This window comes from Erythrolamprus reginae, chromosome 2 (assembly GCF_031021105.1).
Source record: "Erythrolamprus reginae isolate rEryReg1 chromosome 2, rEryReg1.hap1, whole genome shotgun sequence".
Taxonomy (NCBI): domain Eukaryota; kingdom Metazoa; phylum Chordata; class Lepidosauria; order Squamata; family Dipsadidae; genus Erythrolamprus; species Erythrolamprus reginae.
Genome location: NC_091951.1, coordinates 142,707,364 through 142,834,205, shown reverse-complemented (window position 1 = coordinate 142,834,205; position 126,842 = coordinate 142,707,364). Strand labels below are relative to the sequence as shown.

Sequence of the window (126,842 nt, the reverse complement as noted above, 5' to 3'; positions counted from 1 at the left end):
TTACTTATATAAGGGTACAGCTTGGTGGATTTCTAAAAACTAAAAGTGGAGGCAAGGAAGAATTAAAGGCCAAGAAAAATATGATATATCTCATAGTGGATATATCAGAACCCTGTCTAACGCAATCAGGATTTCCCTTGAGAAGGGCATAAAATAAGTCTTGAGGATTGTACAAAGGACTGCATGTGGACAGTGAGATATAAAACTGGAATTTGTGGTAAAAGCAGGAAATAGGCAAAGTTTATTTATTTTAGTTAGGTTTCAATTTCAAGGCCCTCCAACTACATAGCAACTCTGGCTGGCTTACAAATAAAAATTAAAGGTAAACAAAATAAGACAGCTAACTGGTATTAAAACTCAAAAAAGCCAAGCAGACAATAACCAATCAAAGAGGCTCCACCCGCATCCTAGCCCAAGGCTTGGGGAAAATCTGAATTAAATACAACCTACTTCTTTTTCATTAACTGATTTCTAACAATGTAACTGAAACATTCTTTAAACCACAAGATTTATATCTAACTAGATGATTGACCGTTTGGCAGAGAGCAGCTGAGGAAGAGGCTGGAAACCAGGATTCCTGTCTTGGCTTATTTATTTATTTTAGTTATTTTATTAATTGGATTAGTATGCTACCTCTCTCTGAGGACTTGGGGCAGCTCACAACATAATAAAAAAAATACAATATCAAAAATCCAATTAATGTAACTAACTACTCTAAAACCCTGGAGCATTAAAAATTCATTCAGTCACATTCAGACAACGAGCATACATCACATTCTTCAGCTGGAATCTCGGGTCTAATGATCCCAAGCCTGGCGACATAGATGGATTTTCAAGTTCTTATGGAAGACGAGGAGGGTGGGAGATGCTCCAGTGATGCCCGAATCTGAAGATGTTTTGCATATAAATTACATGTACTACTACTGAGCTATCACATTCCCATAGAAGGGAAGAGGAGTTTTGGAAAGTAAAGAAGCACTGAACAGAAAGCAGGGAATAAGTCTGTGGAGAACTAGTCAATAACATCATAGGATCAAATCACCCTCTGATGATCAGGATGATTAGAAGGTTAGCAAGCCATGGCCAGGTAATGAACACACTTGTAAGTGGATCACAAGCTTCCTAACAGAGAGGAAGCAGCAGGTGAAGCTAGGAAAAATCACATCATATACATGTACAATTAGCACAGGTGCCCCCCGAGGCTGTGTACTCTCACCACTTCTCTTCTCTCATTACACTAATGACTGCATCTCAAACGATCCATCCGTTAAACCAGTGTTTCCCAACCTTTTTTGAGCCGCGGCACATTATTCATATTTTCAAAATCCTGGGGAACACTGAACGGGGGGACAGGAGGGGCGCGGGGGGGCTAAAGAAAAGTTTGGACAAAAAAAATATCTCTTCCTCCATTTCACTCTATTTCTCCCTCCCTCTTTCTCTCTCTTCCTTCCTTCCCTTCTTTCTATCTCTCCATCCCTCTTTCTTTCTTCCTCTCTTTTTTGCTCTCTTTCTCTCTCCCTCCTTCCCTTCCTCTATGTCTTTCTCTCTCCCTTGCTCTTTCTCTGTCTCTCTTGCTATGTCTCTTTCTTTCTCTCTCTATCTCTTTCTCTCTGTCTCTTTCTCTGTCTCTCTCTCTGTCTCTCTTGCTATCTCTTTCTCTCTCTCTCTTTCTCTGTCTCTCTTGCTATCTCTTTCTCTCTCTCTCTCTCTGTCTCTCTTTCTCTCTCTTTCTCTCTCTCTTTCTGTGTCTCTTGCTATCTCTCTTTCTTTCTCGCTCTCTATATTTCTCTCTTTCTCTGTCTCTCTCTCTGTCTCTCTTGCTATCTCTTTCTCTCTCTCTCTCTTGCTATCTCTTTCTCTCTCTCTCTCTTGCTATCTCTTTCTTTCTTTTTCTCTCTCTCTCTTGCTATGTCTCTCTTTCTCTCTCTCTCGGGTGGGGGGTGGGGGCTAAAGAAAAGTTTGGACAAAAAAAATATCTCTTCCTCCATTTCACTCTATTTCTCCCTCCCTCTTTCCTCCCTCCCTCTTTCCATTGTATCTCATTCCCTCTTTCCTTTCTATCTCTCCCTCCCTCTTTCCTCCCTCCCTCTTTCCTTTCTATCTCTCCCTCCCTCTTTCCTTTCTATCTCTTCCTCCCTCTTTCCTCCCTCCCTCTTTCCTTTCTATCTATTTTCTTTCTATCTGTCCCTCCCTCTTTCCATTGTATCTCTCCCTCCCTCTTTCCTCCCTCCCTCTTTCCTTTCTATCTCTCCCTCCCTCTTTCCTTTCTATCTATTTTCTTTCTATCTCTCCCTCCCTCTTTCCTTTCTATCCTTCTCTCCGTCCCTCAGCGGCGGCAAAGAAGAAGGAAGGCAGGCTGCAGAGGGCACCGAGGACAAGAGCGCTCCCTCGCTCCCTCGCCCTCTGACTTCCCTCCCTTGCTGCTGAAGGGACGAGTGCGGGCACGAGCGCGCGTGCGGGCCCGTTGCAAGAAGTTTTTGTTTCTTTGTGTTTTCCTTCCCCCAGCTCACGGGAGAGAGAGAGAGAGAAATAAAGAGTGCAGCCAGGGAAAGTGGTCTCGAGCCGAGTGCGAACTGCAGGATGCGGCAAAGGACTCCTTGCCAACCAAAAAGGGGGTGGGGGTGGTGAAGGCAAAGCCTGGGAGGCAGGGAAGGGAAGAGCGGGAGACCCCCAGACAGAACAGCTGAGGGGAAGGAAAGACGGAAGGAGGGAGGGATTGAGAAGCGAAGCCAGGGAGGGCTGAGAGAAAAGGGGAGCGGCGTGCACGAGAGAGGGGGGGCGGGCATTCCCGAAACGGACGGAGAAAGCCCTCTCTCGCAGCGAAAGCGCTCCCAGCCAGGGGGCTGCGAGAGAGCGCATTCTCCATCCGTTTCGGGAAAGCCCGCCCCAGCACCCGCAGCGCCCCGCCCAGCTGGAGCTTCCCTAGGAGCTCCGCGGCACACCTGGCTGTGTCTCGCGGCACACTAGTGTGCCGCGGCACACCGGTTGGGAAATGCTGCGTTAAACTACTCAAGTTTGCAGATGATACAACAGTGATCGGACTAATTCGAGACAAAGATGAATCTGCATAGACGGGAGGTTGAACAATTATCCTTGTGGTGTGACCAGAACAATCTAGAACTGAACACATTCAAAACCGTAGAGATGGTGGTAGACTTTAGTAGAAACCCTTCCACTCTTTTACCTCTCACAATACTAGATAACACAGTATTAACGGTAGAGACCTTCAAATTTCTAGGTTCTATCATATCCCAAGACCTAAAATGGTCACTTAACATCAAAAACATCATCAAAAAAGCATAACAAAGAATGTTCTTTTTGCGCCAGCTCAGGAAGCTCAAACTGACCAAGGAGCTGCTGATACAGTTCTACAGAGGAATCACTGAGTCTGTCATCTGCACCTCTATAACTGTCTGGTTTGGTGCTGCAACCCAACAGGACCGACACAGACTTCAGAGGATAATCAGAACTGCAGAAAAAGCAATTGCTGCCAACCTGCCTTCCATTGAGGACCTATATAATGCATAAGTCAAAAAGAGGGTGGGGAAAATATTTACTAACCCCTCACATCCAGGACACAAACTATTTCAACTCCTATCCTCAAAACGTCGCTACAGAGCACTGCATATGAAGACAACTAGACACAAGAACAGTTTTCCCCCGAACGCCATCGCTCTACTAAACAAATAATTCCCTCAACACTGTCAGACTTTTTACTAATTCTGCACTTCTATTTCTACTAGTTTTTCTCATCATTCCTATCATCCTTTTCCTCCCACTTAGGACTGTATGACTGCAACTTGTTACTTGTATCCTAAGATTTTTATTAATATTGATTGTTTCTTCATTGCTTATTTGACCCCTGTGACAATCATTAAGTGTTGTACCACATGATTCTCGACAAATGTATCTTTTTCTTTTATGTACGCTGAGAGCATATGCAGCAAGACAAATTCCTTGTGTGTCCAATCACACTTGGCCAATAAAATTCTATTCTATTCCATTCTATTCTATTCTATTCTATAATCTGGATTGGAATGGCATCTGCCTATGTCCAGAAATATTTGCTAGCTAACGTTAGTGTCACTTCTTGAACTGATTAAGAAAATAAGTGACAGTGAAGGAATTGAGACTGGGAGTCAGACTGAAAGCTGTATACTTTTCAAATACATTCACTACAAAGACTGTTTACTGTAAAGATTGATCCTATAGTTAAGAAATAGTACAACAATCCAAAAAACACATTTTGTTGCTGTTAGATTTGACTTGCTGTTATCTAAGTGGGCATCTTGGCTAGACATGTCATTTCCAGTAAAAATAAAGACAGTATTTTCTAACTTCAGGTTTTAACTAAGATTTCTGTTACAAATTCTTTGCCTGAACTCCCAAAAGAGACTGATGAATTTAGAGTAGATTTTCAGTATATCCTGCTTTTATTTTGCACAGCACAAAATGGGGCATGTGATTAATTAATTAATTTAAAACATTTATATAACTGTCCATCTTATGACAAACTCTAGGCTGCTCCCAATCAGAAGAAAATGCACCTTCCTCCTTTTTTACCTACAACAATAACCATGTCACCACCCCAATCATCCAACTGGCTTCCGTACAAAAGGGAGGATCAGAACTCATAATCTCTCAGCTTCGGTTTCCAGCCCAGCACTTTAATGACTACACTAAACTGGTTTTCAGACTACCCAATATTATCTGATGCTGTACTTTTGTGGGATACAGTTTGGCAAATGATGCTACCAGCTTGGAAGAAATCTGAGAGAATACAAATTGCCCTAGCAGAAAGATTTGTGGGGAAGATTTCTCTGAAATTAAATCAAGCTGTCAAAGCAAGCAACTCTTTAGTTTTGGCACCATCCTAAAAAGACCTGAAGGTTTATTGCACCTGGCAGATTCAAATCAAACCCTCCTCTTGACAGAGTTCTTGCTTACTTAGGAGCTCTATACCTGATGTTGCAGAATGTTCTATTAGTGTCAAAAATATACTGCTCAAAAAAATAAAGGGAACACTCAAATAACACATCCTAGATATGAATGAATGAAATATTCTCATTGAATACTTTGTTCTGTACAAAGTTGAGTGTGCACAACAGCAGGTGAAATTGATTGTCAGACAGTGTTGCTTCCTAAGTGGACAGTTTGGTTTCACAGAAGTTTGATTTTTTTTGTAGTTATATTGTGTTGCTTAAGTGTTCCTTTTTTTTTTTTGAGCAGTGTAGTTGGATTAATCAGGAGCAGAAGAAATTTCAAATGCTGAGACTACAGAACCTCTCTTAGGCTTTTGGTTGCTATTTACATATAAACTACGGTTCTTAATCAACAACCATCCATGTGAAGAGCTCGCTGCTATTATATTCAACCAGTGGTGATATCTATTTAACTTCCCTACTGGTTCAGAAGTAAGCATGCCACCTCACACATGTTTTTCACCCTCTGTGCATGTTAAAAAAAGAAAACAGCAGCGTCTGGGTGGATGGGCGGAGCCTCACAATGCCGCCACTACCAGTTCTCTGAACCATCGGCAGCCGCCACTAAATTCTGCCTCCCAGCAAACAGTATAGATGATACTGTATACACACAGATGTATTTCTGTGCATGTGTTCCTGACTCTAAATTAAATTAAATTAAATTAAATTAAATTAAATTAAATTAAATAATTAAATTAAATTAAATTAAATTAAATTAAATTAAATTAAATTAAATTAAATTAAATTAAATTAAATTAAATTAAATTAAATTAAATTAAATTAAATTAAATTAAATTAAATTAAATTAAATTAAATTAAATTAAATTAAATTAAATTAAATTAAATTAAATTAAATTAAATTAAATTAAATTAAATTAAATTAAATTAAATTAAATTAAATTAAATTAAATTAAATTAAATTAAATTAAATTAAATTAAATTAAATTAAATTAAATTAAATTAAATTAAATTAAATTAAATTAAATTAAATTAAATTAAATTAAATTAAATTAAATTAAATTAAATTAAATTAAATTAAATTAAATTAAATTATTAAACACTAGATTCGATCACTGTAATTATGTCCACATGAACAAGACAGCCAAGTTCACCATATTATGTCTGTCCTGTCACTTTAATTTTAAACCTTTTAGAGACAGTTCTTTACATTCTCTAACACAGTGTTTCCCAAACTTGGCTGGGGAATTCTGGGAGTTGAAGTCTAGATATCTTTAAGTGGCCAAGGTTGGGAAACACTGCTCTAACACACTATATGACTAGCATCTTCATGGTTCTGTAGCATCAATCCCCAGATTTTAGGCTTTAGCAGATATCTTCTGTGGGATAAACATGTAGTTTAGCAGAGCTGGAGCTGCATGGATTTACAATGAGAAGATTTAGAGCGTTTCATGCCGGGTATTCATTTAGTCAAAGGATGCCAAATAATTCTCAGATCAAAATCATTTAATGAGAAATGAGGCATGTGCATGCTGTGAATAAACCGCCTATCCATTGCTCCAATTATGAGATGCAGAGTGTCATGAAACTGAAGTGCAGCCAAATGCTCCCTTGACTTTCAACATTCCTGGAAGTGAATCAGTTTTTCCTTGTTTTTATTGCCGTGCGCTCCGGATATTTGTTCTTTCCTTTGTTCTGGGTGGAGCAAAAGACAAAAAGCAAGAAAGGCAATAGAACCTGTGGCTATAAATGGCTACTTTGGGACAGGGTGGAGATACAAAGGCGGGCCAAGGTGGGGATTAGGGACAAGAGAGACTACTGTTACAGGAAGGCAAGGGTGTTCATAGAGCTTGGCAAAGCCTGTGTGATTGAGTGGTTCTGAGATCCTCAGTTCCAAGCCAGGAACTGACAGATCAGCTCCAGCCTTCCATCCCTCTTTCCTCCTCTTGGACAGTATTCCTACTCCCCAAATGCCTGCAGAGTGTAGGTCATTGGAAAGCCTCAGTGACTGCATGAATCAGACGCCTCCACATTTAGCCTTGGTGCTTCCAGAGGAAATTCCTGAATATGAAGCACAGCAGGGAAGTTTGACTCATGGCTTAACTCGGAGCAGTTATCCTATGGACTGGGATGCTTTGGATTCTGGGAAGGATTCCAGATGCACCTGCCTTGTTCCCAGCAAATCTGAAATCAGGGGTGGGGAAGGAAGTTTTGAAAGCCTCTTTGTACATGTTTTCTTCTGCAAGGTACATGTCGTTCTGTCATCAGATGGTCCAACAAAGTGACCACATTTATTGTTTTCTCTCCAAAGATGTGCGTCTCTTCAATTCAGTCTTGACTCTGGGCAACTGCCTGAACTAAGCCCTGCAATTTTCTTGGCAAGATTTTGGAAGTGGTTTGCCATTGCTTGCTTCCTAGGGCTGAGAGAGAGAGAGATCGGCCCAGAGTCACCCCATTGGCTCTGGGCCCAGGGTAGGACTGGAACTCATGACAAAATGGCTCCCCTTTCTAAATGTACCCTTTCCTTTGCTAGTGCTTGACTTTGGGGCCCCAAGTGTATGATGGAGTTTGTTTCCTGATTGCATTGATTGTATTCTTTTACTTTTTTTTTCTTGGCTGCTATACATTTTAGGATATACAGTGATACCTTGTCTTACAAACCTAATTGCTTCCGGGACAAGGTCCTTAAGGTGAAAAGTTTGTAAGACGAAACAATGTTTCCCATAGGAATCAATGAAAAAGCGATTAATGTGTGCAAGCCCAAAATTCACCCCTTTTGCCAGCCGAAGCGCCCATTTTTGCACTGCTGGGATTCCCCTGAGGCTCCCCTCCATGGGAAACCCCATCTCTGGACTTCTATGTTTTTGCGAATCACAGCATCACAAAAATGAGCACGTCGCTGGCAACGGAAGTCCGGAGGTGGGGTTTCACAGCAAAGGGAGCATCAGTGAAATTGCAGCATCACAAAAACACTGAAGTCCTTGAAACCCCACCTCCGGACCTCTGTGTTTTTGTGATGCTGCAATTTCACTGAGGCTCCCCTCGCTGGGAAACCCCACCTCCGGACTTCCATTGCCAGCGAAGCGCCCATTTTTGCACTGCTGAGATTTCCCTGCTGGGATTCCCCTACAGCATCACAAAAACACAGAAGTCTGGAGGTGGGGTTTCTTATGGAGGGGAGCCTCAGGGGAATCCCAGCAGTGCAAAAATGGGTGCTTTGCTGGCAATGGAAGTCCGGAGGTGGGGCATCCCAGCGGCGGCGGTGGGTTTGTAAGGTGAAAATAGTTTGTAAGAAGAGGCAAAAAAATCTTAAACTCCGGGTTTGTATCTCGAAAAGTTTGTATGATGACGCGTTTGTAAGACAAGGTATCACTGTATTTTGTATTTGCGGTTGTTATTTGTAATATGGTTAGCCATTCAGAATCTTCTATTTTTATGAACTTGTGAAGCCTTTGTATCTCCTTAGCTGGCCCCAAAATCTAAAATAATAGCTCTGAGATTCAGCCATCCTAGAAACAGACATGGACATTCAGCAGCATCTCTGATGAGAACAGAACCTCTTGTTTTCAATACTCCAATCTTAAAATAGCCTCAGTTCTAAAGATTCCAAAATATAACTAAATAAACTGATTCCTCATCTGCCTTCAGCTATCAACAATGTCTGCTTTTGGTTTTGACATCCATCCAAATGAAGGGCATGTAAGTATAATTTGGGAAGCACACTTTATTTTGGTTGCCATTGTTTGACACACACACACAAAATTTCAAGGTCAAATTTTATCCTCAACTTCCAAATTCTCAAGTTTCGAAAATCAATTAGATTTCAAAATGTTGCAGAGTTCATTTCAGCCTTAATTCAAGCTGATGGGGGAAAATGTGGAGCAAATGTGGAAAATGTGAAAACGTCAGTGATCCATAAATTATGTTCAGGCATAGTAACCCCCCAAAAAATGAGTTTGGAACAAACATGTCTCTTAATACATGCAGATTGCTGTATTTATTTTCATACAGCAAAAGGCAGTTTGTACATCTCACAAAATTATGGAAAAGGGCTAGTTAATAGCATACATGAAATTATTCCTTGTAGATGGTATAGAGCAGGGATGGCGAACCTTTTTTGGTTTGTGTGCCAAAAACAGGTGTATGCATGTACTAGCACACCCACACATGCCCACACTTATTCCCTTCGCCCTCCATGCTGCCCCTGTGCATTTGCACAATTCCCCCGCCCCCAGGCATGCACACAGGCCTCACTGATGCCTGTGATGGTAAAAAACAGCCAAACTGACAAACTGGAAGTTTAGAAAAACAGACTTCCCGTTTCCACATTGTGCTATTTTTTGCAGTTTAGAGCCTTCAGGGTAGCTTTCGGAAGCTCCGGAGTGTGAAAAATAGCACAATGAGCAAACCCGAAGTCCATTTTTCCAAATGTCTGGTTTGCCCATTGGGTAATATTTTGCAAGGCCGAAAATCAGCTGGCTACTGTACACATGTGTGCTGGAGCTGACATAGGGCAATGCTCCATGTGCCACCTGTGTATACTTGCCATAGGTTCACCCTCATGGATGTAAGTGTCTCCTGCTTGAGCAAGGGGTTGGACTAGAACACCTCCAAGGTCCCTTTGAGCTCTATTCTTATTGATTGATTGATTGATTGATTGATTGATTGATTGATTGGAATATGATCTTACTGCAGATCTGTTTGTGGCAGAGGGAAAGATCATTTCCATTTCTCTGAAAAGTCCAAGCAAAGCAAGAGGGAAAATAGCCTCCTGTTTGAAAAACATGATTTAAAGGAATAAGAAATACAGTCTTTCCCTCTTTTCAACAACTTACATTCCAGAATTGTCTTCATTTTACTTTACAGAGACCAAAGGGATGTTCTTAAAGCAGTACTGTAAGCCTCGTAAAATAAATGGTGGTTTTTACATTTCAGTATTGGGTTGTTTTTTTTTCAATTAAGACACTTTTTAAATTGTAATTAAAATTTAAAATGCTTTGTGCAGTCAAGGCTACAGATGAGAGCATCAAAGGGTTATAAAATGGGCTTTGAAATTATCTACTGCCTTCTTCCACTGTTCTTCAATTACTTGGTATAAATAGGAGATACTGAAAGAAATCTAGTGATGAGGGATTGAATTGGGTTTCAAGGGACTTTTTAAAATTGTTCTAGAACAAGGGATGCAAAATGGCTACATAATGAAACCAATTTTACCCATCAGGCATTAATTTAACAGAGCTGGTATGGTTGGCCATTTGACAGCCCAACAATAAAATCATCTGGATTCGGAGAAAGGGAAGAGGTTTTTCAGATGCCATTTATAATTAGAAAATTCATTCCTTGGAAGACATATAACTCAGCCTAATTTAGCAACCATGAATATTAATATTTTGCAACAAATTACTTTATCCTTTGGTCTTGGCTTGAAGTGATGTGGAACCCATTCATTCTGGTTGGTAAATATAGACATATGACAGAACTATGTGTGAATTACACAAGGAGGATTTTTGTGATAAACTATGATTAAATCAAACCACATTGTAGTATAAAATATTACATAGCCACAAATAAGCCACCCCATGCCCTGATCCCATGAACATTCTTTTTGATCACAGATATTTGTTTTATTCTGTCCTGTTGATGGAAAGTTTGGATGAAGACTATTTATTTATTTATTTTATTTGTTTGTTTGTTTGTTTTGTCAAGTACGTATTGGTGGTATACAGAGATATAAAAATATTTATATACATGATACTAGTAAAAGAGAAACATTAGGACAGGGGACGGAAGGCACTCTGGTGCACTTATCCATACCCCTAGGCATCATATACCCTCTAAATCAAGGGTGAGCAGTCTATGGTCCAGAATACCATCAAGATGCTTTGTGGTGCAAAGGTTTGCATTTGATATCTGAAATACTATACATATCAGATGTTGTTTCTCTCTGTCATGCTTAAGCCAACCATTTCACTCACCATAAATACCTTGCTGAAATCCTGTATGGAAGAAAATCCTGTTGGATTTAGCATACAAGGCATAAGATTTCATTGTAAACGAGTATCTTATAGGTCCCTTCAGTAGACTGATACAAGGAAAAATGCCATATTTGAGCAAAAGAAAACCACAAATACAGTGGTACCTCTACTTAAGAACTTAATTCGTTCCGTGACCAAGTTGCCGCCGAAGGAAGAAGGAGAAGTATGGGGAATCAAAAAAATCCAAAAGTTAAAAAAAAAGAGGGACTCTGAGGCGGCAAGGCAGAGCACACGCCTCCAATACAACCGGCGTGAGGCTGCCTCCCATACACTGCCTCCCATACAATGGCTGTTGCTGCTGCTACCTGCTGTCTCTTCCTTCCCATGCTGAAGGATTCCCCTCTCCTCTTGCTTGCTCACTTTGTAGCTGGTGCCTTTCCTTCACTCTGGTGACTTCTCGGCTGCCCAGAGCAAAGGGAGCATTTCTTTTTTCTGGGCGCTGGCAGAGGTTTATTCCCTGTCCAAGCGCACGGAGAAAGGAAAATACTTCATTTGCTCTGGACTGCCAAAGCCTCCTTAAGCACCACCAAAAGGCTCCTCTGGCAGCCCAGTTGGCTAGGATTAAAGGGGGAATGGCAGGAAACTGGCCAGGCCTTCGTGCCACTCTCAAATTTCCTGGGAAATTTTTCTGGGCTCGGGTTCTTAAGCACAAAATGGTTCTTAAGTAGAGGCAAAAAAATCTTGAACACCCAGTTATTATCTAGAAAAGTTCTTAAGTAGAGGCGTTCTTAAGTAGAGGTACCACTGTATATTCATGATATATTTATTTATTTATTTGGTTGGTTGTTCTCTATGCCACCCTACTCTGTAGATTAAGGGCAGTTTACAGAAGCTTACAGATATAGATTCCATACTGTTAAATTGAACATTCAGCTATGGAATTTTCATATTTATGCCACAGCATAAATGGTAAAAAAGCCAGAAGTAAGCGGTTCCGGAATACCTCCCGAACCACCTTCTGCCACACGAATCCCAGCGGCCGATAAGGTCCCACAGAGTTGGCCTTCTCCGGGTCCCGTCGACTAAACAATGTCATTTGGCGAGCCCCTGGGGAAGAGCCTGCTCTGTGGCGGCCCCGGCCCTCTGGAATCAACTCCCTGCAGAGATTAGAACTGCCCTCACCCTCCTTGTCTTTCACAAATTTGTTTAGACTCACCTGTATCACCAGGCATGGAGGAATTGCGACATCTCCCCCAGGCTTTTATATTTTTATGTATGGTATGCGTGTGTTGCATGGTTTTTAAATGATGGGTTTTTTGATGTTTTTTAATATTAGATTTGTTTACATTGTAACACTGTTATTATTATTGTTGTCAGCCACCCTGAGTCCTCAGAGAGGAGCGGCATACAAATCTAATAAATTATTATTATTATTATTATTATTATTATCATCATCATCATCATTATTATTATTATTATTATTATTATTTGTGAATTGGATCCTCCTGTTAATAGCTTTTTATGTCCAATCTATTGTAGGTTCTCTTGTATTTTCTCTCTAAATACTTTTATAGCACAAAATGTGTCATGGTTGAGAGCATATGAGTAATTCCCACAATATAGTATGTGCCACATGAGACTCATGTTACATTCAGGAAAAAATATACAATTTCTAGCACCATTCTTGCAGGACTAGAGGTTTTCATCACGATGTATGAACAACATCAGAGGTTAAGAGTTGAAAATAGAACTACACGACACTCTTGGGAACAAATGCTCACCGATTTTGATCTCCCATATGCATATTTATCTCCTTCCTACAGCAATGAAATGGTGCAAAGCTCTAGAACATGGGTGATAAACTCGATTGTGTCACATGACATATCATGTATTGTGACCTTTTTTGCCTTTGGGGAGCTGGGGTGGATGTGACCTGCACGTGACACATCTGGCCTGTGGGCCACCAGTTTGACTGGCCTTGAAATAATGGATGAAAGTAAGTATTCTGTGGGGAAAACACCTCTGGCTTTGCACTTTTTCAAGAGGTGATGGGTAATATTCTCTACACTCACCCCAGAGTTTTTATTTTAAAAGATCAGCCAAACTAGATCACTGGATCTTCCTTTGCTAGGTTCACACAACTCATTGAAATAAGCTGAAATGGACTTGGATAATTTGTTAATACAGAGTATTGTAAGAACTGAAACATCCATTAAGGATATTTTGTAAACAAGAGCATCACTAAAAGCCACAATGTTGGTTTGTTTGTGGTATGTTATAGTAGCTCTGTTAACAAAACACAACTTCTATAACATACCACAAAGCACATCCCATTGTGTGAATCCATTTCCAAGAAGTCAAACTTGCCTGCATTTCAGAAAACACCTCCCTGGCAAAGAATGAAGTTCTCCATTCAGTATGGAGCTATTTTTACGAAGATGGGCAAAGCAGACGGTAGAGTTTTCCATAGACGTAGCCTTGTCTGAGTTGCAAAGTTGCATTTATTTATTTAAACCATTTATATCGTTTCCCCAACTTACGAAGAGCAACTCTGGGTAGCTAATGTAGGATTCAAGACAGAAAGCAAAATAGTCAATAAATATTTTTAAAATTACACAGTATAACACAACTCAGTTTTGGGGCCAAACTGCAGTCATTATCAAAGTTCCCTGATCCATTCGGGGAATCTGGCCCCAAAACTGAGGGGAAAACAGGTTTTTAAGGCCTTGCGAAAAGAGCATTAATTTCAGTGCTATCTTAGTCTTGGCAGATGTGCTGTTCCAACTGTTACTGATTTCATTGCATTCCTCCTCTTGCCCCAGAGTAGCAATCTAAGCAGTTGAGGACTCACTTCCAGCAACGATGTATTTGTATGCTGGTCTGTGTCTAGTGGGACTCATAGATTCTTCTGGCATTCATTCTGCAATGTAGCTCCTTGCCAGCATTTCTCTTTCCATGAACTCATGCTAGAAACATTCCAACACACCCTTCCCTTGCAGCAGGTCCAGGCAGAAGAGGGCTCTTTTTTCACTGACTGCTGCTGCCTCTGAGGGGTAAAAAAGGAAAGCTTGGAGTGTATGAAGGGGGGATTTTCTCTCAACCTAACTTGCTGATCAACCGCAGAGATCAGCTGAGCCCAATCACATTTTTTTAAGCATTTCTCTCTCTCCCGCCCCCCAAACTGGCTGTGTTTATACTCTGAATGTGAATGAAAGCAAAGGGTTTTCTTTTTCAGCTTTCCCTGGGAGATTCTATTTCAGTGAGAACAGAATAATGCCCGCCCCCATAACTGATCCATAATTCCAGGAAATTGAGGCATTTTTCTAATCTAATTCTTGCCTCACAAAATAATCTAATCCCAGTCAGATTCATTCATATAACTGCAAGGGAACTAATAAGGCCAGATCTCTTTTCCCGTTGACATGCTTTCAACAAGGATCATCTTAGCCTCATAGCAACTATAATGCAAGAAGATTTCTTGCTATTTAACCCAGCCTTTAAAATCAAAACTTAGGTTTGATGCATTAACCATGTATTAAAACCAGTGGCAGGTGCACTTACTGCGTTGCTAATGAGGGTGCAGCCTCCTTCATCATGTCTGACAACAGCAAAGTAACAAGTTGAGAAGAGTTCAAAGCTCAGTTTCCAATGTGGAACATTTGGGATAGAGTGGTGTCCTTAATTTTAGACGTATTCTTTGATACTCAAATTCCAATGGTTATTCATTTAAAAACAGGAGCAAGAGACTTCTATATACATATAAGAAAGGACAATGGATAAATAGGTGTTGTTCTCCGTTTGTGAACGCTTGTGTATGTAATTTTTATTACAGTTTTTTTAAGTAATGGATTTAAAAAAAAGGAAAGAAAGAAGGAATTAAGTACAAAGAAAACGAAAAATTCTGGAGTTGAAGTTCACAAGTCTTAAAATTGCCAAATTTGGGAACCCCTCCTCTAGTGAGAAAAACATTCATATGTACATCCCATTCAGTTCAGCAAAGTTTTAAAATTATTTTAGTAGTTTATTTCTCTTATTCCTTTGTTAACAAAATCCAGAGGGATTTTTACAACAATAAAATGTTTACCAGAATAAAAACATATAAAGTATATTTCAGGGTTTTTTTTTATGGCATTTCTAAAAGCTTGTTGTTGAGGTATACTGTAAGTTATAAAATGAAACAATCCTCCTGCTTTGTTTACTCAATTCAGTTTTGTTTGAATGCCTTTCTAGTGGAACATTTTAAAAAAATGAGGAAAAACTTTTTTCACACAAGAGTTTTTGTCTCAAGAGACTGTCTATTCTTCATTCTTCTTAGAAGAGAAACATAATGTGCATTTGAGTTCAAAGGATCAGGGCTACACAATGTTTGCTATTTAGAAAAATGAACATATGGGAAATACAAAAATTTAGTATTCTAAAATAACCAGGACAGAATCTTTATTAATTTAAGAATATTCTAATTTACCAAAAAGGAGTAAATACTTTTTTTTTTTTTAAGGTAGAGAATCCCATAAAGGCACACGTTTTGAAGAACCCAATTCTTCATAAGAACTTATCTTTAATGATAATTCTTGTTTTAATATTGTCATGATATTTAATCTAATAAATCATTCAGCCTTGGTTCACATTAATCCTTGCCCACCCTTTCCTCATCCTCCTTACTTGATAATTTCTCTTATTATCTAACTCCAGGATGTCAAACAACCCAAAAGTTCCCATGTACTTTATAACATGTTCAGTTGTGGTTGTGATGTTACCACAATAGCAATATCATCTTTGATTCTCTGGGAATGTATAACAATCACATTTCTTTTTTAAAAAAGCAATAATCTCATTCCACTTTTTATTTTGTTTTAATCCCCAAAATGGCTACTACCTTTTTATATTAGCTGATAACCCAACTCAATCGAAAGCACAATTAGAGAAATAGCAATAGCATTTAGACTTATATTCTGCTTCCCAGTGCTTTACAGTCCTCTCTAAGCAGTTTACAAAGTCAACAAATTGCCCCCAACAATTTGGGTCCTCATTTTATCAACCTCGGAAGGATGGAAGGCTGAGCCAACTTTGAGCCTGGTGAGATTTGAACTGTCAAATTAATTGCAGTCAGCAGAAGTAGCCTGCAATAGTGCACTGCGCCAATAAAGCTCAAAAAAGAGGGGGGTGAGCCTGGTTCATGACCATATTTAGATCAGCCCAAAGCTTTTTTTTTCCTCTGCTGCAATTAATTGGAAATTAAGCCTTAATTTAAGAAATTAAAACTGAAGTCTGGACAATTAAGAATTTATTGTCCAGACTTCAGTTTTACAGATTTGGTAACAATACCAGCCAGATGAAATGATAATTAGATTAATCCTAATTGGTAGATTCCCCTGCTTATTTACCCCTCTTACTTGTGTTAGGAAAGAAAGGGCTAATTGTTTTCCTTCTTGTGGGCAGATCTTTGACCAGCTTGCAGTTTCAATTGATGTCAATTGAATCTTCATGCAGAAGTTTACTCTTTCTCCTTTGACTCCGTATCTGACACCAGGCAAATATCATGATGAGAGGACAAAAAGGTTTAACTTTCTCTTTGCTCTTTGAGAGGAAACTCATAGGATGTCTGTAATTTCACCTTGAAACAAAGACTACTCTTAAATAATATATATAAAAAACAAAAGTTTAACTAGTCAACTGCTGAAACTGGTAAATAAAAGGCACCCAATAGTTCACTGATCTTCTCTAACCAGCTCTCACTTGGTCTGATCATTATTATACTGGTTACATGTGAGAAATTGGTAAACTAGTGCTTCAGAGCACTGCTTATTGGATGTGAGTTATTTATGATATTTTAATCTACACTTTAGAAGTGTTGAAAAAACAATTGCTACCAGCCTGCCTTTCATTGAGGACCTGTGTACTGCAAGAGTGAGAAAGAGGGCTGTGAAAATATCTACAGACCCCTCACATTTGATTTGATTTGATTTGATTTGATTTGATTCGATTCGATTTGATTTGATTTGATTTGATTTGATTGCCGCCCCTCTCCGTGCCCAATCTTGGACATTAGCTGTTTCATCTTCTTCCCTCAAGACTATAGGACTTTGCATGCCAGAACAACTAGATACAAGAATAGTCCCCACCCCCAACCCATGCCATCATTCTGCTAAACAACTAATTCCCACAACATTGTCAAACTACCAAGTAGGGCTATATTACTATTATCCTTCTCATATTTCCTATTAGCCATTTCCTTATCTCCTTGCAACTATAATTTTGTTACTTGTATCTTATTATTTATATTGTTTTATTTAACATCCTAGTATGATTTATGTTGATTGCTTATTTAATATCCTATGACTATCACTATGCATCTTATGATTTATGATGAATGTATTTTATGATAATTATGATCATGAGTTATCACTTCTTACTTATATGTATACTGAGAGCTTATGCACCAGAGACAATTTCCTTGTGTGTCCAATCATACTTGGACAATAAAGAATTCTATTCTAATTGGTCAATTCTGAAGCTGGCCTGACTGAGGGCATCTTTGAGGCGTCAGTGTTGCCACAATGCAGATGGGGTGGATGGGTTGTAGTCAGAACAAAATAGTTTCCTCTGGGAACCAAGGATATTTCCATAGGTGGCTGGAGAGAGGAGAAATGAAGTTACCAAGCAACTAGACAGCACATCGATTGGACCATGTGACTCATTGTTTGGCATAAGTGGGAAAACATTTATATTTAATTAGGTGAAACCGTGGGAACCATTAGAGTAGGTTGTCACCAGTCTGTGCCAATATCATAAATCCAATAAAATTGTTCATTAAAGAATCTACCTGCCTTGAAGTTCTGTTTGTTATAGGTATATCATCTAGAACTGTGATGGCAAATCTATGACACGTGTGCCACAGGTGACACACAGAGCCATATCTGCCACCATGCAAGCCGTTGCCCTGACTCAGCTCCAGCTAATTTTTGGCTCAGGTGGAGGCTCTGGGAGGGTGGTTTTGGCTTCTGCAGGGGTAGGGGAGGACATTTCCCCCCTCACCAGGCTCCAGGAAAGACTTTGGAACCTGGGGAGGCGTGAAACTGGGCCTACTGGGCCCACCAGTAGTCGGAAAATGGGCGAGAGTGTCGTGCATGGGGAGCAGGGCAGCACAGGAGGGGTCACGTAAGCATGTATAAGGGGGGTGGGACACATTGAGGCATTACATTACAGGTGTAGGCACACACACACACTCATGTGATAGTGCACACATGTACGGTTTTGGCACCTGAGGGAAAAAAGTTTCACCATCACTGTTCTAGAACAGTGAACATATATAATATTTCTTCCTCCTTCTGTTTTCCTCACAACAACTTTGTGGAGTGGCTGAATGGGAAGTGCTGCGGATAAAGAGTCAATATAAAAAGTCAAATAGCAGGACTCAGAGAAAGGACGGTATAGTTTCTACATTTTGGGCTTGTGATCTTTAGGTCATCTGGGGATTTAGTTCCTGTAACTGTGATACCAGCATAATAAGATTTCCTTTCTAAAACTTTTCATATTTCCTTTTTTAAAAAAGATACACTGACACCATCTTTATGACCTATTTAAAGCTGGAAACCGAGTGCAATTTCCTTGATTTCCATCGTAGGCAAAGAAAAAGGAAGCAGGTCATCATGCATAAAGCATTTGTCAAAGTGCATATGTGAGTGCTGACTCTGAGAATTGGGAAACAGAAAAGAAATAAGAGGCATTTTGCTTCGAAGACCTGTGATTTACTTTCTGGACAGAATGCAATAATTTCATCTCCAGGAAACATGATTCATTTTTTGGGTGGAAATGAATTTCAAGAGTTTATCTTGATAAATGATTGTATAAAAATACTTTCTTTAGTCACCTCTAAGCACCGGCAGGGTCTGAAAAGGAGCAAACTCAATCAATTCTTTTCAGCTTAGAAGCTTAAAATGGCCAATTTTTGTTTTATGAACTTTATTTCCTGAATTATTTAAAATTTCATTGTGAGCTGCTTGTTCACATATTTCTGTAGGTGAAAGCAGAGTATACAAGATTCCGTTTAAATCCCCTTGGACTGATTCAGAGCTTTTTATATACACAGCATAAAGTTCCAGCTCAACTCAGAAATCTGAATTTCCCCATCTATTAATAGTAGAAATTATTGGAATTTTCCTCTCTCTCTCTTACAATGTTGATGATATGATCTGTAGCCCCTTGCTAAGAATAATGTGCAAAAATCTCCAGAGAAATAAATGAGGGGAAGAGTCTTTTAAATTTTGGTTTAAAAACAGGGAACATTGTAAGCATATTTTATCTTTCAGGATCAGAAAGAAAGAAATATCCAGAAAGAAACAAGATAAGGTCCTTTTAATCGTTCATTTTTGAGAGTATGGCTAGCTGATGAGGCCAGAACAAGGCCGAAATAGATCTATCCTAGTCTTCCTTAATTTTCAAATTCAGCAAAAACGTGTGACTCATACAGAATATAGTTTGTTGGCTATGAGTGTGTGTGTGTGTGTGTGTGTGTGTAGACAGAGAGGGGGGAGAGAGGGAAGGAGGGAGAAAGAGAGAAAGCGCTTTTGTACGGATTTTGATTTTATTGGATTCCTTAAAAGGGATTGAGTTTTTGATTGAAAACCTGAATGGCAAGTGTATTACTTTGACTAATCTGAATTCTATGTTATTTCAAAACATGTTAAAATATGGAATGAAGTTGAAAAAACATGTTGAGATGGAAAAAATTCCATTTGTCATTGCTGGGGAGAATTTTTATGAAAAGATAAATGTTTTACCTAGAATGTTATTTCTATATCAGACAATATTTAGCTTGATGACTGACTTGGAATTGGAAGATTATGCACATAATTGGTTTTCCTATGCTCAGCTGAGGGAAATATTTAAATTGGATAAGAACTATGATTTTGAAAATGGGTAAGAATGAATTTGATGTGGCATTGTGTGCAAATGATGATGACATTACTGCTTTGATGTGTAAACTTGTATTGAAAATAAAAGGGGGTGAGTAAATTAAAGACTGTACAGTGGTAGCTCTACCTACAAACACCTCTAGTTACGAACTTTTCTAGATAAGAGCTGTGTGTTCAAGATTTTTTTGCCTCTTCTCAAGAACCATTTTTCCACTTACAAACCCCAGCTTCCGAAACTGTAATCGGAAAAGGTGGGGAGAAGCCTCCATGGGGCCTCTCTAGGAATCTCCTGGGAGGAAACAGGGCCTCCACCCTCCCTGTGATTTCCCCAGTTAAACATATTATTTGCTTTTACATTGATTCCTATGGGAAAAATAGCTTCTTCTTACAAACATTTCTACTTAAGAACCTGGTCACAGAACGAATTAGATGGGCAAAAAATCTTGGAAATATACCTTGGTACCAATGAAAAAAATATGTGGAAATAGGGGTTGAAATTCACTTTGAATTATAGCCTTAGAGATAATTTTAATAAAAGATATATCACTGGTATTTGACACTGGATAAATTGTCAAAAATATTGAATGGAATTTCAAATATTTGTTGAGAATGTAATTAATCTGAGACTACATTTTAAAATGTAGTCCCTTGGTGAAATGTAGTCTCTTGGTGGAAATGGAAGAAAGACAGAAAATATTGGAACCAAATATGTATTCTGATTCAGAAAATTTAGAACCAGAACTGAAACCAGAAGTTTTTATTTTGGTTTGGATAAGCAGATTGAAAGATCTCATGGAACCTTGTTTTTATATATGATAACAATGACAAGATTCTATATAAATACACAATGGAGGAATGACTTACAAATACCTGCATTGGAAGAATGAATGGCTAAACAGAATTGGTGGAGATGGAAAATTGTCAGCTTTGAATATTTTAAATTTAATAAATCATTTTTTAAATAAAAAAACCAAGTTACATTTGTACATGGCAGGGCTAGGTTGCTTTGTTTAGTTATTTCAGCACTATTATAAATAGGTTCTTCCATGAAAATGTCAATATAGTCTTCCTTCCTTCCTACCAGTCTTGATCCCTATAGTAGTAACTACCAGTATAATTTGCTTAATTTTCCCTAGAACAACCTGCCAGGTCCCAACCTAAATTTTGGTTGGATTTCATAAATGGATGGATGGGTCATAAATAGATCCATCCAGCTGAGGATTGTAAATGAGTATACAAGCATGAAAACACTGATGTAACTTGCCTAAATCTCCATTTGCATGTAAACAAAAGTGTGAGGTAGCATCTATTTTCCTATCTGATCTTCTGAAACTACGGTATATTCATTTTGTTGTCACCCCCTGAGTAAAATCACAGCAAGGTGTCCTTAGTTGTACTATTATTATAGTCACATTTGCTTCTGTATTGTAGCATTCTCCAAAGAGCGTCTCTAGGGGTATAAAGTCAATTACGTTTCAGTGGCAAAGTCAGGTGACCTGTGGCAAGTAGAGTACCAGAATGTGTATTGGGGGTTGAGATTGATGCAAACATGCTACTTCCATTCAGTCTCTTCTGTTGTCATTCAGCAATTCTTTCCCATAACATGTGGTCACAATTTAGGATATGAAATATCACAAAATATAAGAAATAATAATAATAGGAAATTGTTTTATTGCCAAGAAAACAAAACAGATTTGGCTGTGTGACTACCAGGATTTAAACTTAATTTAATCAAGACTTTTAGGTTACTATTTACATGCAGATAACAGACTGGAGTTGAGGGTGATTTGCCTGAATAGTGCAGTTAGTGCTAGGCTCCTCCAGCTTGTTTTTACTCTATAGCTTTTTCTGGTTTTGCCCAAAGCTGAAAAATTGTAATACCGAATTGATGGAAAGAGGAGGAAATTCTAAATAGAAATCCTTTCTCCCAGAAAGAATTGCTAATGACTCAGTCCCCTTGATTCTTTTTCTTTTTTTTCTTTTTACTCTTAATTCAATTTATGTTACATTGTAGGAGGATGGACATACAAAGGAAGCTGGAGATGTACAAAGTGAACAGCACATATTTATTAAACTCCACTGTACCCTATCCCAGTTGTAATGTTATGATTGAGGATGAAGTCAACCAATCTCTTTGCTAGCAAAATGCCATTATGCAGTGGTTCTGAACAGATACAGCAGAGGCAAGATCACAAGCAGCAATAGGAATAGGACAATTCTTTTTTTTTGGTGGACTCAAGGCTAGAGTGGTATCATTTTAATTCAGCGGTGTAAAAAGGCGATTAAGCTTTGAGATGAGCTGCAGGCAGCTCCAAGCACTCAGATTGTATGTTCCAGATTTAGATAATGACAACGCTATATACAAATAATTATACAGCTATTGGACTGGGATTCTTCAGAGCTTGCCATACATATTTGACTTTAGCTATGCCTGAATTTGCACATAATATAAAACAAAGCAAACAAACCACATAGACAGACTGGTGAGTGAGAAGAAAGAATTTCAGGTTGGCCAAAACAGAATTTGCAGATCCAAGTTATGAAACTTGGGAATTCTGAGTGCCTATGTCTATAACTGCAGATCTGCATCTGTTTCTGCTGAGTTAGATGGATTTTAAAAGCAGCTCCCTGGAAGATAACCAAGCGACTCTGGGAAATGCAGGGGAAATTAGTGTCGTCCCCCCTCCCCTCCACATCTTGCTGCTTGGTCTGTAATGAAAAAAATCTGGTCAAATAGGACTGTAGCCGGATTTTTTTTTAATAAACCCTGTTAAGTAGCAAGCAGTGCTCCTCCCTGAAACTGGACTCTTGGCACCTAAATGGGACTGAAAGCAGCTTAAAAGTCAAGCCAAACTGTAGGTCTCACCCTCACTTACACCCTTCTGGTCCCAATTCGCTTCTTTCCATTCAACCAGTAGCTTCACGTTACAGTTTCACAACCGTTTCCTGCTTTAGCCTCCATCTCAGCAGGAATGAGCTAGACTTTGAGATGAGAGCGTATAAATAAAGACTGTTTCTCTGCTTGGTATGCATTTCTTGTAATGTTCAGCAGCAAATGAGTGGGAATGGGATAGACAACGTAAATAAAACCCCACATATATTAAGCATACACCGTTACTCTCAAAGTAGCTGTACATTTGTGTATGTCTCCTTTTTACTGCTGCTGCGACTTCTCCTCTGCTTCCCAGAGAAATAAAGTTAGGACTGGCATGATTGTCTTTTGACACTTCTCATGTTTCAACAGATCTCTGGAGCCATGAGTGAAAGAAGGAAAAAGTGCCTTCAAGAAATCTTTACAGTATAAAATGTCGCCATTTTCTAGCCTGCTGTGCCTGCGAGTTATAATAGAAAGAAGGAATGTGGTTCCCCCTGCTGGTAAAGATTTTAAATGGCCCTGGATGTAACATGATAGGGAATTTACAATTTCGAAAATAAGAAGCCAAACAATAGTTTGCTTGTTTCTTCTACAGGAAAAACCTTGGAAGAGCTCTTGGTGGAATTTAGGCTACTTTGTTTCTGATGGTACCCTTTTGAATGTCTGGAGACTCTCCTTCCCTTCCTCCAAAGATTGATCAAACAAATACTGCACAGACTTGACTTAAGCAACATTTGCTCGAAGATGGGCTGCAGTATGAATTGGAAAGGTCAGAATGAGCTAAAAAACACGTGAACATACGACAGGGAAAGGCTGGAGCTGGCCAGCCAGAGATGGTATTTGCCGGTTTTCCAAACTACTCAAAATTTCTGGTTCACCTGAATTGGTCCAAACCGGCTGAATAGTCTCTGGTGACTTTGCGACTTTGACACCCCTGCTTCAGATGCAACCTAGTATGCTTCATCAATAATATGTGATAAGATTGTCATGCCATTTGAGGCTGCAGTGGGCAGGCCACTCACTTCTGATTTCTTGGCATTACTCTCCTTTTTGGCTTGAGATTTAGAACTCAGTGGACACTTGACTTCCCCTGAGGCTCCTTACCAGTGCTTCCTGAAGCAGTTGCCATGTCAGGGCATTCACAGCATCTTTATAAACAGAGGTTTAGCATTTTTCTGATAAAAGTGTTGTACTTTTTTCTCTTAATGACACATTTATTATTCTCGAGATACTAGTTCTATGCTGCACAGGTAAATTGCAATTTGGAAAGAGAGCCAGGGTCTGCTAGGGATGTATTGCTTATAGTATTGCTGATTTTTCATTGCCTCTGTTGACATGTGGCTGTACTGTTTAACAATTTTATTACTGGATGGAAGGGTGGCCATTTAGTTCACTCTCATCCAATTGCCTTCTTCCTGAATTGTTTACAGGAAGATTTCCTGGCTGCTCACCTTGCTATTCCTCTGTAGCACCTGTTGAGAAGAGTGTTTACTCTCCATTGATAGTTTCACCTCACACACACCCATTCACTTTTGACTATTTTTGGATGCAAGGTTAGCAGTTTCAGAAGCACAGTAAACTGGTGTTTGGAAATAACCTGATAGACAGGCAACAAGTGTAGGACACTTCTATGCTTGTAACTTGTAAGACAAGCCACTTGACATGTGGTCCCACTAGTTCTAAACACCTGGATACATCCATCTATCCATCCATCCCTACCTCATCATGATTGATGGTCACTTTTTCCACTGCCAGGTGTAATTTTCAATAGGAAGAGAAACAAAGCCAGGGGACCCCACCAATCATTTTCCTTTACACATCCCACATTAAACCTGTATGGACAGTGCAAGTTGCTGGTTTCTTTCTGAGTTAGCAGACCTGCAAAGAAGACAGAGCCATTTGTGCCAACATGCTTTTCTGCCTAATTCATGCTTTTTCTCACTAATTCAAAGATAGTATTTGAGCGTGACCACCTGGCTGTGCTTTTAATAGGTTTGATGCCAAGAGAAAATAAACAGGAGTAAGGATATGACAGGAAGTTTTACTTTATGCTTTTTATATTGAACATCTAATATTGCTTATTTTGCTTGTTTTTTACTTCTTAAAACTGCCAGAAGTCATTCTGTTTGGGCATGATGATTCATGTACTCTAACAGATTGGACAGCATCCAGTTGGAGTATTTGATGTAGCATATATCTTGCTTCACTCTTCCTCTATGTTGCTGTTTCTAATGACCACATAATGTCTTTGAAAGCATTGCTTCTATTTCTACTATACCAAACGTTCATCCAAAATCCTTATTAATGTTTATATTCTATCAACTATCAAATTGGGTGGCAAATAAAGGCCACTGCATTCCCACATCATAATGGGATGTGTTGCTTCCCAATTGGCAAGAAAAGCAAGGTTAGCAACAGGCTATAATTAGCTGATGTTATTATTACGTGGGTGGGTTTTGTTTTTTGCTCTGAGGGGAACAAGTACTCCTAAGAAATTAAGTAAACACTACCACAACAAAAGAACCAGAACCAAAGCTCTTCCCAACATGCATTCATAACATTGTACTATCATACTATTTGCCGTATATATTTGCAACTGTATCCACCCATGGATAAACAATCCAATTTGGGGAGAATATTCTGGCATCTAAAATTCTCAGCTAATCTACAATTACCTCCAAGATATTAAGAACACCCAAAATCATAAGCATATGGGGGTCTACACATTAGGGCTTTGCAAAGCAGTTGCTGGTACTCTTTCCTTTCATATAATGGTATTTATGAAAACTGGGCTACCTTTTCATTGGCAGAGGGCTGCATGATGTTGAGCTAGCCACACCCACACCTGCCACGCCCATTCAGCCCCAGAGATCAAACACAACCCTGATGCAGCCCTCAATGAAATAGAGTTTGACAACCCTGGAATAGAGGGTGTAATGGCTCAGTAGTTACAAGCTTGCTAGCTGGCAGCCTGGGTTCAAGATCTGAGCACCGCACATTAGAATGTGCTCCTGTTACTTGCCTCAGCTCCTGCCCACCTAGCAATTCGAAAGCATGCAAATGCAAGTGGATAAATAGGTAGCAAAATAGGTACCACTTAATTGGCAACGTAACAACATTCTGTGTGCCTACGTCATGCTGGCCACATAACCTCAGAAGTGTCTTTAGACTACAATGGCTCCCTCGTTTAGGAAATAGAGATAAACATCATCCCCTAGAATTGGACAGGGGAAACCTTTACCTTTATTAGGTAGTATATCACAAACTGAAGAACTGAACTTTATGAGAAAACTATACCTTCTGTTAAGAGAGAATTCTCAGCACGCCTACCAAACTGCATTTCTTAAGAGAAATTAGGGAAAAGTTAAATCAATAGAGAAATTTGACCATTATGAATTCAACAAGTAGATATATTCTGAGAACAGACTATAATAGGAATACTCTGGCAAATGAATGCGCCCTAGAAATTTTGAACTACAGCTTCTACAATGCCTTGCCGTTTGCCATAGTGGCTGGGTAAAATTTAAGGAAAATTCCTTTATGATAGAAAAAAAAATAAGGCGGAGGTTTTTACGCATCAATTTCAGAAACTGAAGTTGTACAGACACAAAGAAAGTATTTTTAAGTTCCTTTGTAGATAACTATTTTACTTTTATGCACACAAACTAACGTTTTTCTCTGAAAGTGAACAAAACAGCTACAAACCTTATTTCCTAAATGATTTAAAATTTGAAACATTTGTATTCATACTGAAAAGAATCTGAATTCTCAGACAGATCAGGGCAAAAGATCAGTATCATTGCCGACATTAATTTCCTAACCTCATCTTAGAAAAAGTGATGTATGTATGGCACAACTATCATTTTGGACATACATGCTTCTCTTTCAGGGCTTTTCATCTGAGAAAATTATCCCAGAAGAGAAGGTGGTGGCGTGTGGGGATGTTGACAGAATAAGACTGTCTGGATACTTCATGAAATAACTGTACTGATGGAAGCAGAAATTGCATATTAAGATGTCCATCTCGAAACAGCCAGAATGAAAAATGCTACCTATAATTAATGGAAAATGTGGTGAACCATCATGGAAGGCATCTGTGAACAGGAAACACAAATGCATACTAATCTTGAAAATTTTCCAAAAGTAAGAATTATAGCAAGACAACAATTATAGCTGAAAAGCACAACTTTGCCTTCTAATTTACAAGTAAGAAAGGCACTTTAAACAAAACTGCTTATTTTGCAATGTTTGTATATACTTTCCAGGTGCAATTATCTTTGGAATACTATGTGCCAAAGCCCCAGACTCTCTGCTAAAATGATTATTGGTGAAGGTGCAGAAAATTATTGCGGGGCTGGAACATAAAGGTGACAATGTTTGGGGCTTTTTACATAGGGAAAAAATGTAAAGCAGGAGGTAATAAGAAAAAAAAATCAACTCAAACTTGACCTAGTGACTTCATGGATACAATACATCCATATACCGTAGTTGTCCTAGCAACAAATGGAAGCAGAAATTCAAAATATTGTTTGTTATTGTTGTTGTTGATACACTAATATAGCCCACATCTCTATTATTTCCTGGGTTTCTCCCTTGTAAGTAAAAATCAGATCTCATTTGGCTTAGATTTTGGAGATCAACCAAATTCATGAGGAAGACACAATTAGTGTCAATTTAAACATGCACTCTTTCAGGTTTTTTTCCTTTAATATAAAAATTGATTCATTCCATAAATCTAAAATGTAGAAGAATCGTGACAGAAAAAAAGCATTTTATAAACATCTATGTAATATACTAGCATATAATACAGCTGGAAAGTTAATTAACTTTAAAAAGCAACTGGATAGATTTATGCAGAATAAGGTTATCAATAGCTGATAGATATGCATTTATTATGTCAAACAGAGGCAGTCTGCTCTCTAAACCCAGGTTTGGCTGAAATCTGGCCATCATTTGATGGATATTTGCTTGGCATCTGATGCAAAGTTTGGAATATAGGATGATAGTTTATTTGTTTATTACATTCATATATACCCATCTCGCCAGTTCAGCATAGTCCTTCACGTCTTACAACAATTAGGAAAATAGGGAGGTTCTCAAAAATAGCAGCTTGTGTACATTGTTACTTTAAAGCTTGGATATTGTTGATACTGTAAAAACAAAACATCTCAAAGGTGATGTGATTCATATCCATGAATGCACAACACCAACTTACTCTCTCTGCTAAATGGGTGAAACGTTTTCCTATAAAATACTGTATTACATTTGCAGTGGTATGCATGTTGTTTTCATACTATTCAATTTGTTGAGACAGTTAATTGAAAATGAATTTGCAATCTTAAATCATCTGTACCAATGTTCAGTGTTTGGGAAACTGAGGCAACTGACTGAGGAATGCCAGCAAACAAAGTGCTGAACTAGATGATTGTATTATCCAGCTAAGGAGGTAAATCTCAAGTTAATTAACAAGATAATCAATAATTCACTTTAAAAAAAGACTTGTGCCATCGCCGAAACTACTGCAGCTGCTTTCCCAGAGAATACAGTTATGAAAAATGGAAACGGGCAGAGCTCAAAAAGGCAAACAAAGAGAGAGATGCAAGTAGATTCAAGACATAAGCTTGTTAATTGACATGAAACTCACTACAGTGAATCACCTGAGACACATGATATTGGCACACTAAATCAAACCCATTCAGAATTTTACAGCTTTAAAAAAATATATTTCTTTGAAAAACAGGTTAATTTGAAAGGTCCACAAACATGCACAATGCAAAACAAGAGATTTTAAATACATCATTTCTGTATTCCAAGAACCTTCACTTTTCATATCCAAACATGAACATTAACTTTCAGAATTCATATAGAAACTTGCCAACCGCTTTTCCTTTTAAAAATGAACTATAAACCATCATTAGATTTATATTAAGTTTGCTTATAATCAATACTTCTTTCCTAAGCTTAACTTATAAACTATCTTAACAGTAATACAGCTTTAACTCCTGTTTAAGCATCTTGAGAAATATACAAATTGATCATGTTTGAAATGAAGAACTGGATGTTCATCCAGTAAACAGCAATAACTCAATAAACTTTAATTCTGATTTTGAAAAGCAACCCAACTACCTGTAACACACCATGGCAAGCTAGGCCCTGTGCATAGTACTCACTCTATTCAAAGCAGGAGAGTTTTCAGAAATCTACTACATTCTTAGTAGAGCCTAAATTCACTGAAGCTTTGCTTAGATTTGCAAAAAACAAAACAAAACTTGCAAATGGGCTAAATTAGTGGTTTAGCAGCTTGGCGGCCTGGCTGGGGAAGGGAAAGAGGGGGAACTCGCCCACACAAGTGGTAAGCCAATGCATGTGCCTGCAGCTCAACTTGCGCAAGTTGAGGTGTACACACATGTGCACATGCACTAGTCCCCCACTTGCACAACTCAAGCTGCACCCATATTCAAGTGTGCCCACTCACTGCTCAACAGCTGGTTCCGAATAAGCCACGGTCCAGTAGTGGGCCACAACTCAGGGATTGGGTACTCCTGACCTAAATCATTCCAGTGGATTATCTGGGTTGATTTTTCTAGTAGCATGAGCTGCCTAAATGGCTCAATCTCTTATGTCATCAGTTCTGAAGTTGCTTGTTTGGGATAATTATGAATTGCTACTAGCAATTTCAGAACAGTTCTTCTATAATATCAATTACTTGTTGAGTGGCACAAAGGGGCACGCTCAAATCCTTCCTCTCCCTATAGGATGTTATGAATTGAGATCTACATCCTTGTAGGCTACCATAGTTGGAGCCTGAGAATTCTCTTTTATTCAGATAGTAAGCTGAAAGGAACTTGCCCTTGCTTCTGGGGAAATCTCACTATTTAAGAAAGCTCAGATCAAAACCAAACAAGAAAGTTAATTGTTGCCAGTCAACAGGCATCAATGTTTTTCTATTCTGAATGTGAAACTGGAACCCTTAGTTCTTCCTCTCAATTCCTGATCTTTAGCTGAAATTATCCAATTGTCCAAATTATCCAATTCAGATATAAAATACCAGCTTAAAAATACGTGATCCTGCAATCATATAGACATTAAGTCATGTAGGTTACATCCCATAGTTCTCACATGAGGAAAGGTTGCTCAAGCCCTTTTCATGAGACTTTGTGAACAAGTTGGTTTTGAAACAGGCAAAAATATTTGACTGCAAAGTTCTTGAGGACAGTTCTGGCTTATTTCAGGAATGCCTTGCTATAAATAGTCACAGATGTCATCACTATTTTTTTAATCTACTTCTAAGTGGAGAATTAATTATTTAATTAATTAAAGAGTTCAGCAGTCAGTGGAATCAAGAAGAACTCTGTAAAATCTAAGTTGTAAGAAATGGTAACAATTAACACTTATATAGATATTTAATTACAAAAATTCAGACACAGATTATAAATTTCCTGTACAGAGCCCAAGAAATAGGAGTGTGTCCCCACCCCACCCCCAAAAAAATCTCCATAAGGACTGAAAATGGCAGGTAGTGTTTCTTCATGAACCTCAAGATACTGCTTGGTCATCCTTGGGCGTGGACTGTAAAAGAAAAAAATAAATAGCATTAGATCAGGACTATAGTTAAACTCTTTGAAAAAGGGTCTTGTGGGCTGCACTTGCCCCAATTATGGAAAAAAATATTTTCTGTATCACTTTCTATGGGCAGATACAATGACTGGACTTTTGTGTAGAAAAGGCTATTATCAAAGCACCTGTAGAGTTTTTTCAAGGAAACAATACTGCCTAAACAGTATCTTTGAAGATGGTTAAATGGAGCAAGTAAGGTTATTACCAATACCAGGCCATGGCCCATTCAGTATTGGCCCACAGAAGTTATGGGGTTTGGGATTGCCACAAAGAAGGGGAAGTCAAACTATTCTCCAAAGCACATGAGGGCAGGACAAGAAGCAATGGGGAAAAACTAATCAAAGGAAAGAAGCAACTTAGAACTAAGGAGAAAGTTCTGACAGTTAGAACAATTAATCCATGGAACAGCTTGTCTCCAGAAATTGTGACTGCTCCAACACTGGAAGTTTTTAAGAAGATATTGGATAATTATTTGTCTGATATGATGTCAGGTTTCCTGCCTAAGCAGAAGTTGGACTAGAAGACATCCAAGGTCCATTTCAATTCTGTTGTTGTTGTTATATTATTATTAAGTGGCAGCCAATGCACATGCAACTCCACTTGCGTGTAAAGCAGGCATGACTGCTCCTTGCGCAAATGGAGCTGTGCACTCACATAGAACCATTGCCCCCTCCACCAAGCCAGAAAAATTGGGAGACCGCTGGTCTAAACTTCAGACTGATTTCTCAAAGTTAAGTAACATGCATTAAAACTAACAGGAGAGAGCACTCTCAAAGTTTATGCGACAACTTTCCTAACTGACTAAGGCAGAGCTATAGTACCTACAACCAAACAAGCACCCATCTCAGCTGTAACAGAACCTGGGCGGGCCAGTGTTGGATCTTGAATTCTTTAAATATTTAGGGCTACAAAAAGTAGGTCAGGAAATGCGAAGTTAGATAAGCACCAAGGCAAATGCCAGGAGAGGGGAGGATAGTTGCATAAATAAAATTCTGACGTACCTGTCGCAGGAACTGCCTTCCCAAGTAGAAAGTTGCTGCGCTGGTCAGATTCTTCCTGCTACCCACTTTGCACCGAATATAGCCGTAAAGATTAGCTCCTTGCAATGCTACACCCATAATTACCACTGCCTAGAAAAGAAGAGCAAGATATGTAAGAGAAGCACTGTGTCCCAAGAATGAGCTTAGCAGGAAACAACTGAACATTTTACTCACCAGCCACTTAACTTTGAAAGAAAATAGGGCAGTGAAGGCAAAAATCACCCATAATAAAGGACATGTGATTAATCCTAGCCAGAAGATTCTGGACTCTGCTTCTGAAATAGCTCTCCTCCCCTGACCAGATGCCTAAAAATGAATAGTAGTAGTATTTTACTTACACTATATGTATTTCTTTTTTTAATTAAGCATAAAGCAACATTATAAAAGTACTGAAAAATCTCAGTGATGATAATACAGCTTCTGAAGCAGCAGAATCTAACTATTCCTGAAAGAAGTCATGCAGTAGAAAGCTTTATACCTTTGGAGTTGTATATTTCTTCAGAGTGGAAAAAGAATGAAGTACCCTTTTATCAAGAAGGGGCATCAAGGGAGGGAGCCCTTCCTTGACAAACCCAGTACCATATTACAAAGCCTCAGCTATCCCTGTCACCCTGTGCTCTACAGCAGTGTTTCCCAACCTTGGCAACTTGAAGATATTTGGACTTCAACTCCCAGAATTCCCCAGCCAGCATTCGCTGGCTGGGGAATTCTGGGAGTTGAAGTCCAAATATCTTCATGTTGCCAAGGTTGGAAACACTGCTCTACAGGACGTGCAATGCCCAGCTGGCCTTCACTGTCTTACTCCCACTGCCAACAAGACATGCCTGGCTTAATTCTATGTGAGGCAGCCTCTGGCTTCAGCAAGCCTTTCTCCCAACACTGCTTATGATTTGGAGAATGCATGAACAGCATTGGGAAAAGTCCTCATAACCAGCAGCTGCCTCACATAGGGCAGATCTCATCAGCAGTGGAAAATGGTAAAAGTGAATGTCAAATGGTGAAAGCATCTGGTCAAAGGTTGGTGCTCGAGTTGGCATTGAGATGAAGTAGAGGCCCACATTCACCAGTGGCGCTGGGTGGCTGACACTTTCAAAGGCCCCAAGCCACTACTTCAACCTCAGCATTACTGCTTCTGCCAATAGGTTTTGTTGTGCAGGAGAGCCCAAAGGGCAGAGATATCTCTACTGTCATATATGCAGGTAGGGTACTGCCAAGTAACTGAATTCTGATCATGTAACCATAACTTCAGGACCGGGGCCTAAGTATCAGTCATTCAGCATTACTGTAACTTCAGTCGCTGAAACGAATGATTGTAAAGTTAGAACTACCTGTAAAAAACAGTAAATATCATTGCTTATACAAGTCTTCACGTGATGAAGACCAAAGGGGATCATATGTTTCAAAACTAATTGTAGTCTGTGTCAGCATGTCAGGAAACAGACAACACAAGAACTACAGTGACTCATCTTTATTCTTGTAGGATGACAGAGTTTCTCTCTCCCTGTCATAGTGAACTAATCTTGAATTTCTTCCTCATCCCCTTTTGTATTTCCTAGCTAACATGATATTTTTTGCAATGACTACTGCATATTCTTCTTCAAGACTATCTTTATATTCCTGCTCAAGTAAGATATATAAACCGAGAACCTACCCCCAAACTCACATTAAAGGAAAGAGAACATTTCATTTGCATTGGCCTGATGCAACTAAATATTTTCATGACTTAAGTTTGAAAAAAAGGTTCTCAGCATGCCTAAAAATTATTGTTTGTGTTTGGTTCTTTAAAATAACTAACATCATGTTGTTCCTGTACAGGAACTCTAAAATATATTGCTTGTATGATTTCACAATTTGATCTTAGCTCATAATTCTTTAAAATAAGTTCTATAGTTTCATATCATTTATCTCACTGCAAATGAATATATTCTGTACATCTTTGTAGCCTAGTCTCCAAATCACAGGGTAAAGTGGATTTCAAATGCACACAACTACTAACCCTAATAATTGTACTGTGATTTATGCGTATTAACCTTGTATCCAATTCTGGAATTAAAAGTGTTCTAAGCTGTAGAGTATGCCATTCACAGTCATTCCCTCAGCAACGGGGAGAGATATTTACCTTCCTGGCTTCAAACACCCAGTGACTTTTGCCATCATCATCAACCTGATTCCACCATCGGAGGCCAACCATCAATCTTCCTGTAACATTCTGGAGAGAGTTAAATACAGTATGAAAGCACCTTCTGCAACAGCAATCAAACATTTTTAAAAATAAGCTTCCCCAAATGCCTCCACTCTAATGAAACAAGAACTGTTATGCTGTTCAACAGTATAACTACAGGCAACTATTAGAGTCACAGTTCCAAGTGAGCTATCAATTGCCCAACTTGCATTAGTATGCCCCTGGGCCATATTCCCGGCAATCCTATAACGTTTACTGCAAACAGTTGCTTGGCAAGCAAAGTTATAATTTCACTAGTGACACAGAGACATGCTGTTACAAAGTCTCTTAGACCACTATCATGAATATAGGTCATATGCTTTCTGGTTATTTCAAATGCCTAAAGAATAGTTCACCATATGTCTTCCTGCCCAAATAACTGGAATGTTTATAACAAGTGCCTATTTTAAAGATATAAAACAATTACATGATGGAAATGATTTTTCAAACATTCAAAAGTATTTGTAGTATTATCAGACATAAAAGTGAGATAACACATATATAACAATGTGAATATTCCTATCCCACTCTGACACACTCTCTAAAATATGTTATAACAATGACAGCATGACCAAGCAGTAGAACTTCGGAGAGGGGCGGCATACAAATCTAAATAATAAAAACTGCCCTCTACTTTGTACAAGGGAAAAAGGCTGTTGTTCAGTATTTGCAATAATGATGAGTCCTAAGCAAGCCAAGGGGCAAATCTAACATTGTTTTTCAATATACACTACCCTCTTAAACCTTTGTTCATTTAACACATAATCATACTGTGTTAATTTGACTCTGAATTTAATATATAAATGTGCACAACTTCTTTCTACAATGAAAAGTTCTTGCTTTTCCGTTTTATGTTTTTGGCTCTATTCTGAGTTTCATGAATGCAAAAGAACCACGCACATTTTCCACAGCAGTCCCGTCCTCCCAGATCAAAAACTCTGTAATAGCGTCTTATGCTTCTATAAACGTTAGGAGAATAAATTTTTTAAAGGTGCTGTCTCCTTTGGTAGCAGAAACATCCCATATGCAGAACTCTGACAAAGTAATGTTCCAATAAAAACACTGATTAAAATCCACAAAAAGTAGTTATAAAGTTGTTGTGGTTAGCTCTGACCCAGCTCCTGCCCCAAGGACTGTGGATGTGGGGGAGACATCCACATGCTGCAGGCCTGTTTTGCTCCCGGTGGAATCTGCTGATGAAGGCTCCTCTGACCAAGAAGACATGAGTGACAGGGAAGAGGAGAGTGTGGCAGAAAGCTCAGAAGGAGATCAATTATCTAGCTCCTCCTTGGATTCAGAACAAGAGTTAATGATGCAGCCATGCATGCGGAGAGCGATGCATAGGCAATAACAACTGAGAGATTATTATCAAAGAAAATGAGGCCACCTGTGGTTGGGTGGGGCTGTGGTAATTAGTGAGGCTGCTATAAGGAGCAGCCTGTGGGTTTGGCCATTGTGGAGGATTATCTGATCGTTGTGCTTCATGACTGCTTTACTGACTGACTTTTTGTGTACTGATTTTTCCAGCTTTGAAACTAAACCAGGGCAAAGTGTGCTTCACTTTGTGAAAGAAGAAGGACTGTGAATTGCCTCACAGCTGCAAGCTAAGTATCACAGAACTGATAAGGGACTTGTACAAATTACCAGTTTGTTTGGAGACGAGTGCTCTTTGCTATACCAAAAGAGGGCTTGGTTTAAGTGAATTTTCATTATAAAGAACATTGTTTTGAATTTTGAAATGTGTGTGTGTCTGAAATTATATGTGTGCATTTTTGGGAGGATTCTACCAGAGAGCTCGACAGAACATAAAGTATTATAAGGAACAAGCCTTCTGCATGTACGGTATTTTTCACACTATAAGACGTTCTGGACCATAAGACCTAGCTTTTGGGGAGGAAAACAAGAAAAAAAAATCTGCCTCTCCCTCCCAGAAATTTGCCTCCTAGCAGCAAACAGCCTAGTCAGCTTCAGAACAGCCTGATTTCGCATTTAGCAGCTGATTGGTGGTTGGATTGGCTTCCCGGGGCACTGCTGATCAGCCCCTCCAGGCTGGGGAGATTATCACTACCCACTGCCTCTCATGACCGCCTATTGCTGCCTCTGCACCCCCCATTTTCCATCTTCACAAACCCCATTTTTGATCTCCATGTGTCCTGTTTTTGGCCCAATCAGCTGCTGGTGCTAAATCAGGCTATGCTGAAGCTGTCCAGGCTGTTTTCTACAAGGAGGCAAATATGCTAGGAGGCAGAGACTGAAGGATGGAGGTGGGCAGGTGGGTGAGGGCTTCGGCAACATTTGCTCTATAAGACGCACAGACATTTCCATTCACTGGGGGGAGAGTGTATCTTATAAACCAAAAAATATGTTATGCAAAAGAATGGTAAAATATTTATCAATAGAATAAAGCATAGAAATAGTCATCTTGTTATATTTAAATGCATATATATATAATCCTTATATGAAGATGGAAATCACATTCTACATACGTTCTGATATAACTTTAGTAAAACAACTCAAAGCACTGAAGAGCACCCTACCCCAGCTCATTACTGTACTTGGTCTCTGTATTTGAGGAGCAGAGAGGAAAAAAACCTAAATGAAATCAAAATTAGTATTTTAATTTTGATTAACAGCACTGTTCCCAACACTACCAATTTCTCTGACAACAAATATTTTCAAGTATCAACATCTTACAAAATAACTTACCTTCACTGCCCAAAAGTCACACGATAGAAGTAAGATGATTGTCACCATACAGGCAATATAGCTGTTGCTTAACAATTCACAAAGTAAGTAGACAATTATTGCACTGACCCGGAAGAACAAGTGGAAAAAGGAAGCTATAGGGTGTCTGTAAAGGACATAGGAAGAAAATAATTTGGTTAGCAATTTCAGTGTTTAATCTGGCCAAATCAAGATTTAAAATGTATGCTATAATTCCAATTTCATAAGGAAGCAATGTTCTTATTAGCATAAGTACATTATTATGTATATTATTATGATTGGTGACATAGTCAGCCAAATGTTTAGACTGGATTTGGCATTTTGTCCATCCATTGTGTCCTTCCCAAAGACATGAGTTAGACAGATGTTGTTTAATTGTTAAAAATATTAAATATGAACAAACACATTTTTAAACTTGAAACACCATACTCCACAACATCATTTTCTTATAAATGTCTGCTGAGAGTAAAGAGATAAGTAAATATTGAAGTTCATTCAATGTAAGTCTTCCCCTAGATATGACAACAAAAGCAGAATATTGAAAATATTTTCAACCTATACACTTACACAGAATTTCATCATCATCATGGTTTACTAAACTAAACTCTATTTGCAGTTTCTTAGGAAAGTTAGGCCATGCCAGAACTCCCCCCACCCCAACCATTGCTCCAAAGCCTGTTAAGACATAGCAACCTCTTTCTTCCAGACTTACTTTATTTTTGATTTCTTGGGCTTTCTGGACATTTCATCTTCTCCATCAAAAAGTGAAACGTCTTCCGTCTCATCATTACTATCCTAGAGAGATGCAGATTTTTTAAAATAGGGTTGTTGTTTTTTTAAAAAAGTCTATGCTATTGTGCAACAATTCAACAAAAAAATCCGCCAACATATGCTATTGTGATAAAACTATGGGTATCTGGAGATGAACATTAGGAGGAGCAGATGATAAAACAAGCATTGTGATACAAGCTCCATAGCGGAACACCACTATGAAAACACCAGATTATGTGTTACTTCGGATGAAACTTTAAAAATTACACAGACACGAGGAACCAATATTTTGGTATAATGATATATAATTTAGCTTGGAAAACTCTGATTAAATTAATAGAAACAGAATCTAAGTTTTTTATTTTAAAACTCTATAGAAAAACATGGATCTACTTGTTTAATTAATGTCATCATATAAAAAGGAAACACAATAGATTTTTTCTAGAGCAGTTATTCTACATTAAACTAGAAAATATTTCATAGGCCCTTCAATAACAATATTCAGCAAGTTTTCAGGAATGTGTACATTTTTGAAACTGACACCGTGTAATATTAAAAAGCAGATGGCTAACTAACTACATTGGAAACCATATTTAAGTATTTGCTGCTTGAAGCCAATAGCAATGATGAATAAATCTATACTAGACTGTCAACCTCAGTGACAATATTTGTTCATCTAATCTCGACTAGTTAGCAATAATTCTTCAGTGTGGGGGTTGTGTCTTATTTCTGCACACTATCTTTTCTTTTCTTTAACAAAAAATATAGTGAAATCATATGCCTTGTCTCACCATCACGGCGACCATTTATATACAGTACTTATTTACTTTATATAACTTGGAAGCTAAAAAGTGCATACTCAGTCTTCTTTATACATATGTGGAACAAGCATTAACTGAGCATGTTTATAAATTTACTGTAAGCACTACCTTGATCTCCAGACATAGAAACATAATTGATAAAATTAAGGGCAAAAAATAAAGTTTGAATATTGGATCAGTTATCCATTTCTTAGCCTTCGATCAATCAATCAATAGCATAAAACATAGATTTTGATGATTTTCTATTAATGTGTCAGTTTTAAAAAAATTAGTATCCTGTTATTAATCAAGACTTAAAACTTGAGCTAAGAATAACCTAAAATTAAGGGTAAAATCATTGCATTGTTTAAAGCCAAGACTATATCGCTAACGAAAACCACATAACAGGAATCTAAAAACTTTCTCTGATATCATTGTTCATAATTCTCTGATGGTTTACATTTAGAGCTGTCAGGTAACAATCGAGTACTTGTATCCTTTCACTGGACATCAATATTTCTTTATGAGACAGCCTCAGTCAACACCAGAATTAACTTTCTTTCATTCCAACCTACCCCACAGGGCAGTTGCTGCAGATAAATTAGTTGGGAGTTCCAAGTTCATTGCTTTGAGCTTTTGAGCGAAGGGAGGATATTAAATATCAAACATTAAATCCATTTCCTCACTAATGAATTATCAACCTTCAGGGCCATCCACCCAAATTTGGAGAAATATAAACCCACACCCATAACTGATATTTCAAAATGATTGTGGGATGACTCTAGACATGATAAATCACAAGTGGGAAATATATCTAATTGCATATCTAAATAAAATTAACACCATGCATTCCAATTCACAGGCAGGCAATACCGCAGCCAACCTGCTGTCCATGCATTATCTTAAGACAACCGTACTATATATTTGAGTTAAAAATAACCAGTAAGCACCAGCAATCGTTAAAAGGGTTTGCCGTATGCTGCCGCTCTGGATTTTCGCAGTCTGCAAGTCCTAGTCTTCATCATTTGCTAGAGGAGTTTATTTCGACAATACAGCGTTTCATTCCAATTATACCCACATTTGAATCGCGTGGGAAGCCTTAAAAATGCAACTCCCACCATCCGAAATTAAAAGCATTATACAAAAACGTTTAACAGTTGGCGACAGGAAGGAAAAAATGTTTTGCGGGCATAAGCCCTGATATCACAGAAGGAAGGAAGATGAGGGCAAGAGCCAAGCTGGCCATCCCTTCTTCTAAGCAAGCAGCTACAACTTGTGTAGCTTGGAATGGGCTTCATCGTGATGTACAGCCACAAACTTGGCTTGGAAGTACCCCAATAGGTCCTTTTCCAGCTGACCTCCCTCTCCGATATTAAAAAGTCCCTTCAGTCCCGATGTAAGAAACCCACTCAACGTCCCTGACCCGCGCTAGGAAATAATAGCCCCTTAGCTCCCACCTGCCGCAACATCGCTTCCGCCTTCTGCCACGTCACAACCAACTCCCCCAAGCAAAGCCGTTTACGTCATCAATGGACGACGGACGCCAGGCTATGCAGTGACACCTCCAAATCCAATGGAAATCCGCCTAGTGTTGAGCGGATAAATATAGGAAATTTAGAGTGCTCGTCTCCGTTTGCGATTCTATTATTTCTAACCCGAGTACGAGAGGGTTCTCTAAGAAATGTTTCTCAGCCTTATCAGTTTTGAGATGTTTGGACTGTTAATTGTAACACCACCATGTAGGCCGTCGTTAAGTTTGATAAACACTGCTTCAGATTGACTCTCTAGGGAAAGTTTTAAGATGGGGAAAATGTAATGTGGCACAAAAATGAAACACATTGCAATTAATCTTAAACTTTAAGAATGGGACTGCCGGCACAGTGATTAGCTTTAATGTAGATTATATACTAAAGTGACTAGATTTTCACATTGACGGGGTGGTGGTGGTGGTTCCTGATTAAAAATTTGGTCTACATGGAGAAAAGAAAATCTATTTCTTTTTTTCTCTCTCTTCCTTCTTTCCTTTCTTTCTATTTCTCTCTCTTATTCTCTCCCCCCCTCGTTCTTTCTTTTCCTTCCTTCCTCTCTTTCTCTCTCTCCATCCCTCTTTCTATTCCTTCCTTCCTCACTCTTTTTTCTCTCTCTTTCTCTTCCTCTTTTATTTTTTTATTTATTTTATTTATTTATTTTGTCCAATACACAATAATACACAATGAAGGTTAATATAGAGTATATAGTAGAGAAGAAATACAAGATATAGGAGACACTAGGACAGGGGACGGAAGGCACACTAGTGCGCTTATATATGCCCCTTACTGACCTCTTAGGAATCTGGAGAGGTCAACCATGGATAGTCAGGGTAAAATGTTGGGGGTTAGGGGATGATACTACAGAGTCCGGTAATGGGTTCCACGCTTCGACAACCCAATTACTAAAGTCATATTTTTTACAGTCAAGTTTGGAGCGGTTAATATTAAGCTTGAATCTGTTGTGTGCTCTTGTGTTGTTGTGGTTGAAGCTGAAGTAATCTTTGACAGGCAGGACATTGCAGCATATGATCTTGTGGGCAATACTTATATCATGTTTAAGGCGTCGTAGTTCTAAGCTTTCAAGACCCAGGATTTTAAGTCTAGTTTCGTAGGGTATTCTGTTTCGAGTGGAGGAATGAAGGGCTCTTCTTGTGAAGTATTTTTGAACATTTTCAAGGGTGTTAATGTCTGAGATGCGATATGGGTTCCAAACAGATGAGCTGTATTCGAGGATGGGTCTGGTGAAAGTTTTGTAAGCTCTGGAAAGTAGTGTGAGATTTTCAGAGCAGAAGCTACATAGGATTAGAGTAACAACTCTTGAGGCCTTCTTAGCAATGTTGTTGCAGTTGGCTTTAACACTTAGATCTTTAGTTATTAGTATTCCGAGGTCCTTGACCGAGTGGGATTATCTGTGATAATTTGTTTATTAAGTTTGTATTTGAAGTTCTGGTTCTTTTTGCCAATGTGTAGGACAGAGTATTTGCTGGTTGAGATTTGGAGGCACACTAGTACACTTATGTACGCCCCTTACTGATCTCTTAGGAACCTGGAGAGGTCAATCGTGGATAGTCTAAGGGAGAAATGTTGGGATTTAGGGGTTGACACTATTGAGTCCGGTAATGAGTTCCACACTTCGACAACTCGATTGTTAAAGTCATATTTTTTACAGTCAAGTTTGGAGCGGTTAATATTAAGTTTGAAATTGTTGCATGCTCTTGTGTTGTTGTGGTTGAAGCTGAAGTAGTCATTGACAGGTAGGATGTTGCAGCATATGATCTTGTGGGCAATACTTAAATCGTGTTTTAGGTGTCGTAGTTCTAAGCTTTCTAGACCCAGGATTGTTAGTCTATTTTCGTAGGGTATTCTGTTTTGAGTGGAGGAGTGAAGGGTTCTTCTGGTGAAATATCTTTGGACGTTTTCAAGGGTGTTGATGTCCGAGATGTGGCATGGGTTCCAGACAGATGAGCTGTATTCAAGGATGGGTCTGACAAAAGTTTTGTAGGCTCTTGTGAGTAGTGTGAGATTGCCGGAGCAGAAGCTACGTAGATTTGAAAGAGCTGGGGAATCCCTCCCACGAAGAGATTCCGGGGGCAGAGCCTTGATGTCAAAGCTCCGCCCCCGGAATCTCTTCGTGGGAGGGATTCCCCAGCTCCTTCAAAGGGAAGTCCTCACGTAAAAATAAATATTGATATTTTTACCAAAAAGGACGCCGCAGCAGCGCTGCAAGCAAAGGGCGGTCATTTCACGTAAAAATAAACATGTTTATTTTTACGTGAAAGGTCCTCCCTTTGCAGCGCCTCTGTGGCGTTCTTTTTTGTAAAAATAAAAATAAATAAAAATAAATAATCCATAAAATTTAAAAACGATGGGATTCTGGGGGCAGAGCATGGATGTCACGCAGCATTCAGAGTTCGGGTTTGGTTCGGGTTCGGCCGAATTTTGCGTAAAGTTCGTCCGAACTTGCCGAACCTGAACACCGTTGGGTTCGCCCATCACTAATGGCCAATAAAGAGCTGAACCCAATAAACTGTCTCCTGCCTCTTCAGTAGAGAAATGTAACAAATAGCAGTAACACTTGTACTTATATACACTTTACAGTGCTTTTACAGAACTCTGTCAATAGCATTGTCCTTCACAGGATTGTTCACTTTGGCCTTTTAGTCATCTGTGTTCAGGATGAGTGGTCAGGATAATCTTCCTTTATCACCTGGAAAGATAGTGATGATTGAATATTTTCCTACAGATGTCACTGTTCTTCTTTCTGTGAGGTTGGAAGGGGGTGTTTTTGTCTTGACAGATGTTCTCAGAAGCAGTTTTTCATTCAAATTTTCCAACTTTTCTTAAGGTGAGGCCAGGAACCTGGTTTATATGTATTGGAAGGAACTAGTGATTGTGCAGATGGAAGGACAGCATGAAATTTTATTTACTTATCAAGGCTTTACATCATTCCATACTTAGGCCTGCAACTGTATCAGTCTGGCAACTGAGTCCATTTATTTCTGGATCCTAATATAGTACTGCACTTTTTTAAGGTAAGTGTACTTTTGAATCCGTGGATAAGTCCTTGCAATTTTCCTGGAAATGGAAACTTTCCTTAAACATTGCAGTAAAGGTTGTTTCCAACAGTGGGATTCATATAATTTCCTACCAGTTCAGCCAGCGCTGAAAATGTGAGTATGCATGCCTGAACACTCACTTTGGTCACGCACATGCCTTCTGCACCTGTGCAAGGCGTGAGTGCAAGCAATAAGCCACATGCCTTCTGCACCTGTGCATGATCATTATTACCGGTCCAAACCTGCTGAATACCACCTTAGGTTACTTCCATTTCTCTCTGAAGCTCTGTATAGTCTCTGGGCTGGTCATTTCCTGACTGGCAGCAACTTTTTCTTCTTAAACTAATCTCCCTCCTTTCCCTGCAGATGTATAGGATTCGTAGTAGTATGTGAACATTCAATGTCATCAGAATTTTAAATACAACCAGGTATACAGATTTAGGAACATTGCAGCTCTCCTCTTTTTCTTTCTTTTTCTTTTTGCTGCAAAGCACCAATGAAGGCATTGCACATGATTTAACAATAATGGGATGAGAACTTGGCTATATTTAGAGCACAGGTCACCAACTGGTGGTCCGTGGAGAAATCTTGGTCCCTGGGCTGGATATAGCTGAGAGCAATTAATCCAGTCTGTGTGCGGGAACACAAGGCTGCATCGCCCAACATTACCCCGCCCACACACCAGCCGACACTTTTAAGGCTGAGCGGAAACTTCACCTTGAGTATACTGGTGCGAGCCACATGAGCTGGAACAGGAAGTTAACACCAAGAACTTACTGCACTCAGCTTAATGGCTACCTACGGGGGGTGGGTGGGAAGGTTCAGCTGCCTTTTGGACCTACATCTCTCTTTCTGCGAGACCTCCAGGTGGGAGGCCCAAGATAAAGTGCCTACTAGAAACTGCAAACTCTCATCTCTTGAGTCCGGCTGAAGTTTCCAACACTGCTTAACGAGCCCTCCTGGAGAGATGTGTTTGCAGGGGACCAAGCTAGCATCCACAATGGACAGTGCATCCAGGTGGAGGAGCTGCAGTGGGCCAGTGGGTGTGACTGTGAAGCTCCAAAGTGCATCCTACTCTGTCTCACCCTAGGCCGGATCCATCACTCTCAGGGTGCCCCCAGCAAGGCCTAATCAGGACAGGGTGGGTTGATGAAGAGACTGATCAGGACAGCCCTTGTCTCAGCCTGCCAGCATCAGATGGATCAGCTGGACAGCGGGAGGACAGGGCAGCCATGGAAGTCGGCCTTCTTCCTGGGACAAAGTGGGCTGGGACATGCAGTCTGGGGTGCACAGGCTTCTTCTCACTTCTCAGCTGCCAGGCAGGCATGGCGACAGAGGCCAGGCAGCTCTCATCTCTTGAAGAGCCTGGCCAAAGTTACCCATGCCACTTCAAATGCTGATGCCACTACAGGTGAGAGAAGTACTGATTTAGAGTGCTGGAAGGCCCCTACAATCTTCAAGGACACTAACAGTTATAACAACCAATTTTTGACCTTTTTTGTAATAATCATGTTCCATATTTTAGCGCCTAACCTTTTATCTTCTGTGCAAAAAAGCTGAGAAAAGGATGTCTTTCTGTGAAATATCTGAATAATGCAAAATAAAAACCATTGTTTTGTCATACCAATAAAATAATGAATGCTAAGTATTTGAACTTATTTTTCCCTAACAATCTTGTGCTCTAAGGAAATATTTAGAAGAGTACCAGAACTATCTACTAAAATCTTTTAGCAAAATAGGTTTTATAGGACATCCCACTAAAATGCTTATGAATGATATTTTTGTGCATACTGTCTACCTCACAGCATTATGACATTATGTATCAGGACTCCCCCCCCCCCCTTTATTAAAGCAGGCGTGGGTGTGACTAGTGTGTGACACATCTGGCCTGCGGATTGGGAGTTTGATAGCCCGATCCACGATACTTGTGAAACATGAGAAATAAATTTGCCTTTAATATTTACTATGGTTCAAAAAGTAATGTAATTCTTCCCCGCTATACATTATTTTAGTCTATGACTGCTCTCAAATAGTTTGCTTCATTCTTCCCAAACATGATTTTAACATTCTTAAGCATGATTTGCAGACAAAATCCCTGAATTTGAATTATTTGAAGTTCTTTCCAGTTTTCAGGAATGTAATCGAATTAAATGCAAGGAACAGAACCATAGGCTATAGATAGCTGACCTGATGCAGTTAAGCTGGGCTTCAATCCTGCCACGAACCTCAGCATTACTCTATCTGATAAATGATGATGGTAGAAAGAACCTTTGTTAAAACATGTTTTACTTCCATCTCATTTTTTTCAAAATGGTATCCATAGCATTGGCTCCTCCCATCCCCACTGTGCCCCAAAAACTAGTCTGTGAGGTTGGGTGACTTGAGAAAATGTAAATGAGATTCTGGATCTCTCCAGTGAAGACTAATGCTTTAGCTTCAATACCACCCATTCTTTTCCCACCCCTATTCCCAATTGCTATTTTTTGCAGTTATTCTTCTCCTTCTGATCAACATGTAACGGCTTGGAGTGATGTACAATAGATTGTAGTGTTGTCCTAAGTTCTACCAAATTTTTGACTGTCCCAAGTCCCGCCCAGTTTTTGAATGTGTACCCAATTTTTTATTGCATGCATGCCTCAAAGGGGCAAAGCTTTGTCAAATGCAGCAAAAGTCTGCAGATGCTCCTATTTTTTTCATAATAGCTTCCCTCTACCTTCAGGTATCAGGGTAACAAAAAGGTATTGCTGGAAATGTGATTTAATTACTCCCACAGAGCTTTTTATTGGAAGAGAAGGGTCACTTGCTACAATTTTCCATTTAGGAGCATGAACAGTACTTCTATCCAAAGGTGTCAGTTGTGCAAATTATAAAGAAAAGCATTTGATTTATATCTGTTCTACAGTATTTTGCAGCTAAAAACAAAGTCTGTAAAACAATTACTTACTCTATAAGAAAGTATGGTACAAAACAAACATTACTCATTTCAAATTTTGAAAAATATGTTGTAAACATATAATTTTGATAACTTTTATAGCTACACAATGAAACTTACGCTAAGACACCTCAGGAATGCACACATATAATTTATGAAGCAAAATTTATTAAAGGTATTATCAACCTTGTTAATAAATGTTCATGAACAGAACAGGAGCTTTAATAAAATACAAATGTTTCAAACTGGAATTATTTTGGGAAAGTGAAGGAAATTTCATTTTTGAAAATAAAGGTGGTCTAATTGTTTGATATAGTACATTTTGTCACAGTCTCCCAAAAGAGGGAAATAGGACAAAGTTTCAGAGCAGAGGAAATCAACTACCTGGGCTGGAATTTTGCATTTGTTTTTCAGGGTTTGCCAGCTGTATTAAAGAAGTTAGCCTCAGATGAAAACATTACCCCCAAGTTCAGGAGCAGCAGTTTTGCCTTCCTTAGTGAAGTCATTTATAGGAAGACCTTTAATTTTCCTCACCCAAGCACTTTTACACACCTTTTCTCTATTTGCAATAACTTTTGTCTTGGTTGCCTGGTACTCTGCAATCTTAGCTTCTTCATATACTTTCATTTGTTGTGTAGTCAGAAGTTGGAACCCAGTATTGTAACGATAAGGATTTGCAGTAAGGCCATGAAAATATTTTTTACGCCGTAAAATTATATTGGTATCAGGTTGGGCAATCTTCATTCGTGGTATTTTGATGGATTCAACTGAACTTGTAAAACCACCAATTATATTACTTTTAGCACCAGCTGGAGATGAGATGTTAAAATAAGCTTTTCTTCTTGACAAGCTGCTGCAAGACTTGGAACGTGTGATAGAGGGAGGAGGAATGAATGATTTCACGGTACTCCCAAGCAAAGAATTCTTTGTGTTGAGCTGTAGCATTTTGGTTTCAAAAGGTGAGGAAATCTTTTCCATACCTAAAGTGACACCAGCAGCCTTTAGTTGCTTCACTTGGTTTGCTAGATCTACTGCCTTGTGCTTTGAACATTGAGAAGATAGACTTGGTTTAGGCTGTAATTTCCTGGGCTGAACAGGTACCCAAGCATCTTTAATGTTCATGTTGTATGCCAAATTGGCACTGACATTATCGTGCTCATAAGCATGGTGTACTGTACTGACAGTGAGAAGTATCTGATCATTAGATATGGGACCAATAGTATGCCTCTTCTTTAGGTGATTTAACAAAGCCTTGTTCTGGCCAAATATGGAAGTGCGTGCAGCTCCTGGTACTAATTCCTCATCTGTTTTAAAAAAGGAAAGAGAGAAAGGAGTTTAAGGCCTAAAATACTATCTACTGACATAGGAACAGCACAGGACAGTATTGGAAGACAGACACTAGGGACAACTTAGCAGAAGGCCCCCAACTTGGCCTTCAAAAACTGATATAAAAATATTTATAGGATTAGGAAAATCAGAAATTTTATTGAAAAAACCAGGAAACTGGGTTAAATTTATTAATTTAATGAATTTATGAGTCATCTTAATCACATAAGATTATAAGATTTAAAAGCATCTGATAATAATAAAAATAAACACAGAAACAGTAATACCCAATGGCAGGAAGAACAAAATAAAACCCAATTACAATTGTAAGACAGGGATTCAACATCAGGGAACAAGTCATAACTCACCCTGCCCCAGAGTCTATTGAGTAACTATATTTGGGCTGATACTTGTCAAAGCAATACATGGCTACATAATTAAATACAATAAGCAAACTATTCTGATATTTAAAGACAAGGAAATGCAATGACTATGTTGCACTGAATTCACCCATTCCAATATTCCAATGCTTCTCTTACACTTAACAGTTTCCCAAAATATTTATTTTTGGAAAGGGTAAGGCTTTGCAAATCATAATTGGGCACTTACCTATAGTAAGCTTATTGAATATGATGAAGCTTATCTCCAATTGAACATAAATCAATGATGGCAAAACTTTGAGCTTGGGATGTCAAAAATGACTTGATTCTGTTGATGTATCATATCCCATACACAAACAAAAGAGAATAAATTCTCTATCTCCCCTCTATCTAGACTGACCTTGAACAATGACACTTGACAGAAGCACAAAGATGGGGCCTGAAGACAAGGCCTGGGCTTCGACTTCAACCCTAGACTCATCACTATTATTGAAAAAGAAAACCTTGCAAAGCCTATGAGTCTTGGAGAACAGTGAAATTGCATCATGGGCCAGCACTCCCACAGATTTACCATGTGGGAAGATAATTATTATAAACTGAGAAGATAAGTTGAAACAGCCTTAGAGAGATGGAAGAATTTACAACTATCATTAATGGATAGAACAGCTATAATTAAGATGAATATATTACCGAGATTGTTGTTTTTCTTTCAAACAATACCGATAGTTAGAGAAAAAATATTTTCAAAATTTTAATAAAATAATAATGAAATTTATATGGAAAGGCAAAAAAGGTAAGAATTAATATAAAATTGCTTCAAGATACAATACTCAGAGGGGGGTTTGAACTTTCAAACTAGGGATTCTTTATTTATTTATTTTATTTATTTAGTAGATTTGTATGCCGCCCCTCTCCGTAGACTCGGGGTGGCTAACAACAATAATGAAACAACATATAACAAATCTAATATTTAAAATAATTTTAAAAACTCTTCTTTAAAAAACCAAACATACACACAAGCATATCATGCATAAATTGTATAGGTCTAGGGGGAAGGGAATATCTCAGTTCCCCCATGCCTGACGACAAAGGTGGGTTTTAAGGAGCTTACGAAAGGCGAGGAGGGTGGGTGCAATTCTGATCTCTGGGGGGAGTTGGTTCCAGAGGGTTGGGGCCGCCACAGAGAAGGCTCTTCCCCTGGGTCCCACCAAACGACATTGTTTAGTCAACGGGACCCGGAGAAGGCCCATTCTGTGGGACCTAACTGGTCGCTGGGATTCGTGCGGCAGAAGGCGGTCCCGGAGATATTCTGGTCCAATGCCAGAATATACTATTAGGCAGCAGCATTATCATGAATGAAATAATGATCTCGCCCCTGTTTAATATCTACATGAAACCACTGGGTGAGATGATCCGAGGGCAAGGGGTGAGTTACCATCAGTATGCTGACAACATGCAGCTATACATTTCCACCCCGTATCCACTCAGTGAAGCAGTGGAGGTAATGTGCCATGTCTGGAGGCTGTTAGGGTCTGGGTGGGTGTTAATAGGCTCAGACTGAACCCCGACAAGATGGAATGGCTGTGGGTTTTGCCTCCCGGGGACAATGCCAATTGTCTGTCCATTACCCTGGAGGGGGGGAATCTTTGCCCCCCCTCAGAGAGGGTCCGCAAGTTGAGCGTCCTCCTCAATCCACAGCTGAGCTTAGACTATCTCTCAGTTGGGCCGAGGGGGGCATTCGCATGGGTACACCTTGTGTGCCAGTTGCGGCCCTATCTAGACAGGGAGTCACTTCTCACAGTCGTTTATGCCTTTATCACCTCGAGATTCGATTGCTGCAATGCTCTCTACATGGGGATGCCTTTGAAGACTGTGATTGACATGGTGATGATTATGATATGTTTTTTTGTTTAGGGCTGGTTTCCAAATTTCTTGTAGGCGGGACGTGTCATCATGTTTATTCATGCTGAGGGGGTGTTTTTCTATCTCTATGGCTTCCATGATTATAGGGTGATGCCATTATCCTGTTCTTGGTCTTGATTTTTGGGGGATGTCTCTTTTTTGATTAGGTTTGTAATTGTTTTTCTTTCAATCCTTCAACTAAATGTGATTCCACCAACCAATCAAATCATTAAAACATAGCCACCCAATCTACTTGCTACATTCAAACCAAATCTCCACCCCCACCACTATTTATAAGGAACAAATGGCAGTTGCAAACAAACTATATCTACAGCAGCACGAAGCTTACAACTTCAGCCTGATGATGGTGAATGTGATTTCACTGAAACGTCGCATGGACACTCAAAATATTACACGGGGCAAAACCCGAACTCAGAACAATCTACATATTTACCCATTTTTGTAACTTTCTCAAGTTTTACGTATAAATCAAAAATGCAATTTATTCTGTTAAGATATGAATCAGTAGCCTAGAGGTCGATATCAGTAGCCGTTAAAACCTTTAAAAATAATACCTAAAAATTATTTACCAGAAGCAACTTTAACCATTGTTGAAGAGTCCTGTTCCTCTATGGTTTGATGGGCAAGTGCAGAGAGTCTGTGCTTTTGGTCTTCATCCAGAACTATGGTTGTCCTGGCTTCCCTCTTCCGAGGTAAAGGAGTCTTCACAATTTCATAAACAAGGGCTAGAAAAGAATCACATGGTTAGCAGCCCAAAACGTGATATAACAAAACTCCATGGAACAATTCTAATAAAATATGGCTTCATAAGATTAGAGGGTTAATTCCACATTGGGATTCTGTAGAGCAATGAGACTACACGTCCAATGTATATTTGTGTACATAAAGATGCTAAATATGACAAGTTTCAAAAAATATAAAACACCACGGGAGAAAAGCATACCAGACCTGTTCAATCTTGAAAGAAGGCGGCAATGTAGTGCATAGTCCAGCTCTGGTGGCGCTGCTGGACATGCATATGCATGCACATGCAACCGGCATTTACCCAGACCTCCGCCTGGCCTGCCCCGCCGCAAGCCCATCCTTCCCCCACCACGAGCACTGTCTTCTCCCGCCACGAGCACTGCCTTCCCCCGCCGCAACCCCCTCCTTCCCCAGCCATAAGCCCCTCCTTCCCCCACCATGAGCCCTTCTCCCGCCACGAGCACTGCCTTCTCCCACCGCAAGCCCTTCCTTCCCCTGCCGTGAGCGTTACCTCCCCCCGCCGCAAACACTGCCCTCCCCTGCCGTGAGCCCTTCCTTCCCCCGCCACAAGCCATTCCTTCTCCCACCGCAAGCACTGCCTTTCCCAGGTGAGCTTTCTTCCCCCGCCGCAAGCACTGCCTTCTCCTGCCACAAGCCCTTCCTTCTCCCGCCACGAGCCCTTCCTTCCCCTGCCGCAAGCGCTCGCCCCTCACTCGCTTCTCGCGCCAGCTCCCACTTACCAACCATGCTGCTGCTATTCACCCTGAGAGTGAGATGCAAGCGGGGAGAATGGAGGTGAACGGTGGCAGCGCAGATGGCCACTTACCTTATTTTTGCCTGTTTCTGGGGGTTTACGCTTTTGCGCATACGCAGAAGCGAAAAACCCCAGAAATCTTGTACACATGCATCCTCGCGCAAGATTTGGCTTCTGTGCAGGCACAGAAGCTGAACACCGTGTGGGGTCTGGCGCACCGGGCGTGTTTGCAAGCTCCCAGCCCGGTCCGGTAGGGCCTGGAATGGTGGCCCACCCCTGGCTGTAAAACACTGTGAAGCGATATATAAGTCTAAGTGCTTTACTTACTTTTGTTGACTTAGCAATTGTCACAAATTTGATTTAGCAGTTGTCACAAAATATGCACAACTGCACCACCCTAATTATACTTATTCAGAACTGATTCATGGATGTATAGAATTTGTATTGCCAATGGTTGGCAAAAACAATATATTAGTTACCATGGGATTGTTTGGTTGCCATAGTTCAGTATTTACCAGTGGTTGGCTATGAGCCGGAACGCTAAATTGCGCTCGCCGCCGCGGCTCGTAAGTTCTTACAGTACCAGCATGATTTTGCTGCTGCAACTGTGGAGGAAGCAAAATCGTGCATGGAGCCACAGGTGCGCCTGTGTTTCAGCATGCACAGAAGCAAAAATCCCTCGCCGAAACAGGGACACACCTGCAGTTCCGTGTGCAGCAATATTGTGCTGGTTGCGCAAGAATGTACAAGCCGCGGCGGTGAGCACAATTTAGTGTTTTGGTTCGTAGCCCATCCCTGGTGTAATGAACCCGAGTGCTTTTTCATTTCAATCTAAGATGGAAGAAGAGTCAGAGCAATCATATCATCATTTCATTTCCTTCTAAGTGCAGTTCACATTTGTAGATGGTATTTATCTTATTGATCTGAAGAAAAGACTTCTGGTTGACTAAGCCATCCATTACCATCTGCTCACTCTGCCAAAATTCTTGCCGATTTGATATATAGTAGATACATACATATGCAAGTATACCTGCACAAACATATATACCTGGGACACCTTTGGATAATCTTGTGGGATGTTGAGAAATATAATAGGAAAGTACTGTTTCGTCAGCGTCTTTGTATAGCTTCCAATTTTTCTTTCTGGCTCTTTTCTCCCGTGCAGATTTTGAATATAGAGGTGGCTTTATTTGGGCTGGTATGTCATGAAATTTGCTTATGACTGCTTGGCGAGGCATTCTATCAAAAGGCTGATTATGATCCCATTCTACTTCTTCAAACTGGAACAAGACCACACTTCCTTCTGCGTTGATTAATAATCTAGGGAAGAAATTGGATGAGTGAGAAAACATTATGAAATCTGACCACTGATTCAAGAAAATGAGTTGCAATGAAGTGGCTTCAAGTTGACTGACACAGGTGTTCTTCCTTGCAATTAGGGCTCGTAAAACCTATTATTTAAAATAAGATCAACTATAATAACAATCAAAGGGGAGACTGGTCACCGCAAAATGAAGGGAAGGTCTTTTTTCATCCCCTTTTCTTCCTTGTCACAATCTGAATGAAAAATACTCCTCAAAAGCTGTTTCTGTATGGTCAAGGACATTTCAAGTACTTTCTTTCCAGTACTATGGTAATAGCTTTGGATGATGTTTTCAAAGAAAATTCTTCTAGAATTCCTATACATGTATTCTAAAGCAGCTATAAAAATAAGTATATAAAACAAGATTGCTATGCAAGTCACTCTAGCACAAAAGCAGTAACAGAAAACATATCACCTTGGTAGACTTAGACTTCTTTAAGTAAAAAGTCTTTGATATTAAAGGCTATCAAGTAATCAATTAATTCTTTCATCAGGGAAATCTTTTAAAATTAATTTTTACTGAGAACATTTTACAAATTAAAAACAATACAAATTTAAAGAAAAGAATAGGAAATAAGAGAAAAGAAAAAGAAAAAGGAGATCTAAAGAACTTATAATTTTCTTTGCAGCAATTGTAAATATATTGATATTTCAGTTCTGCATTAATATTTAATTAAATTTCTGGTATCATTGTGGATATTTAATCCGATTTTTCTAATTTTTTTCACTTCCATCAAGCATTATAAAATGACCATTCAGACTTACCATATTGCCAATATAATTTTAGCACCTTTTTACATTTCAGAAAGTTTTAACATAATGTGAAGTCCACTCCTTTCAAGCACATATTTTCCTTTCAACCATTGATCCATCTGTATACAGTGGAACCCCGACATAAGAGCTGCTCTACTTAAGAGCAACTCGAGATAAGAGCTGGGAGGGGAGAGATATTTTTGTTCTACTTACAAGCCCAAATTCGAGATACAAGCGCCAAGGAGCTGTCTCCTGAAGCCAAACGCTAACTTCCGCGTTTGGCTTCAGGAGACAGCTGCGAAGCGGCGCGCGTGTTTTAAAAGGTTGCAGCCGGCCTGGGGGGCTCGGGGGGGGGGGGGGCTTGCAGCTTTCTTTCTTGCTCTTTTTCTTTCTCTCTTTTACCTTCCCTTCCTCTATTTCTTCTTTTCTTTCTCCTTCCCACCTTCTTCCCTCTCTCCCTCCCTTCACTCATTCCTCTCTTACTCTCACCTTTCATAAGTTTCCTTGCTTCCTTCCTCTGTTCCTGTCCCTTCCCCCTTTCTTTCTTTCTTTCTTTCTTTCTTGCTCTTTTTCTTTCTCTCTTTTACCTTCCCTTCCTCTATTTCTTCTTTTCTTTCTCCTTCCCACCTTCTTCCCTCCCTCCCTCCCTTCACTCATTCCTCTCTTACTCTCCCCTTTCATAAGTTTCCTTGCTTCCTTCCTCTGTTCCTGTCCCTTCCCCCTTTCTTTCTTTCTTTCTTGCTCTTTTTCTTTCTCTCTTTTACCTTCCCTTCCTCTATTTCTTCTTTTCTTTCTCCTTCCCACCTTCTTCCCTCCCTCCCTCCCTTCACTCATTCCTCTCTTACTCTCCCCTTTCATAAGTTTCCTTGCTTCCTTCCTCTGTTCCTGTCCCTTCCCTCTTTCCTTCCTTCCTTCCCACCCTCCGTCCATTCATTCACCCATTCCTCTCTTGATCGCTTAAAGCCGGTCCCTGGTGCAAAAAGGGTTGGGGACCTCTGTCCTACAGGATTGGGTGGCAGAGAAGTTGAACATATGTAAATTTAAAAGTTTAAGAAAGTTTACAAGTTAAGTGAAAGAAACTTCATTATTCATTTATATGTACATGTACATTTCTTCATTAAAAACATGTCTTTCTGCATAATTTAGACTAACTTTGTGAGTTTTTTGCGGGCTGGAACCAATTAAAATTATTTACATTAATTCCTATGGGGAAAAGTCGTTCGAGATAAGAGCTGCTCGACTTAAGAGCCCAGGTCCGGAACGAATTAAACTCGTATCTCGAGGTACCACTGTATTATAATTGAAATACTTAGACCATTTTTTTAATCATTATGACAACTTTAATATGAATATAAGCTATCAAGTCAGTGTCAACTCTTAATGAACACATACATTTTCTTCAGGATGATCTATCCTCTGAAGCAAGCAAGCAGGAATAAGGGATGAACTGTTCGAAGACTCATAGAACTATCTTTAGGAATACATAGACCATTTTATCATACACTTCAGACAAATGTTTATCCAACATCTTTAAAACTTCCAGTGTTGGAACATTCACAACTTCTGGAGGCATATTGTTCCACTGATTAATTGTTCTGTCAGGAAATTTCTCCCTATTCTAAGTTGCTTCTCTCCTTGATTAGTTTCCACCCATTGCTTCTTGTTTTGCCTTCAGGTACATAGTTTCACTCCCTCGTTTGTGGCAGCCTCTGAGATATTGGAACACAGCCATCATGTCTCCCTAGTCCTTCTTTTCCTTAAAATAGACATACACAGTTCCTGCAACCATTCTTCGTTTTAACCTCCAGTCCCCTAATCATCTTCGTTGTTCTTCTCTGCACTTTCTAGAGTCCCAACATCTTTTTTATATTGTCTGGATCAAAACTGAATGTAGTATTCCAAGTGTGGCCTTACCAATGCATTATAAACTGGTATTAACACTTCACATGATCTTGATTCTATCGCTCTATTTATGCAGCCTAGAACTGTGTTTGCTTTTTTAGCAGCTGCTGCACATTGCTGGCTCATATTTAAATGGTTGTCCACTAGAATTCCAAGATCCCTCTCACAGTTACTACTATTGAGCAAGGTACCACCATACCTGTGCATTTTATTTTTCTTGCTTAAATATTAACCTTACATTTTTCACTATTGAATTTCATTTTGTTAGATAGTGCCCAATGCTCAGTCTGTCAAGATCCTTCTGTATCTTAAGCCTATCATCCACAATTTTGGTTATTCCTGCTAGCCTGGAGTCATTTGCAAATTTGATGAGTTCCTCATCTATCTCGATCCAAGTCATTGATGTAGACACTGAAGAGGCCTAAACCAGAGCCTTTGGGCACTCCACTGCATACTTCCCTCCATGTAGATGCAATTCCATTAAGGATTAAATATTGAGTGAGGTTGGTCAGCCAGTTACAAATCCATCTGCTGGATGCTGTCTAACCCACATTTTTCTACTTTGTCTATTAGTAGGTTATGGTCTACCTGATCAAATGACTTACTGAAGTTGAAGTAAATTTGTCAAAGAAAGCAATAAGATTAGTCTGGCTTGATCTGTTTTTGACAAACCCAGGTTGGCCTTTAGTTATTTCTTTGTTTATTCTTTAACTTGTTCTTCCCGTTTGAAGTTTCAGTAAAATACATATATTTTTAGAAATTAGGTGTATAATGTTCAATATTTTCACATAATTCTGTCTTATATTGTTCAATTCCTAATATCCTTTTGTTTACTTTAAATCTTTCTCTTAACTCTACAGATGAAAACTGTTGGAAACTAAATCTCTCTGTGTGTGGTCAATTCCTTCTTTGACCACATCTTATATATTCTGTGCTTTTGTTTTAATATATTCTGTGCTTTTGTTTTAATAACTCTCAAACAGTTAACCATTTCTGTCTGGTATTTCACAAAAGGCATTTTCAGACACAGCCTGAATTTTATCTATTCCATATCCTCAATAAACCTAATATAATGATTTTTAAAACATTAACCTCAACTTCATCATATTATAAAAAATCATTCTATCCATATCTCAGATAGTTCTAACTTTCTCTTATTTCTCAAGAATATCTATTCTTTCATTCAAACCAAACAGTAGGCTGCAAAGTGCAATTTCAGATCAGGCCATCCCAGTTCTCTTCACTACTTTGCATCCTGAATCCCTGCCTCTGAGATTGTCGGGTGTGAGTCTCTCATTTTGAGATTGGACTCAGTGGTTCAGTTGGGCCTATTGTTAACATATCTGCCTCCCAACCTTGTGGCAACAGCCCTGCCTGCACTGCTTGAGGCAGTCGCCGGGCTGGCAGTGGAGTTTCCCAGGCTCATGGTCCTTGGAGACTTTAATCTACCATCGCTCGGGGGGGTCCTCTGATGCGGTGCAGTTCATGGCTTCCATGGCAACCAGGGTCCGACTCATAAAAAGGGTCACACACTCAACCTAGTGTTTCTCATGCGGCAATGAAAGAATGATGTTAAGGGATATAGACATCACACCCTTGTCATGGTCAGATCACTTCCTGCTGAGGCTGGACTTTGAAAGGCAAATCTTCCACCGCAGGGAGGCAGAGTCAATTAAATGGTTCAGCCCCAGGCGCCTAATGGACTCAGAAGGTATTCCTGGGGAAATATCCGACTCGTTTGTCCACAACTCGGCAGCCTCCCTAGCATCTGCCTGGAATAAAGCTGCATCGGGGGCTCTAGACCGGATTGCGCCTTTGCAGCCTCCTCAAAGCAGTAGATCCCAGAGATCTCCTCAGTTTACTAAGAAACTCGACGTTGAAAGAGATGCCTAGAGTGAAAATGGAAGTCCATTAACTCTGAATCAGACTGAACACTGCTAAGAGCTTTTATTAAGACTTACCTTGTGGCAATAGAGGCAGCAACATATACACATTTTCCCGCTTATTGCATCTGCAAATTCCTGACCAGCCGCCCTGTTTAGTGTGACCCATTCCCTTCTAAACAAGGAGGAAACGGTGGAGGCCTTACAGGTTAGAGCTGAGGAATTTGTTCAGTTTCTTGCGGATAAAATCACTCAGATTCAGAATGACCTGGACTCCAATTGGGCAATTCAGACCGAGATGGCAGGAACAGGTCTTAGTCTTTTGTATGGGATGAATTTGACCTGGTAACACCTGATGAAGTGGACAAGACCATGGGAGCTGTGAATTCCTCCATCTGTTTACTGGACACACGGATGGATCCAGGCATTCATTAACACTTCCTTAAATGTGGGTTCTTTTCTGCAGCCGCTGAAAAAGCGGTTGTACGTCTCCTCTTCAAGATGCCCCTGGATCCAGCCAAGTTGAAGAACTTTAAGCCATTCTCCAACCTACTCTCCTTGAGTAAGGTTGTAGAGAAGGTGGTAGCGCTACAACTAGGACAGTCCTTGGATGAAGCCCTTGACCCTTTTTAGTCTGGTTTCAGGATTGGTCATGGCATGGAAACTGCTTTGGTCATGCTGATGGATGATCTCTGGTGGGCCTGGGATAGGGGTCATTCCTCTATCCTGGTGCTTTTTGACCTCTCATCAGCCTTTAATACCATCGACCATGCTATCCTTCTTCAACGTCTAGAGGGGTAGGGAGTGAGAACACCTGTTCTACGGTGTTTCTCCTACCTCTCTGGTCGTTCACAGTCGGTGTTAGTGGTGGGACAGAGGCCCATCCCTAGGCCCCTACTTTTTGGGATGCCTCAGTGGTCCGTCCTCTCCTCTATACTATTTAACATTTACATGAAACCACTAGGTGAGATGATACCCAGTACGCTGATGATACCCAGTTATACATCTCCATCCCCCATGCTAATTCACTGAAGTGGTTGATGTGATGTGGCGGTGCCTGGAAGCTGTAAGGGTCTAGATGGGAGCAAACAGGCTCAAGCTCAACCCTGACAAAACCAAATGGCTCTGAGCATTTCCTTCAAAGGACCATTCCATCTGTCCATCAATTGTTCAGGGGGAGGATTAACCTCTTCAGAAAGAGTCTGTAATTTGGCTATCTTCCGGGATCCACAGCTAAGTCTTGACCACCATCTCTTGGCTGTGGCCAGGGGGATCTTTGCCCAGGTTCACCTGGTATACCAGTTGAGGCCCTATTTGCACCAGGAGGCTCTGTGCAGGGTCACAAAGGCTCTCATCATCTCTCATCTTGATTATTGCAACACGCTCTACATGGGGCTACTCTTGAAGAATATTTGGAGACTACTGTTAGTCCAGAATGCATCTGCACGAGTTGGTATAGGTGTACCTAGATACACCCATATAACACCAAAGCTCCACATGCTGCATTGGCTGCCAATTGGTCTCCAGTCACAATTCAAGGTGTTGGTTATTATCTATAAAGCCTTACCTGGCTTAGGAATAGACTATTTATGAGACCGTCTCCTGCCACATACCTCCCAGAGACCTATTAGATCACAAGGAGTTGGCTTTCTCCAGGTCACGTTGACTAAATAATGCAGGTTGAGGGGCCCGCTGGGCAGGCCCTTCACTGTGGCTGTCCCAACCTTATGGAACCAACTGCCACCTGATGTCCATACTGCTCCCACCCTACTGTTTTTCCAAAAGGCCATGAAGACTTGGCTTTGCTGACAGGGCTGGGGGCCGTGAATGTAACATCTTATCACAGCCAAATTATAACTGATTCTGTGTGCATGTATATTTAATTGGATGATTCATTGGGTTTACAGTAATCCCTTGTTTTTCACAGGGGATGCGTTCCAAGACCACCCGTGAAAAATGAATTTCCGTGAAGTAGAGGAAAGATATTTTTTTAATGTATTTAACAAGTATTTGGACTTTTAAACCCCACCCTTTGCATTAAACAGTCATTCTATAATGTTTCTCAGCTGGAACTACATGTGATATCCTACCAGTTTCTTTAATAGAATACAGTAGTACTGTAGAAGAATTTTATGAATTTTTAATGGATTTAAAATTTTCAATGGATTTAAGCCCCCTTTGAAAACCCGTGAAGTAGCGAATCCGCAAAAGATGAACTGCAAAGGAGCGAGGGATTACTGTATTATAGTTTTACTGTTCTTTATTAGCTAGTATTTGAATTTTGTGATATTGTATGTATTATTTACTGTTGTAAGCCGTACTGAGTCCCACTGAGATTAAATTAAATTTTTATCCCAATGACAATTTCCCCCATCTTAATATATCCTTCTTGAAACTTTAGTATAATTAGTTTGAGATAACATATACTTGTAATTCTTTTTATTTTTTTCTCAATCTGAAAATCTCAATCTCAGGTTCTATCATTATTTTTATTCTCCTTTTTGTTAGCATCTTCATTTTATCATTATTAACTCTAAAATCGTGCTATCACAACAAAATCATTTAATTTTTCAACAAAGAACAATGGTGGCAAAGAATATCCTTGTCTTGTTCTATCCAAGGAATTCCAAAGCCTATAACTATCTGCCTACCAAATATACAGTATTTCAGCTTCTTGTGGAATGGAAAATCCCCTCCCAATGATCAGGAAAATCTGAAGACCTGTAGTTAAATTGGTTCTAAATAGCTTTCCTCATAGCTACATTTTCCACAATGTACACGTGAAATGTAAATATGTAAGCTTAGCATGGGTATTTGTGATCTGTAAAGATGAGAGAGAAACTTCAAATTAAATTGGATGGTCTATTTATATTAATAATTAGTGTAATACTGCGGCACCATCATGGCGGCTGTCTAAGGCAGTGTTTCCCAACCTCGGCAACTTGAAGATATTTGGATGCTGGCTGGGGAATTCTGGGAATTGAAGTCCAAATATCTTCAAGTTGCTAAGGTTGGGAAACACTGGTCTAAGGTATGTACATTGTCAATTCTGTTAGAGGAAGAGTTATATTTTTAATTTAGTTTGGGATACAGTATGATTTTTTCTTAACGAAAAAATATTCAATAGAAAACAACTGAAAAAACAATACAATGAAGGCAGGATTTTAGAAATCTACCATTTTTTCTTTGGAAATAATAGCTACTGAACGGAACACTTAACTATTTTTGAAATTCGGTAATAAGTATTTTTTAAGGAGAAAAATCCAAATTGACTTTCAAGTTTACACGAGAAGACTAAATTCTGGAACTTTTAATAGAAGGAAACAATAAATAAAAAATTCCTCAAAGGCCTCAGTTTAAGTTACATTGATTTGTTATCTTGAGTTATTTTGCTTGAAAGTGTACATGGAAGGTCAATGCATCATTAATAGCCAGACTTTAAAAATATGTACCTCAGAGGTAACACCCATCAATTTTAACTAAACTTACTTTTAAGTATCTATAATTCAAGACTATGGTGCTTGGGGAAGGTTGGATTCATAGCATTTCCATATATCACTTCTTTCATTGCCATTACTATTATTGAATTAGAAATAAGAACTTTTCACATACCTGTTTTCTAAAATACAGAGGGACAGCACTGGGTCACCTCTGCTGTTTGCTCTCATAACCCTCAGACAGTTTCCAGAGAAGAAGTTAAATATACGTATCTTCCCATCAGCACAGCCACTGATGACTCTGAGATAAACAAAGGCCAGAGACAGAACATCCCTATAGGAAAGATCAGCAATTAAAAACAAATGGTTATCTTTTTAATAAAGTTGATACGTTATATTATTTCAGAGCAAATTTTAATGCAGTAATGTTTACTTAATATACTTAAAATTATCAACAAATATTTTAAAAGCCTACAGTATTGAAAGAAAAAAAAATTCTGCATCATCATACAGTATATCTATCACCATTCTAGAGCATAAGTATTAGGATAGGATTAACTTTTCATCCAAAATTAAGTATATATATTTAACTTAGATGTAGTACAGAGACAGAACAAGCTCTATGATGCAGAATTTCAAAGTATGTTCTGAAATGGATTCCTTATTTGATGAAGGAGAAAGCCACACAGCACAGATTTATAAGACTGATGTCAGTCCTATTATAGACTAGATCATAAAGTTAATTCCACAAAATGGCTAAAGCTACTTTTATTGTGATTGGCCATAATAACAGAATATTTCAAGCCTGACTATTCTATTCCCTAATTCATTGAGATAAGCGTCTATGTGAACCATTTCCTTTTTTTTTTAATAGAAAATTTTATTAGAAACATAGAAACATAGAAATCTGACAGCAGAAAAAGACCTCATGGTCCATCTAGTCTGCCCTTATACTATTTTCTGTATTTTATCTTAGGATGGATATATGTTTATCCCAGGCATGTTTAAATTCAGTTACTGTGGATTTATCTACCACGTCTGCTGGAAGTTTGTTCCCAGGATCTACTACTCTTTCAGTAAAATAATATTTTCTCATGTTGCTCTTGATCTTTCCCCCAACTAACTTCAGATTGTGTCCCCTTGTTCTTGTGTTCACTTTCCTATTAAAAACACTTCCCTCCTGGACCTTATTTAACCCTTTAATATATTTAAATGTTTCGATCTTGTCCCCCCTTTTCCTTCTGTCCTCCAGACTATACAGATTGAGTTCATTAAGTCTTTCCTGATACGTTTTATGCTTAAGACCTTCCACCATTCTTGTAGCCCGTCTTTGGACCCGTTCAATTTTGTCAATATCTTTTTGTAGGTGAGGTCTCCAGAACTGAACACAGTATTCCAAATGTGGTCTCACCAGCATTCTATATAGCGGGATCATAATCTCCCTCTTCCTGCTTGTTATACCTCTAGCTATGCAGCCAAGCATCCTACTTGCTTTCCCTACCGCCTGACTGCGGTAGGGTTGATATATATATTGATTATAAAGAAGAAAACAAGCAAACAAACATAACACATAAGACATAACAAAACATTTTAAACGAGCATTTCCAAGATGTAAACTAGGTGGTACACATCACAAAAGTAAAAACTTAATGCTATGACTATAAAGTGATTTTCATGGATATATCGAGTTGATATATATTAATTTATCATTAAGTAGGGATAACATATATAAATTGAGATTAACATAATTTACATTTTCATTCTTATTTTGCGTATATTTGGAACTTATATAATCAAATTTAAACTCTATAGAATTGTAATGATACCATCCAAAGATCTTTACTATTGATTTGTCAACTATATTGTTGACCGCTAAGTTGCAACTTTAAAGATTATTTCTAGCTGTTTTAGTTTATAATGTTCCTAAAGGTTTTTGGATAGCCATCTATCGATAGGTTTGCAGTTTCTCTTGTATATATTTCAGATTTGTCTCTTTTGGAATATTTCTAAGAAAGGTGAAAGAGAACTTGTCAATTTTAATTAATTTTTATTTGGAATATTTGTAATGTTTCAGCCAATCATACCAATGATCCCAGGCTGGGTAGAAGTCTGATGTGTCTCTGTCATGCAGTTCATAGGTCATTTTTGTTAGTTCTGCACATTCATGTATTTTATTTATGAGGTGTAAAGTAGATGGGGTATTATTTCCCTTCCAGTATTGGGCATATAGTATTCTGGCTGCGGTCAGGATATGCAAAATTAAACATTTCAGGTTTTAAGTGAATGGTTTGTTTAATTTTCCTCCAGCATTTTTTTGCTATTGGACATGTCCACCAGCAATGATAGTACGTTCCAATTGTTTTTTTACATTTCCAACAAAGAGGTGAGATATTGGGGAACATCTTTGCTATATGTGCTGGTGGAAGGTGCTAACGGTAAACCATCTTATAAAGATTTTCTTTGTACGGAGTTGCCAATGTAAGTTTAGAGTTTAAGTTCCAGAATTTCTCCCATTCGTTTAAGTATATGGGGTAACTGAAATTTTGGGCCCATGCTATCATTGATGGTTTAATTTGCTCCTCTACCATTAGTTGTTTAAGAAGTAAACTATAAATTTTAGATATAATTTTAACCTCTGATCCCAGGAGGATCTTGTCAAGCTCATTATAATTTTGGAAACCGAAGTATTTTTTATCTTCCTTAAATTTTGATTTGAATTGGATAATTTATCCAATCCAACTTAATTCCCCTGGTCATCAGGATCTGTTTGGGTAATAAGTCATTATTTTCATCTAAAATCTGTTGGTATCTAATTAGCCTGTCCTTTGTCCACAAGGTTGAGTAGGTTATGGCCCCCAAAGGGAATATCCACTTAGGAGTTGCTGGGTAATATTCAGGAGCTGCCTGAATTAATAATTCATATTGGTTTCAATCCTGTGTGCCAGTGGCATCTTATTCTAAATGCTAACAAAAAAGGAGCAATAACTCGGAGTAGAGAGAAAATGTGATGCAGAGAAAAGATTATTGCACCATTTTACTGAAACAAAGTGATGATAGATTAAAAGAAATATCTTTTTCCTGTTTAGAGACGAATTAGAGAATACAATAGATTAGTAGACTTGGAAGGGACCTTGGGGGTCTTCTAATCCAACTCCTTGCTTAGGCAGGAAACCCTACACCACTTCAGACAAATGGTTATCCAACCTCTTCTTAAAAACTTCCAGAGTTAGAGCATTCACAACTTCTGGAGGCAAGTTGATCCAATGATTAATTATTCTGTCAGGAAACTTCTCTTTAGTTCTAAGTTACTTCTCTCTTTGTTTAGTTTCCACCCATTGCTTCTTGTTCTCCCTCAGGTGCTTTGGAGAATAGCATCATTCCCTCTTGTTTGTGGCAGCCACTGAGATACTGGAACACTGCTATCATGTCTCCCCTCATCCTTCTTTTCCTTAAACCAGACATACCCAGTTCCTGCAACCATTCTTCATGTTTTAGCCTCCAGTCCCCTAATCATCTTTGTGGCTCTTCTCTGCATTCTTTCTAGAATCTCCATATTTTTTACATTGTGATCAAAATTGAATGCACTATTCCAAGTGTGGCCTTACCAAGACATTATAAAATGGTATTCATATTTTAAGTGATTTGATTCTATCCCTGTTTATGTAGCTTAGAACTGTGTTGGCTTTTTTGGCAGCTGCTGTACACTGCTGGCTCCTATTTAAATGGCTGTCCACCAGGACTCCAAGATCCCTCAGTTACTACTAAACAGTTATCAATTAACTGTTTCAATGCGAAGTAGTAGGCAGGGAGATTCTAGTCAATGGTCTATCAGCTTCCTTTGCAAAGATAATTTATATTTATATTATATATATATATTTAGTGGCCATGACCTCCATCTGATTTTAATACTCCTATATTGCAGGCCTCTTCTTCCAGAAGCATCAGAACCATAGTCAGAGTCAAGATTGGTATAATTCCTGAATCAGATGGCCTCTGAATTAAAAGCTTACCCTCTTCCTGTTTTTCTCATCTGGTTCCAGTCTCCAGTCTCTGGATCATGACCTTGACTGCATCTTTCATTCAGCCAGAATGAAGATGACTTCCTTCATACCAAAGTGGTTTCAAGGTTAATCTCCCTCTTTCATGGTTTCAAAATAGCTCCTCCTGTAGTTTTCCAAATGTTCTTTTTTATTTATTTATTTATTTATTTATTTATTTATTTATTTTTATTAAAACATTTTTATTTATAATGCAATTAAAAAGACAAAACATACAAACACAAAACAAAGACCATAAAACAGGAGTATATGACAGATCCAGTTTAGCTTTTTACATTTGATTCACTTCCCAATGGTTCTTTAATGGAGTGATTGGTCGAGTTTAAAATGCAAAATGTATTTTATATTAAAAAGATTTACTTGGGATGTCTGAAAGCCATTAGGCACCGCTTGTGTTTTCCCACCATGCTCCATGCCAAAATATATCCATCAGTGCTTCCTGTCAAAAGATGCCACTCATCAAATGACAAACATGTTATACCACCTCGGTGACCTTCTAAAACCTGTAAAAGGTGGAGGAGGAAGAGAGGGGGGAAGGTTTATCTTTGAGTACTTTTAATATAGTTTCAGGTATTCTTTCATTGTAACTGATTATTTACTCTGCCAGTAAATTTTGAAGCAAAAAGTGTGAAAGGCTTTCCACAGATTTCTTTTGCTACCTCTCTCCCAAATATCACTAAGGCTAGCCTCTTTATTGGATTACAAAATAACAAATATACTGTTGTTTCTTCCTACTCAGAATATGGTATAAGAAGCATTTCTAAAGCTTTGAATAATTATTATTTATTGTGTGTAAAATGTTTATCAGATATTCCCTGTACTAAATTAAAAAGTTAGATGTAAGATCCAGTAACAAATCCTTAAACTGAAATAAAAGAATATGAATCACTTTTATCAACTTTAAAATATATTGACTTCAACCCTCAGAATTTCCAAGCTAGTAAGTTGCCAAGTTTGGTGTATAAATAGTAATGTTGTATAATATTGGCCATTAGTATCTCTATCCCATCATGATGTATTTCAGTAACAGAGTTAATAAAAAATATCCCCAGAGGATGTCTCACGAAGTATATGCTTATTCTCACAAGAGATGTTACATGTAAAATGAATTACATTTGAGAAGAACAAGCATTGCTAAAGAACAATGAACCCTTTGGCAGGCATATTAACCATTGACTTTGCTAGAGGAAAAATAGAGAAGATGGTATTTCGGTTGCTCTGATACAAGAATTAAATTCTGCTTTTCTTTTTTCTTTTTTTAGTAAATTCAAGACTTAACATTTTGGTTTTACAATAGGTTGTAAGATTCCAAGATGAAACTTTAAAAACTTTTCACTTGTTTTTGACAATCAAGTCACTGTTTTAAATTATTTTGGGGAAATTTGTTTGTTTGCTTGAAAACTTTTCTAGTACAGTACATGAAATTATAGAGTATCATGGGAATCTCAAACTCTACAAACAATATTCCAATATTATTTTTTATTTATTTATTTATTTGTTTGTTTGTTTATTTATTTATTTTGTCCGATACACAATGAAGGTTATAGAGGATATAGTTGTAGTAAAATATATCAAAGAAAGAATAGAAGAAAAGACATAGCAGATATAGGAGAGACAATAGGACAGGGGACGGAAGGCACGCTAGTGCACATACACGCCTCTTACTGACCTCTTAGGAATCTGGAGAGGTCAACCGTGGATAGTCTAAAGGTAAAATGTTGGGGGTTAGGGGGGTTAGTTATTTCCAAAGTAATAATTTACACAATGTTATAGGACTATCCAGCCAGCTTTGTGATAAATAACAGTAATGAAGACAGACTTTATACCACTTTAAAGGGGACTGAACATGATTTAAATTACTAGTGGAATTGATTCAGGGCTAAGAGCAATCTCTCCTGGGCATATCTACATATTTTTCAGAGTATAAGACACACTGTTTCCCCCCTAAAAGAGGGTGGAAATGGTGCATCTTATACACCGAATACAGCCATTTTTGGCCTCCTGGAGCGTCCTATTTTTGCAAAAAATGGGCCAGTTTTTTCACAAAAAATGGGTGTGCAGGTGGTTAGGGAGGCCTGTAGAGTGCTGCTGGGGGCTTGAAGAAAGCAAAAGTAATCCAGTTGCTGAAAAATGGGTAAGAAACAGGCCATTTTGTGCACAAACTGGGTCATTTTTGCCTTCCCCCAGCCCCGAGGAGCACACTTGTAGGCCTCCCAAACGCTATGCATGTGCTATTTTTTGAAAAAACAGGTGAAAATGAATGAACAAATTGGTCCATTTTTGCCAAAAGGGAGGGGCACACAGAAAATTGGGGAGGCTTGCAGTGTGCTCCTGGGGGCCAGGAAGAACAAAAACTTTTTTTTCCTTACCTCGTGGAAATCTTGGTGAGCCTTATACACCATTGCATCTTATAGTCTGAAAATACGGTAATTTATAGCATAATGCCTAAGAGAATTTTGCATTGAAATATATTTTAAGAATTTTCTGTTTCTTCTGGTACTCCTGTCAGCTTGTAGGTACAATTACAACTGTTGGTTACTTACCTGAGTTTAAATGTGAAAGAAATTGTGCCAGACTCTTTTGGAAGATTCATACCTTGATTAGTGCATATGACTCAGCATGCCAAACTTTTACAAGGCCCTTGTCACAGGAACTCACAACATAAACCTCATTCATTTTAGCAGCCCAAACATAATCTTTGTGTGTAAAAGTTTTAATACATCGCCCAGTTTTCATGTCCCACACTGTAAGAAACAGAAGATGTAGTAATTTCTTAGCACATTGCTCATCCTGTTTACTCAGAAGTTGCGTTTCAATGCTGCTCAGTTCAAGATAGAAAAACATGAGTGAGACTTATCTGGGAAGTTATAGATAAAAAACGGGTGAACAATACATTTAACAGAAGGATGTGATTTATCCATATTCACTGAATTTTGTTTTATCTTTTTGAAAAATGCAGTGACATTCCTTGCTACGTTCAACCTTTGTAAGTGAGTGGTTCAGAATATGATATCCAAGTTGGCAAGGAGTACAAGTAGCCTTCACCAATGCATTCTATTATTTTACTGAAAGAGCAGTAGATCCTTGGAACAAACTTCCAGCAGATGTGGTAGATAAATCCACAGTAACTGAATTTAAACATGCCTGGGATAAACATATATCCATCCTAAGATAAAATACAGAAAATAGTATAAGGGCAGACTAGATGGACCATGAGGTCTTTTTCTGCCGTCAGACTTCTATGTTTCTATGTTTCTAACCATTGAGCCACCATGGCTAAAAAGTTAACCAGGTACGATTTTTAAGCACAAAAAAAAAATGGTCCCACTGATTTTTGGTGTAGCCCTTCGGCTGAGAACATGCTTCTGTTATATAGTGGGAAAAATCATGGTTGGCTCATTATCAGGTGAATCTTCTTTTATCATACAATTTACTAATGTTCGTACATTACCAACTTTAGCATTTTCGCTGAAGTCATGGATTCCCCACCCCCACTTTTTCTAAGAGGGATTAAAGCTGATATTCACATTTTACTGTGCAGTCTTTGGACCCAGACACAAATCTGGTCTTGCACACATCCAAGCATGTGATATTCCCTTTATGACCCAGAAAAATCTTCACGCAGGTCCCTTTTCTGATGTTCCACATTCTAAAAAAGAGTTCAACAGAAAAGTAAACAAACACCATACAAATGGGTACAGAAAAGGCTAGAATAAAACTAGAATAAAACAAGTTGGTCTTCGTTGTTGCTGCATCAGCATTCAAGACCCCCCAACCCACAAATAGAAACTGACTCCTGAAAAAGGCAATTAAACTGTTCTGTTTAAAAAAGGGCATTAAAGGCTCTCACCTGATACTGAGATCATAGCTGCCACTCAGGAGGAATCCTCTGTCTTCATGGAGATACAAGGATCTGACACTACCAGTATGCCCAAAGAAGACAGGAGGTACGTTTTTAAGCTTCTCCATATCTATAAGGCGGACTTTTCTATCTAAAGAACCAAAGGCCAATAACCTTCCAGTAGTGCTATGAATCACTCGATTGGCATCCTGACTGAAGTAGAAAACAAACATTAAATTAGGAACCTGATTTACTTTAATAGACATACTGTAATTTCTACATTCCCCTTTCCTTGTTTCCACTGGTGGGGTGCAAACAATAATTCTTCCATGTGCTGTGGAATTATATGTTTGAACCATTTTTATGGGTGAGTTGATGAGTTGTACTGTATCCTGATTCATGTTTCAGCCACACACACACATGTGGTTTCTTGGGCATTTATCCGTTTTACTTTCAGGTAGATGGCTCAATGGTTCAACACTGAGCTTGTCAGCTGGAAAGCTGACAGCCCAGGTTTGAGACCCAAGCACCAGGCAACAGGGTGAGCTCTCATTACTTGCACCAACACCTGCAAACCTAGCAGTTCAAAAGCATGCAAATGTGAGTAGATAAATAGGTACCACTGGGAAGGTATTAGATTCTCTGCACCTTGGTGTATATCCATGCTGGTCACATGACTTTGGAAATGTCTTCAAATAATGCTGGCTCTCTTGGTTAAAAAACAGAGATAAGCACCACTCCTTAGAGTCTGGACAGAAAAAACCTTTACCTTTACCTTTTCAAGATCCAGGTCAAAGTTGTCAGCTAGTCTAAGATTTAAGGTTCCATAGTATATTTCCTACATGGGAGTCTTACAGAAGACAGATGTTATTTCCAGCAAGGAAAATAGTGGCAAAGCAAGTCTCTTATAGGGAGCAGCCAGATATCACTAATTAGAATGTTTAGTCCCTTGGCAAGTCACCTAAAAGACTTTCTCTGTTCTGTTTTCCCTTCTGCTCATTCAGAACCTGGGTCCATGGCAAGATGAATAGAATTGGATGAAAGTAAATATATTCTATCTTAGACGCATACCTATTTATTACAATACGAACATTGTAACTACTGCAGAAGATATTCCTTTCTTCTAACTTGACAGTTTCTGTCTCCTGGCCATGATATGCTTTCTGCATGAGTTCAGCTTCTTCAGTTTGACTTGGAGTTTGCTGCTGGTCAAATTCCTTCAAGCAAAGCAAACAGTGACATATTTCCAGGTATGTTATTTGCCTTCCCTTTCTCACTTCCCAGTTCAGCTGGCTGAGTTACTTTCTCTTCCCAAATCTTCTCCTCCTTAGCAGCATAACCAGAACAAAAAGATATACTTATTCCCATAATTATACAATGACATCTCTCCCTTTGGAAAGAGAAACAGTACAGTTGAGGGCAGCAAAACTCCACCTTTCTATGTTTGATAGTTTCCATCTGCCACATAACAGTGAAAACGTATCATCAAAATGCCTTGAGACTAAGGTGCTGGACTCATTCATGAAGGTTTCAGGACAATAGCACAGAAGTAATTTGCCACTAAAATCTACCAGGATTTGGTTTTCTGATTTAATCTGCAGCCTTAGAATTCCTTGGTTGTCTCTCATGCAAGTAAAAATTAAATTTATCCATGCTTAGCTCACAAGCCCATGCACAATCAACTAGGCTCTGCCACCCATACACAATAACTATGTAATATCCTGCAATTCCCATCAATCAGTTCATGGAATTCCAAGAAGGAAAAGCATTCACAATCTACCTTAAACTGCTTCTTAGTTTTCGTTAGGATTATATCACCATTTGATGTTATGCGAGGAATAGCAATCTTTACTATTCTGGCAAAGGTGGAAATTGCTCCTTTAGGACATAAACCCTGCAACAGATAGCAAAATTAAAAATTCATAATACAGTGTACTGCAGTTCCTTAAATATGTTCCTGAAAAGGTAAATCCAAATTGCTACAAAAATACAAGAAACATTTGTTTGCGAAAGGTCAAATTTAGAGATGCCTTTGCTCAATCTATTGTATTTAATGGTGTAGGGAGATTTTGACACTGACATCATTTTGAAACAAGCCATCTAATTCAGAGCGAGAAAACAAGCCTTTGGGGAGTAAGGTATAATTGTGGCCTCATCAAGTTTTCCACATCACCCAGATTGTTGGGGGCAATATACTGATGCTGTAAACCACTTAGAGAAGGCTATAAAGCACTATAAAGCAGTATATAAGTTTAATAAGTATTGCTGTTGCTATGTTTTCATTATTAGTTTAATATGTGGTAGTTTTAATGTTTGTAATCCACCCAGAGTCATCTTGGACAAGATGGAGATCACAAACAAACAAACAAACATACAAACATGGAAGGAAGGATACCTGATTATTGCCTGGGCCAGTTGTTTTACTCTGTCTAATGGTAAAACCAATCCTGCATTCAAAATTCCCATTGTTAATTGGAGATAAGAAACACCCACACTAGAGAATAAAATCATTGTAAATCCTTTTTTATGACCCTGTAATCCCTTAATTCGAGGCAGAGTTGGGGCAACTGGATGGAACTGAGCGTTTATAAGGTCCTACGATGCAAGACAAATACTTCTTTGGGAAGAAGTATAATGTTCACATGAATAGCAAGGCATTGAACATTTGCTAGATATAATCCTATTAAGTTAGGCAGATGTGTTCCATGGGAATGCTCTTCCAGATGTTAAACTGATCAGATGTCAAGATTAAAAACTGCTTTATCAGATGCTAAGCAATAGCACTAAGTGGAAAGGAAGCTCTCTGGTCCCTGAAAGATAAAAAGTCCTGCTCTTTTATGAGGCAATCACAAGGAATTTTCTCCATGCATGTCAATGCTTGGATAAGAGGAAATGAATCTATTACACATACCTGAAAAAATGAAATCTGACTTCGGAGGGCATAATTTGCTATTACGTCACATTTAAGTTGTCTGACCAAAAAGTTCCAGTGTGGACTTACAGAAGCACATCTTGCTAAGGTTTTCATGTCTAACATTTCTGGAAAATCCAAAAGAAAAACATATTGATTTTGACCAAAATTACTATTTCTTTTTTCCCCCATCAGTTATGGGGCCCACCAGTCAAAGAGCAGAGTAGCAACGGAGATTGCCAGTTTGTTCCCTGGTTACAATAAATTAAAAATAGTTTGATTATAGTAAAAGCAGAATCATCCCAGATTTAATAATCAGAGGGTTTTTTAAATAAAGGAATTAGATTAAGCAAGCAACAAAATCTCTGAGACTTTAGAGCAGGAGTGTCAAACTCAAGGCCCGTGGGCCAGATTCGGGCCATGGGGTGCTTAGATCTGGCTTGTGGGGCTGCCCTGGGAACAGCGAAGGACTGGCTTGTGATGCCTCTGCCAGTGAAAATTGAGTTTGGAAGGGCCTTGCGAACTCCATTTTCGCTGGCAACAGCAATAGCATTTAGACTTAGACACCGCATCATAGTGCTTTTAAAGCTCTCTCTAAGCAGTTTACAGAATCAGCATATTGCCCCCAACAATCTGGGTCCTCATTTTGCCCACCTCGGAAGAATGGAAGGCTGGGTCAACTTTGAGCAGGTGGTGAGATTTGAACTGCTAAACTACAGCTAGCAATTAGTTGAAGTAGCTTTCAGTGCTGCACTCTAACCACTGCATCACCCCAGCCCTTAGGGGCAGAGGGTTATAGGAGGCAATTGAAGCTAAAAAACAGGAGATTGTTGTCACTGGCAGAGACTCAGGCCATCACAGGCACCCTCGACATGAGTGACATTGAGCTGGCCCCGCCCACCCTGCCCCATGGAGGTCAAACACAACTCTGATACAACCTTCAATCAAATTGAGTTTGACACCTCTGCTTTAGAGCTCTAATAATACTAAGGTAACATATTTTTCAGTGTATAAGACCCATCCTTTTACCACAAAAAAGTGCGCCAAAAACTGGGTGTATCTTATATACCAAATGCAATTAGGTAGCAGTCAGCAGTGGCAGTAGCAGCCCTCCCGGTGGCAGTGGCTTTCCATGCGGTTTGCTGGCTGGCGCTGGCCTCCGTTACCAATCTACGTGAGAAGCCGCTATTGATGGACTACAGGTAGACTGCTGCCGCTGCTGCTGACTGCCACTGCAGTCACCCTGCCGCAGGTACCCTGTTCTCCTTCCCACCGCCGCACACCCACTTTCCTTCGCTGCCATCCTCTTCTGTCTCTTAGGTCAATGCTGCGGAGCTAAGCCGAGCTTCTGCTGGCAGCGACATTTGAGGTTGCTACAGCAAAGGACATTGATTCAAGACCGGGGGGGAAGGGAGTTGCAAGTGCTGAACTGCCACGCTGATCTCCTCGGTGGCTGGGAGGGGGAAGGAAAGGTGGCCGTGACTAACCTACCAAGGGAGAGAGGCGTGAAGGAGAGCAGCACGGCAGCTCGGCACTTGTAACTCTTTTCCCGGTCTTGAATCAGCCTCCTTTGCTATAGCAACTTCAAATGCCTCAAAAAAGAGGATTAAGAGGTAGTGGAAGCCAGAAGGAGAAAGGACAGAGGAGAGAGAGAAAAATAGCAATAAGCTCTGAGGTAAGCAATAGGTACGACGGTGAGAAAGAGCAGGAGAAAAAGTTCCACCCCAACGGGGAAATCTGCAGCCACCCACAGACTACAGCAGAAGCTAAGTAGCCACCAGCTCTGCTTAGAAAGCTGGCAAGGGGGCCACGAGCGCTTCGCTTGAAGCTTCTTTTTCAAAGCTCCCTGAATCGGACGGCCCTGATTGGGCAACGGGATAAGTTGCCCCCGCTCCCTTTCCTAGGCTCTGGCGTTTCTCCTCCACCTCAAAATGAAGGCTCGTTTGCTTCCCTCCCACCTCCTCCTCCTCTTTCCCCTCCATTCTGCGTCACTATCCCCATGCCCTAGTTCAAGGTAAGACTGCCTTGTGTTTGTGGAAAGGAATAAAAAGAGCCGAGCAGGGAGTTGAGGGGGGGGAGACCTCGGAAAATGGCAAGACATCATTGGTAGTGTTGGGCGAACCAAACTTGGAAAGTTTGGGCCCGTGCCGAATTTTACAGTGTTCGACATGACAAACCCGAACTTTTAAAAACTTTTTAAAAAGTTCGGGTAAAGTTTGGGTTCAGCATTCGCTCGAACACCACGAAACGCCGCCGCCTGGGAGGAGAGTGGGGAATCCAATCGTGGGATTCCACACCGCCTTTTGCTTGCAGCGCCGCTGCGGCATCCTTTTCTGTAAAATTAAAAGGACGCAAAAGGAGGTGGGGAATTCCCCACCTCGCTTATTTTTACAGAAAAGGTCGCCGCAGCGGCTTGCTGCTCTTCTGGTTCGGCGAACTCACCCGAACTTCACAGCAAAGTTCGGGTGAGTTCGCCGAACCCAAACTTTATTGGGTTCGCCCAACACTAGTCGTTGCATTTTACATATTAAAGGTGCTGAAATAAAAAGAGTAAGGGAAGAGGGTATTTGTCCCTGAAACCTTTTATAACAGCGGTTTGAGCTTTCATGGAAAAACAGGATCCACATCCTTGAGAGATTCCCACCCTTTTGTCTTATTTTTGAGTCTTTGGTTATTCCCTTGCTGCCCATACAGGCTTTCACACAGAAGTCAAAGTTTGAAAAGTAGTTTGTACAGCTCATTCCACAAAGAAATCGCCGGCAGATAAAAACAAAACAAACCCCTCTGCTTTATCATCTGCCCTCCCACTCTTGCCAAGGCTTGTAAAAAACCCAAGAACGTTTTTTTTCTTAAGTTTTCAAACTTCAAAACCTTAAGTTCTAGAAAGCAGTGCCCCCCCCCCTTTCCCTCACATTTTGTAACTAGTCACCTTCATGTAAGGAAATAATATAAATATACTTAGGCACAGATTAATCTTAACAAAAAAAACCCACATTGGCTTCATTGAAATGCAATGCAGAGAAATTACTGGAAAGTTTTAATGCAGTACATATATGTTAAGATATGGATATAATACAGTCATACATCTCAGGGAATGAGAAATAACCATACATTCATCTTGAGATGTCTAATATTGCCATAGAAGAAAGGTCTGGTCTCCAAATGATGAGGGTAGATTTATGAGTGCACTTAAGAATTGGGAGAGGATTGGATATGTCCATCTAGCACATCTGTTCCCAAAACCTCTAGATTCAGACCACATCAGTCTTCTGACCACAGTGCAATCCATTAAAGCAGCAGCATGGTTGACCCAGAAAATGTCATTTATATGATTTCTTAAGTGATGCTGCTGCAAGATTACTTTGTGTAGCTCACTTGATGTTTAGCGGTTTTCCAGTATTTCCTGTATTTTATTAAACAATATAATACTACACCATTTGATTCAGAATACTTTTTTCCTTGTTTTTCTCCTCTAAAATCTAAGTGTGTCTTATACACCGAAAAATACGGTAAACATAATAGACTTCACATTTTAAATTGAAGATTGATTCCATGTGCTATCAACAATTTTAAAATAACAAATACAAACAGTAAAACTATCACACTTATAAGCTGAATTTTCACACTTTCTTAGACTCAGCAACGATGGTTCTTGATGCTAGAATATTTTATGGTTTCCATCAAGGAAGGACTTTAAAGCCGTTGCTGAATAGCTGGGCACATCCTGTACATAGTTCCTAAACTTCCATGAGACTTGGATTATTTTCATCTTGGCAAACCTTGTTCCTATATCTCTTAAGTTTGGCCTGTTAACTTCTCTTACCCCTCTCTTGTGTTGCCAATATAGCTTTTAAATCTCTAGATTTGGGGAAAATACTGGCTGGTTCACTCCTTGCTTTTCCTTCTAAGTCACCTTTGATTGCTTTGTTTATCTATTGCATACTTGTTAACTTCTGAGGAACATTTATAATTCACCACTGTTGCAGTCAGCTAGGAAGCTGGACTGATTGAATGGGTTCCTTCAAGGAAATCATTGCAAACCAGGGTTGGGGGGGTGGGAATGGCTATTGCAGAGAAATCCTAGAAAGGTTGAGGAGATATAAGGTCCTTACTCAAAATGGATTTTGATAGGTGGATAGGCAGATACCGGATGAAATCTCTGCATCTGCTGCAGGACTGTTGAGAAGGAGGGGGAGTGGCTGGGTGCAAAGTCAGTACTGCAAAATAGTTAGTCTCATTTTCCAGCTCATACAGTGCTTTTTTGAATATATTATCTGATTGTTTGGACCAAATCTTTTGTACACGTATATTACCTGTGGTAAGGAAGAAAATAAAAGGAAAAAAAACATGGTATAAGTTATAATATGCAGTGGAAATAAGACATCAATGAACACAAATGATACTTCACCAGAAGAGCCCTTCACTCCTCCACTCGAAATAGAATACCCTACGAGACTAGACTTTCAATCCTGAAAGTTTAGAACTAAGACGCCTTAAACAAGATCTAAGTACAGTGATACCTCAAGATACGAACCCCTCGTCTTACGAACAACTCGTGATACGAACCCGGGGTTCAGAAAATTTTTGCCTCTTCTTACGAACTTTTTTCGAGTTACGAACCGGTGTTCGGAGACTGCTGGGAAGCCGCGCGGCTGTTTTAAAAGGTGACAGCCGGGCGGCGAGGCTTCCCAGCACCCCCCCGAACCCCGAACCCGGAAGTTCGGGGTTCGGGAGGTTGCTGGGAAGCCCCCCAGCCCGGCGGTCACCTTTTAAAACAGCCGGGCGGCTTTCCAGCAGCCTCCCGAAGCCGAACAAACCCGAACTTCTGCGTTCGGCGTCTGCTGGAAAGTCCTACTTCTCCCCCCCAGCCAAAACCCCAAAGCCTGTTTGCTGCCACACGATTTAGCCAGGACAGGAGCGAAGTGACGTGGAGGAATGGGGAGCTGAAACCGGGCGGTTTCAGCTTTCCATCCCTTCACGTCACGTCGCCGCTAAATCGTGTGGCAGCAAACATGCTTTGGGGTTTTGGCTGGGGGGGGAGAAGTAGGACCTTCCTAACTCCCTCCCCCCCAGCCAAAACCCCAAAGCCTGTTTGCTGCCACACGATTTAGCGGCGAAGTGACGTGGATGGATGGAAAGCTGAAACCGGGCGGTTTCAGCTTTCCATCACTTCACATCCCTTCGCCGCTAAATCGTGTGGCAGCAAACATGCCTTGGGGATTTGGCTGGGGGGGAGAAGAAGTAGGACCTTCCTAACTCCCTCCCCCCCAGCCAAACCCCCAAAGCATGTTTGCTGCCACACGATTTAGCGGCGAAGTAACGTGAAGGGATGGAAAGCTGAAACCGCCCGGTTTCAGCTCCCCATTCCTCCACGTCACTTCGCTCCTGTCCTGGCTAAATCGTGTGGCAGCAAACAGGCTTTGGGGTTTTGGCTGGGGGGGAGGGAGTTAGGAAGGTCCTACTGCTTCCTCCCCCAGCCAAAAACACAAAGCCAGGCAGCCTCCAGCCGCCAAAGGAGCCTCCTGATTCTCCCCGCTTCTCTGTCCCGCTCATTACCCGTGTCCGGCAGAAGCTGCTGCCCGATTGCTCTTAGCTGGCGGGATGCAAAATGCTGGGGTGGGGGGGGTGTCCTGACAGCCCCCCCACCCCAATGCGAGCGGCGGGGAGTCACCCATGGCCGGCAGAAGATCGCTCTTGCTGACCTGATGCCTCGTGGCGAAGCCGGGCAAGAGCGATCTTCTGCCGGCCATGGGCGACTCCCCGCCGCTCGCCCATGGCCGGCAGAAGATCGCTCTTGCCCGGCTTCCCCGCGAGGCAGCAGGTCAGCATCCTCGGCGGGCGAGCGGCGGGGAAGCCGGCGGCTGTGGCAGCTGCTGCAAGAGGCTTCCCTGCCTCCTCAAAGCAGCCTCCCAAACCCGAACTTTCTCTGAGAAGCCCCGCCGCCCGGCTGTCACCTTTTAAAACAGCCGGGGAGCTTCTCAGCAGCCTCCCAACGCCGAAGCCCCCAGGCTGTTTTAAAAGGTGACAGCCGGGTGGCAGCGTTTTTTTGCGGGGTTTTTTTGTTGTTGCACGGATTAATTGACTTTACATTGTTTCCTATGGGAAACAATGTTTCGTCTTACGAACCTTTCGTCTTACGAACCTCCTCCTTGCACCAATTAAGTTCGTATGAGGTATTACTGTATTGCCCACAAGATCATATGCTGCAACGTCCTGCCTGTCAGCGACTACTTCAGCTTCAACCACAACAACACAAGAGCACACAACAGATTTAAACTTAATATTAAGCGCTCCAAACCTGACTGTAAAAAATATGACTTCAGTAACCGAGTTGTCGAAGCGTGGAACTCATTACCGGACTCCATAGTGTCATCCCCAAACCCCCAACAATTTACCCTTAGATTATCCACGGTTGACCTATCCAGATCCCTAAGAGGTCAGTAAGGGGCGAGTACAAGTGCACTAGAGTGCCTTCCTCCCCCTGTCCTATTGCTCTCCTATATCTCCTATACCTTTCTTCTATTCCTATATCTCTTCTTCTATTCTTTCATTGATATGTTCTATTACTATATCTTCTTTTCTATTATTTCTTAGATATATTTTACTATGAGTATCTCCTCTATAACCTTCATCATGCATTTTACTATGTGTATACAGTATAGATATATACCCACTAAAACCCTCATTGTGTATTGGACAAAATAAATAAATAAAATAAATAAAATAAAATAAAAACCTGGGAGATTCATAGATAAACTATTGGATTCCACATTGTTTACCAAGTTCAATAGAAAAAAGTGACATAGGCCTACCCCTCTTCTAAGAGGCTGAGGAGGCAAGCAAAGCTAAAACCCTGTCAACCTTCTTCTAAATAAACCATTTTTTCAATCTTGACAACTTTAAGATGCATGGATTTCTACTCCCAGAATACCCCAGCCAATCTTCCAGCCCTTAACCAGTCCACACATCTGAAATTACCAAGTTTGAAAAACATTGCAATAAGTATCACATTGCACTTGTGTCAGATGCACCAAGACACATCTGGGTTGAAAAGGTTAGTTGGTAACATCAGCATTGCTGATGCATACCAATTGGGAGCTCCTTTCATGTCCCCAAAGGAACTGGAGCAAAAGTCACCCTACTACACAGCAGCACTCCAGTCTCAAACAAAAGCCTCTTGCTTGTCAAGACAGTATCCTAACCATGCAAGCCACTGTGCTCCATTTGTCATTTTACTTGCTAATGCTTATTATCATTATATGTCAAATCTATGTTAAAGGAACGTAAGAGGTATGTTTCTGGGGAGGAATATGCTGCATAATTCATTTCCTCTGCACAGGCTTCACCTGTACATGTGCAGTAATCAGCCATTGTAGGAACAAGTTATATATTATATAGGTTTTCAGTCTAATCCAAAATAAAATTTCTATTTCCTTATAGGAAACTCATGCTGACAAATAGAACTCATCCAGAAGTGGGCATAGATTGACCATACTGTACTGGGCATTTTCACTTTCATTTAGTCAATTAAAATAGTGTTGCATCCATATAAATGTGTTGACATGAAGAAAACTACATGCTAAAATGACTTACATTACACTGGGGAACAATTTGTAACACAATTTCTGTTGAGTTTGATTTTTGAGCTTTTTTATAGTTAGTTAGGCATGCTGGTTTCAAAACTGCAATTAGTTTTCTTCCACCACGTCAAGATTTTTCTCTACACCTTATATATATAGAAACATAGAAGATTGATGGCAGAAAAAGACCTCCTGGTTCATCTAATATGCCCTTATACTATTTCCTGTATTTTATCTTAGGATGGATATATGTTTATCGCAGGCATGTTTAAATGCAGTTATTGTGGATTTACCAACCATGTCTGCTAGAAGTTTGTTCCAAGCATCTACTACTCTTTCAGTAAAATATTTTCTCACGTTGCTTCTGACCTTTCCCCCAACTAACCTGATTGTGCCCCCTTGTTCTTGTGTTCACTTTCCTATAAAAAATACTGCCCTCCTGAATCTTATTTAACCCTTTAATATATTTAAATGCCTCCCCCTTTCCCTTCTGTCCTCCAGACTATACAGATTAAGTTCATTATGTCTTTCCTGATAAGTTTTATGCTTAAGACCTTCCCCCTTTTTTGTAGCCCGTCTTTGGACCTGTTCAATTTTATCAATATCTTTTTGTAGGTGAGGTCTTCAGAACTGAACACAGTATTCAAAATGTCATCTCACCAGCGCTCTATACAGAGGGATCACGATTTCCCTCTTCCTGCTTGTTATACCTCTAGCTATGCAGCCAAGCATTCTACTTGCTTTCTCTACCACCTGACCGCACTGTTCACCCATTTTGAGACTGTCAGAAATCACTATCCATAAATCCTTCTCTTTTGAACTTTTTGTTAACACAGAATTGCCAATACAATACTCAGATTGAGGATTCCTTTTCCCCAGATGCATTATTTTACATTTGGAAACATTAAACTGCAGTTTCCATTGCTTCGACACTTATCTAGTAAAACTAAATCATTTGCCATATAATATAGTTAATTAGGCAACATCAGCATCAAATTGCATTTTTTACATAGCCATCTTGCTAACTTCCTGGAAAATCTTGGTGCAGTCAGGGATGAGCAGGGTGAGCGATTCCACCAAGATTTGAAGGTCATGGAAGCACGGTATCAAGGTAGATGGGATGTACATATGATGGCTGACTATTGTTGGAGCATCAAACGAGAATGTCCACATATTAAACACTCCAGAAAAAGGTATTAGTGAAAAATTTTACCTTAATATGTATAATTACTGTTTGATAAAAAAACCAACTATTTGTATGAACACAATTTAATTTGCCGTAACTATTATAGCCTTTGTATGAATAACATTATTCTTTGTAAACAATAAGTTGGTAAGTTTTTTGGTAAGTTTTTCCTTTCCTTTCCTTTTATATGCACAATGTGTATGACTTTTGAGGGTATTCTGTAGCTTAAAAAGTTGACATGATAGACAAAAACTGTGGTTATGTTTGGATCCAGAGGCCAAAAGTTAGTTGAAAACAAATCACAGATTTAAGACAAGAAATTGCTGTTACCAATGTTACATATTGTATATACTATATAGTACATAAAATTCAAACCATACCAAATATGCTGCTTGCTTTTGAAAGAAGGTGGCCTTCAGCCATTTGAGCAAATGTAGCAGATTTCACAGGGTAAACAGAACGCATGTCAGATTTGGTTCGCCTTACACGTTGTTGTTGTTCTTCTTCTGTCATAATTGAAAGATGAAAATAATTGAGCAAGAATAAAAGGAAATTGAAAGCAAAACAATTTCACAAAAAACATTGCTCCAGATGGGAATACAAGAGGAACCAACTTTTTGCTCTTCAGCTTTTCCACTGACATTTGGACACTTAGCAAAAACAATAGCACTTATATACTATTTCATAATATTTTACAGCATTTTAATAAGAAAAACATAACCTGATACCATTCCAGATCCATCTTTCAGTCCCAGACATCATGTCAGGTTCAAGGAATAAGAATGACACTGTAAAGAATTTCTCCTTTATTTTTGCTTACTTATTTACAAGAATCTCCTTAGACTAGTTGACAGATAAAGGCTTGTAGTTGTGATTGGACGCTATGTAACAGAAAATGGAAATAATGTTGAGCTTACCAGAGAACAGTCTGGCAAAAGTTCGTCTTATAGGAGTTTGAACAAATACCGGTTAGTAATTAATTTTGTTTACTCCCCTTGATCTCACAATATTTCTGGGCTCAAAAATTATAGTATACACATGTTTGGAACAGTGCCGTGATGTGATGCATATTTTAAGGGGGAAAATTATATTTGATGTATATCTTAAGGAATGCTGAGCTTAAGACATAGACAAAATATGGAAATAAAATTGTGAAAATGTTTTTTACTTATTCATTTTTTTTCCAAATTTATACAACTGCCCAACTCACAAAAAAAATGACTCTGGGCAGCATACAACAAATGTATTTTATTGTGGGTTCCTTGACACTCTCTGAATATGGCTGCTTTCTTATAGACATTTCATTACCCAAAAGCAACCTCAGAGAGCAGCAAGGGTCCTATAGTTCAATCTGAGCTGCAAATGTTCCCTTCAAAATGTATTGCACATTATTTATGAAACTCAGCATAGACAACATATGAACAGCCTCTCTCCAGAAAATCTAGGTGGCACCCTCCCTCCCAGAAATTAGGAAGTAATAAAAATGAAGTTCTAGAGAGCTTGTAAGGAAATTATCAATAGGAGATCCCTGTTAGTGTAATTTTGATAATTCAACACAGAATAAAAGGCTGTAATGTTAAGAAAGATGGAAGGAAAAAGAAGAGAATTAACAACAATGTGCTAGTTGGACTCGGTTCCAGTGGCATTAGGTGCATTGTTGGAAGATATCAAAAAACAGGTTAGGGATATATCCTGATGAATAAAATATATCTATGTGGTCACTAGGAGTAAAAAAATAACTTGATGACATACACAATTTTATTTTTTGTATTGTGTTTTATGCTTTGCAGTGTATCAATTCAATTCAATTTATTAGATTTGTATGCCGCCCCTCTCCGAAGACTCGGGGCGGCTCACAACAATAATAAAAACAATATAACAGTAAGCAAATCTAATATTAAAAGAAAAGATATATAAAACCCCAACAATTAAAACCACTACCATCAGGAGTCTGGTGGGAGTGCAGTGTTGCAAAAATTAAGAACATAAATTATTACAGATAATTACAACCAGACTAATTTATTTTCTGAATATCAATTTATGTTGCAGTCACATTATATATACAATATATACCTACTTACCATGGAATCATTCCGTTTGCACTCAGTATATTTTTCTTTGAAGAGCAGATATCAGATGGCAGCAAAAGTATGATACACAGCAAGCTAGCTGATGATCATTAGATATTTTGAGTATTAAAAATGGGATAATACCTTGGGTGAATTTCATTGCTTATTTCTTTATTAGATTTTAATCCCATCTTTATTATTTATATAAACAGTTGAAGGCAGCAAATATACCTAACAGTCTTTCCTTCTCCTATTTCCTCACAACAGGGGAAAGGCGAGGTGAGCCTAGAGAGTAACTGATCCAAAGTCATCTTTTAGGCTTGCAGCTTCAGTCTAAATCAGAACTCAGTCTCCCAATTTTTAGCCTGATTAAGTGTTAGACCTGGTGGTGGAACATCAACAACTAAAGCACTGGCCATCACCACCCCTACACACACACACACACACACACACACACACACACACCTGGCCATCACCACCCCTACACACACACACGCACACACACACACCCCTGGCTGAATGCCAAAAAAATAGTTCCTGCGGTTCTTGCAAATAGTGAAATTTACCTTTTTCTGCTTTTTCAACAATGGCGTTCTCGTGTTCAGATAAGAGGATACGGATCTGAGTAGCAGCCATCAGCAACAACGGTGAGTCGCACATTTGGAGCAAGAGAAGTACGTAGCTTGCTTTGCTCCAGAAACTGGCGCCTACGAACCATCTCCAAAGGTCCGCCATGGATTGCGCCAATTTCTGTGGATCCATTGCCCGATCCAGAGCAGAAGAGGGTCTGAAAGTGGAGCTGATGCAGGAGCGGGAATAGGTAAAATCCTTGGTATCGATAGCCTGCAGGAGGTTCCATGCGTATTTCAGGAGGTCGTGGCTTTCGAATCGGTTGATGATCCCCAGCACGAACGTCCTCTGGGTACCTTGGCTGGCACGAACAAACCACTCTCGGGTGGAAAAAATCTTCCAGGACAAGATGCAGGATTTGCAGCGATAGCAAACCGGCACCAAGTCTGTTTCCTTCTCGCATCTTAGATCAGGGGTATACTTTAGTTTATATTCTAGGATATCTGCCTCATCCTCCGCAACCGAAGGTGTCTTCATGATAGCAATCTCTGATCCACGAAGGAAATCAATAGGTGGAGCAACTGGTAAAATGCAACCAGCTTCCTAATCTCCCTTTACCAAACTGCCAAAACTGCCAATAAGAGTCCCGACTAGTTTCTGTTGGTGGAACGCTTTTTAAAAAAACTCCTAGGAAACCCAGTTGCTACCGTAATTCTCCTAAAATGTGCCTGAGTGGATACTTTAGCACTAAGCATACCATGTACATTCCATTAGACAAAGCGCTTCGACCAATTTAATAGAAAGCAGGAAATGGAATTAAACCAACGATCAGTTTCAGAATTTAACACCGTCAGTTTATCTGTTAACTATTTATTATCTGTTAAACGTCAGATAAATGTTGAAGATCGAAAAGATGGCTGTTAGATAACTGGGATTAATGTTATCTTGGAAATTTTAAAATCCTAAATGGAGAAGTCTTGGAAAGCCAGTACTATGCATTGATTCATTTTCTGTAAACGAACAAAAAGGAGAATTTTTTTTCTCTCCCTCTGTCATATTCATTTCATGTCTTCTCTAAGGCAAATCAGGAAAAAAAATGAATTGTCTCAGATTTATGGTTTGATGGTGTCACTAATCTTGAATACAGCCTTTAAAATTATGAGCTTCAAAAAAGTTGTTCTCCCCCACCCCTTTTAAATGGGAGAAAGACCATTTAAAAGAGTAAATAAGGACGTTTCCCTTTGGAGAATCTGGCTGGCAGAAATGGCTGAATAAGGGGAAGGTGTGCTCCTTGGAACTCACATAGTTTTGATCAGGTACTATGAAGCAGGTTATACTTCATCCCAATAGTTTGTAATACTGAGCTTGCCATAGTCCTAGTGTCTTTCTTTCCAAATTCTTAATCCCACATTTTTCTTACTCCCTACTCTCTTTCGCACAATGAGCCTCTCAATATTTTAACTCAATTTCTCTTTTGCTTCCCTTTCTTCCCCTTAAAGACCCCAGCAATTTATTTTTATTTTTATTTATTTATTTTGTCCAATACACAATAATATACAATGAAGCTTATAGAGAGATATAGTAGAGAAGATATATGAGATTTAGGAGAGACAATAGGACAGGGGACAGAAGGCACTATTAATTGGGATTAATTAATTAATTGGGGATCTGCTCTCTCACATAGATTGACCATCACTTTTGATCAAACATTTCCTCACAGATTTATACAATTTGGAATAGATTAATTTGGAACAGATATTAAAATATGCTCTCACACAGGTGTATTCTAACTTAAAAACTCAACTCTAGCCCAACCTATCTGGTATCAATATAGAACTATTGAAATGTTTTGACTGGAGGGGGAGAGCAGAAGTAAACTTCAACCAGAAATCCATCCATCACAAGAATGTCATATTTTCATCTCTGACATTCAGAAAACAATAGATCCCATTTAAGACTCTCGCCAATAACAAAGATTAACATGTTATGATTTCACCTTGTCTATGATGCATTTTCTGCTTCAATTTTCCCCGGCACATCTATTACATCTCTGAATGCTTTTAAGAATAAGCACCACTTTATTTTTATAAGGCACCTAATAAAATTATGATTATGGTTTCTTCAAACTGTTTATTAGTTTTTCATATAAATAATTCACAATTACGGTAGTCTCTCAGAGATGAGTCCTTTTTATTAATCATTTCCTGTGGGGGTAGAACGATCTTCACATTTCTGTTTAATAATAACAACAACAACAGAGTTGGAAGGGACCTTTAAAATGTTAATCTTAGTATGAATTCAGCTTCATCCCTTTTTGAGATTTTTTTTCTTTAGTCACCAAGGTATAAAATCCTGCAAAGTCGTTTGAAAAATTGTAGGTGTAGTTTTAGAAATTTCTGCTTTGCCAAAGGTTGAGGACATACCTGTAAGTTTCATTTTGTTCATACGTTTTGGCTAAATAAACAAGCACAATGAGCATTCAGGTCAAAAACTTTTATTTGTTTTAGATAATAGTAAGAAGCTACTCTCAGACTACATTGAAATCATTTTACTAAAATCAATAAAAGTTATATTACATATGATTCATGGTATGAAACTGATTCTGTACTATGGTGTCTGTGTATTTCAACAGATAAAAGAAAGCATTGATTAGATTTGGGTTACCAACATCATTAAAACACTTTCATAAAAGCCTGTCAAATGGCATTTTTAATGACATATTTTAAAAAATAATTCTTCAATTGAAACTATTTTTCATGCATTTTAATTACATTCAATTTGAATAAATCTTCATTTTTAGCATGGTTTCACTCTAAAATAGCAGTTATGATCCTGTAGTACCACTAAAAGGTTAAAGGCAATCTTTAGCCTGAAAAGTTTGTGCTTTTGTGAATCAGATTCTCTGGATGTGATCAAAATTCAAACATCAATAGAAGTAATAGTAATGGTGGTGATGGTGATATTTGTAGTAGAACACTCACTGAAATATATTTTGAATGCTTTTACTTTTCAGCACTTATTTATTTCGAACATAATATTAGAAATTTAGGGATGGGATGGAGGAAAAATATTTTGAGACAATTGTTAATTTATATTTTACGTTTGATGGCCCGAATTTTCCGATGTTGCCCTTCCTCTCTACAGCCCATAAACAAATTCTCTAAATCTATATCTTTAGGGTCCATAGTCAATTCAAAAGTGAAGTTCTGGAGCAGATTGGTAAATGATATGAAGATTTCCATATTAGCCAATGACTCTCCTGGACATACTCTCTTCCCTGTAAAAAGAAAAAAAAAGAAGATAAATAGATGGACAGAGTGTTGGCTATGTTTGCCATTTTGAGTTATTTCTAAAAATTACAAAGGGGGAGGGATGCAAACAAATAAATTAATTATCCATTGTCTTTATGCTACCTGAAAAGTAAGGTTTCATCTCAGATTAACAGATCTACAAAACCAAATAAAAAAATATAAAAGTGACATGGCAAGGCAAAGTATTACATGGCCAGTTCATTAAAAAAAAAACCCTGGCAAAGCAAGTAACAAGACCTCACAATGACTAACAGCAGAAAAATGGAAGATACTAATTCTGATTGCACACTATATATGCGTATATAATTCATACTAAGAAGATAGCACAAACAATAAATGCCAGTTCTATAAAGAAGCTGAATGAACAGTCGACCGCCTAGTTATCTGCTGCAAGAAGGTCACATTCTGGTCCTAGAGTAACAGAATAGAGTAGACTGACTACAAATAGCGGCATGACAAAGTAGCAACAATGGTGTATTAGAAGATCAGCAAAAAAATACCATTTATCTGCAAGCAAGAACTGGTAGGACCACGAAACAGACAAAGTAATAGAAAACGAAGACACTAAATTGCTATGAGACTGTAGAATTCAAACAGATAAGCACCTGCCACATAACACTCAAGAGGTGACAGTTATAGATAAGAAAGACCAAAAATAAGTCTTGATAATAGATGTAGCAGTACCTTGATGCAACAGAATAGGACAGAAAGACCTGGAGAAAATCACAAAGTATAAAGACTGCAAACAGAATTAGAAGGTCTTGTAGCAAAAGAATGTACCAATGATAATAGGCACCTTAGATGCAATCCCAAAATAACTAGAGCACCATTTGAATACCACTGGAATTGACAAAATCATGATCAATCAATTGCAAAAGGCAGCTTTGCTTGGAACAACTTACATCCTGCAATGATGTCTTATCATCAGACAAGAACATCTGCCTATTCAAGGTCCTGGGGAAGGAATCGATAAGTGGACAAGAATGTCAAATTCAGTCTCAATATCTGGCTGACTGTGCAACCAACCATGATAATTAAAAAGAAAAACAGACTAACTTTCTTAATAATATTACCCTGTAGACTTATAATGACTTACATTCATGTTGGCAAAGAAAATTGTGTCATGGAGATGACACAACCAGTTTTCATGAATCTTCCTGGGATCATAAAATTAGACTGGAAAGGGTTGCTACATATCAAGACTACAGCACTAGGAAGAGACACTAACTCTCTGCCTCAATTTCTCCACCTTACAGAAGGTAGAGCTTCTCCTCCCTGATCTTCTCTTCATGGAGTAACAAAAACTAAGAGTAAGAAATAAGGAACTAGAAATAAATCACATTTTTATATAGGCAATATTCTGAAAACATTACACAATAGAGGAATGGTTGATGAAGAATGCTTGGTGAAGATGATGGAACTTGCAAAGATGGCTAGATTAATTTCTTTGATTAGAAAAAAGGCAATAGCTACATTTATGAACCACGGTGACACCGTTAGAGTGCAATACTACAGGCTACTTCTGCTGACTGCCAGCTGCCTGCAAGCCGCCCCGAGTTTTCGGAGAGGGGCGGCATATAAATCCAATAAATTGAATTGAATTGAATTGAATTTGGCAGATCGAATCTCACCAAGTTCAAGGTTGACTCAGCCTTCCAACCTTCCAAGGTTGGTAAAATGAGAACTCAAATTGTTGGGGGCAATATGCTGATTCTGTAAACTGCTTAGAGAAGGTTGTAAAGCACTGTGAAGTAGTATATAAGTCTAAATGCTATTGCTATTTATGGCTGTATGAAAACCTCTTATAGTTTTTTTTGCATGAAAAAAAGAAAGAATAACTTATGGTTTTAATTATAGGGAAAATGGATAACAGAAAAAAGTAGGGGGTTTTTCAGTTTTTAAGGAAATAACTTTGTAATCATTCTTGTATATGCTGCAAAAAAAATTGGAAGCTTTAAAAAATATTTTCATTCTTTTTTCTGCACTTTTCTTTTTTCTTTTTTTCCCTTTTAGGCTGTATTAGTTTTTCAATGTTATCTTTAAAACTTTTAATAAATGCTTCTATTTACAAAAAAAAGAAACAGGCAAAAGAAACTGCATCAGGAAAACTGAAAATAAGAAAATATTAACACCCCCCCCCCCCAGTGCTTCAGTCCAATCATGATCTGTATTTATCTCCTTGCTCTATACTACTTGTGGCTTTTCAAGAAAAAAGTCCTCTTTCAGTGGAGGAGTTGATTAGCCATCACTATGTATCTTCTGGTTCTAAAAAGTTGGGGAAAAAATCCTTCATGATTGAATCAGATTCTCTCAGTGATTTTGCCATTTACCTACCTATGCATGTTCTGGGCAGGCTCGTCTTGAAATTAATACAGATAATGGCAAGGCCGCCGGAGAGGGGCAGCATACAAATCGAATAAGTAATAATAATAATAATAATAATAATAATAATAATAATAATAATAATAATAATAATAATAATAAATAGTAATAAAAAAGGCAGGCAGGCAGGAAGAACAGCACCGATCAGCATAGGCGAGGTAACAGTTCTTCAGCCTTATAGGTGACCAACCCTGAAGACCCCAGATCAGTAAATTAGCCATAACTCCCCTATTACCTGCAGAGAAAGGCAAGTAGGCATCTTTCTTTTCGAATTCACCATTCTTATTCAAGAAATGACCTGGGTCAAACGTCATAGGATTTTCCCAGCAGTTAGTATCAAAATGCACTGAAGCCCACAATGGAAGAACAGTTGTGCCCTTTAAGGAGACAAGAAGATATAAAGAGCAAAGGTGGTTTTCCCCCCCAAAAAAACAGAAATAGGCTGCTCTTAATTCTTTCAAAAATGTGAATTCTTGAAAGTTTAAAACAAATAAATAAAACATTGATGCAATTTGCAAGGTTTCTCCATAACTGGTGTTGACCACTGCATATTCACACGTTTAAGACCTTACAGAAAATTATATTAGTTGTATTAAGAACTTAACAAGACTGAATTGTCTTCTATGTTTCACAAAACATAATCTACATTTATCTCAATTTTTATTATTACATTTTACAACTTTCATATTATAGGTGAACCACTTTCAATCCGACTTCAGGTTACAGCACAGAAACTGCTTTGGTCACGCAGATGGATGATCTCTGTCGATCCCAAGATGGGTGTCATTCCTCAATCTTGGTGCTACCTAACCTCTCAGCTGATTTCAATACCATTGACCATGGTATCCTTCTGGGACAACTAAGAAAGTTGGGGTTAGGAAGCACCATGTTTTGATGGTTCTCCTCCTATTTCTCTGATAGATCTCAGTCAGTGTTAGTAGGAGGACAGAGATCGACCTCTAGACCCCTCATCTATGGGGTGCCTCAGGGTTCGGTCCTCTCCCCCCTCTTATTTAATATCTACATGAAACACTGGGTGAGGTCATCTGACAATTCAGGGAGAGATAGCAGCAATATGCAGATGATACCTAGTTAATTTAATTTATTTAACTTAATTTAATATATTTAACTTTTAAGCCGCCCAACTCCTTGCAGACTCTGGATGGCATACAGCCATAATAAAACAATACAATATAAAATGCAAAACAGTAAAAAGTATAACAGACAATAATAAAATGAGCTGTTAAGAACTACAAAGTGTCACATTCATACAACAAACATTCATATCTGTAGGGATAAACTCGTTGTTTAGCAGCCCCCAGGACTGTTGGCAGAGCCATTTTTTAATTTATTATTTATTTATTTATTTATTTATTTATTTATTTAGTCCAATACACAATAAGAGTTTTAGTGGGTGTATATATATATATACACACACACACACACAAACACACACACACATAGTAAAATGCATGATGAAGGTTATAGAGGAGATACTCATAGTAATACAGTATACAGTATATCTAAGAAAGCCTAGAAAATAAGATATAGTAATAGAACATATCAATGAAAGAATAGAAAAAGAGATATAGGAATAGAAGAAGAAAGGTATAGGAGATATAGGAGAGCAATAGGACAGGGGACGGAAGGCACTCTAGTGCACTTGTACTCGACCCTTACTGACCTCTTAGGAATCTGGATAGGTCAACCGTAGATAATCTAAGGGTAAAGTGTTGGAGGTTTGGGGATAACACTATGGAGTCCGGTAATGAGTTTGGAAGGCCAGAAGTGTGGGAGCAGTACAAGGCTCTGGGGGCTGTTGGTTCCATAGAGTTGGGGCCTCCACTGAGAAGGCCCTCCCCATAGTCTCTCCAATCGGCATGATTTTACTGACAGGACCTGGAGAAGGCCGACCCAGTGGGCTCTAGGTGGTCACTGGGATTCACATGGCAGAAGACAGTCCTGTAAATAGTTTGGTCAGATGCCATGTAGGGCTTTGCATAGAAAAATATTTTATTGTATATAAAATTTTAACTATATTTTAAAGATGATATTTTAAATGTGGTTTTTGCAAAACTGCAGAGGGATAAAAAGTTACAATGGTAAGAATATATTTTCCATACTTATTTCCATTGTGTGTATGTATGTATGTATGTATGTATGTATGTATGTATGTATGTATGCATGTACAGTATCTTCCCTCAAAATTAATTACCTGTTTTAAAAACTGGTAAAATTATCATTTTTGGGGAAACAAATTATTAAAAATTCTTGCAGATATGAAATTAAAAACAGATTCGGTCTTCCAGCAAAACATTACTTTTCTTCTAATCAAGAAGGCAGAATTTTAGAATCCAGTAGATGCAAGCTAATTTCATTAATCCATCATTTTTACTGATAATTTTGCATCCTTTTTGCATCTGGGAGAAGATTTCCATAATTGTCTTATGAATAAAAGTTTAACAAGAAAAGGTATTAATCACCTTTCTAAACATCCTTAGTTCCTTGGTGCAAGAAGAAAAAAATTAATTTTTATAAGTAAGAACCTGAAGAGAAATCAATGAAACTCTGCAGGATGGAAATTGTCTAGAACCATGAATAATCTTTCCCTTTGCAAATAAGTAGAGAGTTCTGTAAAACCCAGTGGCCTAAAATTCAAATGATATTCAGAAAATATTTGCAGCAATTATAGCATAAGTTTAATCATTCTGCCATTATGGATACATATCTATGTGCAAACAAGATCCCAGACTTCGGGGGTTTTCATACCTTAGGGATGTATTGTCCCTTGAAAATCACATTCTGGGTTGTTGTACGTGGGAAGTTCTCACTACTTCCAGGCTGAAAACGTAGCATCTCATGAGCAAATGCATTGATGTAAGGCAAATTCACCTTATCCTCCATGGTGACCTGGCGGTTTGGTCCCACAACATCATCAATTTCCTGCTGCATTTTCGCTGCAATGAATCAGACATTGTTAAAGCAAACAATATTATTTTTAAACTAATCCAGACCTAAACCATACTCATCCTTATATAGCAGATAAAGATGCACAATGTGCTCTTAAAGAATAGTTGAACATGTTATCCTGTGCCACTATCCTTTTATTTCTCCACTTTATACTTAAGGCCAATGACTAGCAATTTTCTCCAGCTGGGCATAGAACTTGGAAAAATTTGCCACCAATTCCTAGGCAGAATGTGGGCTAAGCTAGTAGGGTAATTTAAAAGTTCATTTTCCCACCCAACCCTCTTCCCCACCTCCCATAGAAGACATTCAGCTTATTGACCACTAGGTAAAGGTTTCCCTGTCCAGTTGTGTCTGACTCTGGAGTGTGTTGCTCATCTCTGTTTCTTGGCCAAGAGAGCCAATATTGTCCAAAGACTTTTAAATGTGGCCAGCAGCATGGCCATATGCCTAAGGAGCTAATTCTTCATCTCCATCTTCATCAAATTCTTCAACTGTAAGATGGCGGTCATCCAAATTTATGTAATCTGGATGCAACTGTTGCATAAATGTTCTTGGAGTCAGAGTTCAAGAATGATACTTTGGTGCATAAAAGAGACTTGTTTTCTGCTAGTTCCACACAGGTTCCCCAAATTACAGCATATGTACTGCTGTAATCATAGAAAAGGGTAGGAGAATACAGGCATGGCTATATTTTGTAGTTTTATTTGTACCGGGTAGTCACTTTCAGAGACGTATCATACTTTTTGAACCAAGTTGCATAAGGAGAAAAACTGAGGAATCACTTCTTCCCCAAGACCAGTGATGGAATAGTGGATTTCAGGATTTCCATATTTCTCCACAATGATTATTGACCTCTCAACCTCTAGTGCATAGCAGAGAATTAGAGTTTTTCCCTCTTTTGGCTGCCATGTAATGAACTGTTGTATGTGTACAGTTGGATGAAGACATTGACTGAGTTGTTGGAACTTGCAACTTAAGGGTATATTTGCATCAGTTTACATTCCAGGATAGAATGAGTTGGGGTTTTTTTTATTAATAGTACCATTCTATGAGAAGAAATAAAGAATTAGGGCTTCCTTTTCCCTATGACTACTAAGAAATTTCCTCATTGTATATGCTAAATAACAAGATATTTTCCAATTACCGGTATGTTGATTAAAATAGGGATAGGCTATTCAATTCTAGAGCTTTGCAATTAAATGATTGGTCTAAAAAGGTAACTTGGGGGGTGGAGGGCTGGCACATGATATCCTAGACAAAATAATATTGGATAAAATAGGTGCTGGCCCCAGAACAGGGCATATAAGGTGATTCCACAAGTGAAATGCCAGGATAATGCTATTTGAGGAGATTAGATCTTTGTCTTCAGTTGTCTCACTTTAATTTTCCTCAAAGCACCATGAATGGTCTCAAAGGGAAGACATCTGATTTTCATCATTTTCTTGTTAGAACCTCTTGAACCAGATTGAGACTTCCTTAGCAACAGGAAGCAGTGATGGCAAACCTATGGCAAGGAGGCACACTGAGCCGTATCTGCTGGCACATGAACTGTTGCCCTAGCTCAGCTCCAACATGCATGTGTGTGCTGGCCAGCTGATTTTTTGCTCTCACAGAGGCTCTGGGAGGGTTTTTTTCGTTTCCAGAGAGCCTCTGGGGGGGATGGGGGAGGGAGTTTTAACCCTTCCCCAGCTCCAGGGAAGCTTTGGAGCCTGGGGAGACCAAAACATGAGCCTATGGGGCCCACCAGAACTTGGGAAACAGGTCATTTTAGGCCTCCAGAGGGCCCTTGGGGTTGGGGAAAACTTTTTCCATTCTCCAAAGGCATTGAAGTATGGGTATGGGCACTCACATATGCGCCATAGTGCACACACTCTCTCTTTCGGCACCCAAGGAAAAAATTATTTGCTATCATTGGGATAGAGGTTCCATTGTGAAGACATGTCCTTAGTAAGTGATAATTGGATAACTTTTACCCTCAATAGGGATGCTGAGTGCCTAGAGGCCGGGGGTGCAATGCAGCACAAATATGGCAGGAATGATAGCAATGTTGGCTGCTGCAGAATGGGGGAGGGTGTGCAACTGACCCAAAAGACATGACATGGCTAGCATTGGTGGCTGGCATGACACAAATGTAGTAGGGCCCAGAAGTACAGTAGGGCAGAGCACAGGTAAGTGATCAAAATGATTTACAACCTTCCCTGCCAGTTTGCCTTCTGATATTTCTTGTGGGAAGACAGCAAGAAAAATTGTAAGTGACTATAGGACAGTGATGGTGAATCTTTTTTTCCTTGGGTACTGAAATAGCATGCATGCATGCTATTGCGCACGCACGAATGCCCACACCCATAATTCAATGCCTGGGGAGGGCTAAAACAGCTTCCCCCACCCCCGGAAGCCCTCTAGAGGCTGGAAATGGCCAGTTTCCCAACTTCTGGTGGACCCGGTAGACTCATGTTTCACCCTTCCTAGGCTTCAAAGGCTTTCCTGGAGCTGGGGAGGGTAAAAACACCCTCCCCCATCCTCCCCCAGAGGCTCTCTGGAAGCCAAAACCACCCTCCCAGAGCCTCTGTGCGAGCTAAAAATCAGCTGGCTGGCATACACATGCATGTTGGAGCTAAACTAGGGCAATGGCTTGCGTACCAACAGATATGGCTCCACGTGCCACCTGTGGCACCCATGCCAGAGGTTCGCTATCATTGCTATAGGACCTTACAACCATAATAAGGGTGAGTCAGATGCCAAGTGTTCAAATCATGGTCATATGACCAAGAGGTTGTTTGGATGGCTAGTCCTTGGTTTGAGGACTAGATCTAAGTACCATTTGTTTATTTCTGTCATAACTTTAATGGATTCTGAATGCGTCATTTCAAAATCAGAATATAAGCATAAAAGTTATCAGGAAAGACTTAATGAACTCAATCTGTATAGTCTGGGAGACAGAAGGAAAAGGGGGGACATGATCGAAACATTTAAATATGTTAAAGGGTTAAATAAGGAGAGAAGTGTTTTTAATTGTAAAGTGAACACAAGAACAAGAGGGCACAATCTGAGTTTCATTGGGGGAAAGATTAGAAGTAACGTGAGAAAATATTATTTTACTGAAAGAGTAGTAGAGGCTTGGAACAAACTTTTAGGAGACATGGTTGGTAAATCCACAGTAACTGAATTTAAACATGCCTGGGATAAACATATATCCATCCTAAGATGAAATACAGGAAATAGTATAAGGGCAGACTAGATGGACCATGAGGTCTTTTTCTGACGTCAATCTTCTATGTTCTATGTAATATCAGTATTTGAATTATGGCATACATTTTCAAACCTTGTTAAAATCATGTCAATTATCTATATCTATATCTATATCTATATCTATATCTATATCTATATCTATATCTATATCTATATCTATATATATATATATATATATATATATAATTGACATGATATATATATATACACACACACATCTACATAGATATATATGTGTGTGTGGGTGTGGGTGTGTCACATGTTGCTGAATTTGAAAATTAAGGGAGACTAGGATAGATCTATTTCAACCTTATTTTGGCCTCATCAGCTAGCCATACCCACTGGGACCTGAACCTGCAACCTTTGCCCTGTAAGGCAGAGAACCATCCTCTAGGCCACAGTATCCAATCCCCTCAGCTCTGCACCAGGGAAGGGCTATATATTTTTGTGCCGAATCACCCTGGTGCATTGAAGGAACATCACAGCTCCCCACTTGCCCCTCGGCCCAACCCAGGGCCATCTCCAAGGCAGTTAACCTTATTGATAGCCAACAACTCTATCTGCATGTGCCACATGTTTCCCCGCTGAATTTGAAAATTAAGGGAGACTAGGATAGATCTATTTCGGCCTTACCTTGGCCTCATCAGCTAGCCATACCCACTGGGACCTGAACCCGCAACCTTTGCCCTGTAAGGCAGAGAACTATCCTCTAGGCCACAGTATCCAATCCCCTCAGCTCTGCACCAGGGAAGGGCTATATATTTTTGTGTCGAATGTGATGTGCCGGTGCCTGGAGGCTGTTGGGGTCTGGATGGGTGTCAACAGACTCAAACTCAACCCTGATAAGATGGAGTGGCTGTGGGTTTTGCCTCCCAAGGACAATTCTATCTATCCGTCCATCACCCTAGGGGGGGAATCATTGACCCCCGTCAGAGAGGGTCTGCAACTTGGGCGTCCTTCTCGATCCACAGCTCACATTAGAGAAACATCTTTCAGCTGTGGTGAGGGGGGCATTTGCCCAGGTTCGCCTGGTGCACCAGTTGCGGCCCTATTTGGACTGGGAGTCACTGCTCACAGTCACTCATGCCCTCATCACCTCAAGGCTCAACTACTGTAACGCTCTCTACATGAAAAGTGTTCGGAAACTTCAGATTGTGCAGACTGCAGCTGCGAGAGCAATCATGGGCTTCCCTAAGTATGCCCATGTTACACCAACACTCCACAGTCTGCATTGGTTGTCGATCAGTTTCCGGTCCCAATTCAAAGTGTTGGTTATGACCTATAAAGCCCTTCATGGCATCGGACCAGAATATCTCCAGGACCGCCTTCTGCCGCACAAATCCCAGCGACCAGTTAGGTCCCACAGAGTTGGCCTTCTCCGGGTCCCATCGACTAAACAATGTCGTTTGGCGGGATCCAGGTGAAGAGCCTTCTCTGTGGCAGCCCCAACCCTCTGGAACCAGCTCCCCCCAGAGATCAGAATTGCCCCCACCCTCCTCGCCTTTCGTAAGCTCCTTAAAACCCACCTCTGTCATCAGGTATGGGGGAATTGAGATATTCCTTTTCCCTAGGCCTATACAATTTATGCAGGCTATGTTTGTGTGTATGTTTGGTTTTTAATAAGGGTTTTTTAATTATTTTAAATATTAGGTTTGTCATATGCTGTTTTATTATTGTTGTTAGCCGCCCCGAGTCTACAGAGAGGGGTGGCATACAAATCTAATATATATATATATATATGTATGTATGTATGTATGTATGTATGTATGTATGTAGATTGTTCTGAGTTCAGGTTTTGCCCCGTGTAATATTTTGAGTGTCTATGTGACGTTTCGGTGAAATCACATTCACCATCATCAGGCTGAAGTTGTAAGCTTCGTGCGGCTATAAATATAGTTAAATATAACTATAACTATATTAAATATAACTATATTTACAGCAGCACGAAGCTTACAACTTCAGCGTGATGATGGTAAATGTGATTTCACCGAAACGTCGCATAGACACTCAAAATATTACACGGGGCAAAACCCAAACTCAGAAAAATCTACATACATATACCTGTGAAAATCTACGAATGCCTTGTGGGTTGTACATACCTTGGACTTCTGGGAACCTGGCCAGAAGGATAATACCATATGAAATAGCATTGGCTGTGCTATCTGTTCCAGCAATTAACAGCTCAAACACAGTCATGACCAAGTCTTCCATACAGATAATCTTATCATTTTGTTCCTGTAGGGTAAGATCAAAATAAAATAAAAGGCAGAAGTTTACAATGTATAGGTTCATCAAATTCCATCTACATATTCTCATTTTACTTTTTTTTCTAGACCAATTTAGAGGGGAGGCAGGGAATAATCCAATACAGAATCCCCCCTATTCTCTACATTAATATGAATATCCAATGCAACCTTAATAGATATTTGGATCAGATAGATCAATGTTTTTTTATATACAGTGAACCCTCGATCATCGCGAGGGTTCCGTTCCAGGACCCCATGCGATGATCGATTTTTAGCGAAGTAGCGGTGCGGAAGTAAAAACACCATCTGCGCGTGCGCAGATGGTGTTTTTGCTTCCACTGCCGCCCGCCCTTCGCCCGCCCACCCCGTTGCTCGCGCCTGGGGTGCGCGCGCGCTTGGGGACTCCCTAGCTCCGCTTCCCAGCTGGGGAGCGGAGCTGGGATGTCCCCAAGCGCGCGCGCTTTCCCCAGCAACGCGCGCGCGGTGGGGACTCCCTAGATCCGCTTCCCAGCTGGGGAGCGGAGCTGGGATGTCCCCAAGCGCGCGCGCTTCCCCCAGCAATGCGCGCGCGGTGGGGATTCCCTAGCTCCGCTTCCCAGCTGGGGAGCGGAGCTGGGATGTCCCCAAGCGCGCGCGCTTTCCCCAGCAATGCGCGCGCGGTGGGGATTCCCTAGTTCCGCTTCCCAGCTGGGGAGCGGAGCTGGGATGTCCCCAAGTGCGCGCGCTTTCCCCAGCAACGCGCGCGCGGTGGGGACTCCCTAGCTCCGCTTCCCAGCTGGGGAGCGGAGCTGGGATGTCCCCAAGCGCGCGCGCTTTCCCCAGCAACGCGCGCGCGGTGGGGACTCCCTAGCTCTGCTTCCCAGCTGGGGAGCGGAGCTGGGATGTCCCCAAGCGCGCGGGCACCGCCCGCCCGCCCACGCTGTTGCTGGGGCCGCTTCCCAGCTGGGGAGCGGAGCTGGGGTGTCCCAGGGAAGCCTCTGGGGGAAGGGGGAAGACCCAGGGAAGCCTCTGCCCGGCGGGGAAACTCCACCATCTACGCATGCGTGGAAGGGCACGCATGCGCAGATGGTGGAGTTTACTTCCGGGTTGAAAACTCGCGAAATAGCCCTTTCGCGATACTTGAGGACGCGAAACTCGAGGGTTCACTGTATATATTTATTGATTTTTAACAATTTTTAGATACACACAACATAAAACAGTGTATAGTGAAAAGTGCCTACCACCAGACAAACATACATACCCCATCACCAAATCGGGGGTGTTTCTTGTATAAACCGTTTTATCCCAAGAGCAATGTATCTATTTACATATTATAGAGTGGTTCCAATTTATTCCTTATAGCTTGGTCTCGGATTCTACTCACCATATATCTTCTTACCTTGTCCCACCATCCCATCAGTTGTCTCAAATCAGTTTCATTTTCCAAATTTATCCTTTTATCCATAATTTCAAATTGAATATGGTCCACCATGTACCTATACCAATTTTGCATTGTCCATTTTGTCGCATCCTTCCAACCCAAGACTATTACCGCCTGAGCGCTTTCTATTGCTGCTTGTTTTATTTCTCTAAATTCTCCCATCGCATTACTTTTAGCTAATACTGCCATTTCCTTAGTAATTATCCATTGTGTATTTAACAATCTATTAATGTCCTCTTGCAATTTTTGCCAAAAATCTTGCACTATCGGGCATTCCCAAAACATATGCATAAACACTCCTTTATCTTGACACCCGTGCCAACAAATACCCCTGACATTTTGCTGAAAGTCTGCGAGTTGAATGGGAGTATAATACCACTTGTGTAATATTTCTCTTCTCATTTCCCTAATTCTTGTATTCTATTTCCTTATATTTTCTACTATATTTTCCATCTCTTGTACCTCTACTTGTATCTCATTTTGCCACCATTTAGTCAATCCTTGGATCATATCCCCGTCTGACTGCACTAACATCTTATATATATTGGTTGCTTGTGCCTTTATACCCTCACTTTTTTCTCTTATTATTTTCTCTAACACTGTCTCCTCCCTCAATAGTGCTTCTTTATTCTCTCTTTAATTCAGATATTTACATATTGCATTTATTTTTAGCCATCTTTCCTTACGTAACCACCATTCTATACAGTTTTTACCTGGCCTCCCATCCTTCTCATATAACTGTTCTATCTTAGTTATCCTTCTTCCCTTCAACTCTCCTATAGCCCTATTTAAATTTGTTTCATTATCTCTATTTATTACATAAAGTGATGACAGTTTAGATTTAAATAATCCTGTTTTCCCCTGCCATTTTTTTCCAAATTTCCATAGTCCCTTTCATGGGACCTATTAATTTACCTAAGTCGCTCCTATTCCACTTTATAAAAATTAATTCTCTATTCTTCATCTCGTTTATCTGTTTTTCCAGTTTCACCCATTTATTTTCTCATAATTGCAGCTCCATTAACCTTTCCATTTGAAATGCTTCCCTATACAGCTGCAAACAAGGAACTCTGCATCCCCCCTCTTTTTTGTTCGCTATTAACCACTTTTTCCTTATTCTTGGTCTCTTATCTTCTTCAATCCAATGATTAAGTCTTTGTCCCACTCTTTAAACTTAAATGCTGATAGCCCCCCTGACAGTACCTGAAATAGGTACATCATTTTCAAGGCTCCTATTTTAGCAGATATACCAATGTTTAAATGAAAGAGAAATAGCTGAGATGTACATGAAATGAATAACATTTTTCTCTCTCCTGTATCATCAACACCACTTATGCAGCCATTGTGATGCAGATGTTTCCTCATCTCCTTTTTATGGAATCTCCTCTCCATCACACTCTCACAAATGGAGCTTTTGAAATTTGGCCCTGAAGAATTTACATCCTTTGCATTCTGGCCATGCAGCAACCACAAGGCTTTGCTTCCCTTAATGTTCAAATGGCATTTGCTATCTCATGTCTCAAAGCATCCAGATTAATCTTGCAATGAATGTTTTGCTGACCATAATCCAGCAACCTGGCACACTGTTGTGCTGTCTCAGATAGTACCCAAAAGCCTAAAAATAAGTAATAGAAGAGTAATTTCCCTGTGTTGGGACCATAGTTCCCTCTAAGCTGAGCAGTGAGCAATCGCTCACTTAAAAATCATCATCAACTCAGAGTTTTCCAAACCTGCCCAGAAGCCGAGAGGGAAAGAGTGAGAGGGAAGGAGAGAGAGAGGAAGAGAGGAAGAGAGAGAAACAGATAGAAAAAAGAGAGGAAGGAAAAGAAAAAGAAAAAGAATGGGAGTAAGGAAGAGAGAAAGAAAATCAAAATCTAGTTTGAAACTAGCTCAACTATTTAAGTGGCATTTTGATATTGATAGAGTTGCCCTATTATGAGCTCACTGTTAAAGACACACAGTACAGTATTTTATTTTGAAATTCTCTGACGCAAAACAGGGTGGGTTTTTTATTTGTTTGTTTGTTTGTTTGTTTGTTTGTTTGTTTGTTTGTTTGTTTGTTTGTTTGTTTGTTTATTTATTTATTTATTTATTTATTTATTTATTTATTATTTCTGTGCTGCCCAGTCCCAAAGGGACTGCCGCTCAGACACTATACTTTTCCGCCCACCCCCCCAAAAAATTAGAGGGAACACTGGTTGGGACTACAACCTCTTTGCCAGCAGGAGGGACAGGGAGGTTTTCCAGGGACTGACAAGGACAGGGACATTTTTTAACCCTTTCCTCCTTTATAAAGAGTAAAAAAAATGAATAGGAACACTTTTCCTACTTCCACATTTTTAAAAAAGAACTAAGTGCAAAAGTTCCAGAAATAGAATGCTATTTCTTTTTCTTTTGGCTGTTATTTTGTTTTTAGGTGGCTTGCAGGATAGCAGGATTAAAATAGGAGACTGCAAGGCTCACACTGGCTCCCTGCCCTACCCTAAATTTGACAGAAACTAACAAAAAGCCAGCATCCAAACCAGCCATGCTGTCACTATTCAAGTCTCTGAAATGTTTTTCCAAAGTTTGCCACTGAATTATAGTTTAAGTGCAATGATTGATTGACTAAATGACTGGATGACTAGATAATTATTTAATTTTTAAGGCAATTAATTCATATTCAACTCTCATATTCAACAATCATTTTAGGGAGCCCATTCTCTACAAGTCTCTTAACCCCCACAAAAAACAACATTTCTCTATTCTACCGCTTTACCTACTACCAAATTGGATTTGCTATCTCATGACATAATATAGACATGGGCTATGGCACCTCCTTTAGTGATCAAAAGGACATTAAAGGCAGAGACACACAACGGTTTCTTTAAGGAGTGAGTTTGTTTGTTTACACAGATTATTATTTCTAGGAGACCAATATTCATAGTGGCTACGTATTTTATTGCAGTATTTGTGGCATAGGAGGGAGACACCACATTTTTGCTTTCTGATGTCTCAACAGTTCAAATTGCTCCCATCATTAGAGAATGGGAAACAAGTGCATAGCTGAAACTCTGTCCCTTTTGTACCTGTGTGCAAAATATTCTTACAATATACCTTTTCTAATTTAATAAGGAAACAATCAATAAAATCTCTGGGATTGTCTGGATCCAGGGTCTTCTTGTGAGAGTCCACTCTAGTCCTAACGTAGTCACAAATCCTCACACAGTCAGAGACAGCTCTAGGTCCAGGAAGAAATTTCATGACATTTGGCAGAGCGCTGTACACCTGTAACATGGTGATAGTAAAAGTTAGCCTTTCTCAGTTCATCTCTTTTGCTTTGCTTTCTGTGCAACTGAAAAAAATGGATTTTTAATAAAGTGTCTCCTTAGTTCTATTTTTTAAAAAAGAAATAAAATGCAAGACCAGTATAACCATTTTCACTGTAATGCACAGTGCCTGCTAATCAAATGAATATAAAATATAAGCTCATAGAACCAAGCTTACTTAGTTATACGTTTTTTCTCTTTAGTTATAGCTTCTCAATTTCTATTTGTGAAATAATGGAATGAAAGCTGAGGAAGACTTAAAGACAATGGAAGACTTAAAAACAAGTACTTATGAGGCCGCTGAAGTGACCATAGTTAGAGTTTTGAGTAGTTAGCTGAGAAGAAACAGGGCTGTATAACTTGAATAATCTTGAATAACTCTGGAAAAAATCACTGCTAAGTCACAATGTTGTGTCCAGAGGACAGTTAGGCCTTGTACCCGCCCCATATTCCTTGGGCGGGAAAATACTATAATGTGATTGGTTGGCAGCCCGGCTTATATATAGCTGCCAGGCACGGCCATGTTGTCTTTTGTTTAGTTCTGTAACCGTTGCTCCTCGTTAATAAAGAACAGTTATTTACCATAAGAATGCAGTCTTTCATTCAAGCAAAGATTCAACATCTGGCGACGAGGAAACAAAAGGTAATATAAACTAATCAGCACAAGAGATGCAGGCTGATTCTCACAAACACACTCTAAAAAGCCTCCAATTTTATAAGTTTGAGGAAACTAAATGAATCACCCCTTGTTAGTCTTAAACAAAGAGAAAATTCTGCTTGTAGAACAACATAAAGTTGGCATACCATTCCAGGACCACTCAAAAAGAAACCTATGAATTCCTTCAAAGTTTCCAATATGTCAATGAAGTTTTTATCATCGTAAGAAAACCGTTTCCCAAAGATAACAGCACACATCACATTAGAAACAGCAGCTGCTATGGTTGTGACTACATCAAAAGGCTGATCTGCAACAGCAAAAAGAAAGAAAAGGAGATGTGACCGTGTCTTGAATCCCCCAAATCTTTTCTCCAGTGACTTTGTGAATTTCCTTTACACTACATTCTGTTTAGATGTTACACACATATGGAATCTTTACGGTTCCAATGACAACTGCCTGGAAATTTCCAGTATACGGTCTGATTCTATTACATTACGTCATGCTTGTAATTTGTGCTTCTTTGAAAGACAATGAAAGTGCAGGTGGCCCATTTTCAGGAAATTCTCAATCCAGTGAACAGACACTGGAAGTCAGGATTCAAGACACACCAAGTGCCATCCAGGCAGTGAAGGTCTACCAAAAGTTTTACTACCACACTGTAGGCCCGGCTTATTCAGGACGCCCTGCATTTTCTTTCAACATCTTTCAGTGCAAATTGGGTGCTCTGGGGTGGAGCTCCATTTTCGCTATCCCACTGCATTCTTCCCTGTCCAGGCAGTAGCCCATCCCTGCATCCAGGTAGCTTTCAACCCATTTTTCATTTGTAATCAGCTACCTTCAGAAGTATAATCTGGAAGGCGGTGTATTAATTAAAGAAAAAAATAAGCACTTGTTTCTGAATTTAAAGATGAATTAAAAAATACACCCTCTCATAGTTTTGTTGTTGTGAAACAAGTGGAGGCAAGAGCATTATGTGTTATATACATAAAGGTGGGATATAATTCCATAAATCTATAAACATCTTTGGTATTTGTAGGATCACCTTCAAAGCTTGAAATCTTCTCCACCAAACAGAGAGCTTCTTCTGACATCCGTTCAGCCATAGACTTCTTTCCCATTCCAAAGTTTCTCAAAGTGGTGAGAGTAAAGCGACGCAGAATCTTCCATCTTTCATCATCTCCAATAATCCCTGAAAGGATAGAAATTGCAGTAGCAAACAACTGACAAAGCAGCATCAGTAATCTCCCTCAACCACAAAACATCTACCCTTCTCAAATGTAAAAATAAACATGCATTTCTTTTTATTTGAGTCATTGATAGTTTGACAAAAGGAAAAGAGTTTCAATTTACTCATGAGTTTGCACTCTACTTATTTATATTATATCTTGGGCAATGTCACATAGTATTTTGATAGCTACAGTATACTGAATATTTAAAAGGAATAGCTTTCTTTTTTCGGAATATTCCTCTTTACCTGCTTCTTATCAGCAGACATAAACAAAAAACCATATTTGAAAAAAAAAAACCTGCTATTTTCCGCTTCTTTGATATTTCCTGAAATTTGATACTTTCAATTCTGGAACTTGACAATAACCGGATTAGAACTGAATTACTGAATAAAGTTTGAAAAGGCTTCCTGATTGCAACACCTACCTGCAAACTATTAACCTTTGTCAGTACTACCGTGTTTCCCCGAAAGTAAGACAAAAGCCCCACTATGTCTTACTTTCGGGGTATGTCTTATATTGGAAAAAAAATTGTCGAATTTTTTGTTTTAACCATAAAATTAACATTTAGACGCGGTGACGTATGGAGGGGCGGCGGCGCGGAAGTGGGCAGGAGGCGGCGCTCATTAAGATCAGAGGGAGGTGGCAGACGCGGTGACGTATGGAAGGGGGACGGTGCGGACGTGGGCAGGAGGCGGCGCGCAGCTAGATGAGAGGGAGGCGGCAATACCCCCGTGTTTCCCCGAAAGTAAGACATATGTCTTACTTTCGGGGTACGGCTTATATTAGCCGACCCCCCTGAAACTCCCGATACGTCTTACAATCGGGGGTGTCTTACTATCTGGGAAACAGGGTATGTAACTAACTGGTTGGGTTTGTCAATATATGAACTAACCAGCAATGTATGTTTGGAGAGTTTAGCACAATGTTGTGTTAAGGGTTAGTACTGCAACGAGCTTTAAAAGGGAGTCAGAAGCGTTTGTCTCTTATTCTGCTGCTATTGCTCTATATTGCTCTGTTGCTCTTACTAACATGATCTCACTCTCTGCTAGTTTTGTCTGTGTAACTATGCTATAGACTTGCTGTGTGCTAATATGTTGGTCTGTGTATTTTATATGAAAGTAATACTTATGGTATTATATAGAACTGTGTGTTCTGCAGGAGGGAAGTATTGTAGAATTACATAGATGTATAGAACTGTGTGTTCTTAGGGGGGATATTTTTGTTTAGCTTCTGTGTGTATAGAATTGTGTGTTCTGATATCTGGTTTGCATATGATTGCTTGATATATGTATGAATTGGATAGTTTACTGACTACTCTATTGAATATATGTAAATAATATTTATACTCTACTTATATAAGTCTGGTTTATTGGCTGGATATCTACCACTACCACATCCACTCTGCATAAGTTTGTTCTAGGAATATTATACATAATTCCTAAGCATTGTAACCTTAAAAGATCTGAGACTAATTTGTAAAGTTAAGCCCAACTTTGAAAGAGAGCTTCAATTCAACAATTTTCAATCTCACAGTAGATTTACAGTTTAGGCAGATAAATATTTAAAGCAACAAATAATGTCTAATGGCTTCAAAGTATTTTGTAGCCTTTTGAAAAGCCTTAGAAGTTTGATAGCTTCAGTATTGCTAAATATTGCAGCTTTGTATCAACAAGGGGGGGGGGGGGCGTTTGCCCAGGTTCGCCTGGTGCACCAGTTGCGGCCCTATCTGGATCGGGACTCATTGCTCACAGTCACTCATGCCCTCATCACCTCGAGGTTCGACTACTGTAATGCTCTCTACATGGGGCTACCTTTGAAAAGTGTTCGGAAACTTCAGATCGTGCAGAATGCAGCTGCGAGAGCAGTCATGGGCTTACCTAGGTATGCCCATGTTTCACCATCACTCCGCAGTCTGCATTGGCTGCCGATCAATTTCCGGTCACAATTCAAAGTGTTGGTTATGACCTTTAAAGCCCTTCATGGCACTGGACCAGAATATCTCCGAGACCGCCTCCTGCCGCACGAATCCCAGTGACCGATTAGGTCCCACAGACTGGGCCTTCTCCGGGTCCCGTCAACTAAACAATGTCGGTTGGCGGGCCCCACGGGAAGAGGTTTAGGTTTAGGTTTAGGTTTATTGGATTTATATGCCGCCCCTCTCCGCAAACTCGGGGCGGCTCACAACAATAATAAAAAACAGTACAGTACACAATACCAAATCCAATGCCCACCCACAGAGCCTTCTCTGTGGCGGCCCCGACTCTCTGGAACCAACTCCCCCAGAGATTAGAACTGCCCCTACTCTCCCTGCCTTCCGTAAACTCCTTAAAACCCACCTTTGCCGTCAGGCATGGGGAAACTAAAACACCTCCCCCGGGCATGTACAATTTATGCATGGTATGTTTGTGTGTGTGTGTGTGTGTGTGTGTTAGTATATTGGGATTCTTTTTAAACTTTTTAAATATTTAAATTTATTTGGATTTGTTACGATTTGTTGTGTCTTGTTGTGAGCCGCCCCGAGTCTGCGGAGAGGGGCGGCATACAAATCTAAATAATAAATAATAAATAAATAAATAAATACATTTATCTGAAAAATGGTAAAATTCCCATCTCCTCCCTCCCTCCCTCCCTCATTCAACATCTTGCAGAAGGCAAGAAGAGTAGGGGCAATTCGAATCACCGGGGGGGAGTTGATTCCAGAGGGCAGGGGCCACCACAGAGAAGGCTCTTCTGGGTCCCACCAAATGGCATTGTTTAGTCGATGGAGAAGGCCAACTCTGTGGGACCTGATTGGCCGCTGGGCAGTGTTCCCTCTAATTTTTTGGGGGGGTGGGCGGAAAAGTATAGTGTCTGAGCGGCAGTCCCTTCGGGACTGGGCGGCACAGAAATATTAAATAAATAAATAAACAAACAAACAAATAAAAAACCCACCCTGTTTTGCCTCAGAGAATTTCAAAATAAAATTCTGTACTGTGTGTCTATAACAGTGAGCTCATAATAGGGCAACTCGATCAATATCAAAATGCCACTTAAATAGTTGAGCTAGTTTCAAACTAGATTTAGATTTTCTTTCTCTCTTCCTTACTCCCATTCTTTTTCTTTCTCTTTTCCTTCCTCTCTTTTTTCTATCTGTTTCTCTCTCTTCCTCTCTCTCTCCTTCCCTCTCACTCTTTCCCTCTTGGCTTCTGGGCAGGTTTGGAAAACTCTGAGTTGATGATGATTTTTAAGTGAGCAATTGCTCACTGCTCAGCTTAGAGGGAACTATGCCGCTGGGATTCGTGTGGCAGAAGGGGGTCCCACAGGTATTCTGGTCCGATGCCATGTAGGGCTTTATAGGTCATTACCAACATTTTGAATTGTGCCCAGAAACTGATCGGCAACCAGTGCAGGCCACAGAGTGTTGGCGAAACGTGGGCAGATCTGGAAAGCCCCACGATAGCTCTCGCGGCCACATTCTGCATGGTCTGAAGTTTCTGAACACTTTTCAAAGGTAGCCCCATGTAGAGAGCGTTGCAGTAGTCAAACCTTGAGGTGATGAGGGCGTGAATGACTGTGAGCAATGACTCCCTGTCCAAATAGGGCCGCAACTGGTGCACCAGGCAAACCTGGGCAAACGCCCCCCTCGCCACAGCTGAAAGATGGTGCTCTAATGTCAGCTGTGGATCAAGGAGGATGCCCAAGTTGCGGACCCTCTCCGAGGGGGTCAATAACTCCCCCCAGGGTAATGGACGGACAGATGGAATTGTCCTTGGGAGGCAAGATCCACAGCCACTCCATCTTGTCAGGAGTGACAGCCATCCAGACCCCAACAGCCTCCAGGCACCGGCACATCTCTTCCACTACTTCGCTGATTGGACATGGGGTGGAGATGTATAACTAGGTATCATCAGCATACTGATGATGCTTCACTCCATGCCCTTGGATGATCTCACCTAGTGGTTTCATATAGATATTAAATAGCAGGGGGGAGAGGACTGATCCCTGAGGCTCCCCGCAAGGGAGCAACCTAGAGATCAACCTCTGACCTCCCACTAACACTGACTGCGACTGACAGAATGCGGCCACGAGAGCAATCATGGGCTTCCCTAGATATGCCCATGTCTCAACAACACTCCGTGGCCTGCACTGGCTGCCGATCAGTTTCCAGTCACAATTCAAAGTGTTGGTTATGATCTATAAAGCCCTAAATGCCATCGGAGCAGAATACCTCCGGGACTGCCTTCTGCCGCACGAATCTCAGTGGCCGATTAGGTCCCACAGAGTTGGCCTTCTCCGGGGCCCAGGGGAAGAGCCTTCTCTGTGTTGGCCCCGGCCCTCTGGAATGAACTCCCTCCAGAGATTCGAATAGCCCCCACCCTCCTTGCCTTCCATAAAATGCTGAAGACTCACTTCTGTCGCCAGGCATGGGGATAATTACCACTCCCCCTTTGTTATGTTTTAGACCTCTATTGTATGGTGGACTGGGTTGAATATGTATGATTGTGTAGTTGGGGATTTTATTATAATCGGTTATGTTAAAAATGTTTTTTATTGGTTTTAAATTTTTATTATTGGATTTGTAATGTATTGTGTTATTATTATGTTGTGAGCCGCCCCGAGTGGCGGCATACAAATCTAATAAATTAAATTAAAATTAAATTAAAGTAATTGGAAGGCATCCAACTGAAACTTGATACAGTTAATGTCTTTAAAAGATCCATAATTCCTATTATTTTTGATTATTTTTCAGATTCATGGATTTACAATTTCCTCGGGATAATTGATGAACACTCCTTCCTAATCTAATTTTGAAACATTTTGAATCAGATTAGATTACCCATGAATATTTCATAAAATCATGCCTATGTAATTTCTAAGACAAATGTGACTAGCATTTTCTGAGGCATTTTAAAATGTTTCTGTTGGTTTCTGACTGAAAATTGTTCACTATTAAATTTTTGAACTTGTTTCTGTTTTAACTAGTTCACTTTTAAAGTTTGCTAAAACAGGATTTAGAATACTCCATCTTAGAATATAGGTATAATTTCCCCCAGACCATCCAACTGGCTACCATATTATTTGAATTCTATTGCCAATCAGCTGAATGGGGGGTAAGTAACTTCAGTCGTGCTATTCTTTTTTAGTTTGATACTTTATCCTCTAACCAGAGTTTTAATTGAACAACTTTTCAAGTACCCCCAAGAGGTTTAGTATTTTATTTTTTATTACTTTAAAAAATGACCACCATCACCTTCTTAGAAAAGTTAACATTTTTATATTTCCTCTAGCAATTGGAAACTACATTTCAAATTGAAGTGAAAATAATCTGCACTCACCATAGCCCTTGGTTACTTCATCAAGGATAGGTATGGGAGATCGTCCTCCAAATTCTTCACTATGAGTTATCAGGGCTTCTTTCACTGCCTCGTATCCACAAACTACAACCAATGGATTTGGTCCTAGCCAGATAGTAAAAACTGGACCATACTTCTTAGAAAGCTTAGGACAAAAGGCATCAAAGGTGTGAATCAGTAGGGCTTGAGATCTCATTATTGGATATCTGATTCAATTAATAGGTCTGAATACATATTAATATTTATCACTTAACTTTAAACAGTTATTATCAATGTAAGAGCAAAACAGCTAGACCTTTTCCTAATCTAACAAAAATGATTTCAAACTGCTATGTTAATCTTCATAGCCGTTAGTATTAGAAATAGACTTTGAATCAAATTTTCCCAACTTGAAATTTTTCCACATAAATTTTAATTTACTGTAGTTAAAAACCTTAGTGGCCAAGAATTATCGTAGTTGGTTCAAAATGCATGGTTCAAAAATAGTGCAGAATAAATTCATTGTGATTAAAGGAAACACATTCATATTGAGCGTGACTTTGCTTTCACATTAGAGGTTCACACTGTCACAAGTCACAAGTGTGACATTCAAACATCATGCTACAACATGTATTGCTCAATCCTGGTTTGTTTGTTTATTAACAAAAACATGACACGCATGAGGAGGGTTGTTTCAGTTTAAAAGGCTGGTTAAAAACTTGCGGGCCCCCCCCCCCCCACGTTCCTGGGAGTCCCACGGGGCTGGAGCCCAGCCAGAGAGAGATTTCGCAGAAGCAAAAGTCTTCTCTCTGACTGGGCTCTGCCCCTGTGGGACTCCCAAGATGTGCTGAGGGGACGCCTTGCCCCCAGGATCCCTGGCCACAACCCCAAGTGTATGCTAGAAATTATTCAGGTTATCCCTTATGGTTAGCAGGACAAATAATAGAAATAACAGGCTCCATATCCTATAGATTAATTCTTGAGGATGGGAAAATATAGTGTCACCAGATAGATCAATTATGGGGTCTTTGGGGTCCTAAAGTGTTCTGACCCAGCTTCTGGAACACAGCACAAACAGTGTCCGAACAAACCTTATTTTAATATTATCAGGAACCGAACAAGAGTTTTGAAGTTAAAGACAAGACAGGGAATGAACAAAGTTGTTTCCTGCAAATTGGTCAGTCCTTTTCCTCACTTAAATAGGCTATGGGAATGGTCAATTAACCATGGCCAATTAATCTTACTCCCAAGTAATCCTTATCCTCAGGAGCCATTCCTGCCTTTTGGCAGCTCTGTGCATACTCATTGAGAACAGACTCCTCTTTCTCTTCTTCTTTGTCTTTCCTCATGACAGCCTGTGAAGGTTCTGAAGGACTCTGGCACCAAGTCTTCTCCAGTCTCCTCACTGTTCGACTCTGGTGCCAGCTGTACAGGCCGCTGGCAAATCTCCACACCAGCCACCTTGCTGTCTGAATCAGCTACAAGCTTCACAAGCCCCTAGTGGGTCATAACATCAGGCACATCTAAAAGCATTGGAAGACAACCCCAGTCTTCCAGAAAAAGATTTATTTGCAGGTAACCACTTTGGAGCAGAATCAGGAGACAATGAACAGCAGAGAGAAAAGCGTCGCCCCAGGAAAGCGACCATATTCCAGCACTGATAGCAATCTCTGAAGACAGAGAACAATTTCCAATGATTCCAGAGGCCTCTTCGGCACAAACACCTAATTCAACTTTGAGTGGAGGGCTCCACAGATCTGACAGGACCAGACGATGCCTGACCTACCTCAAGGACTATGAGGGAAGAGTGCTTCCAACTAGATCCTGCCTGATGTGGGAGCCAAGAGCATCCTGATTGGTCGAGACACAGCTGGTGCTGACTATAAAAGACATGTCAAAGTGCCAGGCATGCTGCTGCTGTGTTAGCCAAGAAGCCACCTCATTAGCTGTCACTGTTAACTGAATAAAGCTGTTAGCCTTACAAATATCTCATCACAGTTTGTAAACCCTATGCCAGGCTGCTCCAGAAAGATTAAAGCAGATGCAAATTGAGATAAATTTGGTTGAGGGCAGAAAATATTTTTCAGTCACAGTACTGAAGATACAGAAGTTTCACCATAAAAATGAAACTGGGCTCTTCAGTGATAGTCTCCTAGAAACTGGTGAACTCCAAACTTTGGTCAAAAAATTAGAAATTAGAATTTAGTCAATTTATAAATTAACAGCATTTTGTTCCTCTTGATTATACATGTACCACTTACTCTCTGAGAAAATATGTTTATGATTAAACCTGCAACTAAAAAACATGCCAGACAGAAATGGAGTTGGAAGCATCTTTACTAGTGCTGGAAATAACCCAACTTTTAAAATACCTGTTTTACACTATGTTCTCAAAATATGGGAAATTGCTAATCTCCCGAATGATTCTTAATATCTCTCCCACTAAAAAGGAGTCACATAAAAGAATGACTGTCTTACCTTTGGGTAGGTTTTATACAAAGGCAGAACATCTTTCTGCAGTAGATTCCCCAGAAGGAACCAAGGTGCAGGGCCAGGAGGATACCTGGCTCTTTCTTGCTTGAACTGTAAGACCCAGAATGTGAGCAGAAAGAGAATGAACAGTAATATTGTTCCAAGGATCAGCTCCACCTGCATGTTTATTCTTCTTGCCTTGATGGAGTGAAAGAGATGAGACTTATGGTTTGGAAATGAGTTTCAGACGCACAGAGAATGACAGAGGTAAAGTCAATGTGATTGGTTCTCTAGCTTTCTCCCTTCCACTCGTCAATGTGTCTTTTCACTTTTGCAGGCTATCACTTATTCCAAAACTTGAAATTCTGTTGTTAAGTATTTATTTTAATACCATGAGCAACTGAAGGATTACTCTAACAACATGTGTTTCTAACTAAATAAATGCTATTTAATTAATCCAATTTTGTGGGTAGATGTCAAATGCAGCTAAATGGTACTAGAGCAAGTATTAGGGGGATAGCATTGGACAATCACATTCTCGGCAAGCACCTGAACTTGATAGACTTCTATAGTAAGAAAATTGTGGTGACTAAGCCAACTGTTAACAATTCAGCCAACAAAAGAAAGAAGTAGATGTATAGCAGGAGCAAGTTCCTCTTATCTGCCTGCTGATAAAGTCGCTCGGATCCAGGCGGACCTCGACTCCGATTGGATAACAGAGTCGACTGACAACAAGTCAGTCCAGGTGACTGGGGCCCATACTTGTCCATCTGTCTGGGAAGAGTTTGATCTGGTGACACCAACGCCATTGGAGCTGTGAGTTCTGCCACCTGCTTACTGGATCCGTGTCCCTCCTGGCTGCTTTCGGCCAGTAGGGAGGTGACATGGAGATGGGTCCAGGAGATTGTCAATGCTTTCAGGAGGGGGTCCTTCCCGGCTCCCTACAAGGAGGCACTTGTGCACCCCCTCCTCAAGAAGCATTCCCTGGACCCAGCAATTCTCAACAACTATCGTCCAGTCTCCAACCTTCCCTTTATGGGGAAGGTTGTTGAGAAGGTGGTGGCACTCCAGCTCAAGTGGTCCTTGGAAGAAGCCAATTATCTAGGCCCTCAGCAGTCAGGGTTCAGGCCCGGCTACAGCACAGTAACTGCTTTGGTCACGTTGATGGATGATCTCTGGCGGGCCCAGGACAGGGGTTTATCCTCTGTCCTGGTGCTTCTTGACCTCTCAGCACCTTTCAGTACCATCGACCATGGTATCCTGCTGCACCAGCTGGAGGGGTTGGAAGTGGGAGGCACTGTCCTTCATTGGTTCTCCTACCTCTTTGGTCGGTTACAGTCGATGTTAGTGGGGGTCAGAGGTCAACCTCTAAGCTTCTCCCTTGTGGGGTGCCTCAGGGGTAGGTCCTCTCCCCCCTGCTATTTAATATCCATGAAACCGCTGGGCGAGATCATACAGGGGCATGGGGTGAGGTATCATCAGTACGCTGATGATACCCAGTTGTACATCTCCACCCCATGTCCAGTCAATGAAGCAGTGGAAGTGACGTGCCAGTGCCTGGAGGCTGTTAGTGTCTGGATGGGTGTCAACAGACTCAAACTCAACCCTGATAAGACAGAGTGGCTGTGGCTTTTGCCTCCCAAGGACAATTCCATCTGTCCATCCATCACCCGGGGGGGAATTACTGACGCCCTCAGAGTGGGTCCACAACTTGGGCATACTCCTCAATCCACAGCTTACATTAGTGAACCATCTTTCAGCTGTGGCGAGGGGGGCATTTGCCCAGGTTCGCCTGGTGCCCCATTTGTGGCCCTACCTGGACCGAGAGTCACTGCTCACAGTCACTCATGCCCTAAGGTTCGACTACTGTAATGCTCTCTACATGGGGCTACCTTTGAAGAGTGTTCGGAAACTTCAGATCGTGCTGAATGCATCTGCGAGAGCAATCACGGGCTTCCCCATGTATGCCCATGTTACACCAACACTCCGCAGTCTGCATTGGTTGCCGATCAGTTTCCAGTCACAATTCAAAGTGTTGGTTATGACCTATAATGCCCTACATGGCATCGGACTAGAATATCTCTGGGACCACCTTCTGCTGCACGAATCACAGCGACCGGTTAGGTCCCACAGAGTTGGCTTTCTCCAGGTCCCGGTCAACTAAACAAGTCATCTGGTGGGACCCAGGGGAAGATCCTTCTCTGTGGCAGCCCAACCCTCTGGAATAAACTCCCCCTCAGAGATTAGGATTGCCCCCACCCTCCTTGCCTTTCACAAACTCCTTAAAACCCACCTCTGTTGCCAGGCATGGGGGAATTGATTCCCCTGGGCCGTTTCCGCTTTACGTATGGTTTGTATGAGATGTATGATTTTTTTTATTCATGGTTTTAAAATGTTTTAACCATTGGATTTGTACTGTTTTGTTGTTGTGAGCCGCTCCGAGTCTCCGGAGACAGGCGGCATACAAATCTAATAAATAATAATAATAAATAATAATAATGCACATCATGATGATTTGTATGCACGGGCGCTCGCTACATTTGTGTTCCCACCACACAATTTTGCTTCCACACATGCACAGGAAGCAAAACAAATGCCGAAATCTTGCGAGGGGATGTGTGCACATGTGCAATTTCAATGAATGTTTACTTCTTCCACATGTGTGGAAGCAAAAATTCACTGAAATCATATGTACATGAGCGTTCGCCTCATGAGATTTTTCTTCTGCACAAGCACAGGAAGCAAAATAAAGCCATTTTTTTTAAAAAAGGGCAGTGGACCAATGAAGTCAGCACTGGAGCCGTCGCGTGCAAATTGTGCAATCTGCAGGATGCTACCAGAACAGAGCTCTGGGGTCCACTGGTAGGAACCCACCACTGATGTACAGATGGGCCTACCTGAATAAGCACTGTGGGAAGAATTTATACATTTATATAACTATTAGAAATATTGTATAGGAAATAATGTTAGTTAACCCATGTCTCCAACACAGTGACTGATTAACAGCCTCTGAAATCCTTTAAAACTTACACAAACATAAGAATTATACAATTAACTCAATTTGTAAACACACAAAAGTTAACACAAAAAACACAATTAACACAATGTAAACATAAACATAACATATGTAAACATAACATAATTCAAATGAAAAGATCCAATCATATTACTTGATTTAATCAACTTCTTTTGAAGGGTCACATGTCGGGGTGGCTGCCTCCTGGTTCAGACTAGATCACCTGAACCATTAGCGACCCGCTGGTGATGTGAAGATAGTGTCACGAATCTGGTTTAGTCAGTGCTGGTCCGTGGGCACCGGCTTCTTTTTTGGGAAATTTTTGGTGAAATTTTCCTTGTTTGGATAGCTTATCCACTTCTGCTGCTTGAAAAAGAGCCCTCCTGCCCACCCTTGGGTTAATACTGAACTTTATTTCTTTTCCCAAAGCACAGCTGATTAGCTCCTAAGCTGTGTTTTGAGCTGAATGCTGCTATTGAGCATGCACAGAAGCAAAATTGCATGAGATAACGTAAAATGTCATGATGTGAACCAGTGGTGAAGGTAAGTGGAACCCACCCCTGTCACAGGCCCCTCAAGTTTCACACACCTATACCCCTTAAGATTCATACCAAGGACAAGCTGCCCTCTAAATAATCTTCCTGTACCACATTTTCTCTGTAGCTACCCCTATAGGCAAATCTCTTTGCTTTTGTCTAGTAGTCATTCAAGTCATAGTTGTCCCAAAGGTGCTTTTTCAAGAAGCACCTGGACTTCCTTTGTTTTTCCTTAGAAACATTTTGCTTCTCATTCAAGAAGCTGAAGAGGTCTCTTGCCTCTTGCAAATAATTGTCCTTTTCTCACAACTCTCTGAATTTTATTTTGATTTATTCTTGCACAACACCAGTTAAAGTTGGAACCCAAATTATTCTTCTGACAGCCTACAAATAAGGCTATCTTCTGCTCTCATCATTTTTATCAGCAGGCAAACAGTGGAGACTTAGGAGAAAGAACAACTCTTTGCACTTTCCAAATGTTTGGACTTCAATTCTAAGGCTGCATAGCTAGCATATTTAGTTAGGTCTAATGGTTAAGGCACAAGGCCAAAGAGCAGAAGATCATGAGTTCTTTCCTGCCATAAACATGAAAGCCAGCTGGGTGACTTTGGGCCTATCACTCTCTCTCAGCCCAACTCACCTCACAAGATTGTTGTGGGGAAAATGTTGTGAGTTAGTTGGATATGTCTGCTGCTTTGAGTTAATTATAAAAATAAATAAAAATAGTCAGTCAGAGATTGTGAAAGTTGAAGTTCAAAGAAGGCTTGCACATTAGATTTGTTATCAAACCCTAGTTGACAATATTGAATTCAAGATGGAAAGACCATCGTCAACATTCCTGTTTGATATATAGCTCATTAAAGTTTGCTGTTCTTCAATCTGAGCTACATTTTAATACTGTTACAAAGATAATGCAAGGTAGGGGAAGATTGATAAGTTTTGCTATTTTTTAAAATCTCCAGAGCAGTCACAGAATTAATAGTTAACATGAATATGTAAAATTCTGAAGGGACTTTCATTTTGAAGCTGCTTTTCAAAACAATGACACCTCTCATTGCTTTCTCGAGTAAAGCAAGTTTATGACATTGGGTTGTGTCTGGGGAGGTTCTGATTCATGAAGACAGTGATGGGAATTACTTCTGTGCAAGCCTCTTCTGGCTACTGAAACTGCAGGATGAAGCTCCAGAAGCTCACTGAGGGAAATCCCATCCCATCTGTTCCATGACAAGGAAATTGTGTTGTCTTTCATTTGTTGAAACAAAATTCAGTCATGTCACATAGGTCTTGAGCATTTGTTTTTTCAAGCTGTCTCTATGAATAGTCACAGTATCTAGTCAAGGGCAATACACCATAGATTTTCTTTAAAATGACCTATGAACAATACAGCAAGAAAAAACTATCTCTGTGGCTATTAACGTTTTCTCTTTTACTCATTCATAATCTCATTCATAATCAGTGGACATATTTCTGCATTTAGCAAGCTGTCAAAATTATAGCAAAACAAGCAAGCAACCAAAGCAATACAATCTTTGAATTTATCTTGAAATTCAACCTAAAGTTGTACATGCATGCCATGCATTTACTATTTTTCGATAAGCAAAAGAGAAACATAATATTGAATACACAATATGCAATCTAAAGTCTCAATAACATTAATGGCACCACTTATGGGATAATCATAGTGCGCATACCTTTCAGCAATCTCTTGAGACTTGTCCTCCACAATAATAACCCAAAATAGTTTTTCTTTGCAAGAACATCTGGTTTTATACTCTGGACTCTCCCTAATCTCCTCCTCTTCCTCTTTGTCTCAGCCAATAGTAGCAGAGGTAGAAATGCACGTTACTATTTCAAACATCATAAACAATATCCCTGAAATTTTCTGCCATGTCATATTGTACTATGATTTCAAAACTTTTGAAACAGTTGTTTTGTTCTAAGATCATTACTATGGTTTTTGAATTCCAACTTTTGTGAACTTCTACCGTAACTTATGTAATTCTTTTCCTAGCAAAAAGTTGATTTTTAACAAGGAAGTTCTTATTGTTTTTCTGGCAGAAAAATGAAAGAAATATCAATTAAGATCTTGTGCTAGTTGCTTAACCATTGCTAAGCAAGTTTAGCAGACAATTTTACTACCTTGAGCATAGTTGTTTATCTTAAAGACCATCTATTTTGCAATATCATGAAATATATTATCAACTAGGTGATAAGGCAGTATTGCCCGAGTATTTATTTATCCCAATCCAGTATTAGATAAAACACTGTGGGGGTAAGACACCCCTATCACTCCTAGGGGTCTGTGTATGTGTCTGCATGTTTGATTGCTTGTTCCAGAGTTATACTATGGCTGGCAGAGCAGCAATGTGTTGAGCAACAGGCTCCATCTGGCCATCCGTGAACAATGCTCAGCACCCTCCATGCCAGCTAGCCATCCCAACAGGGTTGCCCGCAGCACAGCCCTGGGTGAGAGCCCCTGCCGCCACCACTGCCTGCTTGCCTTTCTCTGGCTGCTATGGGAGCCTTGGCACCACAGCGGCTTCTGAGCAGCACTGTCCTTAAGTCCCAATAGAGTGCCCCCTGATGGTGGCTGAGGGTTCTGCCATTCTCTAATGGTGCTGGTGCTTGCTGGCCCTGCTGCCATAGTATTGATTTCCAGATAGTAATTCGACTGTGTAGCAAGGTTAGTTGAAATTGCTTGAGGCATTCCAGAGTTACATACAGTCTTTTTATAAATATAGAAGACAATGAACTTGGACAAAGTGAGTCCAAGAGTTGCAATTATCTCACTTTTAGGAAATAAGGCTACTGTTTATAGGACACCATGACTCAGATAAAATGGATAAGCAATTAGACAGGCACTTTCACATGAATAAAAAACAATTGCACATATATCTGATAGATAAAAAGAAAGCACAAGCCTATACAGAATAATTAGATTTATAGGAAAAAATGAAAGCTTGTCAATATTTCTGTGTTAGCTTGATTGAATTGATTTTCAATAAAGGTAGCACAAACTATAATTTTGCATGGATTTTATATTGTATTAATGAAACTGTAATTAAAAACTTGAAGCAGTGTAACTGAATCAACTTATTGTAAATAGAAAAGCATTTTAAATACTTATTTTGAAAAAAAATAGGAATAAAAGAATAAGGTTGCTACTATAAAACTGTGTTCTTTGTTTATTAACAATACTGCATCAAATATTGCAAAACGTAGTTTATTATTTTATTTATTTATTTATTGGATTTGTATGCCGCCCCTCTCCGTGGACTCATTATCATAACCGTGATGTTACTGTTTCATTTATGTGAAGCTATTTTAGTATCAAATGAAGGTAATATAATTTTTACATGAATATAAAATGGATAATTTTATAAAGAAAAGGGGCTATCTTCTAGTGACTAGACAGACAAATCACAATCTTGAACTGTCCCCATTGTACGTGTATTACATGTACAGTATATGTGCGGGAGAGAGTGAAATATAAAAATACTCAGTAGATAACATTTCCCTCCTTAAGTAACTATGGGTTTATCAAAACAAATTCATTGGGTCCATGATAACTAATTGATAGTGAATATAACAGGATTCTTTCAAATTTTAGTCCAAATTTCAAATCATGAAATGATTTCTTTTTTAAAAGTATTTTCATCAACCTTGCATAAACATCCATACATATACCATAATATCAAAACATCCATAATTATACATTTTTCTCCATAATGCCATAAGCATATATTCTAAATTTGCTCCTTTTAGATTTTTATCTTCCGTCTGCTTTCCTTCTATATTCATACTACTCTCTTCTTCCCTCTACCTTCTTTCTCCCTCTCTCCCTCTTTCCTATTTCCCTCCTCTCCCCCACTTCCTTTCTACTTCTTTTTCCGCCCTCTTATCCTTCCCTGAATACATCTAATCATAATCCATTTTATGGTTAACAGATGGACAATTAAAAAACCTAAGCTTATATCTTTCCCATTATCCATCCATCCATCCATCCATCCATCCATCCATCCATCCATCCATCTCTCTCTCTTTCTCTCTCTCTCTCTTTCTCTCTCTCTCTCTCTCACACACACACACACAGACACACCCACCCACCACACACACACACTCAAAGAATACATCTTAGATCTGAATGAATGAAATAATCTCATTGAATACTTTGTTCTATGCAAAGTTGAATGTGCTGACAACATGTGAAATTGATTGTCAATCAGTGTTGCTTCCGAAGTGGACAGTTTGATTTCACAGACGTTTGATTGACTTGGAGTTATATTGTTGTTTAAGTGTTTCCTTTATTTTTTTAAGCAGTATATATTATAGTCTTCTAGGTATATCTATTATTATTTTAATACTACCTCCTTCCTCTTATTTTTGTTGCCTGGGTCTACCATCTTTAATTTTCAACTTTCATCCAAATTAATCATTATGGCTTTATTTTCTAGACATATTCATGATCTCTTATACCTCTTAATTTTAGGCCTTACTCCTCCCTCACCTCAATTTATATCTTTACTCCTTTTTTATTCTGTCATTTCTAAAGGTCCTAAATTTTTAATTTCTTTTCCCATTTCATATCTTACAACTTTATTACTCTTTTTAAAATTTTAACTCATTCTCCATATTTAAACAAGTTCTATTCTTATCACTACATTTCCATCCATTGGTTAATCATGTTCTCAAATCTCCATAACAAAAAATCCAATTTATAGATTATATAAAGGTTCTGTAACTTGGGCGTCCTAGATTCGCAGCTGAGCTAGAAGATCATCTCTTGGCTGTGGTGAGGGGGGTGTTCACACGGGTACACTTGGTGCACCAGTTGCAGCCCTATTTGGACAAGGAGTCACTTCTCACACTCATGCTCTTATCACCTCGAGGTTTGACTACTGCAATTCTCTCTACATGGAGCTACATCTGAAGAGCATTTGAAGACTGCAAATAGTGCAAAATTCAGCCATGCAAGCTGTTCACATTTCAACATCACTCCACGAGGTGCACTGGTTACCAATTGGTCTCCAGATGCAATTCAACTTGTTGATTATGACCTATAAAGCCCTACATGGCTCAGGACCAGATTACCTATCAGACCGCCTTCTGCTTCCTGTATCTCAATGACTGGTCAGCAAACAATAGCAAATAAAAGGAAAACCTTCTGCGCATGAAATCTAATTGCACCTTCTACAATTTTGTAAACAACAAACTTAAGGACTCGAGATCCTTCCCTCCCCTAAAAGGATCTAATGGTAAAGAATGCAATGCTGAAGCAGTTAAAGCCAACCTCTTCAACACATTCTTTGGCTCAATGTTTGTAAACAGCAACGGCTCATGCCCAACATTCCCTAGTCAGACCACAAATAATTACAACTATTTAACACAAATAGATTTCACAGAAGATAACATTGAAAAGGCACTAAACAGCCTAAAACCATATCTATCAATTGGACCTGATGGGCTATGTGCATACTAACTACAAAAGCTCTCTTACCACTATGGCTGAACCACTAAGCATAATCTTTTAAAAAATCCTTCAGGACCAGCTCTCTACCAACCCTGTGGTCACAAGCCACAGTGATCCCATTTTCAATAAGGGAGATCCCAGCCTATTTGGAAATTATAGACCAATCCCTTTATGTTGCATCATGTGCAAAGTCATAGAATCAATCATAAACCAATCCGTTGCCCTCCACTTACATACAAACAGCCTACTCTCTAACAAGCAATTTGGTTTCAGGAAAAAAATATCTACTACACTGCAAAATCAAATGGACTTAAAAACTAGACCAGGGCAAAACAATAGTGTTTACATAAATTTGTGTAAAGCTTTTAACCTAATGGTACACAACAAACTACTTATGAGACTAAAATTTTATGACATCTCTAGACCCCTACATAATAGGATAGCTGCGTCCTGTCAAACACACAATAAGTGGTCAAAATAGGGAGCGCCTTATCAAATCCCATACGTGTTCTTAGCAGTGTTCCCCAAGGCAACATTCTAGGACCAACACTCTTTATACTTTATATAAATGACCTTTGCAATCACATTATAAGCAATTGTGTTCTCTTCACCAATAAGATGCAACATTTTAGCACCACTGACAACACTGATACACTAAAAAAAGACTTTGACTTTGTTCCAGAACTGGCAACTCCATATCTTAACCAACAAATGCTCTGGCTTACACATTGACAAAAAGAACCAGAACACTAAATACAAACTGAATGAACACGACCTTGCAGACAACCCTTACTTTGTCAAAGACCTTGGAGTATTCATATCTAATGATCTAAGTGCCAAAGCCCACTATAAAAACATCACCCAAAAGGCATTAAGAGTTGTATACCTAATCTTACATAGCTTCTTCTCCGGTAATATTATACTATTAACCAGAGCATACAAAACATTTGCCAGACCAATCCTTGAATACAGCTCATCTGTCTGGAACCCACACTGCATATCAGACATTAATACAATAGAGCATGTCCAGAGATATTTTACAAGAAGAGTCCACCACTCCTCTGCTTGCAACAGAATACCTTATGCCACCAGATTTGAAATTTTGGACTTAGGAAACTTAGAACTATGTCGCCTTTGGCATGACTTAAGCATAGTTCATAAAATTATCTACTATAATGTCCTACCTGTCAATGACTACTTCCACCACAACAATACACAAGCACACAACATATACAAACTCAAGGTGAACCGCTCCAAACTCGATTGTAGAAAATACAACTTCAGCAACAGAGTGGTTAATGCCTGGAACTCACTATCTGACTCTGTGATTTCATCCCCCAATCCCCAAACTTTCCCCTTAGATGGTCTACTGTTGACCTCATCCCATTCCTGAGAAGTAAGTAAGGTATGTGCATAAGCACACCAAAAGTTCCCTTTTATTTGTATCCATCTCATGTATTCAAATAATGTTATGGGATGGTATGTTATGGAGATACAGTCACAAAGATGTCTTCTTGAGAGGGAGTATAAGGGGAAAGTGAGGCAATATGTATTGTGATGCAGAGGTACAAATTCTGCCATTTATGTACTTGTGCTGGAAATTTTGTCATTTTTGCATAATTGTGGTTTGGGATAAATGGCATATGTACCATTTGTCTATCAAGCTTGTTCATGAAGGACAATGCCGTTACATTATCATTGTTTTGCTATTACCCATTACGATTCTGGAGCGGGATGGAGAAGTTAGTCCTTTATTTGTCAGCCAGGGATCCTGCAGTGCAGAAATACTAAGTCAATGTCATGTGGCAAAGAAGAGAGGTAGAAAAGCATGTACATGTACAGTGATCCCTCTCCAATTTGCGGTTTACCTTTCACAGCTTCACTGCATTGCGAGTTGCTGAAAGACCCAGAAGTGAGTGCGGCTGGTGCCGGTTTTGCCTGAGTTGGACTTTCTTCCCTAACCCGAGCAGTAACGAATGGCTGCTTTAAAGGCTTGCAGCTGAGTTAGCCGGTCCTGGTGGTGGGGATCACGGTATTGTTGGGAGCCCATTTTTACTCCTGTATATAAATGTAGAGGAGCAACACATTAAAACTGCATATATATTTTATGTGCACCAAATATATCAGTGCACCCAAAATGGGTACTTACCTATGTTCTATTCCCTTCAGCAAACTCTAGAGGTGACTGGTTTGTAATGTTTACGAATGAGGAAGTAGAGTATGTGCCCAAAGGGGATATTTCCTTGTTTCCCAATGTAAGCACTAATTAACAGTCCCATTAAATACATTCTTATCATAAAAAAAATTGATGTTTGTTTCAGTGGTCTGTAATCTTAAACTGCATATTTTCTGGAGCTATGTCAAGACTCTCCAATCTGCTCTAAGACTGGACCTAAAACCTTGTAAATAAATAATTCAATTTATTTCTGATTATTTGAGTGCAATCTGATCCAATTCCTACTTGGTCCACTCATTATTTACATTAAAAAGCCCATAAATTGCCTTAATGTTTGTTGATGTTGTTCTTGTTGTTACCATTGGAATTGGGTGAATTTTGTTTTAAAGTTAGAGGATCATAAGAAGAGAATACAAGCCAAATTGCATAGAATTCTTTGCTGGGGTTTCAGTTTGGACAGAGTGAAACTGAATCTTTTCTCCACCAAGCAGCCTGATTTAACTTCATAGTAGCTCTCATTACCCACAACAAACTTGAGTCACTTTGAACAGGGTTGAATAACATATATCAGTGGACACAATAAGAGTGAAGAAACATTGATATTTCAAAGTCCTTATAACCCCACTCCCCATCCCCCAGTTCTGCTGTGCTGCCTCTTTGAGCAAAGAATTTTGGAAGTGTATGATAAACTACATATTCCAGCAAGCTCACACAAGCTGTGAAGATCATATCAGCTGTCCAACTAAAGAAACAGGAACCAATACTAAGTTCCAGAAATATAGGAAGATGCTGGGGGTAGATGGCAAGGATAAAGGCATCCATCCATATTGCGTGGAGAAAGGCAGTGATAAATCACACCATTTCCCCCAATGATTAACAATATTGTGCCAGATGATTGTCCCTTCAAGCCACTGAAAAATGTTAAGGAACTTTCAGAGTAAGAATATTTATGCATAAGGGCTAGATTAAAGTAATAGCTAGTTTGGTTGTTGATGTTTCCATAGAGGAAAAGAAAATCTGAAGCTGCAAAGACAGAATAACAATAAGAAGACGTGATGTGAAAACTAAAAATGTTGGATATAACTAGATAATCCATGACTATTGGGTCATCATTTCAGAAATACTTCCTCGCCTAAACAGAAAAACACGATGACCAAGTCTGGAAATGAGCAATTTCTGTCTTCCTGATAATTTCCCATTGAGTTTCCTTGTAGGAATCTGACATGGAGCATTATTGACATGGAACATTGTAAAAGTTCCTTCCCTTCCCCAAATATGTGACTGTTGCTGAAGGAGGGAGGGAGAGATGGAATAAGGGGTTGTGAGACTGGCTGAGAAATTATCATGGAACATTGAAAATGATGATTATGTGACCATAGTAGCTGCTCAAAAGTCCAGCAGCAGCCAGTACCATATAAGCAGCCACAACTTTAGCAAATGTCATACTCCCTGGATTCATGGGTTCTGGATTATGGACACGTTCTGAACATTAGCCCATTTAAGGTACCTCAAAATTGTTGCTCTATAGTGCACAATTTTGCATAATTCTAAAGGTCACAACAATGAGTGTTTAGTTGTATATAGATACACAAATGGAACATTGGGAGAATTTGTGAAATGAATAGAATTCATTGAAATGAATAGAATAACAGAGTTGGAAGGGACCTTGGAGGTCTTCTAGTCAAACCCCCTGCTTAGGCAAGAAACCTTATACCACTTCAGACAAATGATTACCTAATCTCTTCTTTAAAACTTTCAGTGTAGGAGCATTTACAACTGCTGGAGGCAAGTTGTTCCATTGATTAATTGTTCTGTCAGGAAATTTCTCCTTCCTTCTAAATTGCTTATCTTCTTGATTAGTTTCCACCTTTGCTTCTTGACCTACTTTCAGGTGCTTTGGAGAACAGTTTGACTCCCTCTTCTTTATGGCAGTGTGTGAGATATCAGAACACTGCTATCAACTCATAAGATTAGACATATCCAGTTCCAGTAACCATTCTTTATTATTATATAATTTTTAAGAATTTTTTTCTAAAATAATGTGCTTTTGGTATGTGATTCCAGAAAAAGTGTCCTGAATATATAAAAGTACTTCAAATCTATGTTGGACATGTGGAAAATATTAAGGATCATTTTAGCATCCCTAAATAATAAAGCCAGGAAGTTTTGGTTTCAAATGCATATAGTGATACAAAGGATTTCAAAGATCAACATTCAACTGAAACTAGATGTTTTGGGGGACACTAGTGAATAGACAATGACAAAAAAATAATGGGACATTGCTTTTGCACATGATAACTTCTGGGAGACTATTATATAACAAAAATGCAAAGATTCTGAAGTATCTGCAATACAGTGATCCCTCGATTTTCGCGGTCTCGATTTTCGCGAAACGCTATACCACGGTTTTTCAAAAAATAATAATTTAAAAATACTCCACGGTTTTTTTTCTATTCCACGGTTTTTCCCACCCGATGATGTCATACGTCATCACCAAGAATCACTTCTCTGTCTCTTTCTCTTTCTTTCCTGTCATTCTCTCTCTTTCTCTATCTCTCCCCCTCTTGCTCTCTCTCTTTTTCTCACTTTCCCTCTCTTGTTTTCTTTCTCTCACTCTTTCTCTCTCTCTTGCTATCTCTTGCTCTCCCCCCTCTTTCTCTCTCACGCGCCGGCCCGTGCACCCGCCAGCCTCCGGAGAATGCCTGTCCCGCCTCTCTTGCAGCAGAGGAGAAAGAGAGGTGGAGCGGGCGGCGGGCGGGCGGGCAGCGGGCGGGCGGCGGGCGGGGCGGCGGGTGGGCGAGCGGGGAGCGGCGGGTGGGCGAGCGAGCGGCAAGCGAGCGGCAGGCGGGCAGGCAGCGGGAGGGCGAGCGGTGAGCATTTTTAGTGTTTTTGGTGTTTTTACTTCCGCACCGCTACATCACGGAAAATCGATTTTCGCGGGAGGTCTTGGAACGTAACCCCCGCGAAAATCGAGGGATCACTGTATAGGAATAGCTGATGAAATTGGCAGAATTGGCAGAGATGAAACAGTTTGCTTGTTTGACAAGGGAAAAGACAAGAACCAGATTTATTGGCAATTGGAAACCCCATAGGACTTCTTGTGGTAAAGGAAAACAAAAAGAAAAGAAATATTTTATTTTTTTCTTAATTTCTAATTTTTTTTTACATTATTTTTCTCTTATTTATTTCTTTGCTAAAATTTGCACTGTTCTTATCTTGTAATTTTTTAAAAAACATAAAAAGGATTTTTTAAAAGAAAGAAAATGACTTTATGGCACATAATCAATAATGAAATGAAACAATATAAACAAAAAATACATAATTCTAAGTCGAGAATATTTATTTATTTTTATTTATTATTAGAGTTGAAAGGGACCTTACAGGTCATCAAGTTCAACCCCCTGCCTGAGCAGGAAATCCTACAGCACCCCAGCCAAATGGTAGTCCAATCTCCTCTTGAAAATGTCCAAAGTTGGGGAGTCCACAACCTCCGCTGGCAGGCTGTTCCACTGGTTGATCGCTCTCACTGTCAGGAAATTCTTTCTTATCTCCAGGTTGAATCTTTCCTTGGTCAGTTTCCAACCGTTGTTCCTCATCCGGCCCTCTGGTGCCCTGGAAAACAGTGTGTCCCCCTCCTCTCCGTGGCAACCCCTTAAGTACCTGTATACAGCTATCATGTCCCCATTAGCCCTTCTTTTTACTAGACTATCCATGCCAAGTTCCAGCAACCTTTCCTCGTATGACCTGGTCTCTAGTCCCCTTATCATTTTAGTTGCTCTTTTCTGCACCCTCTCTAGAGTCTCTATATCTTTTTTGAAGTGTGGTGACCAGAACTGGATGCAATACTCCATGTGTGGTCTGACCAGGGCCTTATAGAGTGGTATTATTACCTCTCTGGTCTTGGAGTGTATCCCCCTGTTCATGCAGCTTAGGATTGTGTTGGCTTTTTTAGCCGCTGCTGCACATTGCTGGCCCATGTTTAGCTGGTTATCCACTAATACTCCAAGATCCCTTTCAAAGTCACTCATGGTGAGTGTGGTTTCGCCTAATTTGTATTCATGTTTTGGGGGGGGGGCTAGGTGCAGGATTTTACTCTTCTCTCCATTGAACTTCATTTTGTTCATTTCGGCCCACTGTACAAGTCTGTCTAGATCTTTCTGAATTCTGTGTCTATCCTGTGTCTATCTAAACGTTGAATATGTTCACATTTCATTGTAAATAGAAGCCTGACTGCTGTGAACCCTTATTTTTAAAAATGGTACTTGATTTATTCTCATTGTTAAATTTCATTTATTCCTACGTAAATGATGTTGAACATTACAGCATGGTGCTTTAGCAATAATGTGGCCCAAACTAGCATCTGACTTTCTTTCATGAGCTTTCCAAGTGGAGTAAATTTGAAAGATGTTCTCTAACAGTGAAAGAGTTGGTTTCTTTATCATGTCTGTCCTTGGTCTCCAGAGCTTTCCCCAGAATAATAAATATTGCCTACCTGGACAAACTGTGGAAGGACAGACTGCTTGAGCAGATTATGAACATCTGTACTCTTCCTTTCCCTTTTCCCCAGTACCAGACCAATACAACAGTCAATGAAACAGCACCTGCCAATCAAATTGCAGCACTTGGAAGGTTAAGGAGGGACAGAGTTGAAGGATCTATTTTGGATGAAGAGGCTGGATATACCTCTCTGCCAAAGGTCAGGAATCAAAGTAAACTAGAAGAGATGGACAACCAGCAAATTAAAACAAATAAAGTAAAATAAAATAATTAAAATAATAAAATAAAATCTCTTTCTCCTAAAAAAGAGGCAATAGAGTGGAGGCATCATCTTAGAAAATTGGAGAGAGAGAGATACTTTTTTCCTTCCAGCCATTTCCCTTAGATGGAGCCAAGATACGGAATAGGATAAGAGTCATGAAGCCCACACAGGAACATATAAACATGAAACTCAAAGAAAAAGTAAAGACTTTGATAAAACAGAAACTAAAAAGATAAAAAATGAGACCAAATTC

General features: G+C 39.6%; 3 protein-coding genes across 9 annotated transcripts; all 3 read right to left on the bottom strand.

Moving 5' to 3' along the window:
• Positions 1-28,308: 28,308 nt before the first annotated feature.
• Positions 28,309-39,437, bottom strand: TVP23C (trans-golgi network vesicle protein 23 homolog C). Of its 4 annotated transcripts, none has more exons than XM_070739733.1 (7): positions 39,336-39,437; positions 37,020-37,102; positions 36,290-36,434; positions 33,482-33,571; positions 31,537-31,668; positions 31,324-31,452; positions 28,309-30,274 (listed from the first exon to the last, which is right to left on the bottom strand). In XM_070739733.1, the coding sequence occupies exons 1-7, from the start codon at positions 39,345-39,347 to the stop codon at positions 30,242-30,244; spliced, it is 624 nt and encodes a 207-aa protein (XP_070595834.1). In that variant the 5' UTR covers positions 39,348-39,437; the 3' UTR covers positions 28,309-30,241. The 4 variants fall into 4 exon arrangements, with proteins under 4 accessions (XP_070595834.1, XP_070595835.1, XP_070595836.1 ...); XM_070739734.1 differs by having other exon boundaries at positions 38,957-39,345; XM_070739735.1 differs by having other exon boundaries at positions 39,212-39,345.
• Positions 39,438-45,543: 6,106 nt separating this feature from the next.
• Positions 45,544-82,712, bottom strand: FBXW10B (F-box and WD repeat domain containing 10B). 4 transcript variants are annotated; one of them, XM_070739723.1, is made up of 14 exons: positions 82,072-82,712; positions 79,817-79,942; positions 74,783-74,983; positions 70,671-70,798; positions 69,540-69,653; positions 68,831-68,976; positions 67,769-67,972; positions 67,446-67,567; positions 66,514-66,662; positions 64,279-64,421; positions 60,036-60,194; positions 51,571-51,842; positions 49,594-49,749; positions 45,544-46,699 (listed from the first exon to the last, which is right to left on the bottom strand). In XM_070739723.1, exons 1-14 carry the CDS (start codon positions 82,610-82,612, stop codon positions 45,840-45,842), a joined length of 3,321 nt encoding a protein of 1,106 aa, XP_070595824.1. In that variant the 5' UTR covers positions 82,613-82,712; the 3' UTR covers positions 45,544-45,839. The 4 variants fall into 4 exon arrangements, with proteins under 4 accessions (XP_070595824.1, XP_070595826.1, XP_070595825.1 ...); XM_070739725.1 differs by having other exon boundaries at positions 60,036-60,161; XM_070739724.1 differs by having other exon boundaries at positions 79,817-79,939.
• A 2,452-nt stretch (positions 82,713-85,164) lies between these two features.
• LOC139158602 (cytochrome P450 2C23-like) lies at positions 85,165-115,907 on the bottom strand. The gene is made up of 10 exons (XM_070735926.1): positions 115,876-115,907; positions 110,639-110,830; positions 108,164-108,326; positions 102,662-102,808; positions 101,766-101,926; positions 100,750-100,920; positions 96,087-96,222; positions 90,538-90,725; positions 88,004-88,145; positions 85,165-85,352 (listed from the first exon to the last, which is right to left on the bottom strand). Exons 2-10 carry the CDS (start codon positions 110,813-110,815, stop codon positions 85,165-85,167), a joined length of 1,473 nt encoding a protein of 490 aa, XP_070592027.1. The 5' UTR covers positions 110,816-110,830; positions 115,876-115,907.
• Between the last annotated feature and the right edge of the window lie 10,935 nt (positions 115,908-126,842).

Bases quoted from the DNA above. Each gene is read 5' to 3' on its own strand.
- TVP23C (XM_070739733.1), bottom strand. The intron at 31,453-31,536 runs GTGAGTAAAATG...CTTCTTTTCTAG, and splicing joins CTTTCAAAGTTAAGTGGCTG to GCAGTGGTAATTATGGGTGT. The intron at 30,275-31,323 runs GTACGTCAGAAT...TTTCTTTTACAG, and splicing joins GAAGGCAGTTCCTGCGACAG to TCCACGCCCAAGGATGACCA.
- FBXW10B (XM_070739723.1), bottom strand. From the start codon at position 82,612: ATGAAGACACCTTCGGTTGCGGAGGATGAGGCAGATATCCTAGAATAT. The intron at 70,799-74,782 runs GTAAGGACCTTA...TGGATTTTCCAG, and splicing joins CCTATCAAAATCCATTTTGA to AAATGTTAGACATGAAAACC. The intron at 68,977-69,539 runs GTAGATTGTGAA...CTTTGCTTGAAG, and splicing joins AAACTAAGAAGCAGTTTAAG to GAATTTGACCAGCAGCAAAC.
- LOC139158602 (XM_070735926.1), bottom strand. From the start codon at position 110,815: ATGCAGGTGGAGCTGATCCTTGGAACAATATTACTGTTCATTCTCTTT. The intron at 96,223-100,749 runs GTATATTGTAAG...CTTACCCTACAG, and splicing joins TCCTTATTAAATTAGAAAAG to GAACAAAATGATAAGATTAT. The intron at 85,353-88,003 runs GTAATAGGGGAG...TTCTTTTTACAG, and splicing joins CTACTTGCCTTTCTCTGCAG to GGAAGAGAGTATGTCCAGGA.